The sequence below is a fragment of the Lonchura striata genome, chromosome 17 (genome assembly GCF_050655825.1).
Source record: "Lonchura striata isolate lonStrDom1 chromosome 17, ASM5065582v1, whole genome shotgun sequence".
In the NCBI taxonomy this organism is placed as follows: Eukaryota; Metazoa; Chordata; class Aves; order Passeriformes; family Estrildidae; genus Lonchura; species Lonchura striata.
Genome location: NC_140719.1, coordinates 5,226,288 through 5,370,466, shown reverse-complemented (window position 1 = coordinate 5,370,466; position 144,179 = coordinate 5,226,288). Strand labels below are relative to the sequence as shown.

General features: G+C 45.9%; 1 protein-coding gene across 1 annotated transcript; it reads left to right on the top strand.

Moving 5' to 3' along the window:
• The first annotated feature begins 40,879 nt into the window (after positions 1-40,879).
• Positions 40,880-133,307, top strand: BRINP1 (BMP/retinoic acid inducible neural specific 1). The gene is made up of 8 exons (XM_021551379.4): positions 40,880-41,386; positions 71,478-71,745; positions 105,835-106,025; positions 111,776-111,945; positions 113,179-113,284; positions 119,887-120,123; positions 125,658-125,880; positions 131,837-133,307. Exons 2-8 carry the CDS (start codon positions 71,528-71,530, stop codon positions 132,975-132,977), a joined length of 2,286 nt encoding a protein of 761 aa, XP_021407054.1. The 5' UTR covers positions 40,880-41,386; positions 71,478-71,527; the 3' UTR covers positions 132,978-133,307.
• The last annotated feature ends 10,872 nt before the right edge of the window (positions 133,308-144,179 follow it).

The window sequence follows — 144,179 nt, the reverse complement described above, 5'->3', positions numbered from 1 at the left end:
TAAAAGAGATCCCATCTTGATGTCACCAAGTGTTCTGTAATTTTGTGGTCCAAAGCCCCCTTTAGACACTTGAAACGTGGCTCATCTCCTCCACCAGATCAGCAGAACAGTTTATGTTGGCCCTGGGGGGGATTTTGTTCTCATCAAGTTTCTTCTTCCCTCTTTTATGTCTTGTTGTGGGAGCAGTTGCCAGGTCTCCACTCTCATTCCGTATCTGGAGCCCTGAGGAGCAGCCTGAGGAAGAGCCACTTTATTTCCTTTGCTGATGTGCTGAGCCCTGTCCAGCTGCTCTCCTTGTCCTGGTGGCCAGCACAGCCAGAACTGCTGCTCTCTCCACTGTCAGGGTGATCAGCACACAGAGACTCCACCAAGGAGCAGTCAGGGCAGATTCCCTGATGCTGTATTTAGGAAAACACAGCTTTACAAAGGAATGTGTGCTAGACCTGCACTGGGGTATGTGGGCTGGTATATTAATGTACACAGTCATCTGCCTGCTCCTCAAAAGTCTACATTCCAAGGTTACCAATGGAAAAAAGTGTATAAAGCTGTTCCACAGGGCAGAAAATGCATTTATTTTATTGCTCTGACAAGGTCTGTATTGAAGACAACAGGATAAGTAGCAGAAATGGCAGAATTAAGTCCAGTGCAGGGTTTACAGGCCACCGGCTGAGACTGTGGCAGAGCACAAGGTATTCTTTCCCAAAGCACAGGGAAGCTGCCTTTTCATTAGCTTTGAGGGGTGGAGTTCTGAGGCTGCTGCAACTGGTCAGAAGATTGATCCTGGTTGGCTTTCACCCAGTGAAAACCTTTTATTGTGTCTGTGCTATTACCAGAAAGAAAATCAGTAAAAAGCATTTTAAGATGTATTTTTTTTTTTTTCTGATCTGAGTGTCTTGGGGTTTAATTCTTAACTGTTGTGGGACCCTTGGCATGTTCAAGCCAGCTTTACAAAAAGATTTCATGTGGTAAAGAAAATAATGTCTTTGGTGGTTCACAGGAGGGCTTGCAGAATTGAAAAACATTTGAACCACTTATTTTCCTGTTTATTTAACTTATACATGTATTTTTTAAAATTCTTCTAACCATCCAACCATCTCTGTGGGTCTTATTCCTTCTCCCTAGTGTGGAAAATCAGACTGGAGGGCAAAAAGGGCACAGTGTGGTCCAGGCTCAAGTACAATGTGAAGTTTGCAAGCTGGGATCAAGCTGGCACAAAGGTTATGGTTGAGTGAGGACTCAGCTGCTTCTGTGGGATACCTGAGGCTCTTTTGCACTTAAAGTCCCTAAGAGCTTGCCAAAATGGACGGACAACCAAAGCATAACAGAATTTCTTCCAAATGTTCATAATTTTTTTCTTCCCTTACCCTTCAGAAATGCTGTCAGAATTAGCTTTGTTGCTTGCATTTCAGAACATCTGCATCTAATTCCAGGAGGATTCAGAATGATTGGAAAACATTGAAATGAAGAATGAAATGTTATTTTAATGAAAAAGAAGACTCTTGAGTAGAAGTTAGAGTCTTATTTTATTTTATTTTATTATTAATCTGAACCAAGATTCTTCCAGCCTTAGATCTCAGCCAACATCTTTATCCTAACCAGGAAACCTGTCCCAGTAGATCCCCACTTGATCAATCCTTCTTCCCTAAAGTCTGCCTGAAGTGGAGGAAAAGTGATTGCATCTGTTTGGGTTTCTTTTTCCCACTCCTTTTTGTTTTGTTCTTTTTGTTTACACAGGCTAATGACAAATTAAAGGGATAAACCAAAGGCCTTGCTGGAACAGCTGTAAACTCAAGCAGGAAGTCATTCAAAGCCTCCAAAAGCTGGCTGTGCAATGCTGGAGGAGTTAATGATGAAGAACCAAATCCTCAGTTGGAGCAGCCTGGCAGAGTTGGGTTGAAATCTGTGAGTTTCACTGATTTACAGCAGATCGGAATGCGGCCTGAAGTGTCTCACTGTTCTGCTTTGTTTGCATTTTGAAGTGATCTCTGCTGCTTTCTTAATGGCTTCGTCTCCTCTTGATGCATTCGTGGGATGCCAGGAGCCAAGTGGGTCTCCAGCAGGCGCAGATGGCGGAGCACGGCAAAGCACTCACTGGGTTTCCTGGGAAAAGCTTTTTCTAAGAATTTCGGAACAGCACCGAGGCTATTCCTATCCTTGCAAAGGTTTCTGTGGGCTGACAGCTGGTGCTGCCAGAAGATCGAGGATCTGAGGTTCCTCTGTGCTCTTCTAAACTTGAGACAGTTTAATTTTGGAGTGGCTCAAAGATAAACTTATGCTATAGAAGATATTTAGAGTGCCCTTCTGACACGACCAAGATAAAATAGCCCAGGATGTTTGTGTAATCATGAGAGTTTAAAAGCCAGACTGGAGAACATCCTTTGGGTGCTGCACTGTCAGGGCTGAGCCTCTTTGGACAAGTGGGATTGACTTGGAACACCAGTTGTGTTCCTTTGTGGCATTACAATTCCTAAAACCAAAATTTACCCAGCCTGAAAGATTTTTAAATTTACCAAGAGGAAGAGGGGTGGGCAATGAGCTGTACATTTACTCTGGGGCAGGGGCAGTGCTTTATCAATCAGCCAAACCAAGTCTTTCTTCTGCTGCCTGCATCACCCAATGTTTCCAGCAGCATCTGGGTCTCCTCCAGTTTTCTCCTCCTTCCAGTCTTCTCCTCTTTTCTTCTGAGGGAAAAATTGTCAAAAAGCAGTGGCAGAAAATATTTTCTTAACACTTATTATAAAGGGGTTGTAGAGGAGGACACATGAGCATTCAGCTCTGGTTTTGCCTAGAAATGAAAGACTTAAAAATTGGAGGAAACAACCTTGTTGCAATTAAGCACAGGCAAAATTGCCCACAGTTATTTGCAGCTACTGAACTGGAGGCCACTCTCTGAAAGCCAGGCTATCAGAGGGAGCAGCTACTTCCAATTACATCCTACTGGAGGGGACTCCTAAGCTGCCAAGATTCATGGAGAAAAGCCATTTAAAAAAAAAATAATGAAAAACTTCTCCCCCTGGAAAGAAAAATAGAAAAAAAAAACTCACAAAAATTGCTTTATTAAAGTCTAAACATTCCTTGGATATGTGCCAAGTGCACAAATATTTCCATAAGGAAGATTTATGTGATCCAAAAACAAATTTCAAAAAGCAGGAGAGGAAGAGAGACAAACAAACAAACAAACCAAATGACAGAGGCTGATTTAGAAAGTGTGTGGTTGGGGAATAGGCCTGGGGTGAGGAGAAAAGGCTGAATCTCCAAAGCCCAGAGAAGGAATTTGAAAATGGTGTCCCTCACCCAAAATAACTCTGGGCAATGCTGAAAGGTGTCAGCTTTGCTCCAGATTGGATAAAAAATGTAAATACACTCTGCATTTTGTAATTTCTCCCCAGCCAGAAAAAAGGATCTGTCTGCTCTATCTGTTATTGGATTTGATGATCTCAGAGGTTTTTTCCAACCTAAATAATTGTATGATTTCTCTCTTAGCACTTCTCAAACCCTGTTTTCCAGAACACACCTCAGTCTGTGTTATCCACTGTCCTAGGGTGTCACAGCCCAGCTGCCAGAGAGCTGGAATTACCATGAGCTCAGGCACCTCCCTTAACACCCAGATAACCAGAGGAACCCAAATATCCTCCCCTCTCCATGGGGGAAGGTGCACCAAGTGCCTTGCTGAAGCCTTTGGGATTTAAAATCTGTCAAATCAAGAGAGTGACTAGCCAAGATGTGGCACCTGGATGCAGAGAAGAGGGCATGCACCTGTAAAAAAACCAGGAATTTTTAATTTTTATTTTTTTTAAAAAATTTGCTAATTCAAGGAGGGCAGGAAGACAGAATTCCCAGGGTGTTATGTTGTGGAACATGGCTGGAATTTGCTGTTTTTAGTCTGATTTAGTTCAAAGAGAGTTTTGGTATCAAAAATAGGGTGTCTGCGTGGTTATATTGTAAAAGGTGATTGCAGGAAGGGTGGGAAGCAAGAAGTCAGTGGGGAGATAAAAGAGAAGTTGTTGCAACAGATTGCTTTGTACAACTTGTTCTGAGTTTTTCCCCCAAATTATTGGTTCACACTGCCCTTAACATTTAGATTTTCATCTGTTTGCTTCTTTTTGTGAGAGGAAAACTATGTTAGGCATCTCATAAATGCTTACATGGAGATGTTTCCCATCTGCTTGCAGATGCACCATGCCTGCTTTCTGCAGGGACCTGGCACTTCTCAGTGTTTAAATGAAACTGAACCCGCTCCATTTGCTGGATGGGCGCAATCCAAGGAGCAAAAATGAACATTTCTCAGTGCTGATGGTTCTGTTACAGCGCACAGAGCTCTGAAAAGATCTCCAGACATCCACTGCAGGTTGCTTTCTTGAGGAAGGACCCCTTCAATTAAGGCCAAGAATTAAGACAGACAAAACCATTTGTGGCCCACACTCTCATTTCTACTTCATGCATAAACAGAAATATGACTTCCATTTTCTTGGCCACCTTCCAGCTAACTCTCCCCCTTCTCCATGTGACATATCCATCTCCTTCTGGTCATGCAGCACCACAGAAGTTCTCCATGCTCTGCTCAGTGTGGGCTGCCTCCATCCTGGGGTGGTTTCACTCCAGCAGTGGGTGGGCAGCCCCTGTCTGCTGCGTTCCCTGGGACTCTTTGCTGGGCAGGGTTAGTCACTGCTTTTGGCACGCTCTGAGACGCTCAGATGTGGAAGGCTCTGCTCTACCCTCTCCTCCACAGGCAACCCAGCCAAAATCCAGCAGAGCCATCCAAACCCTCCAAACCTTCCCAGTTTGCTGCTCGCACGGATCTCATCTGTCTCCTTCCCCGTGGATTCGCCTGCCTCGGAGAGCTTTGTGCATTTTGCAGACAGCGTGCGGGCGGAGGGCGGGGGTGGCAGGGAAGATGAAGAACTCGGTGATATACTGAGTATATAGAACAGTGTATAATGTACTGAGTGATGCAACAGCCAGAGAACTAAGTGGATGCTGCTGCCTTGTGATTTACTGCTTGCAAATGGCGTATCTTCTTCTGAAATACTGTTAATTTAATAGACAAACATCCCAGGATAAAGGCTCGCCAGAGACGCAGTTGATGGGATAAACATCGAGAGATTAAAGACCTGTGGGCAAAGTGTATAATTCTGTTATTAAAATCCCAAAGTGCTCCCTTAAAATTGGACCCTAGTAAAGGAAGAGGAGTGGAAAAACCTATGCTTAAAAGGGGGAGTGATTGTGTTGAGCACTTCAGAATCATTTGCTAAGCAAAGTTAAAAAGGATAATAGCATCAAGCTTGGTCTTCTGCTTGTTTTCCTCCTGCTGTCCCTAACTATCAAAGTGGTATCAAAGAAACCTACTTATTAGCCATGTGTTGAGAACATTTTCCAGAGGCAGCCAGAAAGCCATCAGTGACAGCATTTCTATGACCTCCTAATTGCACCCCACACAATGTGTGGCTGTTAGGCCCAGGAGGCAGCTGCATTTGCAAAGTAAGTCGCAAGTCATTATTTCCCAGCTCAGGAGCATGAAAAGTGCCCATCAGGGCTCATCTTTGCAGTGATTGCAGCTGGGATCAGGCACACAGCACACCCAGTGCTGCCCTGGCACAGGCTGTACCACTCTGTGCTGTGCTTTGAGACCACATAAAAGGATTTGCCACCACCAAACTGGACAGCCAGTGGAAGCTGAGTCCTAGGGATCCCAGTCCTCTGGAAAATCCCAATATGAACAAGTCCAGCCCTTAATCTGTTGTAAAACATCAACTGGCTTCACCAGATTCCCTAAACAATAATCCAAAGTGGTTGGCTTGGGGTTCCCCAGCACTGAACTCTCTCTCTGAACATCTCCCCTGACCCCAGAACACCTTTGCTGGTGTACAGGTCATGGAGACAATGAGTTTGGTTCTCCTGGATGAGATACAGTGCTGATCTGAGAGAGGAGGTGTGGTAGGCACATTCTTCTCTTCACAGAGGAGCACAGAGGAAAGAAAGAAAAAACAATTTCTATTTTGCTCTCTGTTTTTCCCCATGTAGAATGTGTTTGGAGAATAGTTTACCTGGGGTGATTGCTTGATTGGATTCTGGTGAGGATTGTTTGAGCCTGATGGCTGTGGGAATACAGAGATTCTCTTCACAAGAAAATGTTTTAAATACAATGAACTTGCCAGTGACAGATTACTCCGAAATCAACTGATTGTGACAAAATGCACTTTACTCTGTATTAGTGACATACCACTGATAGCAATATTAGAGTCCATAAACATGCTTTTAATAGTAAAATATTTTTAATGTATGCCAAGTCTCCCAGTAAGTGGAAATTAAATGGACAATTTAGTGTATCATCTCCATGCACAGGCTCAGAAGCATTTCTCCAGCAGATGAACACTGACAGCAAAACTGTTGTTCAACACAAAACTACAGCTGCCAGATATTAAAGGTTTTGGTGTTGAAATGTCCTGTCCCACAGAAAAAGGTTGACATTTGCTGTTTGTAGTGGTTTTGGTTTGCCAATTTGAGATTTCACCAATTCTGGCCAATGCACCAGTGAGTGTGGTGGGTACACTGCTGGCACATACTCTGGAGTGAGAAAAATAAATTCAAAATCTATTCTGAAGGCAAGAAGGGCTGGTGGGTGAAGGAAGGGCCTGAAAGCCCTGAAGATGCTTGCTTCCAGGCCTGGCTTTGGTTAGCAGAATGGTTCATCTGATCCTTTCTCTCCCATCCTTGTGCAGCACCTTACACCTTCCATATCTGCAGGATACACCAGCAGCTCACTCAGCTACCAGCTCTGACATTAAAACCAAATTCCAGCCAGGGGAAAACAAATTTATTTGACTTTTCTTGTCATGACTCTGTCCATCAATAGTTGTATGACCCCCTGCTCACCTCAGGAGAGAAGGTCTCTATGTGTTTCCTCTTGTAACTTATACCAGTTCTGCAAAGAGACACATAAAAAGTATTAAATTAATTTGGCATGCAAGACAGAGCACCTGTTAACTGTCTGGTACCACACTGCATTTGCAGAGGAGGTTGTTAAGAAAATAAATTTCTTTTTTGAATTGTAGACTGAATGAATCAAAACTGGAGTCCTTGAAATAGTCACTGAACCTCATTGTGCTTTTTTTGTTTTCTTTTGTTTAAAGACCAAGAAAATAGACTTTCTTCACAAGAAAATGTTTTAAATACAATGAGCTCCCTGCAATTCTGAACTTCTCTCTGGTTCCAGCATATTGCAAAAATGCTGTTCAATTCACATAGTCACATAGTGTTGAAGATTCGGGTCTTGGCATACCTGTTCACATTGAAATAAATCAGGGGAAAAAATTGTAGGTGGGGAAAGAAATGAAAAACAGACCCAGACAAAGTGCCAAGAATGTCCTTGGACAGACTGCATCCACATCTGGATTCCTGCTCCTGGACTGGTTGGGATGGACATTTAAAACTAAACCAAATTAAGGACCTTTGGCAGGTGTCCCATATTAATGGAATTTCGGTTCTCACTTGCTTCATTTTCTATCTGTGCTGTGATCTCAGTGTATTATCAAAGCTAGAGCTTCCCGTGGGAAAAAATCTGCAAAAGAATTCCTCAGATACAGTGAACAAGGCTTTCTCCTCTGGGGAGAATATTTACAGCCCCAAATCAAAATAACTGACTTAAGCCATAAAACTCCCCAACTCAAGCTTCACCTTCAACCCTGCAAATGCTAAAGGTGGCACATGATGCATTTCCCACTCTCTGACTTTCAGAAAATCCATTTAAGATTCTTTGAATAAATGCCCAAAGAGAGGGCACAGGAGCAGCCATTAACTCCTTGTGCACTCTGGTGGCACCTGCACAGGAGGATGCCTTTAGCCCAGGCCTGATCAGAGCAGATGATTAAATCCTTCTGATAACCTGCTCTCAAATAAACTCACAAGAGTCTTCCCTCTGTTTGCTCAGAGTCTTTCATGCAAATCCTCAATTTATCCATAAAATCACAATGATGAGCTGGAGTAAAAAAAAAAAAAAAAAAAAAAAAAAAGAAGAATTTTTGTGCCTCCCATCTTAATATTTCAGTTTGTCCCTCTGCACAGACTTGCCTTCTTGCAGAGGAGCCATAAATCTGGGCTGTCACTGTTATGATTATTAGTGGTTAGACCTGATGAATATTGATATGTGGCAAGCGCTCTTTCGACATTTAAATACATTTGCCAATTTTCCTCCTCCAAACTCCACCCGTTAATGCTTCATCCAATATGAATCAATATTGGTTTAATAATTAACACGTTTAAACATTTTTTAATGTATATTTCATGATGAGAAGATCTATGTTTATTTTATGATGATAAAATATTTAGAGCCCAGGGAATTTTACTGTGCTGTCATCACAGCGTTCATTGGGCCCTTTTCACTCTGCCTGAGGGGGCATCTCTGTCTCCTCTCAGCACAGGCCAGGCTGAAATTATTCCAGCTCCTTCTGCAGGAGGGTTGTTTATGGGGTCTGAAGATATCTGAAATATTTGGTGGGGTTGGAAGGGAAGAACACCAGCGTGGCTGGGGTGACAGAGCCCACTGTCAGCTCCAAACAGCCATGGAGGCAGATGGCATCTGACCTGGAGAGACTTGGAACACATTCAGCTTCAAAAGCACTTTGGATTCCTGGAAAACGTGCACAAAAGTGAGGAAGGAGAGACTTAGTCTGGCACTGGAAAGGCTTTGGAAAGATCTCGTGGTTCTTGTTGCATAAGTGGGCGCTCTTCTTCTTGAGAGCAGCGAGTTTGACTCCCCGGGGTTGTTTCTATGCTGGGAAAAGCAAAGTTAAAACAAGTTCCCCGGAGTGGGAAGGTTTGGTGGGATTTAAAAACCTCCCTGCATAAGTGAAGGGGTTCTTCTTCAGTGACTATGGAGCATGCACAGGGTCTTGGCAGTCTGAGAGGGAAGAAGAACACTTGTAGGGTGGAAAAGGCTGGAGAAACAGAGATTTTGATTGGCCTAGGAGGTGTCTGGCTCCTCAGATCCTCACCACCACCTCACTTCGCAGAGGATAAATGCAAAGAGCACAGGCTGCAGATTCATGCCAGTGGCATTAGGGGGATGCTTTGACTTTGCACTAACTCTTACACGCGGGTGAATTCTGCTCCAGCTGCCCAGGATCACCAGGGAATGAGAAATAATTAAGAAAACAGGCTCTGAATTCACTCAAATCCAGGTGAAGTTTTCCTGCGAGACTCTGATTAATGCGATCAGGATGATTATGTTTATTTCCATGTGTTTGTTCAGAATTATTCAACTGGTCACAGTCCTGTGGCTCCTGATGTTCCACTCCTGGGCAGCAGAACCAACACCTTGCAGTGCATCTGATCTGATCAGGCAGAGCCTTCTCGCACATGGGCTGCAGGAGAGCTGCAAGCAGGGCTGCTGATGGCAGGAAAACACTTCCCTTGCAAGATTTGCTGTGGAACACGTTCATTCCAGAAATGGATTTTAAAAAGGGAAAGGAAAAAAAAAAAATAAAAAAAGAACAACGTATCAAAGTCACGATGTCTCCTGGGAAGAGATTTCCCTGTCAAGGTGTGTTTGCTTGATAGCACATCCAGAAGGTAGAAATGTAATGTGGTTTCACACTTTGCTTTTTGAACCCATGTAAACTTCTGGCATTCACAAAAAAAAAGTAGAATTTTACAGCTTAACCATGCATTTTGTGAAGCTGTTAGATACTTCACGGAAGAAAAAAAAACCCATCAAGGGCATTAAACTGGAAGATAACACCTCTAACTCTGGCAGTCCCTGAGCTGCTGAGCAAGACAGGGAGAGAAATAGTGCCATGTGCTCACCCTGTTTGCATTGCCTTTCCTAGTGGCAATTTTTGGCCACTATTGAACTTCTAATTCTGGATTAGGTGGACTTTTCCTTTCATGTGACCAAACTTCTTTTATTCTTAAGAAATGAAACATGAAACAGAGCTGGAGGAAGGCCAGATGGGGTGTTGCTCCCTAAAATTATCCTGTTGTTTGATTTGAGCTTAAGAAACTTTCTGGAAAAGAGGGAGGAGAAGATGAATGCTTGCACATCCTGTTTGACATCAGGGAACTTCCAGTGAGATTTGCAAAATAAAAACATTTAAAAATTAAAAAAAAAATACCATCCCAAATCCCTAATGGTTTTCAAATGTTTTATTTAACTTCATTATGATTATTTTCCACAACTCTGGTTAGGAGTTGCAATTATATTAATCCTTCTCCTCCAGGTTGTTAATCCTAGTAAAGCAACCTGTTGCTTGGAAGATTGTATGTTGTTAAGGATCTCTCTGAGAACATTTATTCCTAATGCATACACGTACTGCTCATTTAGGCTGAAACTCACCCCTAGGAAGGGGGGCTGTGCTCACTTAATTCACACTTAAACCCTTCAGATCAGAAGATAATACAAAATCCAATGGAAAACTCCACTTGAGTGATGTGGAGACCTCAGCAGAGAAATCAGTGGGGCTTCGGGTGGGAAAGTGAAGATCACTGGAATTAAAATCACTTCCTCTGAATCTGATGAATCTGAGCCAGCGTGAGAGAGGCGAGACAGAAGATGTTCTCATAGTTATATGAGCTGGGATATTTATGCTCCAGACCTGAGTGCATGGCGTAAATCGGATGAGACAAGTAAATTGCACCCAATGAGCAGTGAAAGCAGGCAGCAGCATCCATGTGGAATCTCAATTTACACCGCAGCTGGGGTCTGCAGGAGCTGCACTGACAGAGCAGGGCTCTGAACCACTCCTGCTTTTTTGCCCTTTTCTTTCCTCCCGGTTCCAGTGGGTGTGCTGCAGCAGCACCGTGAGCTGCCAGCCGCTCACCCAGGGCCTGCAAATCCTGTTCCACATCCGAGGCTGGCTCCCACACCGTGCTAATGGCCTCGGAAAGGTTCACATGGGCCCCTGCTCTGACCCGGATTGCTGTCATTTCCACGTGAACACTCTGCTGTTCAGCAGCAGCACCTTTGTCCTTGTGCAATGCTCCCGTGGCTTTGGCACTGCAGAGCGCCTCAGGCCCAGCCAAGCACAGGCACTGCCCGGCACAAACAGCCATCTCTTCCCTGGCTTTTCCTTTTTAACCTTCTGGCAAAAAAAAACCCCTAAGTTTGGCTGCTCTGAGCCTGTCTAAAACTCTTCATCCTTGGCTGTGTCTCTGCTCCTTGCAGACGTCTCCAGCACCTCCTTCCCAGGAGATGTGTGCACTCCTGCCCTACCATGGCTGTGGATTCTCTGGGGATGGAGGCAGGAATGGGCTCGTGGGATGAGGGCAGACACTGTGGATGGTCTGTCTGCACACTGGGGATGGGGTTTGAGCAACCTGCTCCAGTGGAAAGTGTCCCTTCCCTTGGTAGGGGCATTGGAATGAGATGATCTTTAAGGTCCCTTCCAACCCACGCCATTGTGTGATTCTGTGGTTCTGTGATTCATCTCTTCTGGCTTTCAGCAGCTCTCCTGAGCCCAGCCAGCTGCCCAAACTCCCACTGGAGCTGGGAAAGAGAAACAACCAATTCCACAGCACAATTCATCTGAGCTGTTTTAGACGTCTGCCTTAGAGAGAGATGAATTGAACCCTGGAAGTGACAGGTTCTGTGCTTTGATCACAGGGGAGGCTCTCCAGCCTGCAGGGACACAGGCCTGGGAGCTCCACATACCTGTACGGGGCCAGATGGATCCCAGAGCACATTCCAGGTGCTGGTGCATGGACCCTTCACTCTGGGGTGTGGAGCAGCACCCACTGATGTCCCCTGCCCTGGACAGCATCTCCTGTGCCCTGAGAAGTGTGAGGTCCCAGCTCACAGTGCCTCATTTCTCTTGACCACGGTGGTTTGCTATGACAGATATTCTGATCTGTCCCTATATAAATCTCCTGTGAAAAGCTGTCAGGCCACGTAAGAAAGAAAGATGGAGCTCCTTCTTGCAAAGTGCTGACAGGGTGTTGCCTGTACAACAACATAGCTCAGTGCATGAGACAGCCACTTCTCTTTCCCCACCTCTTGTCCCCTTCCTCATCCCCTCCCACCCCCAGCTGAAATGCAAGAAGCCTTTGTGTTTTGATCTTTTCTATTAGTCCATCAATAAAATGCCGTATTTTTTTCTTCTTGTCATATTTAAATCAGTGCTTGATTCAGCTCTGTTCCTGGCAGGTGTTTGTTTATTTTCTCAAATCCCTGACTGCAAAGATATTGTTGCCCATGGATATCCTTCCAGGAGAGGTTTGATTCAGTGGCAGCAGATGTCTTCCCCTGGAAAGTACTGGTGCAGATATTGAGGGCCAACTGTCCTTGGGTTATGAGGCATTTTAGACCAGTTCTGCTCTTCATAACTGCCCCAGCAAATTCCACTCCCAGATTCTGCTGCAGATGTTCCCAGGAGTCTCATCACCCACTGGTCCCAGCTGACCAGCCCCTGACCCCTTTACCAGAGCTGCTGGCATCTGACAACACACTCCTAAAGAAAGGAGCAAGAGAAGCCCAAGAAAAGAGAAGATATTTTAAAAAATATTCTTTATGTGAGGGTGGAGAGGCCCTGGCCCTGGCAGCTGTGGCTGCCTCATCCCTAGAAGTGTCCAAGGCCAGGTTGGACAGGGCTTGGAGCACCCTGGGTCAGTGGAAGTTGTCCCTGCAGGCCCTGGATGGTCTTTAAGGTCCCTCCCAGCCCAAACCATTCTGTTATTCTATGATTTTTGGTGAAATATATGAACATCAACCACACACACACAGCATGGAGACACTCAGGAAGGGGGAGTCACGAGAGAATCACAGAATTATAGAATCATGTACTCCCTAGTGCACACACCTACACACACATCTACATATAAATGCTGGGACAGACACTACATGAGCAACCAGACCATCATTATTTACTGCCAGGTGGTCCTGTAAAGATCCACAGCACCCACAGAGCCTCATTCCCTGCCCACCTGTGCAGGCACAAACTCCTTCCCCTGGAGCTTTGTGCTGTGCAGTCTCCAGGAGTGAATGTACCTGCCCTGTCTCCCAGAGCTATCACATTCCAGGGCTTTATCCAGACCACTTCAATGAGGTTTCAAAGGTTTCTGTGCATGTTTCAATCAGTTCAGGCATGTCAGACAAGTAAGTGCTGTGGAGGTACCTGCAAATGACACCATCTGGCTGCTTCAGTGAGCCAGACAAGAGGCAGACTGCAGGCAAAGGGAGAATCCAGACCTTAATGGAACGAGGGGACATAAACCCAGCCATTTGCAGAGGAGGAACATTTAAAACTCACTCCAAATAATCTTGCAGTAAAGGTTTACCCATGTTATTAAGCAAATCTGATAAGTGGGAAAGAATTTTCTTTGGCGTGGACTCAGTTCACTGGAAGATTGTTCCCAGCTTTGAGTAATGTCCTGTGTGCCAGAATCTGCAGATTCCCAGGTCTGGGCCTCTGGGGGTAAGAAATGTTCCACAATGGGATGGCAGTGGGCTCAGTTCAACTGATATAAATGGGTAACTCCACAGGGAGATAACAGGCAACTGAACCTTTTCCCCCCAGACCCATTTAAAAAGTGTATGGGTTAATTTTTATGTGTGAGTCTGCATGAAACAATGACATTTCCAGCTAAAGAATGAGCAGGACAGGCTCTTTGTCTTGTGTACAGCAGTTCTAGTTATTATGAAAAACAAAACCCCTCACCTTTGCAAGGTAGCTTTAAATCTGAACTGGAGGATTATTATGGGGGAAAGGGGTATTTTCAGGGGAAATAAATTATTTTCAGATAAAGTAGTGTCTTTGTCCGGTAGATTTTACTTTCAGATAGTTTAAAAAGAGCAGGGAAAAAGAGTTTTCTGGTAGAAAAATAAAGAAAACTAATTCAGCTGGCTCAGACTGGGTTCTCAGACTGGAATGGCAGGATAACACTCTGACTGGGAGCAGGGATCAGGGTTAGGATCGAGGGACAGGAAGAGCTGGTGTCACCATGACACCAATTGCATCTAAACAGGAGGTAAATAAAAGATTCTCCTCTGTTGTGATGCTGATCCACCCATTCCTGATGCCTTTTTGGGGCTACCTAAAAGCCAAGCCCAGACAAAATTAAGGGAACAAAAAGCAGCTATGTTTATTGAAGGCCCTTCAGGTACATTTTGGGCAGACAAAGCCCCCCCAGGGGCTACACCCAAAAATAGACGATGGGTCACGAGTTTTCACACTTTTATAAATTTGCTCCATTTGCATATTGGGGGTTCATCTGCCAATTCCAACTTCAGGTAGTGAAGTCATTGACCCCAAGTTTGCTCCCCAAACTCACTTTTGTTTCCATCTCTCTGGCCTGAGGCAGTGAGGTGTCCTTGATTGCCAGGCCTGGAGAGGAATTGTTGTGTCTGCCCAAATGGGAAAGCAGCAGCTCACACTGTGTGTGGAGTTTAGGTTTATACACAAAAGTATTACAAATATATGAAAAATATAAAAGCTAAAATCTTAGGGCATCATTTCTCTCAGCAGAAAGCTCCTATGGGAAGAGCAAGGAGAGGAATAAGTGTTTGTTTGTTGAAAGAGAAGCATCTTCCTGTTGACTCAGGCTCCATTAATGGCTCTCATTATTGCCCAGGCTGAGCTGCTGGCACTGTCACCCCACTGCCATCTGGAAAAGGAAGGGAAGGAAAGCAGGGCAGGAGAGCCTGGGTGGCCATCCCTCTTCACAGAATTCACAGAACTCACAGAATCACAGAATGACCAGGCTGGAAGAGACCTTCAAGATCATCGAGTCCAACCCATGCCCTAACACCTCAACTGAACCGTGGCATAGAGTGCCATGCTCTTCCCAAACCTCATCCCTGAGCTTGCCCCGCTCCGGAGGAGCAGTGCTGTGCTGGGAGGAGCCGGGAGCCCTGTGGCTGAGCCATAAATCTCACTCAGTCAGAGGGGAAGATTTATGCTCCCAGCCTGGGAACGACGCCCGCAGCGCTCGCGCACGCACTCCGACACGCACGCGTTCCCTCCCGGCAAAGCCCGGCAGCTCTGCCAGATCGGAGGCTGAGGAGAAGGTGCAGTCCCAGGGACAGCTAAACTGCTTTCATGACTTTCCAGCAGCATTTGGAAGACAAATTGGGGGCTTGTGCTTTAAATGTATCCCAAATTTGCATTTTGATTGGCTAACAGGCCATGCAGATTCCATGGTAAAGTACTGATCTGTCAAAGGCATCTGACAGTTTTCAACAATTGCTGAAATGGCTTTAAAACAGACCTGGGAGAGCTGAGAAGAGAAAAAAAAAAATCAAAAAACCTCTGCCTGATGAGTGAGTTCTTTCATCTGCTAAAAGCTCTCCAAGCCCACAAGCCTGAGGCTGACTTTAAATAGAGTAAATGGAGAAATATCTTCTAGACAGGGAGATGATGAAGCTTTCCAATAGCTGTTCTGCCTTTGGTTCCCTCTGTCTCTCTCTCCCTTACACCTATTTACCTTTGCTCTCCTCTTCCTTCCAGGAAAAGTCCTATCCAGGCTGGTGCTGGGTGTCCTCACTTCTCATGGAAGTCAGAGATGAGTCTCACACTCAGCATCTCACGGGATTGAACTTGAGGATGGTCCTGTAACCACAAGGTCATAGGATCTTGTCCAGTTCTGAGTGGTATGGATTGTTTAAGGTAATTTCTGTAATAATAAAGGTATTTAAATGAGCCACAATAGATTTTGCCACTGGGTTGCTGTTCAGACACAGCCTGTTTCTGGATTCAACCAAGAAACAACATATTTCCTAAGGACATGTCCTAGGGAGGAATGAACAGCCCTGAAATAGCACTTGGCATTGAGAGATGGAGTCAGTTGCATTTACAAGAATGATGGATACTGAAAACTGGAGTTTCAAGCTATCAAGACTCCAAACTGCTTCTGACTCCAGAGATTTAAAGATTTCACCCGCTCCTTTTTCATGTGAAAGAAGTGAGCTCATCTTTGGGTGCCTTTTGATGGATCAGCCCACTGACCTCTGCAGAGCCTTTGGGCCATCCCCCTACCGAGTGACATAATAATGATGGATAAGCATCATTTACCATTTTGGGGGAGAGACAGAGAAAAACATCAATGTTTCCCAGGCCTGTCCTAGGCTGTGGAGCCTGGCTCTGCACCGAGCTGCCCCCCCTTTCCCAGAGCAGGGAGCAGCTTCTCAACCCTACAGCACATTCCTGTCCCTGCCCCAGGGACAGCCCTAATATCCCAGCACTTCTATCCTTTTGACCTCCTCAGCATTGCACAATCAGCCCAGGAGCCTGTTCCTCCTTCTGCTTCAGCTCAGAGCAGCATCAGCCTTAGGCAAAACTCAGCTGTGAAGAAATGATTTCGCCTTGAGGCTGCAAACCTTTGGAGACAGACATGTAGGCTCTGCAACCTCCAAAAGACAGATTAACCTGCTTGCCTTGGTTCTGCTTCTCTGAGGGGAGCTGACCTTGGCTGGACAACAGGTGCCCACGCAGCCTTTCTACTACTCCTCAGCAGGGTGGAGAAGGGTGGAAAATAAGATGAAAAAAGTCTTGTCAGGGTAAAGGCAGTTTAATTAAACAAAAGTGAATGCCCCAAGCAGCAGCAAAGAAAAAGAAAAGATTTATTATTTTCTTTCCATCAGGAGGAAGTAGGGGTTCAGTACAGGTAGAGGATGCTCTGGAAGACAAATATCATAGCAAATGTTCCCCTGCTTCTCCTTTCTCTAAGATTTACTGCTGAGCAGACATCATATAATATGGACTATCCATTTGGTCAGTTTGGGTCAGCTGTCCTGGCTGTGATCCCTCCCAAAATCTTGTCTGCTGCTGAGGGGGGACTGTTGGAGAGCCTGCCTTGCTGCTCAGCAGAACCAACACGCCTGGTGTGTTACCAGCACCTTCCCAGCTACCAGTACACAGCCCAGCACTGAGAGGGCTGCTGTGGGGAAAATTAACTCCATCTCAGCCAAATCCCACCCTCTTACTGCTTTCAGGTGGGTGCACTCCCTCTGCATGGCTCCTGGCACAAATCCTGCTGGATGCTGCCATAAAGTGATGGCTAAAGTTAGGTCCACATGGTGGCAGTGGAAAGAAGGTGGACACTGAACTCATGTGTGCAGGGAGAGATCAGTGCTACCCCTGGATTTGCCATAATGGGATGACTGGCTGTAGGACATCTTGGGGTGTGAATTGCAGGCTGAGAGGACAACTCATGCAGGGTGTGATCCCCAGAGCTGCAGCACTGGGCCCTCTGTGGTCCATGTGCATGGTGAATGTTCCTTTCACACTTGTTCCAGGAGAGATATCCCAGGATAAGGAGATAATGAGCCTGATGTGGGGGTGCAGAGGAGGAAGAGCTGCAGCCAAGGGGCTCCATCCCAGAGCAGATATCCCTGAAGCAGCTGCTTCCAGTCCAGCCCTGCATGAGGATGGTGTGGCTTGTGTAAGCCTGGCATGAGCAATGGCTGATGAATCTCTGCACCACTTGTCTTTGCATGCTCTGGATGAGGCCTGGGCAGATCACCCCAATCATCCATTTGTCCTACACACAGCTCTGCTCCTCTCCTGCTCAATAAACAGTCCTGTGGTCCCTTATTCACTCCTTCCTCTGGTGATCTTTACCATCTAACCCAGGCATAATTAGGGACTTGCTCAACTATTTAATCCCTAGCTAAGGCCATTGCAGTTGTATCCTTGAGAGAGGAAGGTATTTTTCTCACTGCTTTTTCCCATTCCCCAGGCCTCCCTCCAGAAGGATTTTCCTTTGACCTCAGCTAATGAAATGATCCAGATCAGTGACTGGGGAAAGCAGCCTCAGGACAAAGTTCAAGCCTTTTTCTTCTGAACAGGCTCTCTGTGACAGTTCCTATTCAGCATTTAGCAGGTATTTATTATTAACTCCCCATCTCTCTCAGAGTTGGATGTTCTTGGGAGCAAACTGGACATCTCAGTGGGTTAAACACAAAGACAAGGAGGAGGCTGGCAGGAGATGACAATGTGACTCCCATGTGCAACTCAGCAATTACAACTAGATTGTTCTTTTCTTGTTCTTTCCCATTCTCCCCTTGTGCCTTGGTATGATCCTTGGCAGCAATTTGTGTCATGGCATCCTAGGTTCCCAGGTTCCACAAATCCATCCATTACTCCCCCCAGAAACAAATCCCATCAAATCACCAGCTCGTAAACTGCATTTCAGACATGTTACATGAGCACTGATTGCAAATCTGAAGACATTTCCATTTTGCCTGAGGCCAAGTTTTTTAATTTAAAAAAAAGGGTGCTGTCAGGGTCTGTGCAAAGGCTCTTTAGATATTCCAACCAGCAGAGTTTATTTAAAAATTCAATAAGGCAATTTTCATGGCAGCAAGGAAACAGAAACACTGGTGGTGTCTGTACACCCAGTGAAGAGGAAGAGGCAGCCAGGATTTCATCTCCCAGATCCACTCAAGCCAGACGTTGCTGCTGCCTCATTCTAACAGCCAAAAGCTGAGGAACACTTCCTGCTTGACAATTAAATTTTCTCCAACAACAGAGCAAGGGAGTGACGAGCAGGAATGGCCTTTTTAGAACAATCTGCTGCCCAGGAGTCCCATTGGCTGACACAGAACAAGTGTTATCAGACTTGTTTCTTCATGAGGCTGGACAGGACATACCTTCCTCTCTCAAAGGTTCTGGAGTTTCTCCTGAGGCACCCCAGCAGATGGTGAAGGGTCCCTTGTTTAGTGAGGGAGGGTGTTAACAAGGTCCCAGTGCACGGGCTGCTCCCAAGAGCAGAGCTCCACTCATGGTAGAGGTAGCAGAAGACAGAACCCCACAGTGGTGGTGAATTCTTGACTGCAGCCTCTTTCCCTGTGAATGCCAAAAGAGCAAGAAGGAGCTAGTAGCTGCCCCAACCCCTTTTTTTCCAAGCCCATTTCTCAGGTATTTCTGCCTCTAGGAGAGAAACCTTCAGATAAGAGAAGTGCAACCAAATATCCTCCTCTCCTGAGCTTGGCCACTTCTCTTGTCTCTCCTTAGTACCTGGTCCTTATTGTCTCCTAGCCACACATGTGGGAGAAAACTCCCTGAAAGAAACAAAAGGAAGAATCCTAAACCCCAACAGGAAGGGAGGGGTTAACTTTGCCTAGCCCTGGGAAGAGGACAGAAGGTAAGTAGGATGCATATCAAAAGTGGTTGTTCTCTGCTTTCTGTGAACCATAAGGGCTCCTTGGGAAGCAGAGACAAAACTGAATTGCTGTTTATAGACCAGAGGTGAAAAAACATCCCTGGTGGCTCTAGACCAGCAGCAAAGGAATTTCCTGCTGCCTTATGGCCACTGCTATCTTCCAATCTGCCCTCAGCCAGGCACAGATAGCCATGCCATCCCCTCTCCTTGGCATGGCATCAGCACACCACTAAGTCCAGACTTTGGAGGTTTGCAAGGTTCTCATCTCATGGCGAAAAGAAGCAGCCAGAAATTATTGGTGCTTAGAGGGAAACAGAGACTTCTGCCAGCCATCCATTCCCTGGAAACTTCAGCCCCAAAACTCACCCCACCCCAGGAGCAGGGGCACCTCTGTGCCTGCCCCCACCTTAAGCATTCAGGTCCCAGCTCCCTGCCAGAGGAGCTGAAGGACTTTTTCTGAGCCTGCTGCTAAGGAGATCATTAAGGCAAACACATGAACCTTTCCAGTCAGAAGGATGAGGTGGGGTTTTAATTAAGGTAATTATACTCAGCTGGATGGGCTATTTGCAGAGGCATTTACAGTCTCTAGGAGGGTTTAAAGGCAGTGGTACTGATGGAGCACAGGAAATCTACTGTTTGTGTGGACCCCTGGACTGGGGCTGCTGGCACTGCTGGTGTCCTGCTTGAGAAACCTGAGTCTGCCCTGAAGAGTTAGGTGATGCTTTGCCAGTGGCAAAGTCAAGGATGTCCATTCTAGAGAGGACATGGCTCTCTCAGGCCAGGGGAGGGAGTTTTCAGAGAATCAGCATTTTTTCCTCTCAAAAGAGGACAAAAACTCTTAACTTCAGGAATGTGAGGGCAGTAATTTGCAGGGAGTGGTTGGTATCTTTGTCAGGTCAGTTGGCATTTGGTGTTTGAAATTGAGTGGTTTGGGTTGGGATTTTTTTTTTTCCATTAAACTCTTACAGTGCAGTGATTTACAATTTCTATATGAAAAGTGATTGCAACTTGAAATTGGGAACTCGGCACTTTGATAGTGTCACACTTCTGACAATTCAAAACTTGTAGAAGGGTCAGAGCTGACCCTGGCTTGCAAGAAGCTGGGATTTTGACAAACCAATGCTTTCTTGTACAGCCTTCCATGCAATTTTCTAAACAGCCTCAATTGCATCCACTTAATTCTCTTTTTGACTCTTTCTGACTAAAAGTCACACCTATCACCCCTTGCTAGAAGCCTGTGCTGCTCATCCTTTGGAGGAGCTCTGGGTGTCCCCAATGCTCATTCATTTGTTGTTTTCCTCCTCCTCAGAGAGAGCAGATCAATGTGACTTCCACTTCACCCCTTCCCATTGGGTGCTGCCTCTCATTTTGTTCTCCTTTTAATACCATCTTTATTGCCAGGCTGTTCTAATGCTGCTGTTTATTTATGGCTATTACTGAGATGATGCTTTAATTGTTGGATCAGCGCCTCCAGTCCATCAGGCAAAGGAGCAGCTCTTTATAAACATCATTTTTTCTTTAGCTCTGCCACATGCACACGTACCACACACACAAATTAGGAACAACAATGGTGCTATTCCAAATGAACCCCTGTGCAGCTCTTTGTGATTTTACCCCGTCTCAGAAAGGAAAACCTTTGAGTCTGTTTACTGTTCTTTCTGCACTGAGCATTTTGCTTTGTAGATCTGGAAAAAGGAAATTCAATTAGAGGAGTATTCAGGATGGTTTTTATATATATTTTCTACCAATTAGCATTTCATTAAGGCAGTTAAATTGCATTTGCCAGAGACAGACACAGCCCATTGCAGAGCATTATTTTAAGATCCCATTTCTTTTTTTTTTCCCATCTTGCAGGCTGAAAATGAAATCAGGGAATGATTGATAAATTATTAATTCATTACTGGTGATTGGGTTGAAGTTGGTCAGAAGGGGAAAGTGCTAAGACACAATCTTGGTTTATGTCTTTAGACAACTTTACAGGAGTTACCTGTGGTGGACAGATGTCCTGAGGCCAGGTGGAGATGCTGGGGTGCCTTGGATGTTTGGTACCATCTGTTTTTGGGGACTGTGAAGATCATCCATCTCCAAGCCCCCTGCCATGGGCAGGGAGAAACCTTTCACTAACCTGGTCTTGTGGGAGATGTCCCTGCCCATGGTATGGGGGTTGTTAGGTGATCTTTAGGTCCCTTTCAACCCAGTCCATTCTATGATTCTCTGATTCCCTCATCCTGACCTCCCTGCAGGGTGGAGGAGGTTGACAGGGAGTAGTGATACCTCATCAGTATCACTCCAAAGATCTTTTGGGCAAGAACCATCCTACTCCTTGTTGAATTCCCCTCCCCAGCACGATGCAGCTGGTCAGGGGGATGAACGATTGCTGCTGATGACAGAGGGCACAAGCCCACGTGTGGCACAGGCTGCTGGCTCTCCCCAGCTGTCCAGGCTGCACCTTTGCCTGGCTCTAGCAGGTTAAACTCAGCTTTCCTTTTTGTTCCTGCCTGCTCCAAAGGCTTCTCTCCATCACTCCCTCTGTTTGCAGTGTGGCTTTGTCTCTTCATTGCTCTCAAGGTCACCATTGATCAGATTGTGTGCACTTTACATCTGCAGCCTTGGACGGGCAGAGAGAGGAATTGATTGCAGTCAATTCAGCTGCAGATTGAACTGTATTGACTTGTCCCCTATTCATGCAGACGAGGAGCTTTGCTACCTTTTAATTACCACACCAGCCCTGCCCTGCATCAATGGGATGGCTGGGGGTGTGAATGGGAGTGTGGGGGGCTTATATAGCCTTGAGAAAATCTTTGTGGGGTGGGTGTAGGGACTTATTTCTGTCAGGACCACGGGAGGACTAGTGTTGAGGGAATCCCAGGAACAGTGTCATCTTTCCTCTGTCCACAGTGGCTCTTCCTTGTTACAGAATTTCTGACAGAGGTCATGATTTACGTTTGGAATGAGATTTGGGCTACTCCAGTCAGGGCCTCAGATCTGGGCCTTGTGAGGCCTTCCAGCCTGTGACACAGTCAGAAATTCAGAGTTTGTGGCGCAGTTAGAAATTCAGAGTTTGTGGCTCAGTTAGAAATTGTATTAATGTGTGATGGGGGGCACTGGGCTGTCTGGGTGTGAAGTAGTATAGGTTTATAGTGTAAGGTTTAGGCCACCTTAAGACAAAGATAAAAAATATTAGCTTGCCAATCAGAGTGCCTTTGTAAATTGTAAACTATGTAGAAGTGTATATAAACTGCCATCTTCTCTTGAATAAACTGAGAGCGTTGCATTAACCATATTGGTTGGATGTGCGTTCTGTCCAGCCAGCTTTCCCGTTTTATGAGGTCCCTGGCTTTTCTTCCTGGAGGAGTCTGTCACTGGAAGTGATTTATTTTCCACAGTGGGAGCCAACCATTTCCAAGAGAGGGGCATTGCTGAAGGAACAGCAGCCACAGGAGAGGTGAGGGTGCTGCTGCTTTGAACAAGACACACTTGGCCAGGCAGGAAGATGCTCAGCTGGTGGAGTCCACAATGGGAGAAACATTTTACCTTCCCTGTCCCTGAGTACAAAGAGGTGCTGCTACAAGCTCCCATGAATCTCTGGATGAGCCCCTCTCCTGTTTAGCAAAGTGCTTTGCCCAAATCCTGAGCCCTCTCGTGGAGAAGGAAGAGCTGGGTTTGTGGTCCTTGCTTACATCTAGGGATCAGAGGAGACTGGGGTGTGCTCAGCTGGCCCTTGTGGGAAACAAGCTGTCCATGATTGATTTCCATGGAGCAGCCCAGGCTCCCCAGGCTCTGTCCGTGGGCTCCAGGCTCTGCCTGCACCAGCTCAGTAATTCCCTGCTATCACAGAAACTGCACTTGGCATTTCTGAAAGGTGTGGGATTGGCATCTTTAGAAGACTGAAATCCTCTGTTCATCTACTGAATTGATGCCAGTAGTACCAGCACTGGGAGTGAGGGAAGAGAAGCGATTCCAGCAGGGCTGGTGAATAACAGCTTTCTTAGCAAATTGAAAAGTAAAAAAAAAAAAGGCAACTAGAACAACAAAATGACTTCTATTTAGGGTCAGGGAAAGTATTGCACTTATTTTTTTACCATTGGAACTATTTTGAATAAGACAACAACATTAAAGGAAATGTCAAAAGAGTAATTTTCAAACAACAGCTAAAATCAACATTTTAAAGACAAGTGGGGGGAAAAAAAGAGATTTTGTTAATTTTTTTATTTTTTTACTTCTTACTTCCCTTTTCTGCTTTCTACAAAGAGATCAGAAATTCTTTGCAGTGTTCTGATGTGACCAAGTAGTTCATTTACCCTCCTCCCTCAGACTGATGTCCAACACACTTTTCCTATCTCCAGGATTAAAGCCTAGACATGGCTTTTTTTATAAGGATGCTGACCCCAGGCTGGGTTTGTGCAATTCCTACCCATTCATGGGGAACTGAACTGAGACAAGCAATTAATTTTTACATGAACTATGAAAACACCATCAGCTGGTGACAAACGCAGGCCACAGCTTCTCTCTGAACCCAGACTGACAATCTGCAGGACCCTTTCCTAGCGTTCACCATGAAATGTGGGATTTTTTACTGAGTTGGTAGGGAACTGTGCACATTCTGACTTTGTAGGCTCAGATAAAATAGGGAAAGGGGCTTCTCCTTTTCAATTACCTGACAAGAATAATAATACATTATTTTAACCTTGCAGCAGGCAAAGGTACTTAGATGAGATATTGAATGTGGATATGTGTGACTATGGTTTTAGTCCCTGCTTTCCAAATGGTGTTTATATGGTGTTCATATGTTTTACCTGAACAAAAATCCCAAATCCTCTGGACAAAATAAACAGGCACAGCCTTCCAGCTTCCATGCTGCAGAGATTGGGCTGTCATTGTTTGGAGACCAAGGACATCTCTTGACTATTGCAATACAAATTTCAAGCAAACAGAGACTCCAGCTTTCAATCAGAAAGCCCTTTCCCTGCCCTTGCAGAGACCCTTCCTCTCTTCTTTGCAGCATCCCAAAGGGGAGTAGTGAATTCCAGCAGTTTACAGCTCCCAGGGAGAGAATGTGCTGTGCTAATCTCCCCCAGTTTCTCGCTGTTAAAATAAATTCTTCCCATGTTAGTAAGACTCCCCCGAGGCCTCGGCAGAACAGGTGCTCACTTGACCCAAGTGTCACCTGCACCTCATATATCACATCAGCCCCAGGGGGGGAAAATGCAGCCAAGGCTCCCTCCCCACAGCCGCCCAGGGGAGGTCTGGCTCAGCACAACCACAGATGGAGCCCTGGGTGTGTGCTGGGAGCTGCAGGGAATGTTCCTCTCCCAAGAGATGAGATTTGCTCATTGTGCCACTTGGCCAGCCTGTGTGCTGCCTGCCTCCAGTGATGGATGGCTCCTGGGGACCCTCCAAGGGATTGCACAGGGCTCCTGGTTGTCCAGTGTGATGTTTGAGGTGAGGCATCCATACCTAATATCCTCCTGCCAGGTGGCTGTGTGATTTTTGGAGAGGACCTCTGGATTCTTATGGCATTAGGCTGCAAAACAACTGCTACTGGTCTTGGCCATGGAGATGAGCAGCTTCCTCTGGATTTGGTGAATCAGTGTTTTCTTGTGCAGCTCTCTCAGAAGGGAAAGGAAATCAAGAACTTTTCTGTCCCTAGAAATGTCCAAGGCCATGTTGGATGGGGCTTGGGAGTCACCTGGGAGAGTGGAAGGTGTTCCTGCATGGCAGGGGTGGAATGAGATGAGCTTTCAGGTCCCTTCCAACCCAAACCATTCTGTGATGTAAGGTTTGGAAAATTTTCTTCACAGAGTCCATCCCTTGCTGCAAAAACTCCCTCTGTCTTGTCCCACAGGAGCCACAAGTTGTAAAAGTAGCCTGAACGATGATGCATCTGGGGAAAAACAGCTCAGTGGGGGAAAGCCAGGCCCGAGATGTGATTCTGGAGGTGTGAGGGAGAATATTGTGGTGAAAACTATGGGGAACATCCTCTCTCCATGTGCTCCTGGCTGCCCGCCACTGGTTACTGGAGCTGGGTTTAAAGAAAAGTAAATCCTGCCTCTTCCACAGAAGTTCTTGGGGACAGAGATGCCATAAAAAGAAATTAGGGGAGGTTGCCTCAGTGTTAATCTACAGAGGAGGGTAGAAGAGAGATGTAATTTTATCTGAATAGAATTGCATCATTGCTGCAGTTTTCCCAAGGTTGCCCAGCCAGGTTATGCAATGATGGCTGAAATCCTCGTTTACATTCCAATCTTGCTCACTACAACCCAAACTCCAGGAACATGTGTACTTAGGCTCTCATTTTTGTCAATACCTAATTATGTGTGCTAATTATTTGGCAGGTTATTTATTATTTTGCTAATTATTTAGACTCTGCATGCGATTGGTCATTCCAAAGGATGTCCAACATGGGTTGATTTCACACTTCATGCCGTGTTTATCCCAAAGTCAAAAAGGTTTATATTTTTATTCATGATCAGAGACACAATTGTGGAACACTTGTTCAACACAAGGATCCTGGGAACTTCAGCTGGAATTTCTAAGGAGCCAGCTCTCATTGTGTTCCCTTGCAGGCTGTGTGAGGCTGAATGGTCCTGTTTTGCTGAATGTAATGTTGCATGAAAACTTGCATTTACTTTTTATGAGCCCCTAATTGCAAGTGTTTGTGAGCCATCATCTAATATGGAAAAAGGTTGAACAGGACCTTATGGTCTGAGTGACCAACTCTGCCTGGTATTGATCAGCTCGTGAGCATTCCGAAGCATCTGTTAGGCTGGGAGTCTGGATTGCCATGCTGATGGATTTGCACAGCAAAGATGCTTCAGAAAATTAAAATCTATTCATGGAATGCTCTGGCAGCAGCAAAAAGAGTTTATATATGGCTTATAAATTCTTCACCAAGCTCTGAGAATAACTGAGTGCTTGCAGGAAAAAGGATTGGGGATGCTCACACAGGAGCATGAGTGAAGAGGAATCGCTGCATTTATTTGGGATGAAATGGTGAACATAAAAAGCAGATAAGAAATACACAGGTGCTTTCAAAAGGCTTCAGGATGGCTTTTCTGAGTGGCTGTTGGCAATTTACTTCTCTGCCTCACTTCCCATGTCTTGGCTGATGTGGATACTCAATTCAAGGATGGATGTCCAGTGGGATAGGTGGGGAAAAGAGAAGGACAGAAAAGGGAAGTAGCTTTGTATCTACACCATATGCTAGTGCACACTGAGGCACTGGAGAAGAGAGGACAGCCAGCTCCAGAGCATGAAATGTTATGGAAAAATGATTTTTCATGATTCTTACTTCACTCCCATTACTAAGGCACAGGAAAAACAGCCTCCTCTATTGTAGAGCTAAAAATCTCTGTGTGTGTTTTGTTTTTTTCCTTGGAGCAACCTTGCAAACTTTTCCTGAGGGCCACCTGTCAGGCAGAGTCTCCTCTCTGCAGCCACTGGAGGCAGGCTCAGTATTGAGACTATTTATTTCTCCCATTGCTGTAACCAATTAAACAAAAGCTTACTGAGTCCATAAAGAGCAACAGCCTGGGGAGAGTGGGAGGGAGAGGCATTCCAAACAGGCATTTTATCTCTGACACACACTCCTGGGCAGGGGATTGAAGGTCAATGCATGCACATCATCCTGGGCTGATTGCAGTGCTGACAGCCACTCACTTTTATGAAATTATCAATTGATCTGTGATTGCAGAATCTAATCAAGGCTTGGAAAATATGGGCGGGTGGAGGAGCCCATCGGGCTGGGTTGTTCTCCTGCCTCTGCTTGTGTGGGTGAGGCTCTCCAGGAACCTTGGGACAGAGGTTGCTGCTTTCGAGGCAGGACGGGAATGAATAGACTTGACCCAGAAGGCTGTGAGAGTAAAACTTTGGTTTATTTAGAATATACTGGGTTTTTATACAGTTTCTGAGGACCAACTTTATTGGTCCTGAAGTGAAAACAACTCAAACCGTTGGTGCAAAGTGCTTGACACACAGTGATAGAACTTAACTATAAACAATGTGAATAACAAGAGAGATAGAAAATTATTTACATTTTTCTCCAGCTTTTCCCAGGCTTCTGCCTGGCTAGAAATTCTCAGTTTCTTTCTTTGACTGAATCTGAGTCCCACAAGGGGTTAATGCACCACCTTTGCTATCAGCTGCTTTATTTACAGGTCACCCTTGTGGTGGTTTCTTTTTGCTCACTCACTACTGAAATGACATAAAATCTTGACTATATTCATGTGGTGAAGACACTCACTGGGGTTTGGCTCTGGCTGAAAGGTTTGCATACCACAAAAAAGTGTCTGGCAACATTTTGAAGTAATTAAAAATCACTGGGTATTGGTAATTCCTGTCCCAAAGAAAACAGAGTTTGCTGGAGCCTGACAAAGGATTCAGAGAGGAGGACGGAACATCAGCAAAGGAAAATCTAAGAATTTGTATTACTTGAAAAAGGATGAAAAGTGCAAGGTTTATCACAAGTCATCCTTACAAAATATGGAAATAAGGATTTCATCAGTGAAGTGCACTGATAAAATTTTAAGTGAGTTATTATAAATCTGATAATATCAATTGCTTTCAGAAAAAAAACCCATATCCAGGTGCCATATTATAATTTGGATCATTCATCTTCCAGCTACCTACTTTAGAAATCAAGTTTTCATGGCAGAAGAAAAAATAGAAAAAGTCTTTTGTGACCATTCCAAAGGATCAGAAAATAGAAGTCAAAATATCATTTTCTAAGTTAATTTTGTATTTTACACAAAATACCTTGCACAAAATCTAGAGAGAAAAATCTGCAAATGTTTAGTGGTTTAACTTAGCAGAACTGAACAACATGTATGGTATAAATAAATGCATTTTTTTCCTGGAGCTTTCCCTTCTCAAGGCTGGACAGACCTGCTCTATCACCATCCTCCTTTTAGCAGGATATAGTATTTTCTTGTCATCCATACTATTTTCTAATCTAAATGCACAGAGCTTTCCTTTCTCCTCCTTTGCTCTACCACTGAAGGTGCAGCAGTCAGAAGTTGGGATCAGCATTGACCAACTATTAATTAAAAGAATAATGGCAAAGTTATTATTTTTACACATTCCTGCATGCCTCAGCCCTCCAAACCTGAGGAGCTTGACAGGACCCAGTACTCCAGGTGGGGAGATATTGATATTTTTCCTGCTCTGAATAACCTTCAGAAGGCAGAAAGAATATCTATTAAAGCCTTAGGAGCATGCTCCATGTTTATGCAGCAACCAGAGGAATTACTCCAGTGAAACATCAGGAAAAAAAATTGCCATTAACTGCAGTAAAAGAGAAATTCAGAATTCTTGCAAAGATCAGGGCTCTGTTGCACTAGAAGATGTTCAGACACAAAAGTAAAGACATATTTGGTTTGAGGAGCTTTGTGTCTGAAAGTCAAGAGGAGCTTTTGAATTCTAGAATATCCTAAAATGAAGAATCTGTTCTTAAAAGTAACAAAGTAATAATAATGACTGAAGAGTGTAGTCAATAACAAAGGAATTTGGAGCAGTGGAGTGTGCTGTGCTCTCTCTTTGCTAAATAAGACATAGATTCTTTTTTTTCTGCTGGTGTAAAGAGCTATGAATGAACTATTTCTCTCTCTCTCTCTTTTTTTTTTCCTTTTCCACTCCAAATGAAGGAAGCAAGGAAACAGCTATATTGTTTAAATCCCACCTCTTCATTTCCAGCACCATGGATCTAGCCAGAAGGCAGCAGAGAGATGGGAGAGGTTATCCCTGATCTAGCTGAGGTGGCTCCAGCAAGCACATGTATTTCCTTTCCATGCACCTTTTAAAATGCTTTACTGTTTAATAAAACAAAGTCAAACTGCAAGGGAACAAAATGATTTTCATAAACATTGCTGTGGGCACAGGGGCCCTTTGGATAATAGAACTTTTATCTCTGTTTTTGAATCTTCAGGCTGCCCTAAATGCACACAATAACAGTAAGTCATTCCCAACACGCACATTCTCCCAGAATTACTGTATTAAACAACTGTGTTAAACAGGTGGGGAGGGAAGGTATATCTCCTTTTATGATCCCTGCACAGAGAAGCTGCCTGGGAGGAGCTGGCCTTGCTGTCAGGGATGGAGAAGGTCTGAGCCCGTGGAGGTCAGCTCGGACACTCATCATTTATCCTCAACGGCACTGTGCTGTGTGACTTAAAACTGCAGGTGCAGGGATGGGAATAAATGAGGATTTTTGGGGAGCTATGGTGGGGAAAAGGGCTTTTTATTTTAAAGGTAGAGATTGATACTAACAGGCTGCAAGAAAAGCTGGGGAGTCCTGGGGATGAGGTTTCACTCTTGCTTAGAAATGCTAAAAGAAATCCTCCATCAGCAGTCTCTGCACAACCTGTACTGCTAATAACTAAGGTCAGGCTTTGGCTAAAGCTGAAATGGCTTTTTATCATCCCAGCTGAGTCACAGAACTGGAGAGCACTGTGTGAGCTGGTGAGGATGGAGTGGGACAATTGTACAATTGTCCTCAGAGCTTCTCCTTGTTCCTTCTGTAAGAGGTCGTGTGCGGGGAAGGGGCTGTGGCTGTAGATGTGGATGTGATCCAGGGTAAGACATGGGCATTCCAGGGATAAATATGGGCATTCCAGAGGTAAACATGGGCATTCCTTGGTGCCAGCCCCTGCTGAGGGTGTGTGGAGAGGGCTGGGACAGAATCACACTGCAGTGCCACTCCCTGCAGCAAAGAGCCCACAGGGTCACACAGGGACCCAAACTGGAGTCCCAACCTCTGATCTGCACATCTCAAGACTGAAAGTTTCTTTGTCTTTGTTTTCAGTGTGAGTAGAATCCTGTGACTGAGAAGTGCTATTGAAACAAAGGCCTTTTCCATGTGAAGTTTGGGGTTAGAATATTGATATTTTTAAATAAAATTCCGTTTTACATCCATGGTGTGTACATCCATCTCTGTCCTGTAGAGATGAGTCTCTGTTCAGAAATCCTGCTGAGCGGGAACATCACATGCTGGAAATATTTCCTGCCAAATTGAGAGCTCTTTAGTAAAACATTGGTAGAAAATAATTTTTAATTCTTCCTTTTCCATTACAATGTAAAACTTCTGCTAGCAGACCCTCAAAAAAAAAAAAACAAAAACAAAACACCAAAAAAAACCCCACAAAAAAAAACAAAAAAAAAAAAAACAAAAAAAAAACCACTGGCAGAGCTGAGGTGAAGCAAATTGAACAAGCAGTTATCTCCAGGGCCTCTTTCAGACTCCCTTTATACAGAAAGCCATGATAGTTAATTCTTCACTTATTTCTGGTGATATGAAGTCAGGGGTTTGAGGTACTATGGACTGAAAGCTTCCATTAGAAGAAGGTTGATCCAAGGGTTAGGAAACAGGGGTGATATTTTGAAAGCAACAGTTAAATTTGCTGTATGGACACATCTTTTCTATGTTACTTTACAGATAAGTGCCCTCAGTCTGTCAGGTTCTCATCTATAAAAATGATAAGAATATTTCCACCTTATCCTAAATGTGTTAGGAAGTAAATCTCGAAGATTGAGGCTTTTTGTCTGTGTGAGCACATATATCCACCTGCAGTTCCTCCTCCTTTTCCACAGAGACATGACTTCATTCCTGCAGCAGATTCCCTGATTGCAAGAGGCAAAAATGTTGGCTTTTCCCCGATCCTCCTTTTTAATTTGCTGTGCAAAATAATGTTCTAAAGATGACACAAAATTCTGCCACAAGACATCAAGTTCACGGTGCTCTCTCTGGCTGAGGCACTGCCTGGGTGAATCTGACTGTGAATAAGATCAAAAGAGGAGTTTGTCTGTCCACGTTGTCTGGATCAAGTGGTGCACAGTGTAACAATGTGGGTCACACATCCTTTGACTGCATTTATTAATTGTGGTTATATATAATAGTATAGTATAATAGAATAATATATATAGTATATATAATAGTATAATATTAATATACAGTATATATAATAGTAATATATTTAATACATAATTTGATTAATTTTTGAGCATTATCTGTGTACTAGTAACTATCAATTATAATTATTATTTGAATCTGAAGAACAATAATATTTTTTGGCCTAAACAAGGTGCTTTCTTCTTTTATTCTAGAACGGATATTTATTTCTACATGGAGAACACAAAGCCTGAGATTGCAGTACTGGGCTGGGAAAGCTAAAATCTATTCCAGTGATCCGTGGGCCAACTCTGATTAATGCTCTGACAGGTTTTGCTTGAGTTTCCCTACCTGCTGAAGTAATTCACATACAACATCTCATAAGAGTGCAGCTAAATTTATGTTTAATTGCCTCCAGAACAGAGGTGTTTGGAGGTGCACGAAGAAAATTGTGCATCTCTGCACATTCTGAGAGCCTGGAAGAGGCTGTAATAGGATACTTTGCCCAGTCAGAGGATTTGAAACCATCTCACCTTCAGCATCAGGGTCAGAACAGCCCCATGTCCTACATGGTGCCCTTGGGAACACCTCACCCTGTCACCCAAGGGACCCTCAGGGTGCTGTGGAGATATCAGCAGGCTCAGCCCATGCTTGGAGTTATCTTCTGCACAATTTACCCCTTATAATTTTGGTGGTGAATGCACCAATCAGGAGCTCTGTCTGTGATTAAAAAACCACTTGAAATCAATGGGAGTCTTCCAGCGAGCAGAATTTGAGTGCAGGAGTTTGTGAGACTGCTCAGGCCTCTCTGGATGAAAGGCACAGCTCTGCAGCGCAATTCAAAAAAAGTTCATTCTTCCACACATTCCTATTTACAGGAATATACGTGCCTCCACCTACTTGAGCACATTGAAAGGAATCTGCTGCAAGAATAAAGCTTATCAAAGCCTCAGCACATCACAATCAGCCTTCTGTGTAGATGCAAAACCTTCCTGAGCAGCAGCAACATGAATTAAACCCAACAGAGGAAGACAGAGACTCATTAAAAGGACTTATAACAAATCAGTTATCAGACATTTAAACTTGTTAGAATAAACCTGTTAAAGAAATCCTCAGCAAAGCTAATTAGGTCGGTGTTGCAGTGGCACAATGGATCCCTTCTTCCACAGAAGACTTAATGGCAGCATAAGCCTGTTAAAGGCATACACTAAATATACAATAAGGCAGCTATTTATAGGATACCTCAGTCAGTTCATCCTCTAAACCTGGCCTACCTGCAAATTGCCCCTAGTGAGAGAGCTCTCCTGGGCTCCAAATGCCTATTGAAAACCCAGGACCATGTGCCTGGTTGTTTGTGAAAGAGACATCCATGGAAGTGTCCCTTTTCCCAAAAAAAGGGGACTGGTGATGGCTGTGGAAGAGCAACATGATCGAGGGGTTTTTGTTTTCGTTTCTCTCTCTGTTGTACTCAAGGCACAGATTAACCAGCAGAACCTATTCTCAGAGCTTTAATGACAATATTGATCCAGTATTGGTGAAGCAGCAAGGAAAGAAAGAGAATAAAAATAATTACTTTGCCCCTATAGAGTGGTTTTTGTCAACATGTGTCAAGATGGATGATTTGGAGATTAAAGACATTTAACCTAGGTCTGCAGGTGGGTTTTTTTCCAAGTTCTCTGGGTTTGTGTAAAACAGGTTCTTTCTACATCCCTCTCATGAACAACAGGGTCAGTACTGCTTCCTTTTGACTTCACCTGTTGCCATACTGGGGTTTGTGAGGCAAACCTTAACACTTCCCTCAGGATGACCTGCAGAGCCCAGAGAGGCTTTGGCAGAGGGTGTTAGAATTCCCAGGGTGGTTTAGTCCTGCTGATGTGGATAACTGCAAACCATGGTGCTCTCAGTTGTAACATTACCCATAAATACCCCAATATATAGCTGCATTTGTGCCTTTATGTTGTGTAGGAAAAAAAAAAAAAGAGTGGGCAACTGCAGTTAGCTCAGCCTGGCTTCCAGGTGGAAGTTACACCAACACAAATAATCCTGACAAGAGTATTAGATCTGTAATTTATCTCTTGTATTATACAGATGCAAGGAGAAGTGAGGAGGAGTAATGTGATTCCCTTGGGAGTATGTGTCTGTCAGCAGCAGCAGAGCTAAAAATAGATCCCAGGTGTCCAAGTTGGTCCTGAACATTTTATACAATAGATCACTCCCTCCAGAGGTGAGCTGGGTGATTTTCCTCTGGAAACACTGGAAGAGTTAAACGCTGGCTGGCTGGGAGGGAATCGGTCTATAACAAACAGAGAAAGAAATGTTTATTCCTGGAGAAGGTGTCACAAGCATAAGAAGAGCTTGAAGACAAGAATTGAGTATGACAAAAAGAAACACTTGACAGCCACAGCCCTTTCAGCTGCCTGGAGTGTCTGTGTGCAGAATTCATTGCTGGCAGAGACTGAGCTCGGGCTATGAATCTACTGGGACGCTGGGGATGACAATGCTCTCCAGGGGACATCTGGGCTGCTTCATGGGCAAATGGATACCCAGAGGGGAAAACAGAGGGAATAAGAACCTCTAGGATTCCCCAGACTTGAATTTCTGCCTAAAGTTTAACCCACAGAGAATGAAGTGATTGGTACAGAAATCTGAAACCTGCTGGCACCAGGGCATGTCTGGGCAGCAGGAAGTGAAGAAGGATTCAGGCAAAGTTCCTTGTTAGGAATATCCCCATTTTTCCATGGGAAGGCAGCAGCTGAGTTCAGGGCTGCTCAGGGAGAGGTGTGCACACACAGAGTGTGTAGCAGTCTTTGTTTTGGGAAGCATCCAAATAAAATAAACGAACTGGAGTTTTTATACTTGCTCTTTAACATGCTGCTTGGGAAACAGTGCCGTAAAAGCTGCATCTAAACAGCTGTGTTTCACACAAAGATCGTGGTCCTAGACACCTGGATAGGGTACACACACCTTCTTGGTTTACCTGACCATGATTCTGTAAATAGATTCCTGAATATTTTGATTTGTCCTTTCCTGCTCTGGCCACTAACCAGAATAGCCCGAGGGGCTGCATTTATACAGAGTTTTTTGTGAAGCAGTTTCAACATAGTTCCTGAAAATCGATGGCATCACTTTGTCTTAACCAGATAAAAAGTCCCCGTTGTAGGTGAGAAATAATATTGCTCAAGGCATGTGGTTACTGTGAGGTAACAACAGCTCCACTTCTCAGGGTGCTGGAATGCACCAGCCATCAACCTGTGACTCACTGCATACCTGAGGCAAAATGCACTTATCTCAGAGCAGCAGCATGCTCTAAGACATGGCATTCTTCACCGATTCAGATTTTCTCCCAAATAAATAACAAATAATACCCAGTGGAAAAAAAAAAGTTACTTTTTATTCCACCGTCTAGGTTCAATACTTGCCAGGTATATTGGCCCAAAGATAATGGTGATTGTCCATTCTGACCTGGACTTCTGCTGTTGAAAAAAGTGTGTTTAGGTTGCATGAACCTGCTGGAACATGCTGGACTCCCTGTCCAGGAGACTTGGACCTTAGGCTCCAGAAAACAGAATTTCCCTGCTGTGTTGTGTGGCAGAGAGCCAGGTGACTTGGCTGTTATTTATAATTCAGGGAGAAAAAGACAGAGCCACCCCTTCCAGAGGCTGCAAACAATGGCCCAGGAAGTTAGAATGGGTCAGATCAATTGAACAGTCACACAGTGGGATGTGTTTGTGGCATGACTTGGATTTCTGCTGGGGTGGTACCATTATTCCGTGCTCACATCCACTGTAGGGCCTTCCCTGCTGGGTGGGGAAATCAAGAACAGAAGCACTGAGCCTCTCACTCATCAGAATTAGCTCAGACTCTGGGTGACAGTGGCTCTTCTGCACCTCTTTTAATCAAGCTTAACCCTCTTTTTCTCATGCCTGCTTCATGATAACCACGTCTCTTGCTTTGCCATCTCCTTAGCTGGGAATTTTATGGGGGCTCTGTGAGACATGAAACAGTTAAAAGAACACAGATATGTTGGAGTGAGGAATAAGGAAAAAAAATCCATTGAACATTCTAGTCCCTGCATTTGACTGCACATGGGTTTCATCTGCCAACTTTTTTTTTTTTTTTTGAGTGGTCTGAAGTGATGAGTGATTGCAGATAGAGGCAGAGTGAGGCTTGAAGCCTTCTGTGCAGCTCATGATGGGCTGGGAGTTACAAGTAGTTCCCTTTTGAAAGTCCTAGTCCAAGTTCAGAAGGAAACCAAACTGCAGGTGATGAATACTGATGACTTGTGCTTGGTCCCACACAATAGCAACAATGGTGAATATGAAAGACTGCTAATAAAGAATATGGATTTGTGCCTAAATGGGAAAATCAGCAGATATAAGCTCTAAAGGAAAGTATTCAAATCCTCTGGCTTCATCCTTCTAAAATTTAGGAATTCATCTAAGCACTGATTTGGTTCCCTTTAGGGTCAACACTGAGAGAGACAATTTCAGAAGGAAATTCAAGCCATGTCAAAGACACTGTCTAAGATAACAGGAAGATTACACCTGTAGAGTTAAAATTACCACTTTCTGTTAACTGCGGAGAATGTTTAGATGAATGCCTGAGACCAAATGTCTGGCCTGTTATAATTCCCCACGAATCCAATGGATCAAATCATTAATTTGTATCTTCTAGTCTTGGCCAGGAACTGTCATATCAATGACAGTCGAGAAACAGTCTTTGGAGCTGGGAAACAACCAATTCCCACTGCTCTTTCTGCCCAATGTATTTTCCTAGATTTGACTTCAGAGTGGTCACTGCCTCATTTTAAACTGCAATGGAAGACAAATCACTATTACTTCTTTCTCACAAGATGTCTGCTAAGAAGACCAGAAGGAAAAAATACAAAATAAGTTAATTAGAAAGCTGGATTTCAGGAAATTGGAAATCCAATTCTGCAACCTCAGAAGGTCAGGGTGCTCAGAACAAGTGTCCTGAAAGGTGGGTGCCCAGGACAGCTGGAGTTCTGAAGTTATATAATTTCTGCCTTCATTAGTTTGAACCTGGAAAGGGATTTATCTAAATGGATAAATCTGGGACATGTTAATTTAGGAAAAATGCAAAGATGGGGAAGAACCTCTTTGGAAAGATGAGTGAGTTCAGAGTTTTTAAGGTACCTAAGAACTGCACTGAGAATGATTATTCAGTTTAATGCAGGGGAACTAGAAAACTAGAAACTCCTATTATAAAAACAAAAACAACAACAACAAAGCAAAACAAAAAAAACTCAAACCAAAACAAAAAAAAACACACACAAAAAACCCCCCCAGTCATTTCCCAACTGCTTCTTCCCACTCTGCTGGGACCTGCTTGCATTTTGTCTTGGCCAGGGATTTCAGCCTGTCTCCAGCCACTGTAGAAGATTCAACTTAAACCTTTAAATCTGCATTTGCGGGTGATGGAAACAGGCTCTGCATGCTCCTTGCCTCCTGGCCTGACCCTTGAGCCCATTCACAGCCTTCTTGCTGCCATCCCTTAGAGCAGCCTGGCAGAGCCTTTTGTGTCACCCACCCTACGTGGGGAACACTGGGACACTGCTCCAGGTGCTCAGGGATCCCAGCAGCAGATGGATCTGGTTGGTGCAAAGGATATCTCTGCAGCCAGCACAAAGCAGTCTGAGTAAGATCACTGCTCGCTGTGATATTGTTTGCAGAGAAAAAGGAGGAAATATATTTCACAAGAGACTGGGAGAGCACCAGAATATCAATACAATGCTCACAAAGCAAGTTTAATCCATTTTTAGCCTGTAATAAACAATGAAGTCTGCGAAACCTTGACAAGAATACATTGTGCATCCTCAAGGAGGACAACACAACAGGATATGTGGGAAAGAAAAGTTTGCCTGTAGCATGAGAAGAACACAGAGTGGAGTCTGAATATCTTCGCCAGCTCATGGGACTCTGGAGTGAGCTTTGCTGTAGAATCACAAACAGAGATGAAGAATTCACTGTGTGCAGCTGGCACACACAGCTGCTTTTGCAAGGATAATAATGGCACTTTGTGCTGGCCTGTTTGGGGTAGAGTGAATTTCCCCTAGAGCAGCTCATAGGATGCTGTTGTAGGTCTGTGACCCCAAAACATTTGTTTTTAACACACTTATAATTTCAATAATGAACATCTTGTTCAGCAATGAAAAGGGAGAAAAGAGGATTTTAGTTAGATTAGTCATCTTTTGTTTGAAATCCAGCTGGGTATTGATCTACCTGTGAGACATGCTGAGTGGTTGCCTTTGTCTCACTTCTTTTCTTTTCTTTTAGTCATCTTCTACTGCTTCCATTTTGAATTTTTTTTCTCTTGGTCACCAAGTTTTCTTGCTTTTATTTGCCCTTTCCTCTTCCCCCAGGCTCCTGGAGTGTGGGCTGGAGGGCAGTGAGGGGATGACTGTGCTGTGTTGAGCTGAACGCTGGGGTTAACCCACACCCACAGCACACCTGGAACACACCAAGGAAACCTCTTTGTCCACCATTGTGGCAGCTGTTAAGTGATAAACATGGACACTTCTCTGCTTTTTAGGTCTTTCACGGCCATGTGATCTCTTCCTAAACTTCTAATAAAGAGTCCAAATCACTGTTTCCCCATCCTCATCGCTACCATAATTTTTTGTTTGCCCACTGCATGCAAATTGGAGACTCTCTCTTTTCACCCTATGTATTGTGAATTTCTGTTCTTCTTCTGATAGACTGGTTTCTATTTTCATCATGGGAACAATATTATAGTTTGAAATATTACAAACATTGCTTTTAAGATACCTGTGGAAAGAAGGGTGAAAAAAAGTGAGGATTGGATGTGCTAAAATTGTTAAAAGCTCAAAAAAAAAAAAAAATCCTTTCTGGAAGAAGAAATAGAAATCCTTGTTCAATGGAGCTTTGCTGATTTGGGATGAAGATCGAGGCTTTGTTCATTGTAGGGAGAAGGTGAGTTGAAATACTCAAGACTAAAAAGAAGAGACCACTGAAAAGAGAAACCTACTGAAGTGAAATAATTTTGTTTTTAAAAATGGCATCCCGAAACCTTATCTTTGACACATAAGAACAGACACATAGCCAAATATGCTGTAACCTGCTTAGGTTTCCAAAGCAGCAAATTAAACCAGTGGACTATGCAGTGAGTGTCCATTCAGATGAGCAAAGCTCATTGAACACAACAATGCTGTAAGAGAACATGTTGAATACTCAATGCACCAAATAATCCGCTTTTGATACAGAGACAGTCACAGCTTTGCAAACAAGGCAGCAGTGGTGTATGTGTGACTGGACAGGAAAAACATTCTGGACAGGAAAAGCACGAGCAAAACTACTCTTTTCACATTGTTTTAGGTTTTCCTCTACTTATATTTTTATTATATTGATGGAAAATCTTATTTCCAGGCAGGACATCTGCCCCAGGAGTTGGTTGACTTGGACTTTCTGGATGGAAGTGTTACTTCATGGAGAGTTTTTATCACAGAATTACAGAACCATGGAATACCCTGAGTTGGAAGGGACCCACCAGGATCATCCAGTGCAGCTCCTGGCCCTGCACAGACCCCCCAAAATCCCACCCTGTCTTTGAGAACGTTGTCCAAGCTGTCCTCAGCTCTGCCAGCCTTGGGGCTGTGCCTATTCCCAGTGCCCAGCACCCTTTGGGACAAGAACCTTTCCCTGATATCCAACCTAACCCTCCCCTGACACAGCTGCAGCCCTTGGGTGATGAAATGTTCCCTAGGTCCATGAGACCTTTGGATACCTGAGGAGAATCATCTCACTTGTTTTCTTTTCTCCCTCTTCACAGGAATATGAAATATCATTCTGGGTGGTGCCAAATCCTGCTAGACCAAATCACAGAACCTTCTCAGGCGTAGTGAGGAAACACACCCAGAACTGTTGCATTGGTTGAGTTGGCAGATCTCATGTGGGGGCACTGCAGGTTCATGGAGCCTTTGCTTTAATTTCAAACCGCCTCATGTAGGACACAAGGGTTCCCCTTCTACTTCTGGTAAATGCCAAGAGCATCAATGAAAAGCACACTGATGATAATCCCAAGTGCCATTTATTTGTTTAAACAACAGCTTTGACCTTGTTTATATGTTCTGTGTAAGACCAAACTCCTGAATTTTCCCTGCTGTGGAGTTTCCTCTGTGGCCTTGCATCTGTGAGAACCATTTCAGCCTTTTATTTGAGCCAGTGTGACAGAATCCAAGGTAGAAGGAAGACACCAGGAAGTGTGCTTTGTGCTGAACAGTGCCTTGGAACAAGGCACAACCCGGGAGATTTGGGTACCCTGCCATTGACATAAGCTGAACTTCCACCCTGTCAGAGCAGCTTGGGGCTTAACAAAGCAGCTTCTAATTATGCTTAGGAAAGACTTGCTGAAGATTTAGCTTGAGACAACATTCTGTAGCCACAGGGGATGGGTGAGAGAAGGACAGAGTGTCCTTGCAGGCCAGAGAAGGGCATGTCCTTGCAGGAAGGAGGGCATCTCTCATTGCCCTCCTTGCCCCACACACCCTGCAAGAGGTGGGAGATTTTTTGTCCTGTCAGCATCGCCCAGCCCAGCCCAGCCCTGCCCTGCCTAGGAGTAGTTTGTAGAAACCTCGGGCTCTGGAAGCCTCCCACCACAGCGTGGTTAAGCTCTGCCCCACCCTGGGCTGCCTTTGCTGCTCTGCTGAGGCTTATCCGGGTGGGTCATGCCCCTGGATCAGGCCCATCTCCATTCCTCATCCCGAGCCATCCCCAAGCCCAGCAGTGGGACCTGGGGGCACGGCCAGGCTAGGAGTGCAGCCGGCTGCTGCAGAGTTGGTTCAGCTCGGTTCTGCTCGCCTCAGCTTGGCACGGCTCAGCTTGGCCTGGCTCATCTCATGCCAGTTTATCTCGGCTCAGCTCAGTTTATCCTGGCTCAGCTCGGCCCGGCTCATCCCGGCCCGGCTCTCGGGCCCGCCCGGCGCTGTCCGCGGTGCTGAACGCGCCCGCCCGGCGCGGTCGGGAGCGGCTCGGCCCCGGCTCTCCTCGGCTATCCCCGAGCGCGGCGCCAGCCGGGAGCATCCTGCTCCGATCCTGCTCCGATCCTGCTCCGATCCTGCTCCGATCCTGCTCTTATAATGCTCCTATCCTGCTCCTATCTTGCTCCCATCCTGCTCCCATCCTGCTCCCATCCTGCTCCGATCCTGCTCCGATCCTGCTCCGATCCTGCTCCCATCCTGCTCCGATCCTGCCCCTATCCTGCTCCGATCCTGCTCCCATCCTGCTCCGATCCTGCCCCTATCCTGCTCCGATCCTGCTCCGATCCTGCTCCCATCCTGCTCCGATCCTGCCCCTATCCTGCTCCGATCCTGCTCCTATCCTGCTCCTATCCTGCCCCTATCCTGCTCCGATCCTGCTCTTATAATGCTATCCTGCTCCTATCTTGCTCCTATCTTGCTCCCATCCTGGTCCCATCCTGGTCCCATCCTGCCCCTATCCTGCTCCGATCCTGCCCCTATCCTGCTCTGATCCTGCTCCTATCTTGCTCCGATCCTGCTCCGATCCTGTTCCTATCTTGCTCCCATCCTGCTCCCATCCTGGTCCCATCCTGCTCTCCCATCAACGCGGCCGAGCCAGCCGGGCGCTGTCCGGGGTCGGGAGGAGAAAATTGAAGGCGTGGGTGTAGGAAAAAAAAAAAAAAAAAATAGATGGGGGCTTCCTGGAATAGCAACCGGCTCTGCTGCAGCCTCCTCCCCAAAACCCCTCGGATCCCCCCCATGGCAGGCAAGTTTCGACCCCTCCCGCAGCCCCATCCCGCGGCCCTTCCCGTCTCACCCTCCCTTCCCACGGCCCAGGCTCCGTCTGGCCGGAGCTGAAGTCCCTCCTTTTTGCCCCCGGCCCCTCCCCTTCTCTAATTATGTACAAAACACTTAGAATAAAATGGCCAGGCTGGGGCTCCGCCTTGCTTTCCTCTTCCCCATTCATCCTCTCTAGCCCGCTCCAAGCCCCTCCCTCGGTGGCAAGCCCAGCCTCTCGCTTCCCTCCTGGAGCTCTTTTCATTTTTATTTCTAACCCCCTCTCCATTCTCCCTGCTGCCTCTGCTCTTTCCCCCGATGGCTACGAACTGAGCAGCAGAAGAGAGGGGGGGGCACAGGAAGGGGGAAGAAAAAAAGCAAGAAAAAGGAAAAGGAAGAAGGAGAGAAGCGGAATTTTTTTTTTTCCTTGCCTCTGCCCTTAATGCCCGCGATCTGGATCAAGGAAGGGGATTTTCTGTCTGAGCATGAAAAGGACTGCTAGAGCCCCAGGATTTTCACGCCTGCAGTATCAGCCCCGCACCCAGTATGCGAGCTGGACAGAGAAGCTCTCCCACAAGTTCCTACCGAGCCGAATAAAACCCACGGGCGAGCCGATCTGCGCCTCAGAGGGACATTAGCATCAGGTAAGGCGAGGAGCAGGGTGCCTTTCCTCCGCGGCGCTGCGGCTGCGGCGCTGCCCTGCCCGGGCTCCCCGTCCTGCCGCGCGTTGTGTAACGCGCCCGCGGCCCCTCCGCGCCCCCGCCCGCACCCCGGCCGGGCGATGGATGGGCAAGTCCCGCAGCTGCCTCCTGCGTGCGCTGTGCCGAGCCAGCGGCCGCGATTCGCGCACGGCTTTCCAGCGGGGCAGCCCCCCCGGAGGATGCTCGGCAATTGGGGTTCAGCCCCGGCTGGGCTGGGCTGGCGGCCAGGCGGTGTGGGGGTGGGAGGCGGCCGGGATCCATCTGTATTCCGGAGTGTCGGTACATCCCGGAGCAGGGGGGGACCGTCCCCAAGGAGATGGTGTCATCTCCACTTAATCCGCTGCTCCGCTTTGGCAAGTGACAAGCAAATCGCGGAGGAATAGGAAAGTCTGTCGCCTCGAATCCCACACTGGGCTGATTGCCTCTACTTCCAGCGGGGATGGGAGACAGCGGCAGAGCCGGGGGAGGGTAGGGACGGCGGGGAGCTGCACCCCACGGTGCTGGAGATGGGTTTTCCCCGCATTCATTTCCCCGTTCCGTGCTGCTTGCGAGGCTGGTGTGGAGCATAACTTTGCCTTTTTGCAGTCCTTGTGGAATGGCGGGACGGAGGGCATCTCCAAGCCATTGCATCATCCCCGGGGTCCAGCACAGGCTGGGTTTAAAGCCCCAGAGACCACTTGGAGAGAGGAGGGGGGTTATAGGTGTGTGTGTTTTGGCTTTGGGAGTTCCCCCGTGCTGGTACCTGAGAGTGGGGAAGGAGAGGAGATGTCACTTCTTCGATGCAGTCTCCCCTTGATGGAGGGAACCAGCAGCAGATGAAATGCTGGCAGAATTGGTGTTTGAATTTTAGCCCTGTGATTGACATCTGCGCTAGGCAGGACGGAAGGGTCCTTCATGCTTTACTCTGGCAGCTCATCTGGCTGCACAATAATAATGTGTTCATGGCAGTAAATCTGCTTTCCCAGGAGTTGTAGAGAAGTATTTGGGAGACAGTGAGAGGAGGAGGGAGCGAGTAAAGAGGAGATGTGGCTTTGGTGCAAGGAACATGAAAGGCTTTTGAAAAAAAAAAATTCCTTATAAAGGAAAAATATCGATCTGCTCTGCTTGTGAGTAGCAGACAGACAGCCCTGGACTCTCTCCCTCCCACACAGCCCAGACAAGCCACCGTGCTCTCCCTGGAGCATGTACACGCCAAGCACACCCAGCACATGCTGGGGAGCTCGCAGCCCACCCCAGGCTCGGGCACAGCAGCCCGGGCTCGCTCTGCCTGGAGGCAAAGCCCTCTCCGAGCCCCGCGGCTCCCGCACGCTCTGCCACACAGGTGGGATCCACACGCACCGAACGGGCAGAAATAGCTGCATTGATATTCTTATTATGTAAATCAAACCTTCAGAAGTTCACATGAGCACACACATGCTGTCTTCTTTGCAGGGCTCGCAGTAGGTGGTTTGCTCCTCCAGTGTAGCTTTCTCTCTTGTAGTTGGCTCCAAGCATTGATTTGGGGTTTGTCTGACTCCAAAGCCCTTTGCAACTCAGCAGAAAACCCTCTACATTTGGTGTGTCTACGCTTGTTTTATGGCTCTTTGAAGATTCCCAGGACTCGGGAATGATTTCACTACTGGAAAGGCAGACGAGCAGCAGGCAGGGAAGCAGGGAAATGGCTGGGGGAGTGATGGCATTTCCATACTCATCATGCCTTCTCTGATCAAGAACTGGAGTCTGGGAGTGTGGGAAGAGCTCTGCTGGAGTTACATAGCTTTTAAATGTGTGTGAACAGAACCACACATACATTTATGGCTAAAACACATAACGCAAGGCTCCACTTCAGACTTACCCTGGTTCAGAGAAAAACCCTCCCATCCTCAGGGGGCAGATACTCCCTTTGCATGCCCCTTTGATCAGAAATGACAGAGTGTGCACAGGGGAGATGATGTCACTGGTGTTAGAGGTGCTTAACATCCCTCTCTGACCTTCCTCCTCTTCCCCTCTTTCCATAGGGCCTAGCAAGGAGACAGGCCTCCAAGAGCAGGAATAAAATGAGGCTGACTAAAGTCAATGTTAAAACTTTGCAGAGGAGGAATATAGGGTGGATCGGCTTGTTTTAGGTAAAATGTGTCCCAAAAGAAATGGCACGGGATTTTCTCTGTTCCCTCCTAACCACCACTGTTTACTACCCTGGAAGTATGTGTAAGGCGGATGCTAAACACTACATGGGAATGGCTCTGCCAGCAGACAATAGTCATTGTTGTCTGTGTGACAGAAATAGTTCAAAGCCAAATCCTCCTGTCTGTGCACAGGCAGGAGCCCCAGCACCTTCTCCAGGTGCATTGCTCAGGAGGGCATGGCAGGAGCTGACTCCAGAAGCAGGGATCTGCACCCAGTGCCCAGGAATGGCTGTGGATTTCTAGACTTTACCCAGGACTTGGTATTTACAGCTGATGCAGGGATGTTGAGAAAGCAGGAAAAATTGATCGGGGGTAGGGGGGAGTGTGTGGAGAAAATCACCGAAGAACATAAACGAGGGTGAAGAGACCCCGAGCACCGTGAGACACAGCGTTTGGAGGTGGGAAATCAGGGAGGGACCCCCAAAAAAGGGAACACACCCCGCTCAGCTCCGCTCAGCCCTGCTAGCCTGGCTCAACACTGTTCAGCCCCATTCAGCCCTGCTCAGCCCTGTTCAGCCTAGATCAGCCCCATTCAGCCTAGATCAGCCCCATTCAGCCCAGCTCAGCCCAGCTCAGCCCAGCTTAGCCCAGCTCAGTCCGGCTCAGCTCTGTTCAGACTCGCTCAGCCCAGCTCAGCCCCTTTCAGCCCCGTTCAGCCCGATTCAGCCCGGCTCAGCCCAACTCAGCCCCGTTCAGCCCAGCTCAGCCCCGTTCAGCCCAGCTCAGCCCAGCTCAGCCCAGCTCAGCCCGGCTCAGCCCAGCTCAGCCCAGCTCAGCCCCATTCAGCCCGGCTCAGCCCAGCTCAGCCCAGCTCAGCCCGGCTCAGCCCCGTTCAGCCCCGCTCAGCCCAGCTCAGCCCGGCTCAGCCCGGCTCAGCCCGGCTGCGCCAGCGCGGCGGGCGGGCGGTGCCGCCAGGTCCCAGGAGGGGGCGCTGTGGCTCCACGCAGCGCCAACGCGGAGCGGCGCGGGGCTCGCCCGCACCCCTGCCCGCACCCCTGCCCGCATCCCTGCCCGCATCCCTGCCCTCATCACTGCCCTCATCACAGCCCTGCCCGCACCCCTGCCCGCACCCCTGCCCTCATCACAGCCCTGCCCGCACCCCTGCCCGCATCCCTGCCCGCATCCCTGCCCGCATCCCTGCCCGCATCCCTGCCCTCATCACTGCTCGCACCCCTGCCCGCACCCCTGCCCGCATCCCTGCCTGCACCCCTGCCCGCACCCCTGCCCGCACCCCTGCCCGCACCCCTGCCCGCACCCCTGCCCGCATCCCTGCCCTCATCACAGCCCTGCCCGCATCCCTGCCCGCATCTCTGCCCTCATCACAGCCCTGCCCGCACCCCTGCCCGCATCCCTGCCCTCGTCACAACCTTGCCCGCATCACATCCCTGCCCGAATCCCTGTCTTCACTCCTGCCCACATTCCCCGGCATACAGTCATCCTCATCCGCATCCCTTCCCGCATCCCTTCCCGCATCCCTTCCCTCATCCCTTCCCGCATCCCTTCCCTCATCCCTTCCCTCATCCCTTCCCGCATCCCTGCCTGCATCCCTTCTCTCATCCCTTCCTGCATTCCTTCCCGCATCCCTTCCCGCATTCCTTCCCGCATCCCTTCCCGCATCCCTTCCCGCATCCCCGCCCCCGTCCCCGGCCGCGGGTGGGGCGGAGGGGCCGGGGGTGGGCTCTCGGTGCCGGCGGGGCTCTGCTCCTCTTGGCCCGGTGCGGCCGGACGGGTGCGGGCCGCTCCTCCCGCTACGGAGCCGCGGGGCGAGCAGAGCCTGCGGGAGCCGGCCCGGTGCGAGCAGGGATCGCTCACCCGGTGATGAAATGCAGCTACTTCTGGGACAGAGCCCAGCAGCTTTTCCGTGCCAGCAAATACTACAGGGGAAGTGAAAAATCACTTCATGCATTGGAAGTGCAGAGATGAACTTAGTGAGGCAGAATATAAATTACCCAGACCGGGGAAGCTTGTGCCCAGTTGTTTGATTTACACCATCCTGCTTGCAAAAGTATCATGAGATTTTTAACAACTGTAAAGACCTTGGCCCATTTCCTTCCAGGCCACATAGAACAGCTTTTCAGAAAGGGAGAATGTCCTCACACACACACAGATCTGGCCTCTAAACAGATCCATGGACTGAGGACTGGTCCTGCTGTTCTCCCTCTGCCCTGGAAGATGGCTGCCAGAGCAGGATGCCGAGTTAGGGAATGGTGCTGAGCTGAGTCAGGGCAAAATATCTCCTCCTGGCGATGTGTGTACTCCCGAGTGTTCTTAGATGCCAGGGAAGGTTTCCCCCTGCTTGCTGTGCCACGTCCAGCTGATGTGCTGGGCCTGGAGCACGTCTGGCCAGGGCTGCAGTGGGCTTGTGGCTGCACATGGTGTGGAAAAGAGAAATGCTATCAAGGAGAGAGCCAGGGAAGCAAACTGGATATATCTACCAGGTACTTTTGTGTGGAGAGAGGATGGGCAGAGATGGACCAGACAAATGAAGTGACATTCCCAGGGTTTGGAGTAGGCACAGGACAGCTGTTGCTGGCTTGATGAGCTAAGCTATGCAGTACCAGGGAAGGAAAAGTCCTGACTAGTGGGAGGGAGGAATGGGAGAAAGAGCAGAAATCAGAGGAGCAGCTGATTTACAGTGAGCTGAAGGCTATTGAAGGACTTAAGTTTATTTCAGGAATGCTGGATCACATCCCAAGTGGAGGTGGCATAAACTGGGTATATGGACATGTCATTTTGGAAAGAAAACAAGAATCAGGCCCAGGATTCCCCTGAACCTGAGCTGGGGAGTTTAACACAACATTTACAGCCCCCTGCTTGGGGAGTTGTTTTCCTGCAGCCTTGAGGCAGGACCTGCGAGCAGCTTCACAGGAGAAAGATGCTTATTTGTTTTTGCTATTTGTTCTTCTGAAGTCATGTGTTCTACATCCATTTTATTGTTGCCTGCACGGTGCAGCTGGCAGAGCTCAGCTCTGCACAGAGCTGCTGCTGTGTCCTCTGCAGGGCTGGCTGAGTGGCACCCACAGTGGCACCCGTGGTGGTGGCATGTTTCTGGGTGTTGATATAGCATTCCCCAAGTGCTTGAACTCTCACACGTGTGATTCCTGGCTCCTGTTCCAGAAAAACAAGCAGTCGCACTGCTGATGGATCACCTCTTGCAGTGGCAATAGGAATAACAGTAAGTCGTAGAGGAGTGAATAATCTAGAGAGGGTCACCTGCAGAGGAGGATGGAGTGAATTGCCTTTGCCAGGCACATGCTGTTGTTCACTGATGGAAATGCTGGGCAGAGGTAGAAACTGAGGTGCCAGAAGCACCAACAGAGCTCTGCAGCCCTAGAACAATGCTCTGTGTGTGTGCTAGCAATGGGCAGTATTTGGTGGAGTGTTTCCATCACAGAGACATCCTCCCTCCCAGACAGTCATGAATTACAGCAAAGTCAGCTCACAGCTGACACACCAAGCTTGCGAGCCAAGCTATGAGAGATTCTCACACGTAAGAGAAGCTCCAGAAAACCAACAAAACCCCAACAATTTGCTCCAGGACTTTTTGTTAGATATCAAAAGAGAATATAGGAGTAGAGGGAGCTCTCACTCCCCTCTGTTCTCTGTACTCCCAATTTCCAGTAGAGTAGCTCTGGATCCTGTAGTCTTTTCATGCCTGGCACCTGTCTCATTGCTATCCTGATAGGAAGTACATCCTTTACCCTGGTATTTAGAGAAGATACATCCTGAAGCCTTACGACAGGTCTTCTTACAGCCTGGACTTTAACATATTTGCATAGTACAGCTGGAATATGTTGTACAGCAAGTTCCTGTGGAAAACTCGCAGCCTCTTGCTGTAAATCACTGCAGCCTGTCAGGCTGTTAACTGGCTCTGTGGTGAGCGAGGATCTCTTTTTTAGGCTTTGATTTAGGGTGTGATTTAGAACCTGGCCTGTGCTCTGGACTCCACTGTGTCCATCATGGTTTTGGATGCAGTTTTGGCCAGAAGTCCTGAGTCGGCACAACCGACCCCATTTAGCCATTTCTTTAGCCTGCCCTAGCTGTGTGTGTGGCTGTCAGATGCATTGCTAACACTGGAGACCCCTGTGGTAATTTATCTTGCAGCTGTAGATGCTGACTTGCTAAGCAGGCTGGAAGACAGGGAGGGTGAGCTTTAAAACCATCGCCTCGTGCAGGCAGCACATTCCAGGTGAGGCTGCAGAAAAATAAATAAAAGGAATTTGTGGAAAATTACAAAGTGGCTCAAACTAACCAGGGTAGAAAGAACAGAAATGAGCTGTGACCCCAGGGAGGAGGCTGGGGATTCAGAGCAGGCAGGAGGACCAGGATGAGCAGGTGTGAATCCTTAGCTGGACCTGTGGGATAGGTGGAACAGACACCAGCGAGGCAGGACGCGGGTGCTGGAGCTGCTCCTGCGCGTGGCTGCTCTTCAGGCAGCTACAGATGGTGAGCGGGTGAGCAGAGCCCTCAGACATATGCTGGGGTACATATGTGGCTCTGGGTCCCTCCTGGCTCAGACCACCTTCCTGCCTGGAACAGCAGTGTTATTCCAGCCATTTCCCACACTGCTCTGTGCTGAGCCAGGTTTGCAGTCAAAATCAAAGACGTGTTTGGAGGCAGCAGCGAGAGCTTAGGAGGCACAAGCTGAGACTGAAGAATGCCTAAGAAATACTCAGGAAGTCAAAGGGAAGAACTAACAAAGCACAGTGTTTGTGCTAAAATTGTGAACAGAGAGAAGAAAGCAGTAACAAGGATCCCTATAACATAGCCCTAAGACTAGCAGCTATTTCTAGAATTGCTTATTGTCGTGTCGTCCAAATTCAGAGTTGCTTCTGCAAAAGTACTCCAGGCTTTGCTGTTTTATGCTGGAGAATGCTGATAATGTGTTTATCTGCCATTTCCAGTCTCCTTAAAGAGAATTGTAAAGTATTTGAAAATGATGGACCATGTTTTAGGCCAGTGAATAGATAAATCTGGTCTACCAGGGAAAAGAGAGCAATTAGGATTTTCCCACAATGTTTACCTAAAGTAACCAAAGAGTGGAAATTTGAATTTGGAAATATTTAGATAAAACTATTTTTGTGCAATTAGAGATATATGTGCATCAATCCTTTTTGCTTTTTGAGGGGAAGCATTATGGTGAAAAGACTGATGGGAGCTGGAAGTGTTGCTCAGGGAATTTGTTGGAGGATGAGAGATGAAGGAAGGATCTGGTTTGCTGATGGAGCTGGATTGGGCCTTGTTAAGACTGGGAGAAATGGAGAAATGCTCTAAGCACAACAGTAGGACACCAAAGGGATCAGAAAGACATGGATGAGCGCTGTCACTTCTGGGATAACCTTTCACCTGTGTGGGGACATGCAAAGTCAGTGGTTGTCTGAGGACTCTCATCTGCAGTGCCAGATGGAATATCCTGTGTGTGACTATTTCCTTATTGATTCCTCTCACGCTTTGTGTTTTCATAGCATTCTGCAGTAATGGAGTAAGTCACGAGTCATCTATGAAGTATTTTTTGGAGGGACAGTTTAGATCTAGTACCAGATAATTTCCTTGGGTGTCTCCCAGCTTTCTATGGGAAAGGGAAGGAGTGAATAACCACATCTCAATTTTCTCCCCTCTTTGTGACTGGATAGATGTCAAAATCACTCCTCTTGTCTCAAGGGCCCTGCTGCTGCAGATGTGTCACTGAGTGCTCAGATATTGCTCAAAGTTTATCAAACACAGATTTTTTTCACACCTGGGCTCAATTGTTACCAACCCGGAGCAATCAGAACCACAAAGAGCCCGATCCTGCAGTTGGAATCACACAGTCAAATTTTAATTATAGCCCTGTGGACATAATGAAACTGATTTCCACAACCAAAGCCTAAGCAACAGCAAATCCATACACACGCCGAGTGCAGAGTGAATCATGTTTATGGTTCATCAGTGTGCAGCTTCTTTGTTCCAAAATGCTGGTCAGGAAGGCAGAAGAAATATTCCCCGGGATATTATAAAGACTAACATATCATCAGAGGGAGAATCAATGGAGATTGATGGCAAATTAGATGGACACTTGAGACATTAAAAGGAAGGATGGAAAATAGAAGTGATATTATAATTGAACCATATTAATACATTTTAAATTGCTTTACAAATATTAACAAGTTAAATAAGGGAAGCCTGGAAATTATAGTTCATCTAGTCTGGGAAAGCTGGGAGTGAGGAGGGACATTCGGGTTCCAGTACAAAGGTATATGAAGGTTAAAATGAAAAGTGATCAGAAATATTTTAACACTTTGATGATAGCAGAACAAGGGGATACATCAAAATTAAAGGGCACAACTTTTAAAGCAAATTAAAAGGAAATAGTCTTTTCTTCAGTGTATAGTGAAGGCACACAATTCCCTGCTGCAGGATGTCGCTGAGATGAAAGTCCAGATGGATTTGAAGCGTAGAAGGCTACATAGCTCTGCAGCAATTAATAGAATTTGCAGCCCTGCAATCTGGGACAATGGTAATCAGGTCTCAGGCTTCAAAGCAAAGGATGACCATCTTCTGGGGTGGGGAAGGACATTTTCTCTCTGCATAAAAAGAACATAATATGGTTGGCCAGGTAATGTGACTGCCTATGGTCGATCCCGCTGGAAGCTAAGTCAGCAAGAGATTAGCAAATTGCTTCTGTGGGTGCTGGATTAAGGTATTATAAAAAGGTTTTCATCAATGCCAGACAGAATATCAATCCAGCAATCTCTTCTTCTGTGTCAACTCCCACAAAAGTAATTTCAGTGATTAGAATAGATATTGAAGTGGGACATGAAACGGGTGGTTACAGGCAGCAGCAGTGACCCTGAGCTGCACAGCTCAGTTTCCTCTATCAGCACCAGCATCTGTGGGATGGCACAAAGCTGGGATGAGCCTGGAGTCTCCCAGCAGCAGGTTCTGTAGGAATACAAGCTCCCTATGCCCAAGGGCCTGCCGGCTGCACAGAGGAGGAGGAAAAGAAACAGGGAATGCTGTCACCTCTGCTCAGTACCCGAGGAAATGCAGCACAAGGCTTGGAGAACAATTCAAATCCTGTCAGTAGGAGCATTTCTGTTTGCAATTTTGCTTTGACAGATTTTGAAAGTAGTTGGTGACAAAAGGTAGCAGAACATTATAGAAAACAGAACCTTAAATACTGCCATGGGATATGGGAACACTTGGAAAATCGGCCTCCAAGGTAAGATGTCACCTTAAAAAAATCATGTGACAGATAAGTGGGTGCATGAAATCCTGAGACTTAACCAAAGCATCTTGGTAGGAGTGACAGGGTAGACAGAGATCAGCTATGGAGCCGTGCCCTCTCCTCACATTCTCCCCACAGTCCCATCCTTCTGAGGGTCCCAGGGTGACTCCCCCTGTGTGCCTTGTGTTGGGAAGAGTCCTGCCCAGTCACCACCGTGCTGCTGGGAGGCAGGAGGAATGTGCCTTTCTCCATCCCTTTCCTCTCCCTTCAGCCATTCTGTTCCTGCTGCTGAAGACAGAGGTTGGGTAGAGAGAAACAAGGATGTTGAGTACAGACAGGGAAGTTCAGCTTCAGCAGGTGGCACTTACTGGAGGCCACTTCTGCACTGGCCATGTGTTGGAACTCAAAATGTCCCTCAGACATTTTTGGAGGTTCCAGGCCCTGGTCAGAAGCATTTGAGACCCTGGCAGGCAGCTGCAAACAGCTGTGATTTTGGGTTTGAGCCATGGAACAATTTACCAACCTTGCAGGTGGAACAAAAAGTCACAAAAGTTTAGATATTAGAGTAGAAGTAGTTACAAAGTAGAGGGAAGAATTTTTGAGTGCTGTACAGGGGGGTTTTAATTTTGTACATGGGGGTCAGAGGTTTTAAGATGGAGGAATTTGGGTCTTCCCTGTCCTTCCTCTTTCTCCTTCCTTGCCTCCATGTTCTTGGTGATGTTGGCACTCACAGATTGGTTTAGAGTAGAAAATCACCATTTAATATAGGTAATAGGCATTGGGGAAAAACTGTAAACATGGAACACGTAATGTACCATACAAAAGATAGAAAATCACCATTTAATATAGGTAATAGGCATTGGGGAAAACTGTAACCATGTAACACGTAATGTACCATATAAAAGACAGCAGCAGCCCTGGGCTGGAGAGAAGAAGCAGTCGGGGTCAGAGAGGATGTCAGGGTGTGTGTGTGCCTCTGCCTGAGCTCTGAGCAAACCACAGCAGCCCGAGGAGAAAATCTTTTAGATAACTTGCAGTAAAATGCCTTGAGACCAACAACAGAGACTGCTGAGCCTTTCTTTGGAAGCACGGGTTGGAGGAGAGACTTTTCCAGCACACGGAGCCCCTGAACCAGGCTGGGTTCCATCAGCCATGAGCATCTCTGGGTGAACAGAGAGGACCTCCCATGTCAGGTGATAAAGCAGTGCTGCCTTCAGAAAGGTGGGAAGGATGGGCAGCTGATGGCTGTGAGGAAAACACATCGATAGATGGGATAAAGTTCTGACAGGTGTGTGACTGGGAGCAGGGAGTGGGGAGCTGGCTGCTGGGAACACAAAGTTTTCTGGTGTGAATGCTCAGACAAATTGCCACATCGAGAGGAAAGATTCCTTTGTTTCCTGGATGGTAGAAAACAGAGAGAGATGTGAGTTGCAAGTGCAAATCTGCAGGTGAGGTGTTCTGGAGGTGTGATGATTACTGTGCTCATGGCCTGGGCTGGGAAGGATGAATGAGGGGGTTTTTGTTCTGCAAAATTCACCAAAAAGATGCATGCAAAAAACCAAAAAAGTTATAAGGTAGGACTGCAAATTACCTGCATTATTGGAAGATTGATTTCTGATGAAACGAGCAGAGAAAGAAGGGGAATAAAATTTTATGGATAGCAAGACTGGGGATCAGAGGTCTAAAATGGCAGCTGTTAGTATTCTTGAAGGATTGGTTCAAATGAAACTGCAGAAACCGCTGCAAGCTTCTGATTTCCACCCATCTGCATTTAGGAAAGAGAGGGAGACCAGCAGGCTGGCCTTGGTGCAATTCTGCTGGATTTCCCCCGAGAATCAGAATTGTCCCTGCATTTCAAGTACCTGAAAGCCTTAAAACACTGACAAGGCTGAAAGGTGAGGCCAGGGTCGAAAGTGAGAACGGCTGGCAGGAATAAGTAGATTGTAGTCTAGGCTGGATAATTCAGGATCTGTAATAAAACTGCCCAGTGACAGCTAGTGAATAAAAGCCTACAGGTATATTATGGTTTACGGAGCACAGGACAGATGTGTCTCTAAGGAGGAAGAGATAAGGAGAGGAAGGCAGCAGGGGCTGCTTTGGGATGCAGCAGCAGCGTGTGAATAAAGCAGCGCTGTAGTGAGATAGTTCAATCATGGTGCTGTCACTGGCATGTTATATATGACCTTGAGCAGGTCACTTAGGCTGGGAGATTTGCAGAAGAGCTTTTTAAATGCAGGTGTTTCCATGCACAGGAGCTGAATCCCTTCAGGGCTGCGGCTCTGAGCCTCCAGCTCGCACTGCGGATGGGAACTACCCAGGGAACTTGGATCCAAGTTTAGCATGAGGGAAAATCCGGATTTTTTAAAGAATTCAGTGACCTCTATGCTCAGGAAATATAATCCCCTAAAGACTGGTAGGCAGCTATGCTGACTCTTTACATTTCCAGTGCTGGGCAAAAGCAGTGCTGTTTTGCCTCTCTCTCTCCTCCACCCCAGTAAAATGGCTCCTTCTTAGAAATCTGGCCTGAATTAATCTCTCTCCTCCTTGCCTAAGATCACTGGCAGAGCTGGCCTTTCACTGGAACAGATAAGGGAAGAACATGCTAACTGTATCTGTTTGCCTGCCTTGCACACAGAAATGAGTATTTTACATACACAAACCATAAAATGAAGTTTGCAATTGCACACACACACGCACAGAGACGTATGCATTGTGCTTTAAGAACGCTGAATCAAGGCTGCTGTTTCATATTAATCTTTTTACCAACTTCAGCATTTGCAGTAAATAGCAATTAATGATAAAGCTGCCTGCATTAAATAGAAAAGAGGCTGATAAGTCCTTCCTACCAGTGGATCCTCCAGCAGTGCTTCTCATTACTTTGTTAAGTTTGAAGATGGAGATTTTGTCTGTGGCTGCACATTTTTTTTCTTACTTCTGCTCCTCTGAGGCAGCTCTTCTGTAAAGCCTTGACAGCAGAGAAGTGCAGTCCCCAAAGCCTCGTGTGTCACATCACAGGGACACACCTTTGTGCTGGGGCACGACCCTCCCTGGGGTGCTGTGGCAGAGGTGGATGGAAGGGCTGGGGACAAACACGCTCTGCCGCCTTTGCGCAGCGTTGCTCTGCTCTCCAGACCTCCATCACTAACGTTTGGACTTGGGAAAAGGAAATCAACACTCCGGATTTTATTTTTAGGTCTAAGTTTAAAATTCCAGGCACCTGAGGGGATACGAGCACTGATTCCCAGCTCAATAACACAGAATTTTTGTGTTCAGACACTCAGGATGTGTGGGAATCCAGAGCTTCCCTCTGGCTGCCCTGGCAGGTCTGGGACCCTGGCAGGGGTCAGGAACCCCCCTGGACAGAGCCCCCAGAGACACTGGCTGTGATCTCTGGCCATGGAAAAGAGTTTTCAATCCTACAGGATGAATTACCAGCTCTGAGTGTTTGATATAAGTAATAATTAAGTGTGGCACAGGTGCAAAAGTAAAATTTTAGGATTCTAGATGAGGGGTCCAAAGGGGACAAGATGGAGGAAATTGGGTGTGCCTTGTCCTTTTTCTCCTTCTTCATGCCCTCCATGTCTCACTGTGGTGTTGGCATTTTTCTGTTGGTTCAGGCTGGGGACACACTGTCCAATGTAGGTGACAGATATTGGCACGTTCTTGTAAATCCAGCCCAGGGAGTTTCTGGTATTTAATGTTTGTCACATCCCACTGAGGGCAGAGCCCCACACGCTGCCCTGCAGGACAGAGCTGGGCAGGGCAGCAGAACATGTGAGAGATAAACAGAATAAACAACCTGGAAACCAGCACAGACCAATTATGGCTTCTGCTTTGGCAGGGGGGCTGACAGACAGAGACTTTCTGCAATCTCAGAATCACCAATACCACAGATTCTGACAAGGATGCATTTTCCATGCCCCACATGCAGTGCTCAAGCATGCAGCATGTGCTGGGACAATGCTGCAGGACTGTGGCAGATGACAATAAGCCACTGGAAGATTTGTGCTTCCTCATATTGCCCAAAATTCATGTTAATAAAGCAAAATATACCCAGAGCTGGGTTACTTCTGAGGTGAAGCTTGTTTCCTCCTCCTGGAGAAACTCCAAGAGCGAACTAATACAGGGAGCTGAGATCTTTGGCAATGTGGAAACATCCAGAGATGTTTAGATGCTCAATTCCTACACACATACCTAATTTATTTTAAATCATTTGCACGCAGGGAGCTGAGCAGGTGCTGCTTCCCTAAATATCCCCAGGACCAAGAATGCTGTGAGCAGGGTCCTGTGCTGGAGAAACCAGGCACAGACACTGCCTGAGGAGCAGGATGCCTGAACAGGTTGTGCCTATCCTGTTTTGTTTTTGTTTTTTGTTTGTTTGTTTTTTTTATTATTTTTTTGTGGGTTCTTTTTTTGGTTGTGGTTTTATTTATTTATTTATTTATTTGGCTTAATGGCACAGGCACTTGGGCATCACATCTTCCAATTTTCTGTAAGGGCTTTGTGCCTGTTTGGTTCTGTGGTGATTAAAAAAAAAAAAAAAAAAAAAAAAAAAAAAAGAAAAAAAAAAAAAGAAAGCTAGGAGAAGTGAAAAGGAAGAATTCAGAGAAATAGAGGGTGAAAAGGGATGGTGTCACAGTCTCAAAATAAACCAGCAGCATATGGCAATTTCTAATGGAAAAAGTAAATTCACTCTCAGATTATTTCCTGGAAACTTTTCACTCATTTTTGATACAGGGCTTTGCTCATCTATTTTGCTGTAAATCTAATTATTTCATTTTAAGTTCTCTGTTGAATGCAGGTTTAGACTAGAAGACAGCAAAGGACTCTGAAAGTCGTCAGCTTAAGGAACTCAGAGAAACTCAGCCTTGCTGAGACTCCTCATGTTGTTATGAAGATCTGACAGTTATTGGAATTCCTAGTAGGAATAGGTGAATAATGATTTCTCTTTTTTTAATTTTTTTTTCATCAGTTTAGTTCTGGAAGAAAAAATGAAGGAAAAAAATTACTTTTAGGTATTTAAATATAATTAGAGTGGCAGGGGAAGAATGAAAAGATTTTATATTTGAGACTAAAAGGAAAAGACAGTAGAAAATAATTTAAAAACTTGAATTTTGTATAAATGAATAACTTTTTTTTTCGTAACTGTGTTATTTCACTTTTGGTTGGCTTTGGTTTTTAAACATTTCCTTCTAGATCCACTTTATAGACACCTTATCATGAAGCATTTACATTAAGAAATAATGCAGTCATGTACTTTGATTATTTTAATTTTTTCCCATCCCACTTTTTGACAGTAACTATCTAATGAATTCAATCTGAATTAATAAACATTGGCAGACAATCCCCAAGCACTTTTCTGAGCCTAATTTTAGGATGTGTTAAAAACAATGTCTCGCATCCTTTAGTGCCTATGATTGCAGTTTCCTTTTTGCTGCACACAGTTAAAGACAATTCCTACCTCAAATAACAGATACTCAAAGGGTCCAGAGTGATGGGAGATAAAAGGCGAAAATAAAAAGATCTCTCTGAAATCAAAGTAAATCAGGAGCAGAGCTATAGAGAGAAGAGTATGGTCTTGACTTCATTCCCTGCTTTCTCACCAGCCTGGGGATTAATTATAAATCTCTTTCTCACCCATTAGATTTGCCTCATACTCCTTCTACTCCTGCACTTTCTCATTCACACCTTCAAGTCTTTGCTACTTTTCCTTTAATCCAACTTTCCTGCCTCTCCAATTTCTGCACGCTTTCCTCTTTTCTGCTGTGCTCCTCCTGGAGAGGATTGCTAACGAAGTGGCAAGTGTTAATGACATGTCTTGGCTGTGCCTGCTGCCATGGAGAAAGGAGGAGCAAGGTGGGTGAAGGAAAGCTGCAGAGAAGGAGGAATGGGATGATCCAAACAGATTTCAGACCCTGGACGAAGGTGCAGGAAGGCAGAGGAAGCCCCTGCACGCTCAGAAATCACATTGCAGTGGGAGCAGAGTCTGAACTGAATGTCTCAGGAGGAGAAATCAGCCTGTCTGCAAGGTGGGACTTGTCTCCTTGGGGATACAGGGGCCAAAGCAGAGATTCCACGACTGGGAGGTGTGTAGGATCCAGCAGACCCCTGCCCTGTGCTGTGACAGGAGCTCAGACCAGGGCATCCTGCACTTGATCTGGGTTTGGCACAGGGACGTGGGGCACTGGAGGAACACCAGCTGTGGATGTGCACATCCAGTGAGGCAGGGGTGATCCAGTGAGACAGGGGGATGGTGTTCCCTGTGCTGGCAGGGCTCCCACAGCCACCTGCTCTGAGCCACAGGGACTCACCTGAGCCCAGGGTGTCACCACACCCCTGCCAACATCCTGCAGCATCCCCAGTTGTCACTGCAGCCTCTGCTTGTGGTGCCTGGGAAAATCTGGGCAGAAGCTGTGGCTTTAGGGGACTGAAGTCTTTAAAGGGAGAGCCCCTGTTTTGGGACAGGCTAAGCCCACAACAGCTGGTGGGGACAAACTGTGCTGGTCCTATGGGAGTAAAGATGCTGTCTAGTCTGCAGAAGGAGGGACAAAACAAAGGTGTAAATTAGAGGGAAGCTTCCTTGAGCTGCTCTGGTCTGAGAATATTATACCAGGGATAAAATGTCCAAGAATAGCTGTCTGTCATGGTAAACAGTCACGTAAGCCATGATATATAACTTCAGGCTATGTCTTCGTGAGCTCAGCAGACTCTAAATACTCTTCTTTCTTTGGAAACTCCTTCCCAACACCTTTGATTTCACAGGGATAAGCCAGCTGTATTCTTATTCTGCATTTAATTTAACACTCATACAAAATTATGTATCTAGCCAGCTATTTATTATCTAATTCGATGTCTGCAGTTGAGGAAAACCTATTTATCCTTTTCCACAGCAGTGTCTCTTTCTCTGGCAGCTCTGACTAGCTGCTAGGTGCCCTGGGGAATGTCAAGGCAGAATTAATTAATCATGACCAGCCATGGAGGTGTTTTCCAGATTTGGATTTGGCCAGCTGATTGCACAGGATCTTTCTGGGAGTCAGCCTGTTGAAGACACAAATGTGACACTTGGTCTGGATTGCTTTCAAAGTCACTTTGGGAAGCTGCAGAGGCGTGCAGGGTCCATCCAGGGTGAGGAGCTCTAGCAGGAGGATGTGTGCAGGCTGGTGGAGGGGACTCCTCACCCCCTTTGGCAGGACATGATGCCAAGGAAACTTTGAAGTACCACTCAGCACGTTCTGTCCTTCCCCCAGCCCACAAAGGTGTGAATCTCTCAGCATTCCCGTGGAAGCCTTGCAGGCATTCATTCTGAATGTCTCCCTTGGAGCAGGAGGAGCTGTGATGGCACCTGGCACTTGCCAAACTGGAAGTTACCCCTCGGCCTGCCCACGAGTGATGGCAACGCCGGCCAACTGCACAGGCTGGGCTGAAACTGCAGTGTTTGTTTTACAAATAGCTCTCAATTCCTCCAGACCTTTTGCCTCCCTTTGTAGAGCCTGGTTGAGCATGTGCTGTTCTTCCTGGTCAGTGATCTCCTCCTGGCACTGAGGAAAGGTCAAGTGTCCGTGCCAATTCTTTTGGATCTGTCAGCAGCCCTCAGACCCTGTGGCGATGAAGGGCTCACTGTGATTTGCAGTGTCTGGCACGGATGGGCAATATCTCCCTGCAGGAGCATTCCTCCTTTCCAAAGACACTCCGCAGTGCAACTTGGAGTAAGGAAGCATTCCCCTCAAGGACTCTTCCAGGGGGTAACTCCATGCTCAGCTGTGCAGTTGCTGTCAGAGGGATGGGGCTCCAATGCTACAGATGTGCTGGTGACAAGGAGTAAGGTCAACTTTCAAGTGAATTATCCACAGTTTTCAAAATTGATCATCCTCAAACCTCCTTTCCTGCCTTTGACTTGTTCCATTGTTGCCTGACACAGAGACAAATTGAGGCACTTTGCTGCTTCCCCACCCCAGAGATGAGGCCACAAGCACAGAAACGTCAGCTGGGATGGGATGGAGCCATTTGTGGGGCAGGGAGGTGGAAACATCAGCTTTTAATGGAAGTCTCAGACTGCAGCAGTGCTCACTATTAGCCAGGAGCTGTAATCCATAGTGACAGGCCAGCTGGAGCACGAGGACACTTCCAGGCAGATCTGCATTCAGAGGTGCACTCCCAGCAGCTGCGTGGGAGAATTCAGATTTCCAGGTATGTCCTGCTCAGAGGAAAAGCAGGCAAAAAAGCCCCTCTTCCACTGTATGTAGATCTCCAAAAGTTGGGACGCTTCTTTTTATTCCCACTGCACAAACACAGCCCTCCCTGGGAGAGGTGGTGAGGGCTGATCCCTCTCTGCCAGGGTCCTTCCTGCAGAAGGAGCAGCCCCTAGAGTGTCCTGGGACTTCTTTATCCCTGCGGAAAGGGAGGAGAGGGAAGGAGAAAAGTCGTGCATGGCCATGCTCTGCTCTCTCTCCATCCCCAAGCCACACAGGAGTTTATTCAATAGGAAACTATTTTAAGACAAAGTTATTTGCTGACAGTATATCCTATAAAATAAACAAATTAAATTCTAATTCATTTCTCTATTGAAAATTGTGGTGACAAGAAAATCCATTAATAAGCTATCATTGTTTATCTTCAACTCCCTAAAGTCTCTCAGTCCGATTCTGGGAAAACTTATCTAGTTTTCCTGCTCTCTGACCAGGCTGTTACATCCACATGTGATAAACATTTTTTGAGTGATTATTTCCCTGTTGAGTTATCCTTTAACCCTTTTGGATGAAGGGCACCCAGAACTGCCTCCCCACGTTCAAAATGGGCTCTGTGTCCCCCACAGCGCTGCCTCTGTCTCTCACCCAGCCTGTGGCTGCCCCGGGGACCTTGGGGACATTTTCCTCCTGCAATGAGGAATGGATGGAGTTCCCTTGTTGCAGGCTCAGCTCCTCACCCTCCCTTTTGCCTCTTGCTTTGCTTTTCCTTTCAACCCACTTTTCCCACCACCTGCACAGACACAGCAGCAGAAATTCACAGGGAGTGATTCCCCTCTGCTACGTGCAGGGGAGCAGAAATGTGGTTTCAAACAAGCAATAAAAAAAAAAAAAGAAATCAGGTAGACTTCCAAGAAGGAGGTGGAATACATCTTTTAAAAGTACGTAAGTGGTTTGGAAGACAGAGGTCCCAGGAGGTCAGTGGTATTCAGACTTTTAAATCCCTGATGCTCATGAAAACATTGCATACAAATTCCACTCTGGGAAAAATCTGCATTTTTTTCTTCTTCCTTTTTTTTTTTTTCTTTTTTTTTTTTTTTTTTTTTTTCCCTTTAACAAGTGGATGAGTTGGTTTTCTGGTGTGCAGAAGGGAGAGGAGCTGTACTTTGCTGTCATTGAGCTGACAGAGTTGCTTGGAAAATGGGCAATTTCCTTGGGAAATCCTTGCCTTTTGATATGTGGTGTTTTTTAATAAACTTCAATGTGAAGGAGAACCATGATCCCAAAAGGCTCTTATGACCTAAAAATTTAAAAGCAATAATAATTTCAGATCATTGATATCTTCTGTTCCTTAGTGCTGAAGCACTAAGATGCTGTGGGAAATATTTAGCATTGTACGATAATACATAAAATAAACATCTTTATGCAATTTATAATACATTCTAAACATATATCAATACAATGCACAATATGTAAAAATGTCAAAACAAATTAATTGAAACAACACAAAAATAATGTGTTTATTTCCTCAAAATTAAACACTTCAATATGACTGAAATGAAGAGAGAAAATCAAACTGATTTGTTTTGACACTTTAAACGTGAAAAAAGTTTGCCAAAATTGACGTTCCCATGCAACGTTTCGGTTTTGAGGGAACCGCGTTTTCCTGCGAAAAACTGTTCTGTCAAAATTTTTTGACCAGCTCCACTTACAGTCTATCTAAACAGACAAGCATCACAGCCAAGACTCCCAAACGCTCCAGGTGGTCAGGAGATGGATTAAGCACAGAGCAGAACAGTCTCAGAGAAGGAAATAAATAAAGCTCACAGCTCGAGGTGGCCTCGAATGTGGGTAACAAAAGCTGAAATGCTTGAGATGTTCAGACCTGAATGGTGTTGAACTTTAATCCCAGAAAGGACTCAATTCCTCCAGTTTTTAATTTTTTTTAGCGTAGCTGTGTTGCAGAGCTGGTGCACTGATGGGAGAGGGTGTTTGTGATGCCAGTGCAGATCCTCAGGATCCTCTGAGATTTTATAGTTCTTGGCTTTGGTTGGAGTCAGGCTGGTACCAGCCTTCTGTGCTTGACAGATTAATACTGCTAAGGATGAGATGGCTTTATTTTCCACACATCCTTCTGTCCCAGTGGAAATCCCAGTCTTGGGGCTTGGGGAATAGGTGGAAATGCAGTGCTGCAGGTGGATTGGCTCTGGGATTCAGGGCTGCTGAGAACAGCTTTGGGTAGGAGTTCTCCCACCTTCATGATACACAGATTTTAAATCTTCTCATTATATAAATGCAGTTCCAGGTTAATGTGAGTTTCTAATTTAATACACTGCTCCAAATTAAGAGTTAATATGGTATTTGATTATCTTTTTGCAATGAGATCCAACCCAAGGCTCATTGACTTCGATAGACTTTGCAGGAGAACCTGCAATGGCAGAGCCTGAGCTCCAGATTTCTGACTTCTGCTGCAGAAGCTGCCCATGAAATGCTGTTATTTGGGGCTAATACTCATTCCAGCTCACGTTTCTAGCCTGAATTGAAGCTCAGTGCATCTAACTTCTCCTCTGTGGGGTGGCTGTGCTGCAGAAGGGGCTGACCCTGGGTGTTCCAGCCTCAGAGCAGTGCCCTGCATGCCTAGACCAGTGATTTGTGTCACTCACCTCTAAGTCATCCCGCAGGGAGCTGCAGGGATATGGAGCCCACATCAGGGACCAGCTGTGCCCACCCTGGCCCTGCCTGCAGCTCTGTTCCCCCACAGAAGCCTGAGCCATGCCATCCTCAGGAGGTCCCACCCTGCTTCCATCCAGAGTGCCCTGGCAGGGGTCTGGGACCGTGGCAGGAACCAGGGGGGCTGAATGCTCAGAGAGTTTTATGGCCACTGCAAATTCCTCATCCACTCAGTGGGATAAGGAAGGTGGGGCTCCCCAAGGCTGGAATTTGCAAGTGGCAGCTCAGAGTCCCTTTTCTCTCCCCCCTTCAGCTGCCCCTGCCTCTCTTGGCTCCATCCAGCTGAGTGGTGGTGAAATGTGGTGCCCAGAGGAAGCTCCAGTGGTGCCTTTCATCCTGGCAGGCAGGCTGGCACTATCCAAACAGCAGGAGAAGGAATGGCCTGTGGATTTTAACCCCTTCTGCTCCTCCACTCTTAGAACACAATAACCCAGCTAAAGGCTAAGATCGTTTTAGAGGAACAAGACAAATGGGAAGATAAACCATTTGCAAAGATTAGGTAACCACAGCTTCTTTTGCTGAAAAAAGCAGTGGTAGTTTGCATTTTTTCCAAGCCCTGTGGAGTGGGATCACTCCATGTGGAGCTGAGGTGACAAAGTCTCTTCCCAGGAATGAATTTTGGGGCAGAAATATTGCACAGACTGTCAGGTGTGGGATATGAGTTGACTTTCTTGGATTGAATATTACATTATCGCTCTCCAGAGGAGTTTTGGCATCACTTTTTTTCCTTCAGCCTCTCAGCTTACAGGTCCCAGTTGTTGCAATGGAATATGTTAGAAAGGCAAGACTGGCACCAGGATGGAGCAGTTGTGAAAGCAAAAATCAGGATTTCTGGACTCTGGCACAGGCCTCATTAAACTGAGCATTCAGATTACTCTTTCCTGAAGTTCCAGTAAAAAATGAAGGGAATAGTATGATTTTTGTTCATTTTATTCACTTTATTCTGTCTGGTTTGCAGGTGTTTCTTTTTCCAAATTGCAAGAAAAGTATTAAATGAATTTGGATATTTCCTCTTGTGCATGAATTACAAAATCTATTTCGGCTCAGTCAAAACACGCAGCTTAAGAAAACACTTGATTTTGATTTTGAATGTATGTTACTCAACATGTAATGAAAAACAAAACACAATCTTGAACCGATCCCTTCCAAACGGAACACTCAAAACATTCTGTTCCAAAGAAAAGCTGACTTTATCAAAATGCCTTTTTTTTCCCCCTTAAATTAACAAATTTCTACAAAGTGTTTTGCCTCGGATGAATTGGCATTTTCTTGACATGAAATGAGCAATCCAAAATAATTCTAAGCAGCTCTGTGGCAAGTCCCAGCTAATTCTGGAATAGTAGCATGAAGGTGCGTGGGAAGGGTACTGCAAGGAGACCTAGCACTGAGCTCAGACAGAAGAGATTTGGGTTGAATTCCTGAAGCAGTTATAAAATGAGCTGGGACAAGCCATTAATCTAGCCTGTGTCTCAATTCCCACCCTGCTGAATGGAAAAAAGCAGCATCTCCCCATCTCCTAAAGCTACTGCAAGGATAAAAATCTATTAACACTTGTAAGATTACTGGACTTTGAGATCAGGTGTATAAATACTGTGCAAGACAGAAGATAGAGCTGCATTTTTGTGTAACTTGGAAAGAAATTATGGGGAAGTGGACTCACTAAGACAATACTTTAATGATAGTAGGAATAATTTCAAGTTCAGGGCAGTGCTTAATAGAAATCACTGCTCAACACCCGCCATATTTTTTTTTTTAATAAGCAGCTCAGAAAAGTGCAATTTATCATTATTATTATTATCATCTACATTCATTCTATCTCTGCCACTTCACAAATGAGAGGAGTTCCTCACAAACATCTCCAAAAGCGAGCTCATTATCCAGTCTCCCTATTTTTAACTCTCATTTGTGACAATAGCTATCAAACTCTTGCCAACAGTTGGGCTGCTGGTGTGCTGACACCGCTGCTCCTCAGCCCGCTGAGCGGGATTAGCTCACTGTTCCCTCGCCTTCCCCCATCTGTCCCCGGCCATCTGCTCTCCCTGCTCTCCTGAATAGATTCTGAGCTTTGTGGGGCATGGACCGCCTTGCTGGTTGCTGTCTGTGCAGCACCCACTGTTCCAGTCTTGGATTCAGCAGGATGGGCTTCAGCGCCGTGGAATTGTGGAATGTCTTGAGTGGGAAGGGACTCTCAAGGACCAAATTCCAGCTCCTGCCCAGGACACCCAACCAACCCCACCCTGGGCATCCCTGGCAGCGCTGGCCAAAGGCTCCTGGAGCTCTGGCAGCCTCGGGGCTGTGCCCATTCCCTGGGCAGCCTGGGCAGTGCCAGCACCTCTGGGGGAAGAACCTTTCCTGCTCTCCAGCCTGAGCTGCCCTGGCCCAGCTCCAGCCGTGCCCTCCAATCCCTTCACTGGCCACAGAGAGAAGAGATTGGTGCTTCCCCTTCCACCTCCCCTTGTGAGGAACCTAAATGCCACAACTTCTCCCGAGTCCCCTCCAGTCTGGAGAAACCTCAGCAGCTCCTCCTATGGCTTCTCCTCTAGACCCTTCCCCATCCTCATAACCCTGTGACACTTCACAAACCTGTCCCATGTACACGTGTACAGCAGTTAATTTTAATTATTTTATCAACCTATGGAGCACTATGAGAAGGATCTTTCCACACAGAGCCCTGACCCAAGTGCTTGTGGCGCCTGGAACTCAGAGCAGTGACTTTGGCACCTTGGCCAGTAGATTTATGATCAGGACTTTTGGGGTTTTACTCCCTCTGTCCAGCACCACCTGCTTTTGTGACTTGGTGGAGTCACCTACTACTCTTGCTTTGTTTGAAGCCACCTCTCATCCTCCTCATCATCACACCAGGAGTTTATAATTAGCTGAAGTGTGGGGACAAATGACCTGAGAGCAGGTAAAGAGCTTTTATCATTACAATTTTTGCCTCCTTACAGGCAGGGAGTAATTGTAGTTTCTGCACAAAAACTGCTCCCTTTAGGCTTCTGCTTGAACTGCATTAATACAAGAGGGTTTGTGGGGTGGTTTTGGTTCACGGAAGATTCTGACTAGTTGTAAGCAAAGTGTTGATAAAATGAAAATAAGAAAAAAATCTTTTCTCCTACAAGTCATTTTGGGTCAAAAGTGATATTTTTATCACTTTTCCATCTTTAGGGGATGGAAAGACAAATCAAAAGGAGAAAAGTAGTTTCAAATAGAGACTTGGAAACCCCTTGGAGCTCTCACAACCCAAACACTGATATTTCCCAATCATTATTCTTTTCAACATGAGCAATTTGGCAAAAATAAAGTGAATTTGTGGACTTTGTTGATATTTTTGGAGAGGTATTTCTCATCTTCTCTCCTTGCCTTTTCTCACCCAAAATATTTCAGCTGATGAATATCCTGCAGGTCTAACCACTCATGCATATTTAAAACTGGAGTGGTTAAAGAATAATGCAAATTTAGACACTGATCAGAGCAGAATTACTGAGATTTGGGGATGGATTAGCCAGTCACTCCCTGAAACAGTGAAATCCCATTTCCCTAAAGAAACAGCTTTACAACCATTTGGGATTTTACGGTGTTGTATGCCATAGTCACCCAGAGAGTCAGAGCCACTGCTGAGTTGCAGCTCCAGCCCTGGCTCAGTCAGATACCAGTGTCTGCAGTCTGAGCTATAAAGACATCTAGGTCAGAGGTGCCCAAATTCTGTTTTCCCAGATCTCAGGTTCCTCCATGGCAGTTCACATGACTTAAACCCTGACAGATTGGCTTCCCTTTCCATCCACATTGCCTGAATTCCTCTGGCCCTGACAGAGGAAAGGTGTCCCCAGCTTGGCTGGGTTGCTGGGCAGGGTTTCCAAAGGACAAGCAAGGTTGCTCCTGGCTGTTGTCTTTCCAATATTTTCATGGCCATCTCTCAGTTAGGGGCAGGACAGAAATGTTACTGCTCCACAAGTCAAATCCTAAAGGTGTGGGGCAGCAGTTTGCTGTCCAGGAATCTGAGTGCACAAACTCAAAGCAGGCATAGCTGAATAAAAGGTAGAGCAGCAGCACATCCTGTATTTAAAATTAAGGGTACACTTAATCTGTTCTCTGAAATGAGGTCAGACATTTGTCACTTTCCAGGGTTGAGCTCTAAACTAACATAAGCTGTTTCATCTCTCCCCTGACACTTCAGTCTCTTACTAATTTATCAGCATCCTAAAGCTGTGTGTGAAGTTGCTGAAGAGCAGAACTGTTTCAGATACAAATAGCAATTGTTAGCCTCTTCCCTCTGGTAAATGGCAGCAGGCAGAAACCTCTCTCAACCTGCCAAGAACCAAATGTGGGACACAAGGAAGAATTATTGGTGCATGAAGCTTAAAGAGATAGGGGACTTATTCCTGTACTGCAAATAATGTGTTCATTAATTTCTCTTTCCTGAGTCTGCATCTCTGATGGAAATAGTTCACAACAACGAGCATGGGAAAACAGAAGGGATGTGTGTGAGATCAATTTGGATCTAATAGAAGAGATAAATGAAAGGTACAGGGGTTAGGGGAAAGGTAGAAAATCCCAGGAGGCAGAGGAGTGTTCACAGCAAGCGATGGAAAGTCAGAGCACCTGCATCCTGTCTGCCTGTTTGTAGCAGGGATCTGGGGCTGCACAGCCTCCCTTGGATGAAACAGACCTTGCAGTATAATTTTGTGCAAAATCTATCACTCTGAGCTCTCCCACTGTATAAAAATTACCTTTTAAGTGGCTAAGTAGACATCCAGCTCTATTCTTTTCTTCTTATTTCAAGAAACAATGGGAGTAACAGCACTTGCCTGCTTTACTAGAGTGCTGAGAGCTTTAATTAATGTCTCTAATTCAATTTGAACTCCTTGGATAAAAGGCACTGCCTCGTGACAGCGAAAGTATTGCTGAAAATAGAATATAATTAACACACAGATATCAATCACAAAGAAATTAAGTGTACATTCAAATACAACTTGCACTTTACAGAAAATACTTGCCTATTTTTCCTCCAAGAATCCTGAAGACTCATAAGATAAGGAGCATTTAATGTTCCAGGCTGGATTGGTATTAGAAAAAAGGCATCTTAAGCCACATGACAAACTCCAAGGGATTCTAAGAGTGATCTCCATGTGCACTGGGGGATGTGCTTCCATGCTGGATGGTGCTGGAAAATGACTGTACCATGACTCAGAGTCAGCAACATCCAACATTTTCTTCTCCCACTGCTTGTTTGCTCTGAACCAGAGCCATGTCCTGGCTCACCCACGGATCATGTTTATTAACAGATGTGATGATTGCATGATGGTGTTTGTTGACATGAGCCAGAAGGACCCAGCTTACTCACTCACTGCTCTGATGTGCTTGTCTTCCTTGTGGCAATGGCCTTTGGAGCTGGGCTTTGTTTACTGCTGCACTGCAAGCTGGCTGAAATGGTTGTCGTTCCCTGCAGGACAGAAACACCTTGGGAGCCACATGGGCAGCAGGTTTGGGTTTTGGGAGGAACTATGTCGGGATCCAGGGCTTCCCTCTGGCTGCCCTGGCAGGTCTGGGACCCTGGCAGGGGTCAGGAACCCCCCTGGACAGAGCCCCCAGAGACACTGGCTGTGATCTCTGTCCATGGAAAAGAGTTTTCAATCTTACAGGATGAATTTCAAGCTCTGAGTGTTTGATATGAGTAATAATTAAATGTGGCATGGGTGCAAAAGTAAAATTTTAGGATTCTAGATGAGGGGTCCAAAGGGGACAAGATGGAGGAAATTGGGTGTGCCTTGTCCTTTTTCTCCTTCTTCATGCCCTCCATGTTTCACTGTGGTGTTGGCATTTTTCTGTTGGTTCAGGCTGGGGACACACTGTCCAATGTAGGTGACAGATATTGGCACGTTCTTGTAAATCCAGCCCAGGGAGTTTCTGGTATTTAATGTTTGTCACATCCCACTGAGGGCAGAGCCCCACACGCTGCCCTGCAGGACAGAGTTGGGCAGGGCAGCAGAACATGTGAGAGATAAACAGAATAAACAACCTGGAAACCAGCACAGACCAATTATGGCTTCTGCTTTGGCAGCGGGGCTGACAGACAGAGACTTTCTACAATCTCAGAATCATCAATAGCTCAGATTCTGACAGTACTACAGCCCAATTCTGGCCTCTCCAACAAGTTCATGGTCTAAACAGTCACAAAAATCCCACTGTGACTCCATGCTGATAATTGGAAAATGAGGCCAAGACCCCACATGTAAGGGCACTGCCCAAGGTTATAGGGGGAGTCTGGAGCAGGGTTGAGCAAAACACTGGATTCCTGGATCAAAACTCAGTGTCTGGCTCCCCCAGGGCTACTCTTTAGTCCACATATTGCTTCTGTGCCAGATTTAGCTCTTAGCTAGCCTTGGGTCTCCCACCCAAGGGCCCTAGACTTGGAGGCTTCCTCTTCCCTGCCTCTTCCCTGGTTCCTTTTGCCAAATCCACAGAACATATTTCACATCAGTGTAGCCCCATAAAGATACCTGAAAAATTAATTTCTGATTGAAGCTTGTTAGAGGTAGATTGAATGCACCTCACAATATTGTCTTAGACACGAGATAGTCCCTCTTTAGTAGGCTTTGTAGCTTCCATGGGGACCAGCCCTGTGGAGTGGATTAAACTTTAATGTGAAACAACATCTCTACAGCAGCTACAGGGGGGAAAAAGATACTACTAAAAAATTAAAGTTGATGGTGTGATAGTAGTCTGGACCCAGTTGTGCTCCACCATCCTCCATTGCCTCAGGCACCATTCCCTGCTCTCAGAACTGATCCAGGCAGCTTCCAGGCTGGAGATGTGATCATTTCTTCAGTGGTCCCAAGGTATCTTCTCCCCATATCTTACCTCCTGGATAAGAACATCACAGCCCCAATCGTCCTGACTCCAACTGTGCCCCAAAGGAAAGGAAGGGAGGATGAAGAGTTGTGTGTGGGGAATTAGGGACTATCTCCTCTGCTGATGTTTCCCCAGTGTATGATATTCACATGTAGGAAGACAAACTGGGATTTCTCTGAGGCCCATTTTGTTTGGCTCTTCTCATATTTCAGTTCTCACTTGCACTGTGCTGGAAACTGGAGGGGGGCTGTCCCTCACTTGGCTACATAACAGCTCCCTTCCTCTCTCTGCAAGAGAAACCCAATAGACAGTGAAATATTTAAGGGAAAACTGATCCAGGCTGGCAGATGAGGGGAATAGCTATGGGTGAGTTTAATGAACAGCCAGCCAAGGAAGCTGGGACAACATGTACAGAGCAGCTGATTGTTGTCTGCACACCCAGCTCATGGCAAATACGCTGTTTGCAGCTGATGGGACAAGAGCAAACAGGCAGGGAAGGAACCTGGGTGGAGAAGCAGTAAAAATGCACTTCTGAACTGGAATTTGGAGGTGCTGAGGGTGGGATGTAGCTGGGAACATTCCCCAGAAATCACCTTGGGCTCATGAGTGAGTGGAAGCTGGGATGTTCTGTGGCCCACTTAGAATGTGTTCTGTTGCCCTCTGTGTGGGGCTAGAAACTCCCAAACTCTACTTAATCTTACAAGTAAGGTAAAGTAACTTTTGTAAGGTAAAGTAGAACCATTCTGTGTGTGATGTGAGAGACAACGCACTGATAACTGCCCTGTTCAGGGGTGAAATAGGAGTCAGTGGTGAAAGCTGTTGTTAAAAACATGTTTCCAGAAAAGGAACCACCTTCTCAGTCGGGAGCTGCAGGTACCACCAGATTTAATAACAGTAAATTCCATCCGCAATTAGAAATAAGTTTATGGGACCAACAGAAAAATCAAACTTTGGCTGACTTTCCCATACGTGATTTTTTTTTCCCCCATTTCTTTCTGTAATGCAACAGCTGAGTGTCATCTTTTTGACTTACACAGCTTGGTTCTGTGGAGTGCTGCTGAGCTTGCTGCAGCTCCTGGAGCACATGCTGTGCCCACGTGCAGGCTCCCACTCCCTGGCACTCACAGAGGGCTCCTGAGCTGCCCAGCACATCCAGGGCTCCAACCCACCTGCACAGCAGCTCACACACTCGTTCCACGGGAGGCAGCCCTGCCATGCTCCAGGGAAAGCTCCTGGAGCAGAGGGATGGCCATGCTGACCACCAGCACCTCTGCTCTGTGCTCTGCTGCTCACACCAGCCAGCTCACACACAGTGCTGTGAGTGCAGGCACCTCTAGCACACCTCTCCTACACTCTTAGCAAAATCTTTCATTTCTGGGAGTCACAAACTTTTAGAGTGCTTGTAGAGGACTCAGGCTGAAAACCAGAAAGTTTTCTGGAGATGTACAAAAAAGCCTGATATGAAATCTCACTGTGGCAAAGCTGAATCGCCTCATTTCTCCTGCTTTAAGAAGTATCTGCAGTCTCTGTGTTTTACAGAAACAGGTGGGCATCACCTGTCCTGAGCACAGCTCGTGCTCCCAGAGTTGGGGGAGAAGCCTCAAGATCCCTGCCAGCCCACAGAGTTGGCACACCCTCCACAAAACCCAGAAGGCAGGAGCAGGAGCCAGTTGTGAGCATGGAGATGACTTTTTCCAAGCTGCTCCCAGGGACGAGGAGCACAACCCAACAGCAGCAGCTCAGGAGGAAGCAGGAGGGGACCATCCTGGGTGCGGGGTGACAGCTAAGCTCCTCACCTGCCACCTGGGGCACGGTGCCAGCAGTGCCACGGTGCCAGCAGTCTGGCTGGGAGGAGGATGAGCCAAGGGCTGAGATGCTGGGAATGGGAGTCAGGAGAGCAGGGCTCTCTTCCAGCTGTACCCATGGCTTGCTGTGTAACCTTTGGCAGGGCACCTTACCCCCTGATTGCCTTCCCACTCATCATATGTCTTGTCACATGCCTGGGACAGGAGCTGGCTTGGCACAGGGCTGTCCCAGCCTCGCTTTGCTGCTCTCTCACTGTGGCAGTGAGAGTGTGCCCTGCCCCAGGTGCTGGGAAGGATCTCCCTGGCTGAATTCATGTCCAGCCTGTCACCCTGCAGAGCCTTGATATTGGGAAGAGCCTCGAGGTCCTTCCATAAGTGAAAGAGCAACAGACTCCATCCCCTGCCCCACACAGACCTTCCCAGCAGGAAAGCAGGGTGAGGACATTTTTATCTGTCAGAATTTGGCAGGATTTCATAGTTGTGTGTGTGTGTGTGTGCGCCTCGTGTCCGTGTGTTCTCGTCGCCAAACCTGGGTAATTATTTTGTTTTATTTCTTTTTTTGGCAGCACTTGAAAGTAAGAGCTGGGTCTTTATAGATTGCTCAGGTTGCACAGAGTATGGATTACAGATCATCAGAGAGACATGAAAGCAGAAGACACGTTTCTCTGGCACAGCATTAAAGGGACAATAAAGGGGTAATTGTAGCCTAGGGTGCAGCCACCTCCCGTTCCTGGCCTTCACTCGCCTTTGCAGCACTGTGGAGAACTTCACGAGGGAAATGATGGACAAGCTGGGGTGAGGATGTCTCAGGTCAGGACCTGGTTATTTCAAAGGTGGTATATGCTCAGGAGGTTAAAGGCGCAGCTTAAATACATGAAAAAAACACTGCCAAATACTATACTCTAAGGTGTAACATAGGCAAACTGAAGTATTTTAAAACTTGATTTTCCACATCTGTTTTCACCCGGAGAGAAGGTTGTCAAAGGATCAGAGCATTTTTAATCTTTCTCTTTCTCTCCCTCCTCCCTCTGCTCCCTTCCATTTCTCTTTCTCTTTCTCTCTCTCCTTCCTCCTATCCCCTCTCTCTTCCAACAGGACTCCACAGAATGGAGCAAGAATGAGAGGAAAAAGGCAGACAGAAAAGCATGAACTGGAGGCTTGTTGAGTTCCTCTACCTCCTGTTTATATGGGACCATATACTCATACAGCCCTCCCACCAGGACCCAGCTGCTACCAACCAACATGTCTCCAAGGAGTTTGATTGGCTTATTTCAGACAGGGGGCCTTTCCACCACTCACGGAGCTACTTATCCTTTGTGGAAAGACATCGTCAAGGATTTACAACCAGATATAAAATATACAGGTATGTCAGCTCCCTGCGGCTTGGGTGGGTGTCGGGGTGCTGGGAGCTCTGCCAGCTCCCCTGGGCTGCAGGCTGGGAGTCAGTGGAGATGCAGCACTGTCCCTGTTCCACCTGGGAATGCTGCTTTGGCTCCCTCTGGCCCCCAGCTGGCAATGCAAATTGCTTCAAAGGCTGGGGTAGAGTGCTCTGATAGTGAGATGAAGGCGCTGCAGCGTGGTGGCAATGTGCACAGTGCAGAGCGAGATGAAAAGGAGCTGAGGGGGTGGGTGTTCTTCATTCCTGGTGACAGACAGTTCACAGGCAGGTTCCCAAGCAGCTTTTTCAAATCAATGGAGCTCTGGACAGCCCAAGCCTCTGTACCAAACTCGTACATGTGAACTGCCAGTAGCTGCAGGTTCACATAAAGATGTCACCACGCACGTCAGTGTGACAGTTCTCACACTGCTGTGTAGGAGCCTTGGCTGTGTGCTGCCTAACACAGATCTTGGAGGATTTATCTCCATGTATAAGTTGGACTTGGCCCAAGAACTGTGATCTTGATTTTAAAAACTTCAGAGAGTTAAAAAAACCTACAGAGAATAAGCAGAATTTGGATTTTATTTTGCCTTCTAGATTTTTAAGCCTTAGTTGTTGCTTGTTTCAAACTCTTCTTGCCAGCTGTGCTATCTAGAACCACACTTCTTCCTCCTCATTTTAATCTGAAAAGCAGGGGTGCTGTCCTATTGAAGCAGCAAGCACTTTGGAGTGAAGGGGAATAAGCCAGCAAGTGTCAGGAGATTTGTGCTGAAACCCAAAGAGACTGAAAAACTCTCCCAGCCACGTGTGCATTTACATAATTACATGGTCCTGTTGTGCTTCAGAAAGACACTTGCAAACACAGCCATGCAAAGTGGTGGGCAGGGAAATGCTGGGGAGCAGCCGTGGCACTGTGCACATGGAGCCATGGCCATGGGGAATCACAGGGAATCACCTGTGTGCAGGGACTGTTGACCCATGGGCACGGAGCCAGAGCCAGAGTAACAGAGATGTGTGAGGCATCAGCTCTGTGCAGGGAAGAAAAATGATTTGTTCTTGTCCTGCAGCCTGCAGGGAGTGCAGAACCTCCTCTCCTTGCAGCAGCAAGGGCAGGTTAAAAATATTGTCCCGGCTTGTCCTCTTCAAAACACCTCAGGGGGAAGACAGCCCCAAAACCTGAAAGCTGTGCTGCCTTGCTTCCACTGGTGAGGTCTCAGTGCACAGAGCAGCATAGAAAATGCCTTTTCCCAAAAGCCTTTTTCCCTGGCTGTGCTCTGCCCAGCTCCCCTCCTGCCCTGCCTGCCAACACACACCGTGACCCAGCCTGCAGATCCCTGCCCTGCTCCTCGCCCCTGGCACTGGCTCTGCCCTTTGCTAAAGAGCTGTGCAGCCTGGGATGCCAGCACGGAGGCTGCAGGGCTGGGGGCACAGAGCCACACGATGGATGTGTTCAGACATGGCTACGGACTGTCACTGTGGGTCAGGCCACAGATCCATCAAGCCTGGGATCCTGTCTCTGAGCATCACGGAGAGATGGGTCTGGAAGGACCTTGAGAGGTCATTTAATCCCTGCCTTTTCCCCAAGGCAGGCTCAGACATACCTGTGTCACATCTGACACAGGTTTGTGGGGAACCTGGAAGGTCTCTTGTGATGGAGGATTCACACCCTGAGCAGGCAGCCTGTGCCATGGCTGTGCCTCCTCCACTTTTATAAAGGAGCCAAAATCTTGTTTGCATGTGCAGTCTGTGATTTGTTGTTTTATCTGTCAGGGGGTAAGGAACAAATTCCCTTTTGGTTTGTAGGAAACTAACACGAATTTGAAGCCTTACATCAGTTCAGGATGAATTTTATGTATGGGAAGTGGAAAGGGATCTGTTTTCTGTGTTTCTGCTAAGTGTCGTTAAACCATTTATAAAAGACACATGGAGCAGGTGGAGAACACAGCACCCTTCTCCCAGCAAGGGAGAAAACAGGCATCAACATTCTGTGTGTATGAGAGGGGTCTTGCAGATAATGACCATGCTGGAGAAGTCACCATTCCCATAAGAAACTGGAAATAAGACCAAATCCAATGGAAATGGTTAAGGAGAGAGTTTAGAGAGGACTGCAAGAGTAATCAGTCATCTCATGGCCAAGCACCACGCACTGAGCTGAAGGAGGGAGCTGAGCTGAGTGCTTGGGGGATGCCCCCCATGTATGGTGCTTGGAGCTGCTGGGGGCTGAGCACTTTGGGAATACAAGTCTGGGACCAACTTGCTCCCACCATGGTCAGCTGGGGAAGAGGGGAAAGCCTCACATGCTCCAGCAGAGCAGATGGAATGTGCTTCAGCAGAGCAGGTGGGAGTCTGGCTGGATGCTGGAGGGCTGTTTGTTTTTAATATCTGGCCCTGTTGTCAGAGCTGGTCACTTAAAAACTGAGGCCATGCATTTTTAAAGGGATATCAGACTCAGTCTGGCTATGGAGAATTAGTGGAGCCACAGCCAATTCTCGCAGTTAAGAGCTAGACTGTGCACACACTCTCCCAGAACATTCCGTTTTACTGAAACCCACAGGGGTAAAATCTCATTTTGTGGGCTCCTTAAATTGACTCCGAGAATCTCTAAGGCTGTTGGGATTTTGTCAACTGTTTAATTCCAGCATAGAAGCCGCTTTCCTACCAAAAGATGTCTCTCAATTGCTCTTTGCACTAGACTAGCCCAAGGGAGGCACATATCCTGCATTAAGGATATCAATCCTTTCCTTAGAAAAGCAGCTGATATGGAGCATGGGAATTTTCTGTGCAATCTTCTCCTTCAATGCCCCTTTCCTCCCATACTTTTTTAGGTTGGCTGGATTTTAGTTTGCTGCTCTGTCAGACAGTTCCTTGGGGCACTCGTGATTTTGCTGAGTGAGGTTTGACCCCTGCTCTTCTCCCAATGCTGATGGCAGCAGATCTCAAACCAGCCACAGTGACCAAGGGTTTGGAGAGGATATAAAGTCACAGAGGACTTCACCCACCCCTAATTGAAACACTGTTGGCTGTTTAGTGGTGATTTCCCTGGTGTCCTGCTGTGTGGGGACATGGACACATCACATTAGGACTGTGTCATTTACACTGGAAAACCACCAAGGCAAAGCCACCAGTGGTGCTAAGGGCAGCATAAGGCAAAATGCAGAATTTTCTCCTTTTTGCAGGTGATGCTAAAAAGGAAGGAACATAAAATCATGGAGGAATCCTCCTTCTATCACCACTGAATTCCAGAGCTTGTCAGCAGCAAGCTCAGGGCCTGTTGCAGTGTGCAGGGTTATTTTATATTCTGCATAAGCAGAATTGCTGTAGAACCTTAGAGCTGATGATATCTTTCATAGGAAGCCTGGATCCAGGTCTAGCATTCTGGCATGGACAGACAGTTCACTGTTACAGCCCCCAAAGTCTTGTTACCTCCTTCCATGCATTTCATTTCAGTGGATTTTAGGTCTCTTTCTTGTAAAACTTGGTTCACAGATTTTCCTGGCACCCTCAGTCAAGGCTTACACCTTGCATGTGGCATTAGGAGGACAGCAAGCAAAGGGGGAGATGTTTTATATTAAATCATGAACAGTAGCAGTGGATACAATTGCATTAGGGAAGCACATTAGTCAGCATTGATTCATACTAATAAGGGTGGTTTAGGGGGGCCTCTGGCAGGAAAATGCTGCTTTGATCATTATCTGTGCACACTGGTGCTAATGCAGATAGGATGGCAGATGCTGAGAGTGGTTTGTGGGATGTCTGAATATTCATTATCACCATCCTTGTTGTTATTCCTAGTCATGAGAGCCTGGGGTACGAGGTACTGCAGGAAGGCTGGAGAACAGATGAAGCTCAGCTTGGCTTTGGGACTGGGGTCCTGCTCAGACCAGAAAACATCCCTGTTACCACTGAACACTTAACAACTTCAGCCCACTGCTTTGAAGTATGTTGTCATGTTGTCCTTTTTTTTTTTTTTTTTTTTTTCCTTCTCTCAGAAGTTATTTAGCTATAAGGCAAAGCAAAAAGTGGGCTGAGCACTGGAATACTCCATGCAAATTGCCAGGCAGAGGCATTGACAGGAATTTCCCCGATGATGCTGCTCAGTTGAAGCAAGTTCAACTGAAAAACAAAACAACTACGACAAAAAAGTCTCAAAACCAAACAGAAAACCAAACCAAACAAAAACCCCAAATGAATTAACAAAAAATAAACAACAACAGAAAAAATCTTTCCTTAAAAGCAAAATAAAAGGCTTTGTTGTTCAGTGTCAGAGGTGGGAGGCAAAGAGGGACAGGGTGAGATGGGCTCATCCAGCTGAGCAGAGGCTGCCACTGACAGTTCTATGGAAAAGAGGGACAGGACACAAAGCCTTGGGAAGAGGAGCCTCAGGTAGAGTGGCAGAAAGCTGGCAGAGACAGGACCTGGATTTTTGCCCCAGGCTCGTGGTGTGGCTGTGGGTGAGCTCATTCTGCGTGCCCCAATTCCCTCCCCACCCCCTGAGAGAGGGAGATGAGGAGATGACAGCACTTGCCTGCTCTGCATTGCTGGGCAGACTTAATTAAAAGCTGCAAGATGTTTGGACATAAGGGACAGCAGCAATATAAAATGGATGATCACACGGGGCTGCAAGTGGAATGTGCATGTGCAGGAAGAAATGCGTATTTTCCATGCGTGGGAGTTTAATTCCATTTTCTGAAGTGACAGTGGGGACAGGGAAGTCTGGCTCTGTGTAAGAGAGCAGGGAAACCCTGGGGTATAAAAAGATCTGCTCACCTTGTAACTTCTGCAGTGGGACCAGTTAGAGGCTGCCTAATTTCATGAAACCTGCAAATAGAGAATCCTTCTGAGACCTCTGCCAGGTCTGCTTAAAATACACCAGCAGATTCAAAACTTAGTGGGGGAGGTGACACCAAAGCAGCCATCCCTCCCTCTGTAGACTGACAGGACAGAGCCAATTCCTCCCAAACACTTGGTACAGAAGATTCCCAGACAGTTAAAAAGGAAAAGAAATGTTGGGAGTAACTGGCTGCACAAGCTGGACAGAAATTGTTTGGGATGCTGCCTGGGGGAAAAAAAGCTGATTTTTTTTCTCCTAAAATGTTGTTTCCTCAGGAGAACAGTGCAGGTTTAGGACAGGTCAGGGGAGAGGTGAGAGGTGTCTCCATCCTTGGTGGCTTTCAAGGCTTGGCAGGACAAAGCCTCAGCTGATGTGCTCAAGAGCTGTCCTGCTTCAAGTGGGAGGCTGGATTAGGGACCCCTATGGTCCCATCTAACCAACATTTGTGTTACTTCTCTCTATCTGCAATTCAGAGTGGACACTAAACTGTGTGCTCATAAAGGGATTTGCACTGGTAAATGCATTCAGCCACACTAGAGATTTTTATTTAGTCCTAGAAAAGCCACAAATCTGAGCAGCTACGTGCTCCCTAAATGTGTCACTCCCTCAGTGGAGAGGAAGAGAAGGATCCTGAAGCCAGCATCTTTCCTGTGTACATAGAACAGGCTACAACAGACTTAGAAATGCATATGCTGTTCTGCTGCTTGAATTTTCCCTTAGAGGGAAAAAAAAAAAAAAAATAAAGAAAGGAGGAAAAAAGATTGGTCTCACAAAACTGTCTCACAAAACTTTCAACGTTTTATGGCACCACAAATTAAAAACAATGAGCCAGATTCTCTGTGACATAAATACGTGAAACTGTTGACTTCAAGGTAAATTCACCAATTTATTGGCTGGAGAATGTGTTCCAGCACACCCAGCACTGCCCAGTGCACACACAGCCCCAGGGTTTGTATGGCTGCCTGCCCTGGCTGGGAGGACAACCAGCTTTTATAATTTCTGAGCAAAAGCAAAATGTGACTCTTACACCAGGCACCGGGCTTGGCCAAGCTGGGCAGTGATTGTCAGGGTTTTATGGCTGGTTTTGTGTCAGAATCATGGATCACAGGATTGTTTTGGCTGGAAAAGTCTTTTGAGATCAAGTCCAGCCTGTGCCTGATGCCCACCTTGTCCCCAGCCCAGTGGGTGCCAATCCAGACCTTCCCTGGGCACCTCCAGGGTTGGGGGCTCCAAACCTCCCTGGGCAGCCCTGCCAAGGCCTGACCTCACTTTCCATAACAAAAATTCTTCCTGATGTCCTCCCCTGGCATAGCTTGAGGTAATTTCCTCTTGTCACTCCTGTCAGGGATCTGTAGAGAGCAAGAAGGTCTCTACAAATCCTGAGCCTCCTTTTCTCCAGGCTAAAGTTGACTCCAACCTACAGAAGTTTGGCCTTTCCTGACTGGAACTTCCAGGCAGATTTCATGCAAAATTCTGATTTCCAGAGCTGAGGAACTCATCTGGCAGAAAAACACTCTGACAGGTTAAAAAAAGGAAAGAAAAAAAGTAATATTTTAACTAGATTACTTTCTGGTCTCATTCATTCTGTTGTCAGGGGGCAACAAAGGGACAGGATTGTGCAGATGGAGGCAGGAGGGTGACAGAGGGGACAGGTGAGGCTGCTCTTTCCAGCAGCAACGTGCATTAAAGTTCTTTTAAGGTGGTTGTGAAGTTGTTTTGGTTGTGCTAAGTTCTAGCACAGACAAAATCTTTTAGAGCTTCTTCCATCATCTTTTCTGGCTGTTGTTGTCTCCATTCCTCATTGGCTGTTTTTGTTGTCTCTTTATTGCATTGAATTTAATCTACTGGTCACTAGAGCAGTACAAAGAATTGATTTTGTGGTTCACTGGTTGTTCAGAACAGAAATAATATTAAAAATGGGTTGATATGAAATGGATGTTTGTTCAACTTTTCAGCAAAATGAAAAAAAATCGAAACATTTCATTTCAGGCCCAGTGAAAGTTTTAAGCCTTGCTGTTTATTTTCACTTTATTAATCCAGTGATTTTTTTTTCCCCTGCAATTTATAAGATGCTAAAGTTCATCTCAAGACATGAAGTCAAGTAGTTCCACTTCAAAAATGTCAGAAGAGGAACATTTTGATTTTGAGTGTATTGTGTTTATCTGTTTGTTCTTCAGTTTGATTTTGCAAGGAGTTTTTATAATCTTGAGTTAGGGAAAGACTGAAAAATAAAAAAAAAGACTGACTGTCCTGTTCACTCTGTGACATTGAAATCTTGAAATTCCTTAGGGTCCAGCTTTGATTTTCCCTGGGTTCAGCATGTTAGGATAAAGAAAAAATGCAATAATAATTTCCCCAGTCTGGCTGGGCAAAGGAGTGAGAGGCAGGATGAGCAGCAGGAATGCAGCTGCGCCTGGGAAGGCTCCTGGTGCTTCCCAAACCCAGGCTGGGCGCTGTGACAGTGACAAACTGCACGGCACAGCTGCACTCACAGATCCTCTCTCACACAGCCTGGCAGGTTTTCAGTCCTGTTCCACTTGATTGGATGTCTGAAGCATCCAAGAAAGCACCGTGAACCTTCTTCTCAAACAGCATTAAGGTGATGCTTAGCTCAGGTATGAATTGATGGGCACTGTTAGGCCTTTTAATCTCTGCTTAGGGGTTCTTAGTGGTGTTGAAGTTCTGCTGACAAGGCTTTCTTATTAGGGTTTTATACTATGTGCTTAAAGGGGACATCAACTTTTTTGTTTTCCAGTCACAGGCAAGGCTTTTTTAGGAGAGACAGCACGGCAATTGAAGGACAGAGGGAGCTGAGATGAAAGGAGGTTCTTTTCTCCATGAGGGATGAGCAATGGAAATCAATACAGGCAAAAATACAGAATCTCCCTAGTTTATATTATGCCTGTAAACGGGTGATGTACATTAGTTTGTAATCAGTCCATGCCGTGTAAATAAATGTGTGTAAACCAAAACCTGAAATCCATTTCCATAGTGCATGTAAACAATGAAGCCTCCTAGTGTTGTCTTCGATGTAAATGCTCATCTAAAAATGACATTACTACACGTTTATGCAACTTTATGAAAGCCACAATTTACATTCCTGTCTCAGCAGCTCTAAAAGCAGTTGGCAAACAGGAACCATTGGGTGATGGGCATGAACCATACAATTCCATCATGCAGCACCTCCTTCAGCCCCAGCCTTCATTCCTCATGCAGTGCAGGGACTGCTGTTGTTACATCCCCTGCATAATGCAGCTCCCTGCACATCTGCAGCTTTCCATGGATTTGCATAAGCAGAATAAAGGCAGGAGCAGGGAATGGCAGGGGCTGAGCTGTGCAGGGCTTTGTGCTGGCATGTCTGAGCAGGCACAGAGCTTGGCCCTGGTCAGGCTGGAGCAGCAGCTGCTCTGGCTGCCTTTGGATTCGGATGGCGACGGCTTGGGAACATCCTTGGCAGCTGCAAGGCTTGACAGAAGGACATATCTCTCCTTCTCTTTGATATTCTTGAGAACAGAGGGCAAGAGGAACGAGGGGTGGCACCAGCCTTTGACATGCCTGGAGCTGCTGAAATATGGGAGCAGAAAATCTGTCCAGGCTCGGGAAGGGCAGCCCTGCGCACACCCAGCCATGGGGATGGTGTGGAGGCAGAGCAGTTGATAAATTCAAATTCACATTCTGATGAGGCTCCTGTGGTTAGGACACACCAGTTCCTCTGGAGAAATGCACTCTTGTGAGCTGTGTGCCTGGAAAGGCAGATCAGTGCCTGCCTATCCTGCCTGTTGATCCAGGGATGCTCTAAGCTGGATTGGCCAAGCGCTAGCACAGATCTCCAGAGTTGCATTTTCCAGCAAGAAAATTCCCCTTCTCCATCCATAACAAAATATTTTGATCCTCCTCACAGTGAATCCCAGAAGCAGCACGGAAATATTTTAGTCACTGAACCTTTCCAAAGAGATCTGCATCCTGCTGGTCTTGGACAAGGATGTCCACATCCTGTCCCATCAGAGACCTCCTGCATGGTGGGGGACTGTTCCCCTCCACATGTCAAGTGGAGGCTGTGCCCAGCAGGGCTGCTCCCAGCATGCTGTGACAGCAATGACTCTGCACATTCATCTCAGATTCCTCCAGAGCAGCAGACTATGGTCCAGTGGCTTGGGAACATATTTTAAAAGCTAACAAGGCAAAGAGAAGCTTTCCTTTCATTCTCTTTCTTAAGAAAAATATTTTTAGCTGTTTCTTTATTATTTTTTAATAATCTTATTAATTCTGTTTTCAAACCAGGCAGATGCTTATTTCAGCAGAGAAGCTGTTATATTAAAATAAAAAAGTCATCCTGTTAGATAGACAGAATAATTTTGTTCTGGCACAAGTAGCACTAGGAGAAGACATTACAGGGTTCTTTTTTATTTCTGGATCCATCCAATGTTTTCCTTGGGTTCCAGAAAGCATATTTATTCCCCTTTCTTTTTTGCTGATTGCTACCCACCAGGTTCTGTAAATGGAACAAGAAGTGTCCACCAGGACAGCTGCAGCCATCCAGGCAACTTTTCTGGGCTAAGCTGCTAAGAGCAGGTACAGAACCCAAGGACACAAAGAAAGGCTGGAATCAGCTTTGCCTGCAGCAGGGTTTGGGTCAGCCTTTGTGGCAGGAGCTGCTCTGCAGGCAGTGTGATCTCAAATATTCCTGTGCAGAGCCAGCGCTTCCTTTGTGCCGCTGCCCACGTGTGCCCGGGAAGGAGCTGACACAGCACCCAGGTGTCCTGGCACAGCCCAGCTGCCCTCAGCAGAGCTCTGGGCAGGTGAGACTGCTCTGCTCCGAGGCACGGGGCTGGTGGAGGCAGAATTTGGCTGCCAGGAGTGTGCACCAGGGCTCTGCCCGCTGTGGCCAAGGCTGGGAGCTCTTGTGACCAAACCCCTTTCACACCTGCAGCTCTTCACCCTTCCAGCACTGGCATTTGTCGGAATCTGAGGTATTGATGATTCCCAGATTGTAGAAAGTCTCTGTCAGTCAGCCCCACTGCCAAAGCAGAAGCCATAATTGGTCTGTGCTGGTTTCCAGGTTGTTTATTCTGTTTATCTCTCACATGTTCTGCTGCCCTGCCCAGCTCTGTCCTGCAGGGCAGCGTGTGGGGCTCTGCCCTCAGTGGGATGTGACAAACATTAAATACCAGAAACTCCCTGGGCTGGATTTACAAGAACGTGCCAATATCTGTCACCTACGTTGGACAGTGTGTCCCCAGCCTGAACCAACAGAAAAATGCCAACACCACAGTGAGACATGGAGGGCATGAAGAAGGAGAAAAAGGACAAGACACACCCAATTTCCTCCATCTTGTCCCCTTTGGACCCCTTATCTAGAATCCTAAAATTTTACTTTTGCACCCGTGCCACACTTAATTATTACTTCTATCAAACACTCAGAGCTGGTAATTCATGCTGTAAGATTGAAAACTCTTTTCCATGGCCAGAGATCACAGCCAGTGTCTCTGGGGGCTCTGTCCAGGGGGGTTCCTGACCCTTGCCAGTGTCCCAGGGCAGCCAGAGGGAATCCCTGGATTCCCACAGCATGGTGACCACAAAGTCTCTGCAGGAAGGTGCTGTGAGGTTTCCTTCACTGTGGAATTATTTTTTTCCTGGTTAAATACATCCCATCAAGTGAAAACCATGGAGAGAGGGAGGAGAGGAGATGGGTAGGGATGGTTTTACACCCACCCAGCTCTCTGGGATGAGGCACTGTGGTGCAGGCTCTTGGCAGCCGCTGCCTCCCCCTCCTCCTCCTCCTCTTCCTCCTCCTCCTCCTTCTTTCTCCCTGCCAGACTCCTCACAGCTGCCTGTCTCTGGAACCACTATTCCAAGAAGACAGAGATGCTCCCCATCCCCACGCTCTGTGGCCTGGGAAAGCCTCTGACCTGCTCCAGCACCTGCCTGAGAGGGAGCCTCGAGGTCTGGCCGTGGCAGCTGCCAGCAGGGCCAGGCTGGGGCTTCCAGAGGGGTGGGATCCTCTAAAGGATTTGTGATGCTTCTAAATCAAAGTCCTGCTGACAACACTGAGCACTAAATGCCTGCCTGGGGATCTGCTCCTGCAGTCATGTGACGACATCAGAATTTAAGCTTTAATTAAGAAATGAGTGCAGGCAGGGAGGGAAGAGTCTCTAGTCCTTATGGCTACAAAAGAAAGCTTGGAAACATGACCTGAGTGCAACCAACATCTGCTTTAATGTGCAGATGGCTCCCAGCAGAGGGGTGAGCAGCCGGGAGAGGAAGCCATTCCATCAAATCCTCAATCAGGTCAAGCCAGCTTGTGCTTCTGCTTGCAATGAAAGAGCTTTTTTTGGAGAGAGAGTCCAGAAAAGCTGTGCTGCAACAGAATTAAATAGAATTGTGGAAGGCTAGAGAGGCTGGGGTTGGAAGGGACCTCAAAGATCATCTAGTCCAGACATGCTGCCATGTGCAGGAATGCCACCCATGAGATCAAGTCACTCAGGGCAGTCCTGCAGATTTTCTGGGCAAGGTGTCACATAAGGTTCACAGTAAAAATGTCTGGAGGTGTGAGAGCTGCCTAACTGAACCTGCCAATGGTGCTCAGCACTTTTTAGGCAGCAGCATGGAAATTCTCTGCTCTGGGATTGGGGCAGGAGGGGTTTTGCCTCCTGGAGTTCCTTAGCCCAAACTGAAGGGATGCCTTTAATGTCCCCTTGTATCAACACCTGCTGGCCACAACCCCCACGCTGTGCTTTCTCCTGCTATCACTTTCAGCAAGGGTAGGGAACAACCAGGAATTCTAGAGGCCATTTAAGGAAAAGCCTCTGGATACTCTTCATCTCTCAGGGATACACAAGGCTTGTTGAAGGAGAGCCCGTTTGATGGCTGTGCTCTCACCAGGGTCTGGAGACTCCAAAATGCTGATATTGCAGCAAGCTCTCATTCCCTTGAGTGAGTGCCATGGAAAAGCCCCTGGAAGAGTTCCCCTGTTGCTTACAGCTGGGAGCAGTTCTGGACTCGGACTCAGTGAAGCACTTGGAGCTTGTCATTCCTGCAATAAAAGTGTCTCTTGGCAGGCTGCAGACACAGGTTTCATGGGCTGCTAGTGACTGGCAGCTCTGCTGCAGCGTGGGCTGGGTTTGAGTGCTGATTTGAGATCTGAGCATCACAGAGCACTCGGGGCATTCAGGCTGGATGAGGATTCACTGACCAGTGAGGAACACTTCACCCCACGGCAGCCCGCAGGTGGGAGAAGCTGTGTTAGCTCAGGAGAGCAAAGGTGTTGTATTGCCTGTGCATCCTTGCAAAATTGTTTTCATTGTCCATACACCCCTGAAAGGTGTTTTCATAGCCCATGCACCCCTGAAAGGTGTTTTCACAGCCCATGCACCTCCACCCAACCTCACTTTGCTTTCCCTCCCCATCCTCTCATCCTGGTAATTTCCTCTTCAGCAAAGGCAAACCTGCCCAACGAGTGTTCAGCATTAGGAATGTCAGTGTTACCTTCCAGCTCTTGAGTAAAAACCCCAGAAAGAACATTACTTTTAACTTCCCTCAAATGTCTGGGGCTGTCCCTGGAGAGTGCAGGAGCACAGCCAAGGTTAGGCTAATCAGAGAGCTTGGTACACAGGGAAGAGCGTGTGTTGCATGGTTAAGAGCAAGCAGGAAATACAGGAATAAGACCAGAAGTTTTTTAGTTTCATCTCTGATTAAAGCAAAATGAATAGTCCCACATTCCTTGTTCTCCTTGTTTCCCTTCCCCTGTGTTCCTCCCCTTCTCCCCCATTCATGTGCAGACTGTGAAAGGTTCAGATTCCCCCCTCCCACCCATAAAAGACTCCTCTCTGTTCCTTGGGAGTATTTGATATTTGGAGTCTGTGCTGTACTGTTCAGCAGTGAGTGTTGCCAAGTCACATGATGAACTGTATCTCAAGACTATTTAATGTCTCTTCAAAGCCCACACTTCCAGAGTCCTGTGATTATGTAAATGTCTCAACTCAATTTTTAAAGTAAGTTTACGGCCCTCATAATTGCAGAGGAAAACTTGATAATACGACTCCTACATACTCAGAAAGCAGAAGGCAAAAAAAAAAAACAAAAAAAAAAAACCCTGAAGTTTATCAGATTTTAAAAGTCTCATGAATTTTAAAACCAATCTCTTAATTCTTTTTTTGAGCTTGACTCATGATTTTCAAACTGTCACCAATGTGGCTGTAGGGGTTGTAAGGCTGGTTTGTTATCTTATTAGGTAACTTACATAAAATATCCGAGCCCATGGAGACTCAGAGATGGAGTATTGCATTTCAGTGCTCATCTGGAGACAACAGTGCCTTTTCTTCTGTGGACTTGCTGAGGATCTCCTCTTAATCCATGTCTCCAGTCACTACTGCAGCATAAATATTTTCCCAAATTATATTAATGTTAATCATATGAATGAGAATAGCCATAATATTGATCTTCATAATACTTAGGTTATTAAATTTGAGTTTGAAGGTAGTTTTGTGGTGCGATTCATAATAGCAAATCTCCTCAGCATGCATAAGCAGGGAGAACATGCCACAGAGCAATAGCACTGCAAACCCAGAGAGAAATATATTCCAGAATCTTCCATCCTACCACAGGATTGCACAGGGAACAGACATTGTGGCTAAGTTAGCAATGCCACAACTGAAGTTTTGCTAATTGTTTGATGACCTCAGATGAACTGAATTGATCTGAAAGGAGAAAAAATCCTTTGCATATTGAAAGGAAATGTGCCAATATTCCTATGGGTATATGCACCACTCATGGGCTCCTTAATCACAGAATGCTTTGGGTTGGAAGAGATCTTAAAAAAAAAACCAAACAATTCCAACCCCTGCTATGGGCAGGGACACCTTCCACCAAACCAGGCTGCTCCAAGCTCCATATCCAACCTGCCCTTGGGCAATTCCAGGCAGCCACAGCAATCCTTCTGGAATGTTTGCAGACACAGAAGCAGGGATGCTGGTGTGATAAGATGAAGAGAGATCTCCACTGTCACCTGCCTTCCCCACGCAGGTTTACCCAGGCTGTGTCATTCTCTTTAGGAAGGGTGGGGAGGTGACAGAGGTGACGTTTCTGCTGGCCACTCAGAAATGACTCTGTGCCCACAGAACCACTGAGGGTTGAGGTGCATGCAACTGTTGAGGTGTCTGCAGCATTTTGCACAGCCTACAGAGGATTAAATGAAATCTGAGAATGCTTCCCTGTGAAATGACTCTGTAATAAGGGACAGAAATTACCAGCTCTTGCAGCACAAAAAAAAGAAAAAGAGGAACCAAGAGTGTGCAAGAGGCTGAATGCTACTATATAATAAGCTTACAGGATAATTGCCAACTGTACTTGGACTTAATTTTCTCCTGCAGAAGAGTCATAAAAATAAGTTTATTGTTTTCACTCCAGGGAACTGAGATATTTGGATCAGGTCTTTAAAAAAGACAGTAATTTATCTCCCCCTCGAACATATCAGTTCTGTTGGTGACCATCTCCTGCACAATTATGACTGTGCAGCCAAAGGAAAAGATTTTCTATGCACAGTGGCAGTCTGTGAGCTGGCACAGAAGTATCTCAGCTCCCTGTCAAGGTCTCGCAAGTGTTCATAACACTGAAGTAGGATTTTCTCTCATACTGGTAGGGATTGTGCACTGAAAGAGGAGCAGAACCGATGAAATTCTACAAGGGTGGAGGGAAACAAATAACAGAATGGAAAAATCTTTGCATTTTAGGTGCAATAAAATTGTCTTGGTGAGGTAGAAAAACATTTTCTCCACAGCAAGGTTTTGTCAAAATGCTTTATTTTGTTAGCAGTAGAGTGTTTCAGGCTGACGAATTGGGTTCAACATATTTTTGATATCCTAGCCTCTCTGGTCACCAGCGACTATGGTGAGAGCAAGAGATCTAAGGAACGAGCTGTTTTGACAAAATTTTGTCTAGTGAAAACATTACAAGCCATTCCAGATTCTTCCAGCGTGGAACAAAGCCAGATTCTGCAGGCCTGAAAGCAGCTAGCGAAAGGAATCCTCTCCTGGGCAGCTCCAGCCACAGCTGAAGCTGGAGCTCTCCCAAACGTGAGCGATTTAAGCTTTGTCTGGAGACACAGAACTGCAGCCCTTACCAATTACAGATGAGTTATCCTCAGGTGCCACGGGGAGAGTGCACAGGGACTGAGGAGTAAAGGATTAGCCAGCGCACACAGAAATATTGAGCAACTCACTACTACCTCCTATTGTGCTCGTGCCAGTGGAAATCCTTCTCAGAACGGCATATTTTATTCAATTTTTAAGAGCTCTCAATTTTTCATTTAGGAAGGGAAGCTGGAAGAGCCTCTGATCCGTAATCAATCAGCCCACCCTCACAGGAAAGCTCCGAGGAAGAGCTCTTGCTCTTTGGTCCTTTATCTTCTCTGAGAACTCACAGAAATTGTATTTCTGAATGGGATTGAGAGTGAGGGAGAGGGAAAAGCACAGCTAGGGCAATCCTCAGCTAAATCTCACAGACCTCCATCCTGTAGTAAATATCCTGTAGTAACTAACCCTAGGGACAATACAGGGACAATATCCCAAACAACATTTCTCCAGTCAGAATGTTTCAGATAAACTTGGGCCAGACTTAAAAAAAGGTATTTAAGCACATTGTGTGGATAAGTAAGTGCCTAAATACTAAATTCCTGTAGATTTTAGGGGGCATTACAAAATCAGGAATTTTTAAACAGGATCTGCTGCAATCTGAAATGAGGCCATCCATAACATAAGCCATGAATTTATTCTCCCTGGTAATAAATCACTAGAAATACACAATGATAAAAGGAGGAATAACAGGCACGGCTCATCCAGGGATCTCAAAGCTCTTTGCAGCCATTAGAGTTCTTTAGGATAGTGGAGGAAAAGGCTGGGCTTTGTTTGTTTGTTTGGAATGAATAAATTAATCATTAGTAAAATATTATGCAGTTCATCAGATATATTATTCACTAGCTATTTGTCAAAATAACAGCTCAGTCATATATCATCAGAACGAAACATTTTTAATGTGTGTATATATAGCCCTGAGATGATTTATTCAGGCTTTTGGTGTTTTAGTTATTGACCAGTTAAAGTTACATTCCCTTGAGAGGCAGAGATGTGGATGGTTCTTGGTGAACTTGGACCATCTCTTTTTGCTGTGGTTTTGTTCAGGACCTGAAAAAAGCAGAATACTGCATCTGGGTTTCCCTTTGGCAGTGCCTCAATAGATCAGCCTTAATTCTGATTATCTCTAGCCAATGCTAGTCTACCTTAGGTAGGAAAATTCACATGCTTATTCAAAATTAAACTGTGATCTGACTTCTCTGTGTTCTTGCAGGACCAGTGTATGACCCCACCACCAAGATCCTCATCCCTTCTGAGTTATTTCAACTGCTTAGTGTCTCCCCACCTCACAGCTGCTGCACAAGAGGGTTTAGGGCTCCCAGCTCCATGCTCCATGAGAAATCACACCATTTCAGAAATACTGGGGGAGAACAGAGCAGCCTTTTACCACGTCCCTCCCAGCTCCCTCTCCTGTGCCAGCAGGCTGGATTCCTTCCAGAAGTGGCTCAGCAGAGTGAAGCTACGTGACTGACACTCCCCAACTCCCCTTGTCATTCGTGACCAGCATCCCAGAAGGTTGCAACTCCTTCCAGGCCTTTATTGGAGTCAAACATTGCAGCCTCTCCCCTGGGTTTTATTAGGGAAGCTGGTGCCAAATCACCCAGCTCCCTCCTACTCGATAAAAAATGTTTATAACCCAGTAAATTCTAACATATCAGCAGCTTGTTATGGAGGGAAAAGGTCACTGGGAGAGAAAGGGAAAAAAAAAAAGTTGCCCTTCCATTGGAAATGCTGGCTGGGTACAGACAAAGGAGTCAGCACCAGGAAAATATCTTTTGCTATGATAAAGTCTCATAATAGAAAATGTTGCTGCAATATAGGCCTCGTTTCTTCAGATAAATATTTAATATAGATCACTAAAGATTAATCGAGTACAGAAAAGTGTCTCTCCTATGGTTGGTGTAAAGAAAACATCTTCTCGTTAATTTATTATGGAGCCTGAAATAAGAAAAAATCCTATGGAGAGAAATGCAGGGTATGGTTTCCATAGAGAAGCAGAGCACCACACCAGAATTTATTTAGTGTGTGGGCAGAAGACTTCCCAGAGCCAGCTGCAGCGTGGCGTTCGCGTGATAACAAATCCCAGTGTAGGAAGAAGCCTCGCAGAGACGCTCGTCGTGTCTTGCTGCTCTGAACCCTGCACATCCCAGGGGCTCCTGAAAGCTGGCACCTGAGGAGCTGTGAAAACTGCAGGTTAACATCCCAGCTGCCCGCTCAGCAAAGGGCATTCAGTGCTTTGGAGAGAGGGGTGCCCCCAGCTCACCGTGAGGAGAGGAGCCCCTCACCCCAGGATCCTGACAGCCATGGCCCTCGCTGGCTCCAAGGCATTTCACAGAGTTGGGCAGTAAGGAATTCAGGTGCTGCTGTGGGATTCCCATCTCCCACAGTGCTGGGCTGTGTTCAGTTGGTTCCTCTGTGACGGGTAAAGGACAGGATCCCTCCCCTCTGCTTCTTTCCACCACAGAAACCATCACCCCAACCGTTTTGCAGCATTAAATAGGACAGCGACAGAGAATAAATCATAAATAGCAGCAGATACAGTATGAGGGGGAAAATAAGAGTCACAGGCAAGGGAGGAGAGATAAAAGATCCAATTTCAGCTGAGACTGAAATGGAACAAAGAGTCAATGAGGTAGAGAGATACAGGAGGGCTGTTCCAGATGGCCAGTTCCACTGATGTGGAGCCTCTGGCACCACCAGCATCTTGTGATGAGCTTGTGAACAAGGGGGTACCTCTTGTTTTTAGCTGAAGTGGGCAGGAAAATCCAGCAGACCTCTCTGTGCTCAGGAAACAGAGGTGTTCCCTCCTCGAGTGTGTATTCTAGAGAGCAGAAACTACTCTGGAGAGAAGGAGGCTGCAACATTTTTCCACCTCTCCAAGAAGCCCAAGTTGTTTCTCCAGAGGTAAAACTTTCTTTTCCTCCTTGTTCTTTCTCTGTGGGCACCTTCCCTGTTTAGGGAACACTTTTGCCAAGCAGTTGGCAAAATGTGAGTCTGCATGTTTAGCTCTCCCCAGGAGAGAGGCTGAGGGGAGGAAGGTTGAATGCCACCAGTCAGACCCTCTGTGCACGACTGGGAGGTGAGCAGGGGATGGAGCTGGGAGGAACATGGCAAAACCATGGCTAGAAGGGATGGGTACCTCAATTTCTGTGCCATATGCAGCTCCAAGGGTGCCTTCTGGCTGAACTTGCAGGACACCATGGAACCTAAACCTCAGGGAGACTGGGGATGCTCTCTTAGTAGTCTGCATCTTTCAGGTCTTGACTGCTCCCAGAACCCAAGGAACAACCAAAATCCTAAATAATGTTTTTTTTTTCTGGTTCTATCAAAGGCTGTTGGACTCTATACAGGTGCAAATGAACAGCAGCTCTAAGCTGAGACTATCTAGAAGAAAGACCAACAGATTTTTAATAGCAGTGGGGACTGTTGCAGTCATTTAACATGATACTAAACTGTGTTTAGAACATTTATTTGTGGCATATGGCATGGATATGGCCAGGAAAATTACAACAACTAATTATTAACAATTATCCCACCCATCCCACCCCCAGGATAACCCATGGCTGGCCAAGGGGCTCTTGTTTTGTGCCCTGCAGGCACCAGGAGTGTGCTGCAGCTCAGTCCCTGTCACCTTGGTGTCTGCCTCTGCCTGTCATGCTCAGCACTCCCGCCACAGTGAACCACAGATATAATCTTTGGAACATGAATATGATTTTATAATAAGTTTTCTATGCAGCCAGGATAAAATGCCAAACAGAATCAGAAAACAATCAGTCAGTGAGACTCAGCCCCAGTGCTGAGCGCACTGCTGGGCACGGCCCAGTGCCCAGGAAGATTGAGGCTTTAAATACAGGCACCACCTGCCCTTCCAGAGACAGGGACAAGTGGGGCAAGGAGAGGTGGCCAGGGGAGGTGGGAATACCCAGAGTGTCTCCTGTTGGGGATAAGTTAAACCAGGAATGGTGTCAGAGCTGCACTAAGACACTTCACTGACTGTACATGGAGATGGGATTGGGCAGCAGCTGGGCTGTGGCAGTGGCAGTGCCAGGAGCAGGGACAGGCAGGGCTGGTGCAGGGACAGATCTCAGTGAGATAAATGTGCACTTGTAGTGGAGGCCTCTGGGTGCTGCTCTTGCACAGAGCCGGATAATTCGTTCTTCTCACAGTTTTAGGAGCCTCCCTGCCCTCCATTAGACTTCCAGGTTGGGGAACAGTTTATATCAGCTTCTATGTCCTGCCAAAGAATATGGAGTATAGGATCCTATGTCTGTCCTGCTCTGCACTCTGCGGGAGCTGGGAGAGAAAAATGGCAAGGAAGGAAGGTTGGGAATCATGAGGAAGAGAAGGAACTCCACCAAAAAGCAGGAGAAAGGAGAAAGCTGGATGCCTCGGTGTGGAGGGAAGTGTTGAAACACATCCCACTGGCTGGAGCATCACTCAGCTACTCTGGGGGTTTATCCTAGTCCAGAGAGGGCAGAGCTGTATGCCAAGGATAATGACCTAGCCCAGGGCAAGGAAGCATCCGTTCTCCTGTCCTCCTTCCTGCTAGCACTTACTCAGGCACTGGGGATTGTGAGGTTTCCAGTCAGTAGAAGAAAAGATCAGGACCTGCTCTCTACCAGACTGCAAAGATATTGCTTTTTATTTTCTGTTCCTCTTGTATTTGCAGGAATTGCAGGATTCACATTTACTTTTTTTCCCCGTCTTCTTTAAGCACTCCACGCTTGAGTCATATAATTGTATAACTCACAACTTCCATTTAAAAAATAAGAATAGGCTGCCTTTTAGGATTGCGGAGGAAAGCCAGAAAATACAAGTCTTTAAATCTCAAAACACAGAAGGCAAATAAAAAGCATTGCAGATATTGTTGTTTTGCTCAGTAGATAAATATATACATATGCATGTGCTTCTAAATTCTGGGGTTCAGTTCATTCTTTGGGAGCAGAGGCTCAGATGTGCAATAGCACATAATCCCTAACTCAAGTGTGTGTGTATCTTGAATTAGAATAGGAACTGATAATTTAACTTTTCCCAGTCCTCCCCTCCTGAAATAGCCATGAGGGGAGGTTTTTCATGGAATGCCACAATGATTTGGGTTGGAAGAGCCCTTAGAGATCACCCAGTTCCAATTCTCTGCCACAGGTGGGGACACCTTGGGGTCACTGCTCAGCTTTTCTGATGCCCTCAGGCTGAATTTTCATCCTCAGAAGGATCTTGTATTTTAACTCCACACAAACCACAAAGTCTGCCATGAGAGAGAGCAGCACAGGAGAGAGGGGAAGCATTCCCACCCAGACTCAGTAAAAGATTCCCACACCACTGCGTGGGAGATGACAAGTGCCAGGGCTGTGCATCTGATCCCTCTCACTTTTGGACAGGTCCCACCCTGTGGCATGACTCCAGCTCACTCCACTGTTTGCACGTGGCTTTTGTGTGGGATTTGGGAATCTGTGCAGTTGGGATTTTCAATAGCCATTTTTCTGACAGGATGTGAAGAAATGGCTTCAAGTTGCACCAGGGGATGTTTTAGGTATTGGGAATTGTGGAACAGCAGGCATTGCAGGGGCTGCTCAGGAAAGTGGTGGAGTTCCTGGCCCTGGAAATGTTCAAGAACTGTGTGGATATGGCACTTAAGGACATGGTTAATGGTGAATGTGGTGCCACCACATTGCTGGCTGATTGTTGGGCTGGATGGTCTTGGAGGTCTTTGCCAAATTTAATGATTTAGTGGTTCTGGCCCTGTTTCTGCTCTCTGTAGCTGATGTGGGGCTGTGTTTGCACATCATCAACACCCTGAGTGAGGTGTGGAGGCACAGATGAACTGAGTCCTGCGCAGGTAAACCAGGGCAGCAACTTCAGCCATGACCCCACCATCTACTTTAGTCCTTGCTGGTGAAACACTTTGCCCTGTCTCTACATCTGTAGATTTTCTTCATGGTTGTGCAATATTCTGGATCTCTTCCTGGGAAAAGCTGTTCATCTCCTGCTGCTTTAGCTTCTCCATCTACAGTGACACATTTGTTTAAAGGTGCTTTGAGATCCACATATCAAAGTCACAAATAACAGCTAAAGAAAACATGACTCATGATGGGGAAATTGCCAAGCATGTGCCTGAATAACCAAGTGTCTCAGAGCTTCACAAACAGATCCCAGGAAACAAAAGCATTTGCATTCACAAGTCCCTGTTCACTAGCTAGGACAGGACAAAAATAAAGCTTTTTCTTTATGAAGTGTTGCATAAAAAGCATGGTTATCTTTTCATTGCAGGCCACTTTGCAGCATGCAAAGAGATTGCCTTTCTTCATGAGTTTGTGAATTTTTATTTTATTGCAGTCTTTTTATTTCCTCCATCAAAACATGCCTGAGTTTGAAATGGCATGACTAGGAATGAAAATTAAATACATCAAAACTGATTTTTGTAGAAATGAGATTTTGGAGCAACCAGGGAATATTCAAGGCTTTCTCACAGCTTGTGTTCAGTTTTTTTGCTAAAGAGATATGTAGTCTGAGGAAATGGGTCACCTTTTTCCTAGAGAAAATTTCTTCAGTTTTACTGTAATTCTGAAATGTCATAGGCTTTTGGGGACTTTTTTTTCTTTTTTAATCTTTAGCAAAGCACAAATGTCTCTCATTATGTATGACTCAAATTTTGCTGCAGCTATACTCTGCAGCCTAATTTTTTTAAGCCCTTAACCTCTTATCTTATGCTATTTGCTAGTAATTTCAGACCCAGTCACCATCTGAATCCTATACTGAGAGGGGCATCCTCTGCACAGAGTCACTGTGGATATTCCTGCTGGAATATTGAAAAGCAGCCCTTGGCCAGTGGCCTGAGTGGAACAGCAGAGCTTGGAGACCAAAGGGATGTGGAAACCCAGCTCTGAGGGTGAAGGCACAGAACTGAGTGTTCTCCTAAACCAACTCAGAGGAAATAATGCCCCAACACTATGGAAATAAGTGAAAGGATCAAAGCAGGAGGGAAGTGTGGCTTTGTTTTACTATTTTAACACAGTTTTTGTTCACTTGCTCTCTCCTGTCACACTGCGACACGAAATAACTCACACACAGATGATAGATGTAAAAGAGGGAGGAAAAGAACTATCAGAGAACTTCATTTTCTGACTCTACAATATATAGCAACCTAAAAGTGACAGTGGATTGGAAGGTGAAATTGCCACCTCTCCATCCACACTGGTCAAACCAACAGTCCATCACTTCTCTTTACCTACAAAGAAGAATGTAAAACAATCACTATTTACATGAACAGTGTGAGAAAAGTCAGTAGAAATATGTAAGCATCAGAAGGCATAGAAAACTTCTAAAAGAATTTTAAAACTCTCAAAAGAACAGGGTGACACTCTCCTACCTCTGCCACGTACTCCTAGAAACTTCCTGCAATGGCTGAGATGATGGAGGATAGGAGGAAATGAGGATATGAGGAAATGAGGATATGAGGAAATGAGGAAATAATGAGGATATGAGGAAATGAGGGTATGAGAAAATGTGGAAATGAGGGTATGAGGGTATAAGGAAATTAAGGTATAAGGATAGGGTATGAGGGTATGAGGGTATGTGGAAATGAGGGTATGAGGGTATGAGGAAATGAGGAAATAATGAGGATATGAGGATAGGAGGATATGAGTATATGAGGGTATGAGGAAATGTGGAAATGAGGGTATGAGTATATGAGGAAATAAAGAAATGAGGAAATGAGGAAATGAGGAAATGAGGAAATGAGGATATGAGGATATGAGGAAATGAGGAAATGAGGATATGAGGAAATGAGGAAATGAGGAGATGAAGATAGGAAGAAATGAGGAAATGAGGATATGAGGTTATGAGGATATGAGGAAATGAGGTTATGAGGATATGAGGATATGAGGGTATGAGGATATGGGATAATCCCATCCCCTCTGCCATTCTGAGCCTGGTGGCCATCTCTTGGATCTGGGTGTGCCTTTGTGAGCAGGCAGTGCTTACTCTGCCTGTCCTGTCGCACCCCTGCAAGCTGTCTTCCCTGCAGATGCTCTTTGTGCAGCCTGGAGCACACCCTTCCCACCTGAAGCATGGCAGGGCAGGGGCTGGACCCTCCTCACTGCACTTTATCTGGACAAAACCCCCCTCAGCTTCCCTGCAGTGAAGGATCCCTGGTGGGAACGGGTGACTTTGCCAACTGGTGGCCTTTAGGCAACCCAGCCACCCACAGCTCCTGCCTGGAGGGCTCAGCTGGGTAGAAGAGGCGGGAGCAGCTTTGTATTTAAACATCATCTTCTGTTCTTTTTTTTTTTTTTCTCCCCTCTTAAATTAGTGAATTTGAGCCTTTGCCAAGTGAGCAGCACAAGTGACCAGAGGAGGGGTGATCTCTCCATTTTCTAACGACAGCTCGAGTTTTGAAACATAGCTGCATGCTGTGTTGGAGAAAATTTGGTTCTTTTTCTTGAGAAAAAGGGCAATCAAGGCTAAATTTCTGATATTACTTTCCAATATTAACAAACGCTGTGCTTAAGCTGCCAGTGGTGCAGCAGGCAGGTACCCTTACCTGCAACCTGAGGAATTAAGGTTCAAGGCGACATTTCTCAGTTTTTCCATCCAAGCAAACTGTGAATCATGATAAGTACAGAGCAAACTTTGGGGCTGTGGTGTCACAGGCTGAGGTTATCAGCTTGCTACAGCTGAAATTAGGAAAAAAGCCTGTGGTCCACACACACACCTCTATCTTCAGGAAATGAATCAAGTGCAATTTAATGAAATTATTTGTTCCAAACTGTGTTCTTGTTACAGCCTTTGATTGGTGCTGTTGTGCTCCTTGTAACACTGGCGGGCTCTGAGTCCACATGGTGAATTTTGGGGCAGGGTAGGCACCATTTGCTGACAGGGTCCATGGGGCCACAAGGGCTCACCAGGACTTAAATGTGCCAGTCACCCCTGGCTGATTTGTTAGCTGCTCTATAAATTAAACCTCCCTGCCTGTCTTCCATGGCAAACTTGGTTACAAAAGATTTAAATATCCTCATGTACTACTTAGCCACAAGAGGAGGGATTTCATCAAAGGTGTAATCCTCTAATCTACTAGAGTCTCAATAAACACATAAATGTGAAAATTGTCGTGGTTTTTTGTGGATTGGTTTTCTGTTTGGTGTTTTTGTTGTTGTTGTTTTGTTTTGTTTTTGGTTTTTTTTTGGGGGGGGTTATTTTTGTGTGTTGTGTTAGTTTTGTTTGGCTTTTTCTTTGTTTTGTTGGTGTTATTCATAGTTTTTTCTTGTTTCCTCCCTCCCCCTCCCAAACCAATTGCTACAACACAAAACTCCATGGTTTGGGGCATTTTTTCTGTCTATGCCACATGTTCCTATACAGCTTTATTTGTCTCAGCATCCTGTGTCTTGGCTTCCCTTCCAGCCAGTTGTTGGCTGATCTCTGCCCCCAACCCCCTGGGTCAGGATTGTGTGCAAAGGAATGTCCAAGAAGGGAACTAAAAGAAGTGTGGAGAAGAGAACCTCCAATCATGGCAGCTATCCCACCTTTCCTCAATAATACCTCAAATTCCTTAAATGACTCAGATGTTTGCTTCAAATTGCTGTTCTTTGAAACCTTGTTCTTGACAGCTCTTTGACATTCCAGGATCATCTTGACTGTGAATTCTGGGTCAAAGTTCTAGAGACAGGAATCCAGGAGATCCTGCTATGAATATTGTGTCATTGTATTGGTAAGCAGAGAACTCAAAATGCCTGATTCACAGAGGAGTTTGTCTAGGCTGTGTCAGGTATTTTAGTGGGAGAACCATTCGTGCTGCCTGTCCTGTGATTTTTATCCTAATTCAAGTGAAGGACTGGGTGTCTCTGTGCTGTCCATCCCAGTGCTCGGAGCACAGCACCCTTCAGCCTGTTGGAACAGCTTCCTCAGCAGCTTAAAAAACCATTTCTGGTCTGGGTGAGCTTTCAGGGATCAAACAGCTCTGGAGCAGAACATGTGCTATCATTGATAGGGTTTGTTAAGCTGTGGTGGCACGAACAACACTGGGAGCTCTTGTGTTGGAATCTGAGGTATTGATGATTCTGAGATTGTAGAAAGTCTCTGTCTTTCTGCCCCGCTGCCAAAGCAGAAGCCATAATTGGTCTGTGCTGGTTTCCAGGTTGTTTATTCTGTTTATCTCTCACATGTTCTGCTGCCCTGCCCAGCTCTGTCCTGCAGGGCAGCGTGTGGGGCTCTGCCCTCAGTGGGATGTGACAAACATTAAATACCAGAAACTCCCTGGGCTGCATTTACAAGAACGTGCCAATATCTGTCACCTACGTTGGACAGTGTGTCCCCAGCCTGAACCAACAGAAAAATGCCAACACCACAGTGAGACATGGAGGGCATGAAGAAGGAGAAAAAGGACAAAGCACACCCAATTTCCTCCATCTTGTCCCCTTTGGACCCCTAATCTAGAATCCTAAAATTTTACTTTTGCACCCGTGCCACACTTAATTATGACTTATATCAAACACTCAGAGCTTGTAATTGATGCTGTAAGATTGAAAACTCTTTTCCATGTACAGGGATCACAGACAGTGTCTCTGGGGGCTCTGTCCAGGGGGGTTCCTGACCCCTGCCAGGGTCCCAGACCTGCCAGGGCAGCCAGAGGGAAGCCCTGGATTCCCACACTCTTGGAGAGATGTCACTGCTGCTTCCAGCAGCTCTCAATAACCCCATGGAAATTGCAGAGGCTCCGAAGTGCTGTCAGCCCAGCGTGGGACAGCTGAGGTTGTGTCAGCACCCATGGGAACCCTCACCAGCACGTCTGCAGGGTGGCCAAGGCTGCTGGAGGCTGGCGTTGGGAAGGGTCTCTGCAGGGCTCGAGGTGTGGGGTTTTCACAAGGAAATCTGCACAAATCACCTTACAGGGAGAGCTGGGGGAATGAATATCCATGAGCTGTTTGCACTGGAACTGGTGGGTGAGATGGAAGGGCAGTGCAGCAGCTGGCTCTGGTGGGATTTGGGAACAGATCTACTGTCGCCAGCCAGGGGACTGTGTGCAAACCACAAATGGGATGGGGCTGCTGAGGAACACGTCTGCAGCTGTTCATTTTCCAGCATCACTCTCATTACATGGTTGTGACAATGGGCAGATGCCAGCAGCTCACATCCCAGGCAGCAGACAAAGAACTCAGTGTTACAACTCACTTTAAAAGCTTTTTGACCAATCACACAGAGCAAAATCATATTGACAGTAGTTGTATCCAAGCACTATAAGCACACGTACCTTTGGTTAAAAAAATGCTCGCTGATTTCCATTACAATACCTCTTGTAAGCCTTAAGATGCAATGCATAGAGCTCCATTATTAATCTAATAATGATCACATTTAATGACCTACCTTTTAACTTGTTCTTACCTATGCTGAATCAGTCTGCTTTAAGTCTCTAATAATTAATTTATTTCAGGTTTTTTTTTGACAAATCAATCTTTTTGGGTGCCCAAAAATTCAATGTTGCTTCCTAAAAGACTCAAATGCAGTCGTATCCTAAGAGCAAGCACAACATTTGGAATCATGTTTGTCTGACTGGATTTAAATTCAGGGCTGGCACAACCTGTTTACCAAGGGGCTTTCAAGGTCACATGAAATTCCTCTGACTTTGAAGTAATTTTATTTCATTTTGATTCTTGCAACTGCCATGTTCTTCTGGACCTCTTTTTTACCTCCCACATCCCCTCTCTCCAAAAAAAAACCTCTGAGCTTTCAACTCTGTAACAATTTAATATCTTTAAGAAAATTATTAGACAGATGAAAACAAAACTCTGGAGCAGGCTGAACTGCTTGCCCAAAAAAGGGAGAGTTTGAGGTTTCAGACCCCTCAGCCAACACCAAGCTCAAGGCCAAAGGACAGACCAAGGGAAAAAACAACAGGAGATTCTTTCTTTGTCCTTTGGAGCCAGGTGGAAGAGGAAGTAGGCCCATTGCATTGCTTAATTTCTGCCATGGGACTGTGCTGAATGATTCAAACTCTGATTGTCCTCCCCTTGGCTCAGTCCTACCCAGGTAAATGCCCTTACAGCCATAAAGTTGCTGCAGACAGCACAGCATTTATCAATAGATCAATAGTCAATTTATTTATCTCATTCACCTGCCAGCTGTCATAAGTGAGCCTGTCTACTTGCCTGGTTGTTATGCAAAATGCTGTTAGAATTTCATCTTAAGTGATTTCTTTTTCATACTTCTCTGGAATTAAATTTTTAGTGGTTTTTGTTGTTTGTTTTTTTTTTTTCTTCCCTCTTTTTCATGGCAGAGTTTCAGCCTCTGTCTAATTTGGAACTAGTTTAAATCTACAGACTGGAGGTTTTTTAAATAGATTAGGGGGGATGAGTGCCAAACCCTCACAGGAAACTAATTCTTGCAGGTCCTTTGAAAAGCTCAGCTTTGAAGAGTGACTTCTCCATGCTGGCCTAGATAGGGAAGAGGCCAAGCTGCAGAGGACAGTGCTAAAGGAGTATTGCACTGCTCAGCCTGGGGCTGTCTGGCATTTTGAGGGCACAGACTGGAAATGAAATATCACTGACCCCACCATAATCACACATACCCCGCACAGGCTCCTATAAAGCCTGATCTGGCAGAACAAGATAAGCATTATAGTGCTGTTGTCATGCTCAGCCCTGTCCCCTGGCATTGTTTGCAGGATCCAGGGCTCACAGGAACCTGGAAGAGCCATCATCCTGAGGACTGGAGATAATCAGGACTCTGCAGCCAGTGGCTGGGACAATTGGGCTGGAAAAAGGAAAGGCAAAGCAAAACAAACCCCCCAAACCAACACCTTGTTGTAGGAGCATCTGGAAAGGTTCTGGAAGATTTAGGGCTAACAGTGAACATGTTTCTTACCCAGACAAGGACTAAAATCTGTCTGGTTTAGTTCACACTCATTATGACAGCTACTGATATTTGTCTGCAGCACACACAGACATGTCCAAAAATATCTCTCTTAATGGTGGTGAAGTGCTTGAAGGAAAACAGGGGCAGAGACACCAAAATCCTAGGGAACATCCCTCTGACATCAGGGAGTCCTGATGACATCACAGTCAATTATGTGGGCAATATGCCAAGGAGAGGGCATGAAATAATGTTTGTGTCCTGCTGCTACCGAAGAGCTGCCTTCAGGAAGGCCCATCACCTTTGGGAGCAGCTGGTGACTTCCAAGATAAATTTTATTTTAAAAGTAAGGAGCCTTGGAGCAGAAAGGAGCTGGTGCCTTGTCCTTGCCCAGTTCCCAGGGAGGGGTGGGGCTGCTCCTGTTTCAGTGTGCACTTGGTGGGATGCTCTGAAGGATCTACATGGAGCCAGGAGGGGCTGTGCTGATATGCTTAGGCTTTGTTCACTGCCTTCCTCCTCTGCTATCTTTTTTCCTTTTTAAAACTGTGTCTGTCCTGATCATTATTTAATGCATTTAATTTCTTTTTTTGTTTCAAGCACCAGCTCCCAAGGTCTGTGCTGAACTTGTTTCCTCACTTACATGCTTTGGTTGTCTTGGCCATGTGGAGATGGGGAATTTAATTTGCTCTGATGCCCCCTCGGCCTCAGATTTCCCTCCCTGGATGCTCCTGCCCTTGGATCCTGCTGTCCTTTCTGATGGTGCAGAGTGGGGTCTGCATGATGTTCCTATTCCAGCCTCTTGACTTTTCCTCCCTCTTCTGTAGTTTTCCCCCTGTTTTTCTGTTTCCCTGGAGGGTCATAGTGCTAATGAGCACTGAGACATTCCTAGTGGCTCCTCCTGCCCCTGACATGCTGGCCTTGATGGAAGCTCATTAATGCAGGCTTGAAGGGGCAGTATTTTCTCATCCTCAGCTGTATTCACATAAAATGCATCCCCTTGCTGTTACAGGGAGGAAAGCCCTCGATCTGTGCATGTGCCTCCCTGAGGCAGTACTTCCACCCTCATCCCTCTTCCCTCTCACCTCCCTTCCCCCTTCAGCACCTCCTACCCCTTTCAGCCCTTAAAGAAGCTCCTCTGTATTTTCTCTGTGCTGGCCTGGAAGGTATTTCCTGGCACAAATTGGCCTCTCAGCCCTGTTGAGACAGAGTCCCAACAAGTGCCTCTCCCCACTACTCAGACCTTGTGTCAGAGTTTCTTCTTATCCCATCCCTGCCTCAGGGACACTGACCCTTCCTCCTCCTTGCTAACAGGTTTCTCATCTTTCCAAAGCCATTCAAAGCTCCCCTGCTGGCAGAAGTTCAGGTCCTTGCTTGGGATTTCCCCTGAGGGTCAGAAGACTCTGTACCAATGCCATCTGTACCAATCCTAGCTGTACCATGGGGTGCCCCCTAATCCCAGTCGAGTCTTTGCAACTTCTTCACCTGGAAAACAAGTGATGCACAGGGCAATATTTTTCTTTTTAAAAGGCCTCAGTAACTGTAGAGGCCTCAGCTGTGTCCCAGGTGGTGGCACGGAGGCTGTGGTGCCACTGGTGGCTCAGAGAAGTAAAGAGTGAAAGGCAGCCCAGGATGGTTTTGTGAGGAAAGGTTCCAGTACCCTTTGCACCCATTATCCACGAATCCAAGGCCTTGGTAAATCCTCCCAAGATTCACAGAGGGAAGGATTCAGTGGTGACAAACAGGCAGGAGTATCATTCACCTAACACAGCACTCTGAATTCATTTTGGCTGATTTTCTGCTTCTGCAGAAAATGCAATTAAATCTAGAGTTGAAAACTAATAGAAAACCTGTTCTTGGAGGTGTTTCTTCAGAGACTTCAGGAGTTTCAGGCTGGAACATTCCCTAAGGCCAGATCTATGCTGATCCCTGCAAATAAAATTTTTTTTTATGACCTCAATAATTCTAAATTATTTCAGCAGCCATATCTATTAATGTTAAGTCTATATTCCAAAACTGTACCATAATCTTGGCCTCAGGTGCATCTGGCAGCAGAGGGTTCTGTAGGTTGCATGGAAGGCTTCTGAAATTAGAGGTTTGCTTTCCATGTAAAATACTAGAATTCAGAGAGCCACGTTTAAAATTTATTTTTTGGGCATTAAAAAGGAAGCTTAACAAAGACATATCATTTGCTTGACTATTGAGGTTGGAGCAGATGACCCCACTGGTGTTCCCTTCCTTTGATTCCAATCCCAATGAACCAACAGCACACAAAGAAATAAAACATCCAAATGCTATGTAAAACCTATAAAAAAGCTTGAAAAATGTCACTAAGTAAATTCCAATAATGCATAACTTAAAGGGAATTGCAACTGGTTCATGGATATTCTATGAGCAGAAGATAAACATCTAAGTTAGTTGCATAAATTATTCATCATAACATATTTGCTCAGCTTTTCTTGTCAGCTGGGAAAGCCACACATCCAAGCATAGGGAGAGAAGAGCAGAACTGGGCTTCACCTCCTGATGTGCCCTGGGAGCAGGAAGCCCTGGGGAGGGCTGGGTGGAAACGTCTCCTTCACCGTCCTGCTTTAGAGGTGGATTCTGCTCAGGGCTCATCTGCTGCATGAATGGGGACTGGGATTGTCCCTTGGCAGCAGGAAAGGCTGAAGATATGACCGTGATTTCTTCAAAACTCCTGCTTTTGCCTCCTGCCAGTGGTGTCAAAGGGTGATGTTGGGCCTGATGTAGAAAATGAACCCACTTTCCCTTTGGACACGTTTATCAAAGTGTCATTCTCCTTCCCTGCCTTCTCCTGCCTTCACTGCCCATTGATTCCCAGTTTGTCCTGCCCGTCTCCCCACTCTGAATGGAGACACTCCCAGGCTCTGGGTGCTGATACATCCTGGAATCCTGGAGTGCTTTGACTCAGAAGGGACCTTAAAGCCCATGCCATGCCATGCCATGCCATGCCATGCCATGCCATGCCATGCCATGCCATGCCATGCCATCCCATCCCATCCCATCCCATCCCATCCCATCCCATCCCATCCCATCCCACCCCTGCCATGGCAGGGACACCTTCCACCATCCCAGGCTGCTCCCAGCCCTGTCCCGCCTGGCCTTGGGCACTGCCAGGGATCCAGGGGCAGCCACAGCTTCCCTGAAGGAGGATGGGGATCAATACCTGACCAGCTGCACATAAATCATCTCTTGCAAAGCAGCCAAACCAAACTCTGTACTTTATTTGGAACATGAAACATTCCCTCAGGCCTTTCAGAAAACGTGCTAGCTCGGGAGTGCTCTGGTCCCCCCTGGCTTTATGGATACTGCAGGGAGCAGGAATCTGAATGTGTGCTTGAGTTTTACAGGAAGAAATAATCCTCTCTTTGGAGAGGAAACACAGATGGCATTCTTCCTGTGCTTGCTAGTTATGATCTTTCTGATGGAACATGGGTGTGTCTATTTGTTATAAAACCCTGCCTGTCTTTGAGCATTGAGCTCTGTCTCTTCCTATGCAGGACAACTGCTGAAGGGACCATTCCTTCCTCAAAGGGAATTCCCTTTTGGAGCAAGGTCTGGGATTGAAACTCTAATCTGAGATGATTAGAGAAACCTCTCTGTAGTGTCAGAGAGGAACTATTTGTCTTTACTTTTAAAGTTTTATCTATCATTAAAATCAACTTTTACACAATTCTGGGACAGCAGAGAACACCCTCTGCTCCATAAAGGGAATACATTGGTGATGTATTTGTTATCTGCAGACAACTTGAGAGCAAATGATCTGTTTCAATCACTCCTTGTGTTAAGAACCCATTGTATGGGGGAGGGTTTTGCCTTTTGACTGAGCTTTTTCTAGGAAGGATGGATGTTTCTTCAGATTGCAAGGTTTGACACTAATGACTCTTGTAATGTAGTAGGAGGTGTGTTTTGTTTTGGCATTTTCACTTGGCTTGTGAAAGCAAGGAACTACAGAGGGGGCATTAGCTCAGGTGTAAGGAGATATTTTGAAGTAAATAGCTGGCTCTTTGCTGTTTTGATGAATGTAACTGCTGTCAGGCAGTGTGGAGTGTTGTGAAGGGGCACAATCAAAATAAATACCTGCATAATTACATTAAGTCAAGTATGCTAACACACACAGAGTGGACTGAGTATAGAATCAACCTGGGCAGAAAAAATCTCGTTTGTGATCCTGGCTTTGCAACTGAGTCTCTGAATCTGCCTATGGGTCAGTGTCTCTGCCAGCCAGGTGGAATTGTGCTGGGGGGACACTCCCTGATGGGAAACGCTGCCTCAGGGCCAGGGGTTGTCATTTCTGGTTTGACTGGGTGTTATGGATTATTCACACCAGCCACAGTGACAGATTTGACCCAGGATCCTGCTGGGAATGCCAAGTTTGCCTGGAGGCTTCCAGTTAGTCTTTGCTGGGTTACAGAGCGAGCTGGGTGCCTGCAGAGAGGACCCCTGTCCCAGTTCCTGCCTCAGAATTACACCTGTACCATTGAGTCACCCAATCCTCAAATCAAACCCCAAATCCTTAATTCTGATCAGTAGTCCCTTAACTTTTTATTTTTTTTACTGGGGCTGGCCTTCTTCTGAAGTTACTTCATTCTCTTGGAAAAGTCTCCTTGGTCCTTATCTTCATTCCACTTGTTTCTGCTGAATTCAGCTTGTTCCTTGTTAGCAGCACTAATTCTCTCAAAGAAGTTTACTCTTGGTCAGCTCTTGCATGTGAGGGCTTCCTCTGCTTCAGCTGCTACTGCTGAGCCACACTGATGCTAAACAAGATTATTCCCAGAGAACATCATTATTAAATTTCTTCTGTAACACTGGGATCAAGTTAAATTTTAAAGTTAAATTTTTTCCATAGAGGCTGGCGTGGGACTGTGGTTTGGATTTTGCTGGAAGTAGTGCTGATACACAGGTGTGCTGCTGAGCAGAGTTTACCCAGGTCAGGGCTCTTCTGCCTCTCATCCCACCCCACCAGTGCCCAGGTTGGGATGCACAAGGAGCTGTGGGGGGACAAAGCCTGGACAGCTGACCCCAGCTGACCCCAGGGACATCCCACACCACAGGACATCCTGCTCAGCTTTTGCTTTGCTTGCCCGTGCAGCTTTTGCTTTATCTGCCAAACTGTTTATCTCAACTCATGAGTTCTCTCACTTTCACCCTGCTGACTCTCCTCCTCTCCAGGAGGAGTTAGTGGCTGTGTGGGGCTGAGCTGCCAGCTAGGATTAAACCACAACACCTATAATCTAAATAAAATATTTGTCTTAAGCCCAAGTTACAGGAATAGGTAGATGAAAAGTGACAGAGAAGCGTGTGAGCTGATGGTTTGAGAGATAACTTAAGATAGAGCAGGTGCATTGTAGGAGAATGGGTATAAATAACATCCTCTCCTTTAAGGAAGGCTTTGCTCAATATTTTTTGAAAGACAATAATAGGTTTCTCATTTTTCAGGTGCTCAGCTGGCGATGTTTCAGAGGCCTGATTTTTAGATTGCAGGTGTGCAAGCTTTTCTCTAGGCATTTCCCTCTGTGTCATTTCAAAATGGATACCTGCAATAAAGAACTGCTTTTGCAAACATTAACTTTATTTTTTTTCCCAGTTGCTCTCAGTTTAAAAGCATGGATTTGAGAATAATTTTGGGTTTTTTCTTCTAAAACACGTACAAGACTTTCACTTTCATCCTGGACTCTGCTTATACCTGAATCCATCCTTTTACATGGTTTATCTCAAAAATTGTTTTCCAAAATGCTCTCTTGCCATACTCATGGTGCTGAAAGATGAAGATGTTTGGAGAAAATGTATTTTCTTCAGCTTTGCTTTGCAAAAGTGTGCTAGGAAGGCTTGTGAGCATTAGAGATAGAACAATAATCAGTTTGGGTTAGATCTGTGGTCTAGACCATCTGCTGACAGAGACCAGAATTTGCTGCTTGATGGAGAAATGAAAGACCCCAAAGTGTGGGAGGGTGAAAGGACCAGCCTGCTTTTGTTTTAGGGAAGTCCAACTCTCTGACAGACACCTCTGATAACTCCAAGGGCACCTCCTGACCAGCCTGCCCCTTGTAGTGTACGTTTATTGTGCAGTAATGTCTCGCTTTTCCTCTTCTCCTCCCCTTCCCCTCTGTCCAGCCTTGTGGCCTGATGTGTGGATCCACGTGGGGGTGTCCAACAGGATTGGCCCCTTCTCCATCCTTCTTTCCTACCCCTGGTGACTCTCCCTGCCCCTGCAGACTGGGAGCCTCACCCCTGTTGTGTTCCTGTGTTGTGGCACAGGGAGTTTGCCCGTTGGAAGGTGAGGAACACAGCCATCGAGAGGAGGGACCTGCTCCACAACCCGCTGCCCCTGATGCCTGAGTTCCAGAGGAGCATCCGCCTGCTGGGCAGGAGACCCACCACGCAGCAGTTCATTGACACCATCATCAAAAAGTACGGCACCCACCTCCTCATCTCTGCCACCCTGGGAGGTAGGTGGCATCCGGGCTGGGGCGGGCAGGGGGGCTCTGGGGGCACTGGGCACTGCTGGAAATGTGCCCACTATGGCATGGAGCTCCTGGAGTGAGCCCAGCAGGGACCTGTCGTGAGGGAAAGCTGAGGGAGATGGAGCTGCTCAGTCTCCAGAAGAGATGACCAAGAGGAGACCTCATTAATGAGTATAATTATCTAAAAGGGGGTGCCTAGAGCATGGACCAGGCTCGTCTTGGTGGTGCCAGCCACAAGGACAAGAGGAACAGGCAGAAACTTATGCCCTGGGAGTTCCAGCTGAACATGAGGATGAATTTTTTGGGAGCACTGGAACAGATTGCCCAGAGAGGGTTTGGAGTCTCCCTCACAGAAGATGTTCCAGAACCAGCTGGATGCTGTCCTGTGCCATGTGCTCTGGGATGAACCTGTAGAGCAGAGGGGCTGGACCAAATACACCTCTGTGCTCCTTTCCAGTCTGAGCCACCCTGTGACTCTGAAAGCAGTGGGGGCACAGGCCAGGCTGCAGCTCCCCTCCCAAAGCCCACCTGTGTCCCCAGAGAGCCTCTGCAAATGAATTCAGAGTGTGAGGAGGGAGCTGTGCCCCTGTGCTGCTCTGAGCACCCTGCGTGCAGGAGAAACACGTCCCTCAGCTGGGGGACTGTCCTGCCAGCCCTGCACCACTGCCCTCAGCTTCACAACAGAACGTGCTCATCCCTCTTTTTCACAGGATGAAAACAAATGCACGGGGAAAAACATCCTTTCTTGCTGGAACTGGAGGAATTTTAAAGAGCTCCAGGAAAAGGGAGTTCAAGGAGTTGGGCAGGGAGTGTGAACAGAGGGGGAGAGATGGCCAGAAGGCTGAATGCATTAACATGGAGCAGACTTCTGGAAAAACAGGAGTTCAGTAAAATTCAAAATGTGTATGCAAGGGCTGCAGAGAGGTCTGTGTGTGCACAGAATGTGTCAGGGATGACATCAGAGAGAGCCCTGTAGGGCCATGAACTCCTGAGCAGACACTGCTGGTGGTGCCGCAGGAACATTTTGAGTAGCTACTGGAGGGGTGCAAATCAACAGCTCCTGTTGATATTTACTCTTGGTTCTTTTTTCCACTCTGTATTATTTTCATAGTTCTTTTCCCCCTTTGGGGTGTGCCTTTCTTTAATTTAAATGCTTTTCTTCCAAGAACACCTATCTGTGAGAAGGATTCCACAGTGCTAAAGGCTCAGTTTTACTTCAAAACTTGTTGTTGTTGCTTCTCCTAACATACCTCACCTCCAGCCTTGCCACACTGCCGTGTCTGTGGTGAACTTTGAGGAATTTCTGGCCATCTATCTGTTCCCAGAGCATTCTGCAGACACTGGGGTGAGATTAGATGTCTACATATGATTCATGCACAAATTAGGTCGTAGGTAAATTGGCACAGTTCCCCTGAAGTCAAATGGCCTCTGGTGTGGTGATGTCCTTCAAAGATCCCTGGGCTTGCTCTTCCAGCCCAGGCACTCAAACAAGTCCATTCCATCAGCAAGAAATGTGAGAGAAAGGAGGCTTCCAAGCATTGAAGAGAACAAGTGACTGCTTTCTTCAGGCCTTAATGAAGTCTGGGTAAAGATAAACTGCTTTTTATGGAGGAATTCATTTTTCAGGACCATGTTTTACAGAGCCCAAGACAGCCAAATAGAGATTTTTTTTTTTTCAGATTTATTTTTTTCCCATTGACATTCCTCTTTTTCTTGCCACTCACATCCTTGGAAATTCAAAATAAGAAAGACCTTTGATGGTAAAATATATTTTTAATTTTGCCTGGCTGAGGTTGTAAATTATTCACAGGGGCTTGATTCTTCCCCTGATTTTACAACACAACAACTTTAAATATGCAGAGACTTGTAATGAGAACTGGTGTTGGAGGGGAGCACTAAACGCCCCACCAGCCCCCAGCATGGTGAGCAATGGTGGGGAGAAAAAGAGGATTTATTTTGGCAATGGCGGTCGCAGGGAAAATGCAGATGGAGCTGGGCATGCATTATGCACGGAGGACACGCTCTAATCTCAGGCATGGGCTAAACAAGAGCTCTGGGACACAAAAGCAGACATGTCCTGGCACACTGACCCTCCCAGTGATAGTAAAAGGGTTTTAAAATCATGGGGATTTAGGGTTAAAAGGAAAATTAAGCTTAGTAGGCCCTGAAAAGAAAAAAATAAATACCCCAAGCACATGAAGAACTTGTACCTTGCTAGAACTGCACCTGTGTAGCTAGTACATGATAAATTACATAATTGTTAGATGTGCTGATTGTTTAGTAATTACATATAATTACTGTTTAATCATAAGAATAATCATAAGAAACTGTGGTCAGGGGCCTAAGAAAGATCACGAGAAACTCATGTCAATGTATACAATAGAACAATGTAAGTTTAATAATTAATATGTGAGTTATATAACGATAGAATATAAAATACGTTCAGCTTGAAAGCCATGTCAGAGTCAGATTTGGGTCTGTACCCCTGATTCCCAGAGCTCTCTATAAAAGCACATGCATGGAATCATATCCTGTGATTTTGTGTGTTCCTGAGCACTAACACCAGGACCTGGTGTCTCCCCACCCAGCAGAGCTACAAGCAGCTCTGCCCTGGGTTTACAGCTCAGGACGGTGCCTGAGGAGGTGGCAGAGAGTGACAAGCACACAGGAATTTGTCCAGCTCTGAAATGCCAGCTGCCAGGGGGGTGGGACATGGAGCAGCACCTGAATGCAGCAATTTTCACACCTGGCCACAGCAGGAACAGCTCTGGTGCCTTTCAACCCACAGAGCAGCCAGGGCCCCTGAGAGCCCAGGAAAACCCAGCCCTGCTCCAGTTTGGCTCTGACAAAGGCACTGTGAAGGGTCACTTTGAGGGCATCCATGCTCTGGGATGGAGCACACAGAGCTGAGAGCCAATTTTCAGGAAAATCCCTCAAGGAAAAACAACTTTGAACATATCATTCACTTAATTAAAGGAGAAGTTAAGACTTAATAATGCAGGAAAATTCTGTTAACCTCTCTTGATCCAAGAGTTGCTTTCCCATGTGACCCCTCCATGGGGATGCTGTGCTTTTCCAGCTCTGCACAGAGCTACACAAAACACGTTTCCAGCAGCAGTGTCCCTGCTCAGCACCCCTCAATCCCAGGGATAGCACTGCTCCTTCAGGAAAAACCATCATCACTCATGGGCTTCTCTGTTTTCTTCCTTTGGGGGAAAAAATGACGACTTTTGTGGGGAAATCACTGACCCCCACTGCCCCAGAGTTTCTCTTCTCTGCTGTGTTTCTTAGTGCCTGGTTGGTGTTGTGTAGGGATCAAATCCAAGAGATCTGCTGGTGACCTGACACCAGCTCTGCTGCCTGATATGATTCCACCCAGTCTCCCTGCCTGCCCTCTGGCCGAGGATTCCAGCCTCAGCATTCCTCTAGTGAAAATGAACCTGGCTGCAATGAAAAAGTCCTGATTTTTATGCCTTGGCTGTTAATATGAGGCATGATTTTTTTTTTTTTCCCAGGAAAAGTTGTTTTTTTTCCCCAGTTATTGGTGCAATTGATGAAGGGTTGATGGCTGTGAATCACAGCTAAAGGGAGAATTATCCCAGATCTTCCTTCTCCTGCCACAGCCTCACAAAATGGTGGCAGAACATCCTTTCTCATTTCCCTCTGCTTCATCTCCTTGCAGTTAAATGCTTCTGTTACATGAGAGACCCAGAACTTCTGGCTCAAAATACTGATCCAGCCTCTTCAGTGGCAAATGAGTTAACTCATAAAAACTGACAAAGTTGCTTCAAATCCCCCTGAAAACCACAAAGAGATGAAACTTGAAAATGCATCGAGAGTGGTCAGTGCAGTGACCACTGTTCCTGTAAAATCACAGATATTTTATTACCTGTGCTTTGCTGGCTGTTTGCTGTATTCACCTGTGGTGTCTCATGAGATGGGGGGGTTAAATCCTCTGGAAGATGGATTGACTTTGTTTGTGTGGACAGAGCCTGATGTGGCAGAGCCTTGATCCCTGCCAAGGTCTCCTCACAAGCTCAACACACAAAAATGGTAATGGTGATAAAGGAAATCAAAGCTGGTCGTTTTCCAGGGAAAGTGTTTTTGTGTGAGGAAACAATGATGACATTGTTACTACCACAGCTTTGATCGTGGTGAAAGGCTAGTCTGTTATTTTTAACAAAATATTAGAGACAAAGTTTTACATGCCTAACTTCTCCACTTAGGTCCTGCAAAACCTAATTAAAAGATTTCAACTGATCAATTCTTTTGACGAAAAGTACCTTCTTTCCACTAAAAAATAAAAAAGAGTCCATTTTTCATCTCAAAGCCGAAGGCTGAATACTCAACACAACTATTGCTTGAAAAACTGAAATCTAATAAAAATATTTTGATTTTCAGCCAGAATATTTTTGGTTCATTTTCAGGCATTTGGCTTTCAGATAAAAGCTGGAAAATCTCCAGGGAAAGTGAGGGGGAGGGCTTACGGGGATTTTGGGTTATTTTTTTCATATATGCAATAAAAGAAATAATTTGGATGAATCATATTGTTTTAGCTAATAAGAATTTTAAATAAAATAAGTCCTTGTTCTCTTAAAAAAATATGCAAAGATGATGAAGAGTGAAATATTTTTTGGCCTTGGAAGCAGTGGTACATATTTTTTGGACCATGCTATCACTGCCAGAGGCAGTGTATTCATCAGTGGTTCATCTATCAAATCAGAACAAGCACCATTCTTCTCATTAAGAGAGTTATGTAGAAATGGCACATTCCTCCTCCAGTTGTCTTCTCTTCATTTATTAAAACCCAAGTTTTACATGTTAAGGATGTAGGATTGCATTCCACCTTTTAAGGCCTCTCACAATGCCAGCCTTATGTTAAGATGAACTGGATTTTAATGTGCCTCACCCAGCACAAACTGAATTATTAGGTAAATAGTCCTTCTCAGCTGCACGTCCTTTTCAGATTGTTTTGTTACGTTCAGGTCTCTGTTGATGTCTATCGGCTTTTAACTGCTTCTCTCCCAGATTTCTGTGCTTGCCATTTCAAAATCACCTGCTTTTGTCCCTTATATTGTATGGTATTTTCACCCTTTACTCATATCCCTGAATGAGACTCTGGGAGAGGAGAGAAGGCAGCACGGGTGGTTAGTTCAGATTAACTTTCTTATTTGCTCTTTCCTCTGATTAATTTTCTTCACTCATCCCCTTTCCCCTGCCTTTTTGCAAGGCCACTGGAAGCTGAAGAAGTCCAAGTAACATTTGTTTGTCCACTGTACCTACCCACATGCTGTGTTCTACCTGCAATCATCATCCATCCCTTCTAGAAGTCAGGTCAGACAGAGACCTGCACAAAGTGAGATCTCCTCCTGTCAGCTGTGCATCATTCTAGAGGCGCTGCCTACAGAGAGAACATGCCTCGGGTGGGACAGGTGGGCTGAATCTTCTCCAGCACTTGTAGCAAAGCTCTGCTGGCTAAGAAATGTCCAAAATATTGTTTCCTCAATTCAGTGGAGCTGCTTTACTTGTCTGGTGGAGTTAGCCTTGCTGTCTGAATAGAGGAGGAGGCTTCAGTACGTCCCTGGGGTCCCGGTGCTGGTGAGGAAGGGTGGATCCCTCCACGAGTGCTCTAGGTGTCGGACTTTTCTTTCTTTAGGTGCAGGAGATGACACCATTTGTTCCTGTTAAGGTGGCCCTGCCTGGCAGCCTGAAATCTCCTTTTCTCTCTGCTGCAGGAGAGGAGGCCTTGACCATGTACATGGACAAAAGCCGCCTCGACAGAAAGTCAGGAAACGCCACCCAGAGCGTTGAAGCTTTGCACCAGCTCGCGTCCTCCTACTTTGTAGATCGTGATGGCACCATGAGGAGACTCCATGAGATCCAGATCTCTACCGGAGCAATCAAGGTACCACAAACTGCCTGAGGAGGAGGATTCTCTAGGGATTTGTGGAAGGACTTTGCCAGTCTGATGTCCCCTTTGAATACAAGTTGTTTTGTTCCCGGGGTTAGGTTTTCTCTTATTCAATTGAAGAACTGATTTCCCCACGGCCACTAATATCTGGAAAGAAGTGGGCATTCAGTGTGGTGGTTGTGTAGGATAGGAGACTTTCACTAAGTGTGACAGTGACTTCTGGAAGGGAGAGAAGGAGCAGAGGACCCAGATTAGTGATGGAGGTTGGAAGGGAAAGGCAGGTTTGTGAAATGAACAGCCCTATGCCACCTAGGAGTATTTGTCTCCTGGGGGTGTAAGGCTGCAAAACATCTCTCAGCTGAATTTGCTACAAAAAGTGGTGAAAAACCCAGTGTGGCATTACTGAGGCATCTGGGATGAAACGGACTGAGAGACAGCTTGGGGGTTGCAGCAGGAAGGAAGGGAAGCTGCTCAGAGAATACAAAATAGGGAAAATGGCTCTGCAAAGGCTGCCTTCTCTGAAAGCAATCATCCTGCACTGGGCAGGGATTTTATTGTTGCTGAGTTCACTCCAGGGAAGGTGATGTGGATGGAGTCGTCACTGTTAGCCATTTCTGAAAGGTTTCAGCTCTCGTTATTGTTCTGTGCTGTCTCATGGCTGAGGCTGTTCTCTTCTGGATGGGAAATTGTATTGAGATATTGAAACAGTGACAGCAGATAATCACCCGTGGTGAATTCCGGAAGGGCAGGAAACCAACAGCAGCAGCACTGCAGGTCATCTGTGCCTCCATCCATCCTCAGCACAGGGCTGCTGTTCACATCTGTTGTGGGAGCACCAGGCACCACTGTGGGCTGGCAATCCATCTCTGTTTCTTGCTTTCCAGTAAGAGAAGCCAGGGAATAATTCCTCTACAGGCTTCTGATGTTCTCCAATGGGGATCCTCTGTGAGAAACATCAATCTGCAGGATCCCATTGCCAAGCCCAGAATAACCTGAGGTACACATAAGAAAGCAACCACAATTAATTCTGATTTTTCAGCTTGTGATTGCACCAAACATTAGCAGCATCTGTGTAGGGTGGGGCATTTTTCCCCAGCTAGGGAAGACATGTTTTGGGTTATATCAGCTGGTGACAAGGAGTCCTTGAATTAAAAGATTTAAAAAGCCTGGGGAAGGTGTGGTGCTGCAGTCAAAGGGAACATTCTCTCTTCTCTACATCCTCTGCAGGTAACAGAAACTCGGACCGGCCCCCTGGGCTGTAACAGCTACGACAATCTGGACTCTGTGAGTTCTGTCCTTCTGCAAAGCACTGAGAGCAAACTCCACCTGCAAGGTAGGGCCCAGGAACCAGGGAGTGGGGTGGAAATGGGACAGCAGTTCCCTTTTTCTGAGCCTTTCTCCCCTCTTCTCTTTGCCGTGATTCTGCTGTTTCTGGAAGTTCCCTGAAGCTTCTGGTGGCTTCACATGAGGCTCAGCTGAGCAGAGCTAGGGCTGACCCCAATGAAGTGTCTGTCTCTGCCACTGAATTTTGATGGACTTCTGTGTATGACATGCACACCAACATAAAAAAAAGTGACCTCTTCCATCGGTATTGAAGGAGAATTCTGCCCACATCTCTCCATCCCTTCCAAACTGCTGAGTAACTTGTGTAAGAGGTTTGCAGATCAGCTTTCGGGACCCTCTAATGACCGTAATCTTTGGGAAAAGTCACAGAGGTTTTATTTGGATGCTAGGAGCCATGGCTTCAGTCCCAGATGGGGAGCTAGTCCAAAAGTCAACAGATAGAGGTCATGGCTGAATTAATAAATAAATACATGCTTGTTAGCAAGAAGTCAACTTCAGTAGAAGGAGGAAATTCACTGGGCATGTAATTCATGAAGGTTATTCCCAAGTTTTTGACAAAATAAGGAAATGTGGGATTTAATTGCTCATTTGCCCAGATGGTTTTATTTCACAAATCCTTGTACTTGCACAAATTTTAATTTTTCAGATGAATGGGCTACATTACATCTTCCACTTTGAGTATAATTTGGCAAGTGCTGTTTTAATCTTTGGTTTCACAGAAACTGGGTTTCATTTACCAAGTAATGTTGTGGATATAATATTATTGTTGTTATTATTTGCCTTTAAAAATAATAGGCAGGTTGTTTTCACTATGGTAGTGATTATCCAAATCACTGAGTTCTAGTTCTTACCCAATTAACAATAAGCAGTTTGAGAGGGTTTTACACTGTGATGATAACTGCTGGTAATGAAAACCCCAGGATGACACATGAGATAAGTGGGGAAGCAGCTAAATCACTAGGCAGCTCGGGTTATAGGCAGACAAGTGGGTAAATCAATAGACCTCTATTGGTTATCTGATCTACAAGAGAGGAGATAAACCAAGGGAGGGGGAAGGAGGTGGAGGAAGAAGGAAAAATTAGGAAAGAGGGGATGAGGCTGTGATCTCTGATGGGAGCAGACAGAGGATTTTGGGGATCAGCCACATGTGGGTTTCATGGAGCCCCATGGCTGAGCCCAGAGCAGGGAGAGGCAGGAGCCAAAGGAGCCAGCGAGGGAAGGGAGGAAGGCAGCAGCTCTTCCTAACAGAACAAAGTGACCTTTAAAGCTCCACCTGAGTTTTCTACCTAATCTGGTGTGTGGTTCTTGGGATAATTACCCAGGATCCTTCCTCTGCTCTGAGAGGCCTCATTACGAATTAGTCACAGGGCTGCAGCAGGTAATGGATCGTGACCAAGTCTCCTCTGATCTGATTAGCAGCCGAGCAGGAGCTGCTGACAGAAATCCATGTTCCTGCCTTTGTGCCACTCCAGCTCTGAGCCTGGCTCAATAAAAGAGCAGCTTCTTCGTGACAGGGAGAATTTCTCTGTCTGAACTTGCTGCTGCCCAGCCCTGGGACTTGGGGTTTCAAAGCTGTGCTTTTCAGGAGAGACAATGGGTGGAACGTGGCACTGATTGCCCTGCTCTGGTTGGCAGGGTGGTGATCAGCCAAGGCTGGGTTTGATTATCTTGGTTGTCTTTTCCAACCTAAATGAGTCCATGAACCCATGGAGTTTGGGCAGGTTGATTTTGGGGGAGGATGGTGCAGAGTGTCTGCTGCTGTATTTGTGGTTACTGGGACAGAAAAGAATCACTAATTTATAAACCAGTATCCTTGTGGCCCAGCATGCATGGCATGCCCCGGGATATATATATATATACACATATATACACAATATTTATCACAGAAGGTCTCCCTTTTTCCCAGCACTCCCTGAAGCAGGATCCCTGTTGTGACACAGGGCAAAAGGAAAGGGGGATAAGGGGGATTTGTGTTCCCTGCACAAGTGTCCTATGCAGAAATTGGAAAATTTGACTTAAAAAAAGCTACACTTTGAAGATTTTCAGGAATTCCAAATTTCAGAGGCATGTCCTGTTGTATCAATGCTGTTATTGACAGTATATGTCAGTATTGGAGCATAACACTATTTCAGTGAGGTATAATAATCCTTCTGTGCTGTTCTGAACTGTGCAACAATAAACAGGAAATGTTGCATATCAGGCTGTTTGCTACATCACATATGCTCATATAGTATAATACTATACATAATGCATGTTGTATACAATACTTATATAATATTAAATATATTTCAATATTTAATATCATATTATTATATATGTGTAAATACCCTTATACATTATATATCTACAACTACATAGAGAGTTGTATTATATACCTACATAGCATATATGATAGTATAGCATTAAAATTTACATTACAATTACTATTAAAGCTTTTTCGAAGATGGAAAGAACAGTAATGGCAACACAAAACATTTCATCTTTTCACTGCAGTGAAATGAGGGAGTATGAAAAAATACATTTAGAAAGTCAAAAGTGCTTTTGGAGTCAACATGCTCTCGCGAAATGCTTCAATGGAACTGCATTTTCAACAGAGAACTCTTCTGTGGAAAATGTTTCAAATAGCTCTAATTTAGAGCTGGGGAAATTTACCTCTTTTAATGCAGGAAGCCTTTTATATACAGTCTAAAGCCAAACATCTATCTCTAATAGTATTTCTAGGTGAATTAAGGACATGTTCTCTTGTCAGATACTTCATATTCTGCCTGTAGTTATCTAAGATAAACCTATACCATATCTGTGGTGCTTTTCATTTTTAAAGAGGAACTTCATGCTTTACAAAGTGGCAGAATCCCTCCTCTGATCAATAAATTACCTTCAAAACTAAGATGTTCAAGTCAGCAGCAAATTTACCTTGTGCATCTGTTATCAGCTCCTGAGGCTGCTGTTGAGGATGAACCCATTCCTTGTGCCCCCTGGCTTGGATTGAGGGATTCTCCCAATGGAAATGGTCAAATATCCCAGTTTTTAAGACCAGCTTGCTCCTCTTCTTGGCTGCTGACATGAGGTTGTTCCATCAGTAGACAACAGTGAAAGATTGAAAAAAAAAAAGTTCTTTTGAATGTTTGCAATATCCAAAGAAATTTCTTAGAGGACAACACAGCATTTAGGAAATTTTATTAGGGTTGTGGCTGGCAGCAGGACTTTCTCAGCTAGCACAAGCTGCTCAGTGGGACTGTTTTATTCCTTGGGAGTACAGCTTTCCTGCTTTACAGGTAGCAACAGAAGCACCCAGAACAGTGGTCTCAAAAGATTGATGCCACCTGTGCTTTACTGGCAACCATAACCCACTGAATTCCAGCAATATTTAGTCCCTGGGCATGGGATAGAACCACACATGAAAGGGAGGATGCCAGGACTGGGTGAGGAGCTGCTGCTGTCACAGAGCTTGTAAAATCTCTTGCTGATATCCAATCACAGAGATGCTCAAAACTAAAGCAAAAAAAAAAAAAAAAAAAAAAAAAAATATATATATATATACATATATATTAATCTGCCTTTGCCTGGGGATGATGGGGAATCTGTGAATATTTATGTGTGTGTATATATATTTATAAGTGCTTGTGTGGAAATAGGCACAGCTGTATTTCAGTGACACTGATTCCTTCCACAAGGAAATTCCTGGCTGGAAGATGTGAGTCACAGGCAATGCCAGCAGCCTGTCTAAAGCCAGGGGGTTGTGTTTGGAGTGGGCACTGGTGCTCCAGTGAGTGGCACCAAACTGGATCTGGGTGTCACTTGTGCAAACACAGCTCTGAGTGTGGGCTTCTTGTCAAATGCTTCAGGCAGCTGATGGGTTCTAGCAAAACTGCTTTCCTGATGAAGTTAAGTATTTATAAAAGTGTTCTGTTGAGTTGCTAAGTGTGCAGAGGTCTGATTGCCCCTTAAACATGATATCTTTTCTTACAAGAGGATGTTTTCCTGGAAATGTTATTTTTTTTTCAGAAGCCATGAGTTTTATGGGCAAAAAGAGAGTATCCATGTGAAGCATTGCAGTGTTAAAACATGTTGTGTTTTGGAGGTCACAGGGTATTCATGTTTCTGCATCTGCTGGAAAGCACAGTGGATGCCCCTTGCAATAAGAGGTGCTTTCCCTGAAACTTGTGTTGCTTTTTTGCCCTTATTCCCTCCACATGAAAAAAAGAAAATTAAAATTTACAAAGCCAGGATCATTTGTAAGTGGGACCAAACAGCTTGTTGTGCTTTATCCAAATTAGAATTCAAAGAGAAACTATGGAGAACTTAAGAGCCTGAGGTAATTTGGTCATATTCAAAGAGCCAGAACAGGATGCTCCTCCATGAAGCAGAGTGGAAAATGTATTAATGGGACTTGGACCATGAATGAAGAATCAGTGCACATCAAGAAGTCCAGCTCTGCTCTCATGTGAGCTTGAAAGCTCAGTGAGTACAGCTGCCTTCAGGCTTTCTGGTCCCTTTTGTGGATCAGTTCTCCAATAGCACTTCACTTTCATTCCATCCTAAAGGAAAGTTTGGGATCCTGGCAGGTGGGGCCATCACTAATATCAGTGTGAGGATTTGACAGGGGACTATCCCTCTGTAGTGGTTGTTTCAGATAAATCAGAGAATTCCAGAATGGGATTGGAAGGGACCTTAAAGCTTATCCCATTCCACACACCTCCCACTATCCAAGCCTTGTCCAGCCTGGCCTTGGACACTTCCAGGGATCCAGGGCACCCTGTGCCAGGGCTTCCCCACCCTCATAGGGAAGAATTTCTTCCTAATATCAAATCCAAACCTATTCTCTTTCAGTTTGAAGTCATTCCCCCTTGTCCTATCATTACAATCCCTGGAAGAGTCTGAGCTTCAGGACTTCCTGAAGAGAGCAGGAAGAAATCTGAGCTTTTTGTTGAGACACATCTCAGAAAAGACCAAAGAGACCTGAAAATAATGATTTCTGCAGGCTAGTTTTGAAGTGTTTGCAGGGATGCTGTACTGGTTAGCTCTTTGTGTGTTCCAGAAAAGGCAGCAGGATCTCTGCAGAAACAGTGTCTCTGGACTGGAAGTCCTTCCCTGTGCAAGTGTCACAAACAGAATCCCAGCTGGAGGGTGCTCCAAGCTCATCCAGCCCAGAGGCAGCCTCTGGGGTCAGGCAGAGGGACAGCTTGCTGCCACCCAGCACGGTGCTCACCCAGACCAGGGGGAGAGGAACCAGGGCTCCCTGTGCCTTCCACAGCCTCCTGAGCCCCCAGACCTGCTCTTCCAGAGGGACCTCATTAAGGCTGAGGAGCTTCTCTGGATCCAAAAGCAGAAGGGTAATGGGGGTCCCAGGGTCACCACCTGCTGTTTTTCTCTTGTCTGGGGTGAACACAACCCATCAGAGATGGGCCTGCACTCCTGAAAGGGGTCACAACCCTTTTTGCCATTCCTGCACACTCTCATCCTCTGAATTACTGTCTGATTTTCGTTGCGCCCCGGCGAGCTGTCGGGCACGGATCTGGCGAGGCAGGAGCACAAACAGATGGGTAATTGTCCCGTGTGCCTTCACTCCAGCACAGGTCAGCACTGCCATAAACTCCTCCCGCTGCCCTCCACTCCTGGCCTTTTCCAGGGGGGTCCCCTGAAAGGCTAGCAGTTATTGTCCCCTGCCTCCTGCACCCCAGACACTGACAGGGGCTGACAGGCAGGACTGGCCAGGTAGAAGCAAACAGCTGTGAATCCTCAGGGAGATCCTTAGGGAGGAGGAGGGGATGGAAACCACGCACACTGTGCACAGGGCAAACACTGGAGCTGGTATTGCATCCTCTGGTACCCGAGCGAGGGTGCACTTACACCGATGCCTGCACAGATGGATGGACACACAAACACTGCCATGGAGAAGGGGACAAGGGGATAGATCTCCCTGCTAATGTAAGTCTGCCAAGCAACACTGAAATCATCTGCACTAAATCCATTTGCACTTTTATAGGATTTGGCAAGTAGCCTTCCTAGCAGGGTGCAAGCTGCGAAGGCTCAGGTACCCAGCTCCTGTATTTATGCTGTGGGAGCTGGGCACTTAACTCTGCAAGGGACTTTTATAAATCCCCTCTCGTGTTATTTTCCTTTCTTCTGTTTTGTGTTCCTTCTTATTTTCCCTTTCAGTGTGTATTTCCCTTTCTCCTGTGGAACCAAACCCATTTAGTATCTCTCAAAACAGGTCAGAACAGCATAATGCTCTTTACTTCTGAACTAGCAGTTGGTTTCAGGAGACAAAAAACACCACACCTGGGAATTAGGGAGGCTTTGCATTGTGCTATGCTGGGATCTGGGAATGGAATGAAAGGGTGCTGGGGAAGGGGAAGTTTCTTGTCACCCTTTTCCTGCACAGAAGATGATCTCTGTTCTCAGCTAAATCACTCCTTGCCTGGGAGGGATGCAATTTGTACCTTCCTTATTTACAACAGCTTTTAATTCTTCACCATAACTTTCCCAAACTGTTAATGAATCGGTTTTGAAAAGAGGAAATAATACTTGAAATTACTTTTTTATTCACTTTTTTTTCCCCCTCCCATAAACCTGTTTCTCTCTCTCCAGGTCTCCAGATCATCTTCCCCCAGTATTTACAAGAGAAGTTTGTCCAGTCTGCCTTGAGTTACATCATGTGCAATGGGGAGGGCGAGTACATCTGCAGGGACAGCCAGTGCGGCTGCCAGTGCTCCGAGGAGTTCCCGCAGTGCAACTGCCCCATCACTGACATCCAGATCATGGAGTACACCCTGGCAAACATGGCCAAGACCTGGACAGAAGCCTATAAAGATCTGGAGAATTCAGGTAATTGAGCAATTTTTAATTTGTGGCAGGTTGCATCAGGTAAAAATCTTTTATTCCCTCAGTGTAATGCTCTAGTTTGGCTAAAAATCAGAGGATATTGACAGGATCTTAGTCTTGAGGGAATACTCTTTTTTCCTCTATTAAACACACAGACAGGAACACACACCACACATGGAATTTTGTGTACAGGGATATTTTCCATGGAAGTATATGTTTGGTTAAAAATCTGATTTTTCAAACCAAACCATCTCCAAATCTCTCTTTTAATACTCTCTTTTAATACTTTTAAGTTCTACAGAGAAACTTCCAGAATAAGAAAGATTCAGAAATTGCTTTTCAGATTTGCATGAATGCTTTATTTTGCTTTGGTGGAAGCAATTCAGAGGGAGAAGAACACACAGGCCAGATGACACCTCCTTTGAGGCAGGGAGAAGGAGGGAAAATGACTCCTCTGTCCTGCAGGGCAGTGTCTGCTGCTGGGAACATTTCTCTTTCCCACTTTCTCCCCAGGTGAGGCTGGGGGTGTCATTAGAGTTTGTTCTGTGTTGATGCTGGTAGTAGGAGTATTTTACCCATAGCAGGTGCGTTGTACTCACAGGTTACACACTCCTGAGGGCTTGAGGGAGGAAAGAGCAACACTTCCAGTGAATTCTCTCCTTTAGCAAGTGGCCTGCCTGCCCTGAAACCACACAGGCACCACGCAGAACTTCATCTGGAACTTGTCCTTGTGCTGACTCTCATCTTTCAGTCTTAACCAGCCACTTTCCAAGACATTTTCTTCAATTACTTTTGTCACAACTGCCTAGATCTCCATCTCGGGAAGGAAAACTGTGAGAAAAGGACCATCTAGCTCAATTCAAGATGAATCCTTCATAAGTTTTCTTTCTTTCTTCACGTTAAAAGTCACCTTAATTCCTTTAAAGGCTGAAATGCAGTAGCCTGTGATGTTTCCTCAAAGGGCTGTTGAGGATTTGCTTCATACTTCAACACGTGGCCCCTGCTGGTGTTTGGGCTGCTGCAGACATGCTTATGTCCCTCTCATGCTGTCACCATGGTGCTCAAGCAGCCAGAGCAGCCAGGGTGGGAGTTCATGCCCAAGGCTAATGAGCACCCTGAGCAGATCCCCCCAGGCACCCCGGGGAGCCACAGGGCTGGGCAGTTCCAGGAGCAGGTCACCAGCCAGCCAGGTCAGATGTTTCCTGTGAGTTTCTATGGGTTCACAGCTGGGGTGAGTAACACCAGAAATGTGGATTTCAGGAGCTTTGGGCATTTCAGTGCTTCACAAGTGTACAAGGATTACTGGCAGTGCCTGCCAGCACAGCTCAGCCTCTGGTTGTGTGTTAGTTGTAAGTTCTGGCACAGCATCTTCACACAAGGTGCTCAAGAGCCACAGGTTGGTCTCATCAAGCCCCTTCCCTTCCCAGGGGATCTAACCCAGCCCTGAGAAGGTGGGAGCCCTGTGGAGAGGGGAGCTCCACTGCCACGTTCTGTCCTTGCTGCACTGGATCCAAGCACAGGCTGGGGTAGATAATTATATTCAGGCTCCCTCCCCTTGGGATTTGAATGGGGGAAGGTGTTTTTCATTTGCCATGTTAAACTGACATATTGCAGTGCAATTTCTGCCATATTCCACCCAGGGCTGGAGGCTTTTCAGGGCTAGATGGAGTGATTATCTTTATGTCTAAAGCTGCTGCATCTGATTCATCACTTTGATGCATCATGCGTGAACTTATCCTTTGAGATGGAAGTTGCTATCACAAAGGACTGCAATATTAGTGTTTTGCTTCTTTGTTTTAATAAATATTCCCAATAACTAGAGGATTTTCTTCATTATGAACAGCAGAGGAGAAATCTCTGATGACATCTGAAGGCTTTTCCAATAAAGTGGACTGAAAGGCACAGGAGTGCTCTGAAAGCAAATACCATTTTGCACAGGAAGCTACTGAAAGCCCAAAACATTTGTATTCTGCTTCTGGTCTGTGTTGGATCCTCTGTTAATTTGAAAAAATCGTGTAGGGCGAATCAAGAGTTGCTGAGATTTGGAATAGTATCTTCAAAGTCAAGGAGGCCGCAATGAACTGAAGCTGTTTTGAATCAGCTCAGGATTTTTTTTAGTCCTGTGCTTCACTGCTTGTAGGTAAATTGAGAAAAATAATGCTGCCTTATTCTTGGCATTTTCAAATGGCTGGTCAAAAAATTCAGTGATTGCAGATTAAAAAAAATGCCAACTTTTAATTAAGTCATTTGGTGGAGTTAATTTGTTTGTTTATTCGAAGTAATTGCTTTCTGATGTGAATGGGATTTTAAAAATCTTTTTAACACTGGCAAAAGGAAAATTTCATCTGTGAAAGAGATGTCTGACCTGTCGATTCCCTGTGGTGCCACCTGTGATGCTGAGTCACTGCCATGGGATTGCCTTAGGGATGGGGTGATTCAGCAGACACGGGGGCCAAGCTGCATCACGGGAGGTGTAGTTCCAGCCATCAGCAAGGTCTGCTGTGCAGAGGAATAAAATAACAACAAATGCAAACAGACCTGTTCATTAACTGGAAATTCTCAGGGTTAAATACGAACTATTCCCAGAAACAGGGAATATCCCCATCCATAACACTGGTTTCCAGGCAGAGTTATAAATAAATACAAATAATGAAGAAACTATGTTGGTTTTAAAGTATTTTTCTTTTTTCTTTTTCTTCATCACCCTAATCTTAAACAACCCCATCCAGCTTTTATTTTGCCAGATTTGCTGCTCATTTGTTTTTCCCCCAACGTTGCACTGCGGTAGCAAAATGTGCACACTGCACCGAAATTCCTGCCTCGCCCGTCTCAATGAAAAATGTACCACATTCATCATCAGAGGGAAAAGAGCCTGGGCTCCTGCACAAAAAGGCTTTTGAGGAAATTGATTTATAAGGGGCGGGAAGCAAATGCAAGGCTTTTACTGCTGAAAGGTACCCGGAGTAATCAGCATGGTCAACAGAAGCAATTATACCTGATGGTGATTTCAGAAGCCCACGGAAAAGCACACAGTCAGGTTTGGGGAAGAGAAGGACACTGGCAGCAGCATTAAAAGCAGAGTGAAAACCCGAGAGATGACTAAAAAATATCTCTTGGTTATGTCTGGGGGGAAAGGAGACAAGCAGATGTCCCACAGATGTTGGCAGTGCAGTGGTGGTGATTATTTCTATGAGGAGCTTGGTTGCACCATGTGATGAGGAAGATGTGAACATCCATTTACCATCCACGTCAGGATGGGCCTGACTAATGCACAGAAATCCTTTGTGAGGCAGTTGAGCATGAACTGCAAGTTGATGAATAATAAGAAATCTGTTATGCAAATATCTTTGACTTCGTACTATAGGATTTAAATTATCTGATTTTTTTCCCACTAATTCTATGGATTATTTCTTTTTTTATTTGAAAAGATGTCCGCCTTTACAAACCCGCCTTTTCCTTCTAAAAATAGGATGAAGGAATTAAAAAAAAAAAAAAAGATTGGGAAAGGTTCAGAAATAATGTAGATAGTGTAGAGGAAAAGATGGGTATACTTCTTGTTGGCTTGTTTGGGAAGTTTATGGCAGGGTCCTCGTCCAGCCTCCCTCTAGAAGCAGGACCACAGCCAGCAATAGGTCAGGGCAGCCTTGGTTTTGTCTAGCAGAGTCTAAAATGAGAGATTTTTATACATCTCTGATCATGTTCCAGCACTGCATTACCTCCAAGTGATGAAGTTTTTCAGTAAATCATTTTAATTTCTCAAGTTGCAAACTGTGCTTTGCTCCTTGTTATGGCAACTGTCTCTCAAAAGAGTTTTTTTCATATTTGGGAGTACGTTTTGCTGTAATTAAATATCCCTTGGCCTCCTCTTTACCAAATGAGGCCAGTGCAGCTCCCCAGACTTTGCAGAACTTGTGCTCAGAGCACCTTGGTGTCCCTCAGCTCTGCCCTCCAAGTCTCTGTTCATCCCTGCTAGGTGAGTGCCCCAGGTGTAGCAGTGCCAAGAAAAGCTGAATATCCTGAATCCGCCAGGATTCAGCCCAGTATGAAGTTTTTTTTCCAGGGAGAGCAGGATGTTGAACCTCCTCAGCCCCCAGGGTCTTCCTCAGCTGATTGTGCCCAAGCCTGTGCTGACACGTGGGGTTTTTCTCGCCTGGTACAAAACATTGCTCTTGTCGTTATTGCATCTTATGGAGTTCTTATTGTCCCACTCATTGCATTTCTCAAGGTCTCACTGTGTCAAATATGGTTTTCTAGCATCAAAAATTGAGTTATTTTCCCCTGAGAAAGTTGGAACCATCTGGTTTTTCCTCATCTGAGGATGTCCCAGCCTGGTAATCAGAGTCTGAGCAAACCACCCTTCTCAGGTAGAAAGGAGGGGCTGATCATAAAGAGAAACAGTGTCAGAATTTCTGATTGTGATGAAAAAAAAAACCAACTCAAACAACCCCCGCGTAACGATGGGTTTTTTCATTATCAAATAAAATAAAATGGAAATAAAGTGATCAAAAAACAACAAACACAACAAACAGCAACACTGAACAATATATTTTTCAATCAATTGGATTTGTTCCCTTTGGTTAAAATTGATACCTTTTGTTCTCACCCAAGCCCTGCAAACTATTTTATTTTAGTTTCCTCATTACAAAATGCAACTCATTTAACTTCAAATGGAGTTAAATGAGAGGTAAGAATCAAATGCTCTTTTTAAAAAATGCAAGAGCAGGACATTTTAACAGCATCCAAACCTTTCCTCTGGAGAATTTTTAAAGCTTTGTTTTCCCCCCTTTTTTTTAATTACACAGCAAAATGCTTTGCCATCAACAACAAACAGCATTTCAGGACCAGCTGAAAAACAATGTAAATGAGAACTCTTTAAGTGAAAATGATTACAACTCCCAGCTTTTTGTTTATAACCCTTAGACAATAGCCTCATGTTCCAGGGAATTTCTGGTTTGTCTTTTTTTCCCCGCCGTGTGCATTTTAACTGGGTTGTTTCACCTTGATATTCACTATAGGGTTTTTTTTCCTATATGGGAGCAGCAGCAGCCATGGAATTAGTGGCTTTCTGTGGCAGAGGGACAGAGCAGTGAGTTAATGGACATCACCTTCTCCTGGCAGAGCTGATGGCCTCGTCATCACTGCTCTTTCTAATAAAAAGCTTTGTTACAGCTCAGAAACCTCCGTATTTCTCCCCATTTTGTCACCTTGTTCTTTTAAAAGTTTTAAATTTCTTTTAAAAGTTTTCTATGACTTCTGATATTTACATATTTCTACTGGAGTTCTCACACAACACTGTTCATGTAAGTAATGATTGTTTTGCATTCTTCTTTGTGGGATGAGAGATTTATGGACTGTTTGTTTGATCAGTGTGGTTGGTGAGGTGGCAATTTCATCCTTCAATCCACTGTCACTTTTGGAATTCTCTATATTGTGAGGTCAGGAATAAAACTCCCTCTTTTCCTTCTTTTGCATCTTGAGTGAATGCGTGAGTTATTTAGTGTCGTAGTGCGACACCGTTTCTTGTGTGTGTGTTCCAGATGAGTTTAAATCCTTCATGAAAAGGCTACCTAGCAACCACTTCCTGACCATTGGGAGCATCCACCAGCACTGGGGGAACGACTGGGACCTGCAGAACCGCTACAAGCTGCTGCAGAGCTCGCTGGAAGCCCAGCGCCAGAAGATCCAGCGCACTGCCCGCAAACTCTTTGGCCTCAGTGTCCGGTGTCGGCACAATCCTAACCACCAGCTGCCTAGGGAAAGGTACCCCCATCCTTCCTCAGGCACGGGGAGCTGGGCTGAGGGGCTGGTGGTGCTGAGCTTGGGCTTGAGCCTCATCCCAACGGGTTGTGTTTGGATGTAGGGGGTGTTGGCGTGGGTGTTTGGGGGGAAATGGTAAAATCTGGTGTTGGAATCTGAGGTATTGATGATCCTGAGATTGTAGAAAGTCTCTGTCTGTCAGCCCCGCTGCCAAAGCAGAAGCCATAATTGGTCTGTGCTGGTTTCCAGGTTGTTTATTCTGTTTATCTCTCACATGTTCTGCTGCCCTGCCCAGCTCTGTCCTGCAGGGCAGCGTGTGGGGCTCTGCCCTCAGTGGGATGTGACAAACATTCAATACCAGAAACTCCCTGGGCTGCATTTACAATAACGTGCCAATATCTGTCACCTACGTTGGACAGTGTGTCCCCAGCCTGAACCAACAGAAAAATGCCAACACCACAGTGAGACATGGAGGGCATGAAGAAGGAGAAAAAGGACAAGGCACACCCAATTTCCTCCATCTTGTCCCCTTTGAACCCCTCATCTAGAATCCTAAAATTTTACTTTTGCACCCATGCCACACTTAATTATTACTGATATCAAACACTCAGAGCTGGTAATTCATCCTGTAAGATTGAAAACTCTTTTCCATGGCCAGAGATCACAGCCAGTGTCTCTGGGGGCTCTGTCCAGGGGGGTTCCTGACCCCTGCCAGGGTCCCAGACCTGCCAGGGCAGCCAGAGGGAAGCCCTGGATTCCCACAATCTGGGAGTGGGTTGAAAATCCTGGAGGTGTAGGTAACTTTTGTCACATTCCTGACTACATTCGTATCCCTTCTGTGTGGTTTTACCTACCCAGGGGAAGGGCATCACTTATTCTTTAAGTTTTGCAAGAATATGTTTAGTCTGCTCTGCAGACTAAGGTGTTTTTCTTGTGTTTTTCCCTCAAGATCCACTTTTGAGCTTTCAGCCTCCACTTGCTGTTAAAAGAGACATGTGGAGCACAAGGTGCTTCAGCCCATTTTTGGGTTGTGCTCCTCAATATCTCCAGAGTGAAAGGAGAAGCTTTAGTTTCACTTGGAATACATCACATTTTTGCTGTGAGATTCAGTGTGAACCTGTAAAAGCTCACTGAGCAGAAGCCTTGCAAGGTTATTACAGGTGGAGAGAGCAGATTTTCCATTACTGCTACAGCAATTATTGATATCTAATAATCCCCTCCTGCTGGCTCTTTTCAGCCCTAACCTGTAGCTGAGTTTGCTTAAATCATATTTGGAGACTTGCATTTCTGGATTTTGATAAACATCTCTTGCTGTGTCTTTCTACATTGTCTGGACTGAAGCAATACGGAAAATCTTGGGGGAAAAAAATGAGTCTGAGTGCCTTCTCTTCCATGCTTCTCTTGGAAGGGTCAGGCCAAGTTAATATTTGAAGAGAAACTGTTTGTCCACTTCCTTCATTACCTAAATATTCTGTTTCAAGACAAAATTGACAGATGCACTGCTGTCTACTGCTCTCTTCCTGCTCCCAGGCTGCTGAACACGCTGACTTCATTCCATCACTGTGCAGCTCAGAAAACTCTTCCAGGGCTTAACACCTTTAATTACCAAGAAATCTCATGTTTCTAGACAAAAAATTGATGGACTTACTAGGGATGAGGAGAAATATCTATTAAATGTAAGAGATTATGAAATAAAGTCTTTGGAGAGTTTCCTAAACCTGGCCCATCCCTGCCAACTGGCTGAGCTGTTCTGACCAGGCTGTGGCTGGAGGAGCCACAGGCATGTCCAAGGTGAATTTTTGAGTTGTTTTTGCATTTTTAACAACAACAACAACAACAGCAACAACAAAGAGAAGCAGCAGCAAGGAAATCTCCATCCAACCATGTTACTCCAAAAGATTCAGACAAATATGTTTTCAGCATTTATCATCTATTTTAAAAACCCAGCCAAGCAGAAAGGGAGCCTCCAACTACTACAATGAAATCTGGGGGAAGGAGGGTGGAATGGATGATGGCAGATGGGTTTTTAACTGACTGATGTGCTTGATTTGTTTAAGTCAACATCAGCAGTCATATTATAATTTCTTTTCTTGTTTGTCATTCTGCATCTGCAGCTAGGCAGGGGAGCAGTGTGGTAGGAGCTCTGTAGTGGAAGAGGTGCAACCCATCTTTCTCCTCACAGAGCTGGGAAACACTCTCATTTTCTAATTGTTGCTGTACAGAATGACAGAGGCTTATCAAGCATGCCAGTGGCTTTGAAAGGATGCCATGGTTCTAGTAAGAGCAAGCCTCTCTCTCTTTAATACTCGTAATTGTAAGTCTGCATTTTACATTCAATGGCAATGCAAAAAAAAAAAAAAAAAAAAAGAAATGAGATAAATGAGATTGCTGTTGATTGTCCTCAGGGAAAGGAAGAGGTGGTGTTTCCAAAAGGAAGATAAGAAAAGAAGAATAGGAATTCTGGCAATTAGGCTGATTCTCCATGACCCTTTGCAATGGCTAAGGAGACAGAAATATCTATATCTATATATCTATATATTTGTATATTTATATATCTATAGATGTATAGATCTATATTTTATCTATAGAAATATAAATATTTAGATATATCTATATATAAATATATAGATATAGATATATAGATACCAATATACTTGGTCTGTACTTGTTTTGTCAAAACCCAGGAAAGTTTACAGACTTAAAACAGAGGCAAGTCTGTTGGTTTAAAAAGCAGACCACTCCTCAGTTAATAAAACTTTGATGTCAAATGATCACCTGTAGTTTTATTTTAAAGCACTGGATGTAAAATAGAAATAACATCCAATGGAGAGGGGTTATACATGTTCTGGCCTGCAGCCAAAATACATCTTACAGCTGCTGAGAAAAAAAAATAGCATTTTTTACTTCACTGTTCCATACAGAAAATCAAAAATATCCCCAGAGCAGCTAGTGCTGGTTGGAAAGTGAAAGGTGAGTTTACAAAGGAAATTACTTAATTCAGTGCCTTTTTTCCTGCAAATAAAAACCAAAAGCCTGTCTGGCTCCCTGTTCCCAGCATTGCCAGGGAGCCACATGTCCAGTGAGCAACAGTCAGAAAATACTGCAAAGTAATTCTCACTCAGAGCTTGGCCTGCAGGTCATATTTATTTACACTTTAGAGTCATGGAATCATTGAGGTTGGAAAAGACCTCCAAGATCAGTGAGTCCAACCTGTGCTTGAGCCCCATCTTGTCACCCCAGCCAGAGCAGCGAGTGCCACATCCAGGCATTCCTTGGACAGCTCCAGGGGTGGGGATTCCCACCACTGCCCTGGGAATATTTAAATGAAGATCAGTGGCTGTTCTGGTACTGGATCTGTCCAGCATCCTCCTGCTCTGACACCCCTTAGGTACAATGCCATGAGCCTGAGCCATAGAGGGGTGTGTTTTAAAAAGTTACCTCCTGTCAGCTGAAGGACTTTGGCTGGTCCTGTGTATATTCTTAACCTGTCCCAGTTGCAAGAAAAAATGGGGTAATTTATACCACTTTACTTCTCTCTCACTCCCTCACACTTCCCATTGTTGTGTTTGTAGCTGATGCCCAGCTCTGCCCTGGATTCTGCATTTTTATTTAATTACATCCTTTATTTCTGCCATCAGCAGATGGTGGGTAGTCTCCTGTTTCATTTTCTTCTTGGTTTTTTTAGTCCTACTTGTGTCTTTGCTGAAAGCTAAGGCACACACACACACCCCAACAATAAACAACCTCCCATCCATCCTCCACAAAGTCTGTCTGGGGAACAGGAAATTTACTGGGGTCCATTGCAAGATATCAGCTGAGTTTTCTTTTCCCATTTTGTTCTGCTGGTTGTTAGTATAAAAAAGGAAAGAATTATCCAGTGATTCAGTGATTTTTTTTTTCCTAAGGCAGATCACATCCAAAATGGACAGAATGTGGTCACCTCACTCTAATTTATACTGTGTCCCCTGCTATGGCCTGGCAGCCCTTGGCCCAGCAACTCAGGAGCATTAGCAACACCTAAAACCTGTGTAAAACATCAGTCCAGCACTGCATGAAATCCAGGTGCATTTGACTGGCTTTTCAAACAGGAAACACAAAGCTTCAGATGGGTGAAAATATATTTATACTGCTGAAAAGTGAGCAAAAATTCACCTGTGAGCAGAAGGCAGCCTCAGCCCCTGGGATGGTGTGGAAATGCTTGTTGCTGTCAGCCTGTGGCTGTGTTTTACAGCCACACTGTGCAGTGCTGTCCCCTCCCCTCCGAGGCAGAGCTGTCCCAGGAATTAAGGAGCTCTGTGCACTGTTTTGATGGACCAGGGCTGTCATTGTCTTCCTCTGCAGCAGATATTTATGGAGGTCTCTGCCTTGCTCCCAAGCTGCCCAGCCAACCTTGTCTTTTCCACCAGCAGAAGAGCTCCTCTTGGCTGGGAATAGGGGAAGGAGACCCTGGCAGCCCTGTACCACAGAAGAACGGGAAAATTGTCTGTTCCCACATCCAACACTTCAGAATTTTTCTTCTAACTCCCTTCCTTTTTTCCTCACCCTGTTTTTCCTTTCTTTTTTCTCCTTTTCTTCCTGCTTTTCATTCCTGCCTGTTCTCTTGCAGTTATTGCTGTTGCAGTTTTTCCCTTTCTCCACCCATTACTCCCGCCCACTGTGTTTCTCTCTTATTTTTCCTTTTACCTGCACATTTTCCTCTCTTTCTTTCCCAGCCTTTCTGCTTCTGCTCCTTGATTATTTCTTTCCTTCCAGTGCTTTGCTCTGTTTTACACTCTCATCCCTCCACTCGCTCCCTCCCCCTAATCATCTTGCTGTTCTTTGCTGCTGTATCATTTAATGCCTTCTTTGATACAGCCTACAGCTTAATGATTATTCGGAGGTCAGGCGATGCAGGTGCCATGAATTTCACTAATCCAGCTCTGAGAGCCTCTGTCCATAATCACTCCTCCTGTTCTACAGGGGCTGAATCCTAATTTGTCATTAGCCAGTCCTCTCACTGCAGCACTACCGAGAACTTTTTGCCCAGAGGAGACAATGAAGTATTCATTAGCCAGGGGGGAGGTGGAGGGGAGGGATCAGTGGCTGCACAGAGGATTCTGCTGAGGGCTGCTGAGAAAGGAATTGCTGTACCCAGCTTTCCTGGGGCAGTGGGAAGGGGAAAAAGGGGGAAACGAGGCAACGTGGCAAGTGGGTTGTGCACAAAGTGAACGTGGGTTGCAGTGTCATTTTCTAGGAGTTGTTCCAGGGCTTCAGGATGTGGGGTTGAAAGTGCTGATCCAGCAGCTGTGGGAGTGGTGGGGCTCAGTGGTGGGTGAGTGGGGTTGATTTTAAGGGAGAGACTCTGAGGTGGTTAATTAGCAGAAGTCTTTTGGATTTTTTTTTAAGGAGGAATAGTTTTAGCAGCTTTGTCTCTGTGCATCCTGGCTTATACCCTCTTTTCTACTGAGCTTTGCACCATAAGCAGAGGTTGCTGCTTGCTTTGCCTTGTCCTGTTATGGGTCTATTTTTTAGAGGGTGGGGCCAATTGCCAGTGACCTGAAGAGCAGTTTTCATCTGTTAGCCTGGGAGTTCTGCTGCCCTTGTGGTGTCTCACAGCCCCACAGCTCTGGCATGGCTTTATCAGCTCCATTCCCATGTCACTGTGGCCCTGCTGGGATTCTTGGCAGGACACAGTGCCCGTCTCTGCTCCTAGTGCCGACTAGAGAGAGCTCAGGTGAGCATTTCGAACTGGTAGCAATTTCTTAGAAGGCTTTTGCTCATCACCAAAGGAGTAAACAGCAGATGAAAGATTCAGTCTAGAAATAGACTGGAATAGCTCCCAGATGCCACGGCAGGGCATTGATGTTCCAAGAGCTCTGCCTCAGACATATCCCTGAAAACACTCTAGCTCCAGCAAGATGCCAACACCGAGTCCCTGTGAGGCCTTACAGTGCTAATTCTTCCTTCTCCTCACCTGCAGGACGATACAGGAATGGCTTACCCGAGTCCAGTCCCTGCTCTACTGCAATGAGAACGGGTTCTGGGGGACGTTTCTGGAAAGCCAACGGAGCTGCGTTTGCCACGGTGGCACCAGTCTGTGCCAGCGCCCCATCCCCTGCATCATTGGGGGCAACAACAGCTGTGCCATGTGCAGCCTTGCCAACATCTCCCTCTGCGGCTCGTGCAACAAGGGCTATAAGCTTTACCGAGGCCGCTGCGAGCCCCAGAACGTGGACTCGGAGCGGAGCGAGCAGTTCATCAGCTTTGAGACGGACTTGGACTTCCAGGACCTGGAGCTGAAGTACCTGCTGCAGAAGATGGACTCCCGCCTGTACGTGCACACCACTTTCATCAGCAACGAGATCCGCCTGGACACCTTCTTCGACCCGCGGTGGCGCAAGCGTATGTCCCTCACCTTGAAGAGCAACAAGAACCGGATGGACTTCATCCACATGGTGATCGGGATCTCCATGCGCATCTGCCAGATGCGCAACAGCAGCCTGGACCCCATGTTCTTTGTCTACGTCAACCCGTTCAGCGGGAGCCACTCGGAGGGCTGGAACATGCCTTTCGGGGAGTACGGCTACCCGCGCTGGGAGAAAATCCGCCTCCAAAACAGCCAGTGCTACAACTGGACCCTGCTGCTGGGCAACCGGTGGAAAACCTTTTTTGAGACCGTCCACATCTACCTACGCAGCCGGACTCGGCTGCCCTCCCTCCTGCGCAACGAGACTGGCCAAGGGCCCGTGGACCTGTCCGACCCCACCAAGCGCCAGTTCTACATCAAGATCTCCGACGTGCAGGTCTACGGCTACAGCCTGCGCTTCAACGCGGACCTCCTGCGCAGCGCGGTGCAGCAGGTCAACCAGTCCTACACGCAGGGCGGGCAGTTCTACTCCTCCTCCTCCGTCATGCTCTTGCTGCTGGATATTCGGGACCGAATCAACCGCCTGGCGCCTCCGGTGGCCCCGGGGAAGCCCCAGCTGGATCTGTTCTCTTGTATGCTCAAGCACCGCCTGAAGCTCACCAACAGCGAGATCATCCGAGTGAACCACGCCCTGGACCTGTACAACACCGAGATCCTCAAACAGTCCGACCAGATGACAGCCAAACTCTGCTAACCCTGGACTTAGCAATGGACACTTTGGTGATTGATCCTTTTGCTGTATAAAAAAAAAAAATAAACAAACAAAACAAAAACCCAAAAAAAAAAAAAGAAAAAAGAGAAAGAGAAAAAAAAAAGTAAAAAGGAAGAAGTAAAAGTGGGGGGAAAGGAAAGAAAAAAGATAAAGGGGAAAAATAAGATTTGTAAAATGTAATTAATATACAAAAGAGGAAAAAAAAAGAGGAAATTCTTCATTTGTTGAAAACTAAACCCGTTCTAGCAGCTGTATAAGACTGTCAGGCATGTTTGTTATTTCTATAATCCGTCATAAAAGGGTAACACCGTACTCTCTCTTGACCTTGGGGGTGTTGCTTGTGAGTCCTCAGGGGCAGCAGAGGAAATCAAGGGAGGAGCAGAGAGAGGGGCAAACTTCTGTACTGAACTGTCAAGTTTTCTGCTATGCAGGTGCCAAGATAAAGAGACATACAAAAAAAAATCAAAGCAAACAAACAACAAACAAATGAGAGTTATATGTAAATGTAAAAGAGCTACCATTATTCCTATAGTGGGAGTAAATGGTTAAAGATAAAAGATATTTCTTCTGTTGAGATTTATGCCAGCTTTATGTTGAGTTATTCCCGCAGCCTGTGCTGAGCTTTGCTGGAGGACAGGAGGGGATGGCAGCCCTTGGGGAGTAAAGCTGACGCCTCCTTGGTGAGACCACACAGAAAGGTGGAGGGTGGTGCAGGGCTCAGGTGTCCTCCCTTTGGGATTTCCATCTTGGAAGATGTTTCACCAGAGGCAGGGGCTCAGCAGATGCTGGAAAATGGGATGTGTTGGGTTCTTTAGCTTGACCTGCAGTTTGTGCCCTGCCCTGGGCTGGTGCTGCCTTCAGTGGTGCCAGAGGAGGAGCAGCACCTGTAAATCTTCTCTCACTCATCTTTCAGGCTCTTCTAGATAGTCCCTAAAGCAGAGAAAGCCAAAATCATAAAGGCAAAGCTGAGTTTGTATTTCTGCCTCAGGTGCTGGGTTTTCCAGTAGCACTGGTAACCCTCATCACCACAAAAACTAAAGCACAATGCAAGGGAATACATTTCCAAGGAAGCCTGGAGACACTGAAGGGTACATAGGTCATTTCTGTTCACTGGGAAAGGAAAAAAATCCTTTTTACTTTCTTATGTTTCTGTGGCTGTGAATAATATCCTTGTCTCACACTTTGTCCACAAGAAAAAAAAAATACAGCAAATATATGACAACATTTTATTAAAATATATGCAAAATTAGTAAAAGGGAGGGGTGGGAGGGAAGACCACAACAACCAAACCTATCCTGAGTTTGCAAGGATAAAGCCAAATTAAAATAATTGAGTTATCAAAAAAATACTAAAATAAGCAAAAGGTGGGTAAAATTTTTTTGAATGTGTGGGGACATGTGCTTGGATTTAAACAAAAAGTAGGATGTTGAATGGAGTGTGTGAATGAAGGATCATCTGGGCTGGGGGATGAAGTCTGAACACTGTGGGAGGTGAGTAGTGAGGTGTTTCTCTTAATTTCACTGTTTATTTTTTAGTTGAAGTTGATTGAGAAGTGGTAGTGAGACACTGGAATTCCTGTCCTCCAGAAAGGGAGAAATAAATCTCTGATCCCGATGGCTTCCAGAGGTGGAGGAGCACCCTGGGGAAACAGGTCTGAGCAAGGGGCACAGTCCTGATCCAAAGACCAAGATTCAGGTCTGGCTCAAAATTTAACATGTTGATTCAACTGAGTTCAAAACAGTCTTGTAGGAATTTGGACTTCATTTGAAGACTTTGGCTGAGATTCTGAGAGTAACATCCGTTCATGCATTGTGGTGTAGTTCATGTGACACCAGGGGCTTGGGCAATTAAGGCTATTTTCAGGTTTAATTTGTGTGATTTAGGTTGTTCTCCTCCAAATTTCCTGAGAAGGAACTGGATACCTTAAGGAAAATATACATTCACTGAACTCTCCAACTGAGCTACCAATGGAGGGCATAAGAAAATCAATTTGGGTAATCAGTAAAACCCCAAAAAGGGGGATTAGTCACCAAACTCTGTCTATCCAAGAGTGGGTATCAGAAGAAGAGCTGGGTGAATTAAACAGCAAGGATGTTTTTAGGAACATTTCCTTTAGTAGTAGCTTTTTTCCCCTACCTTGTCTCAAGATCCCTCTCTCATCTGGTCAGTCCACCCCAGAGGCCTTGGGCTGCCCATTTTTCCCAGTGTTTGTTTTTCATTTGCTTGGCCTTTACTTTGTGTAGCAGAAAATCATATTAGACCTCACCATTCCAAGAGTGTTCTTTATAGATGTGACATTTCTGCCTCAGCTTTCTGATAAGAGAACATTTGGCAGCAATCGTATGCATGGAGGTGAGTTTTAAGCAAATAGTAGAGAGTATTCATGGGAAATGAATGTCAAATTTGTAATTATCAGTAGAAATAATGTTCCTGACAGTTACATCCATCTGAGCAGGGAATAGAAATGTACTGTTTAAATTACATGTATGACCCAAAGAGCTGACACTTGAAAGAACTATGGTTATAGCTCTAAAAATACTGACTGCTGCCTGAGCTGCAGCCTGCATGCAATGATGGGATTTGCTCGTGGCTGGGAATAGTGACCGTGCCAACACAGAGTGAAATTAATTCGATAAATTCTTTCCTTTGAGATAAGAATCCAGGTCTGGTGAGTAGAAGCCAAAGAAGCTGCAATTAAATCTCAGATCTCATGGGTAACTAGCAGCACATTACCTAAATCTCTCCTGGTATTTGTGGCACTGGTAGGGATCAAATCAATTGCCCTCATGTATCTTTAATGATGCCTTGGGATGAGCAGCCCCCAGCATTTACTGCCTTCAGCACTGGGGGCAACTCCATAAAACTTAAGCCAGGCTTTGGGTGCCAACACAACATTAAATCCTGGCTGGATTTAAAATCAAGTGGGTGTTGTGGAGCTGAGAGAGGCACGTGAGGTAAGATTCCCATCGTGGCTGGGAAATGGGAGGCAGTGCAGGGAGAGGGAAGGAGTTGTGGCACAGGCATGCTGTCAGCATATGGAACTCACCTTGGGAGCACCTGATGGTGCACCTGGAAGTGATGGCACATCAACACCACGGAGTGGAGCCACGTTCCAGCATGGCTACATAAAATTTTGTGAAGGAAAGCAGCAAAAATATCAAGAATAAACTCCCATGTCCTTCCAGGTAGAGAAGATGAAGCTGTTTGGCAGCTCAACCACCATTTTGGGCTCACTGAGGAAATGGAAAAAAACCCAAACAAGCCAATCAAATGTGGATGATTGCTTTTGATGCTAGGAAATAAATTAAACAGGGCATATACTCCACTTCCACTGCTCAGTCCCAAAAGCCCTTCCCCAGGCAAGGGAAGGGATATGTGACAGCCAGATCCAGAAACACCCCCCAGGTTTGGTTTAGGGAATTTGTTCTGCAGGCAGTAGGAGATGTGGAGGTGTCTGACATGTCTGACCAAGAGAAAGCAGTTCAGACCCCCAGAGAGGCCACACCAGTGCTCCAGTGGGGTTAACTGAGGAAATGATGGCCATAAAAATGTGTTTGACAAGACAGTGACCAGAATGGAGGGTAATTAACAGAGCAGAATTAGGTGGGACCCAGAGAACTCCTTCACCACAAAGCTCAACCCACTAACCTGCATATCAGTGGGCATTGCTGTAGAGTTTAATGACAAAAGGGATGTTCATACTCTCAAGTTGGAGTAACAATTCTCTGACTGTATGAAAACACAACCCAGCTTCCTTCCTTGGCATGAGAAGGAGTTAGGGAGCAATCCATCAGATTGTCCAGCTCAGCTAATAGAGAGATGCTCCTACCAATTCAGGACAGATACTTGCCCCTTGCTGTCGTTAAATCAGGCACTACATGAAAGCTGGAGCTTCCAAATAACCCAGAGGAAAAAAAAAAAGCGCCAATTCCAGGTGTTCCAAAGCCAAAGCAAGGAAAAAGCAGCAGGTAAGGCAGAATTCTGCTTCTCTTCAGATGCAGAAGACTTCTGGGACAATTCTCCTCCAGTCACATGACAAAAATTCATTGGGAGCTTCCTAAGAAATCTGCTTTTTAAATTATTCAAATTTAGACTCACCAGCCGGTGTGGCAGAAAGCAAAAGACGTCAGCAAGTCTTATTAACATGCTGATGCTATGGCTTCAGGAGTGTGCAGAATGTCCATTTGGATCAGGGCTAAGAGCACAGCATGAAGTTGCCATGGAAACGTGGGGAGGCAATTAATTAGCTATCACATGGAATCATCAGGAAGAATCTGGACCTCAGCAGCTTTGGCCTCCTCAGAAGCAAAGGGCACAGCCCCAGAGACCCCTCAGCCAGGCCCAGTGACCCCTGCACAGCTCCAAGAACAACCACATCCTGGAGCAGAAATGTCCTCTTGAAGGGATGAGAAGTAGGTGGACAAGAAAGAGGAGGGGGCAAGCAGACAAAGGATGGAGATAATTCCCCTTTTTCTTGCCCCTTCCCTTCCCAGGAAGCCTGGCTGCTCTTGCATAGAAGAGCACAAGAGATTTGCTGCTTTTTGAGCTGACAAGCCTTATGCCAGTGACCTCGAAGATGTCAAGAGCAGCCCCAAGGCCCTGGCAAATGCAGTTAATGGAGTTTGCATCTTCTAGGGTGGGCTGCACCTGGGCTGAGGGAGCTCCAATGCTCCCCAAAGCCATCCTGCTCCCTAAAGCCATCTCAAGCCATGCTAAACCAGGAGTCCCTTTCCCCAAAGAGAAACATGGGCAAGTAACAGAGGCTTCTTGGCCACTTGCCCAGCCTCCCTTCAGAGCCAGAATCCTGTAAGCAAGCTGTGATGGACTTCAGCTGCCATGGGTGGGATGTTCTTTTTAGCTCTTTAGCCCACGTGCTGAAGCGTGGCTCAGGAGGACGTTTGGCAGATGGTGCCTCCTGCACAGGGCTGCAGCAGGATGCCCAGCCTGGCTGCTCAGCCCCAGGGATGCAGAGACACGCTGGGTGCCAGTCCCAGCTCCCTGCTCTGCCTCCTGAATTCTCTTGAGGAATTCATCCTCACTGAAAGGAGGAAATGGCACAAGGAGGAGGTGCTGCAAGTCTGAGAGTGGAGACACACCAGGATGGTCTGTGGGTGTGTGTTTTGGGGAGAAGCTGAAGGGAGGCACAGCAGACAAGGCATAAGGAGGTCATGGGGGGGCATTTCCATGGTCTTTCTGCCTTGGAAAATTTGGAATCATAGATTAACCCTGTTGGAGCCAGTCAGATTATAGACTTCTTGTCCAAGAATGCACATATAAATCAGCTCACCCTCGCGATTTCTCTGCCGCAATCTAAATCTTCTAATGTCATAAGAATAATTATTCATCTGTGAATTAAATAAATATAGAAATCACTGAGGGCTAAAATACTATATAAAAGCCTTATTGGACACTTCAGTCCTTTCTCCTGAATTTTAAACTGGAACAAGATTGGTGCTTTGTACCAATACATTGTTCAACCAAATCTTCCTTCAGTGTAACAAGAAAAAAGGCAAATTACCCAAGTCCAGCCAAATGTTCCTTCAGTGTAACAAGGAAAAAAGGCAAATTACCCAAGTTTCTGCCCCTTGGATATTAAAGGGAGCAGCCCCAGGTATTGTTACCATCTTTGTGTCCCCATCCTGAGCATTTATCTGTAGAGCAGTGCTATCTCCAGGTGGCTCCTGTCCACATCCAGCACTTGCTTGTAAGCCAGGAAGGAAATTTTGACCTTGTGTAGAGCCCTTAAAAAAAACAGGTTCCTCCCCAGGAGAACTACAAAAGGTATAGCTGGAAAAAAATCACCACAGCAGCAGAATCTGTGGAGGAGCGAGATCTGGTGAGGTGACCCTGAAGAGATACAGGCAGGCACAAAAGACATTGGAATACTGACCCCAGTGCCCAGGGAGGACTCCTTTCACTCCCCCTGCCCATCTCGTCTCTCATCACCTCCTCATTTCAGTTTTGGCTCAGTGATGAACAAAGCCAGCCCATTAGATATTTATATATACATATATATAACATACATCATGCAAGCAGAGCTTAAAATAATATTTTAATGCTGAAAAAGTCAAATAAATCAAACTGAACAAAAGAAAGCAACATGAGATGGGAAAAGGACGCCAGCTAATTTTGTTTATTAGGGATGTTTTTGCCAGTGATAAATCTCTGTGAAATACCTTAATTTTTAACTACACAAGAGCTTCCTGTAGAAAATGCCCAACTGAATCATTTGGCTGAAATTTTAGGTAAAGAATTCTTGACTGACAAATGTGGGAGGGGTATTACTTTTTGAGAATCTGAGTTATCCCTGTGTTTTAATACTGTCAATCATGTTGTCTAGAACATAGATTTGAACAGGAAAGAGAAGTTCAGCTGGGGTGATTTTCCAAGATGCTGGCACATCTCCTCAAACAGGGTATGCCAAGGGGAGCTGAAGGTCAGGAGTTCTCAAAGCTGCTGCCAGGAACAGAGGAAAGAACGCCTGGATTTTGGTGCTGCTGAATTCAAGTGAGGGAGCCAAGAGACTGACTGTGACATCAGAAACACAATTACACCTTCTGTGCTTCTAGATGCAGGTTTTTGTTAAGTATTGATATGTGTATATTATTTATCTTTTACCCTATTAACAGGCATTAATTTATCTATTAATCTACATTTTGAGGGCTCTGTGACAATCTGAGTCTCATTGTGCTTTTTCCTGGGCATACACTGAATTAATACAAGGTTACCAATTACACAGGCATAGTCAGTTTAGGACTGTTCTGACTTTAGAGGTGAGAAAAAGAAGTCCAAAAAGGACAGAGAGTGACTTGCTATGGCAAAGCCTGCACAGGACTGTGAGCAGAGTCTCTCTGGAATCTCAGGACTAAGCCTGAGCTTTGTATGGAGGTGAGGAGAATGTCAGGGTGGGAATATGTCGCTGCTGAGGCAGGGATGGGAATGAAGAGACTCTATCTTTAGAAGGCAAAGAATGATCTTTATTCAAAAGCACCTCTCTCTTTTATAGAGAACATCATGAACATTAATTTCGTTGGTCTTAAAAGCATTTCATTTGTTTGGTACACTGGACTTAGGTCAGTGTGGAAGAACATACCTGTTAACAATATGAACAGAAAACAAGATAATTGATTGTTTACATTCCTCTCGGACTTTTTCCCAGGCTTAGCCTGGCAGAAATCTTTCTCTTGTTCTCTCTGACTGAACTGAGGATATCCACAGGAATGGTTATTCCAGGTGTGCTTTATTTCCACAGCCAGTTCCTGGTGTCTGACTGCCCCACTCACACAGGCAGGGGCTGACCTTGGGAAGGAAGTACAGTGATGTGTGCCACGATGTGGTTTTGTTTCAGACCTCTGACATCCCAAATGCTCAGGTCCAGCCTGAAAGACAGTCAACACCTGATTTTGGGGTAAAGGGACCCCCATGACAGAATTCCATGGAGATGAAGCAATCCTTATTTCAGCCTGTTTTCTGGAGCAGGCCCCTTGACTTTGTTCAGCATCTCCCTCTCTGTGGGCTGTGCCATAGTTTAGGACTGAATCTCATTCTGCCATGTGGTGACAGGATTCCATTCTACAAATGTCAGGCATCTAAGGGCTGAGATCTGGCTTTCAAACTTCCCTAAGACATTTAGACTCAGGGTTCTGTTAGGATTCATTCCAGGGTGAGAAAGAAAAACCTGGATATTGCCTGAGTTGGATTTAGACACTAATTTTCTGACCTTTTGTGTTTTTACAAGCTACTCAATTAAGGTAGATCACTCCTGCCTCACTCCAGGATACTTGTGAACTACCTCCAGACTTTCATTCCCTCTTGATATGAAAATCTAATCATGTTCATTGCTCAAAATCAACTCTGGTTGAAGACTAATGCAAAAAGGCTCAGCTTAAGCAAGCAGCTTGTCAATAGACCTGGATTTAGGAGGATTAGTGAAGGGCTCAGTCCTGCAAGGTGCTGAGCACAATGAGTTGCAAAACTGGGGGTCTGAACGTGTGTGGCAGATGCATGAAAGTCAAAGGGACTGTTCAAACCCCTCAGAGTTAAGACAATGCCCATACATGATTTTGGCTGGAATTCAGAGCTCTCAATAACTGGTGCAGGGAGAATCCCAGATCTCAGGGCTGAAAAGGCCCGGGAGTCCCAAGATGAAAAACCCGACTCGCCAGCCTGAATGAGTTTGTTCATCTGAGCAGCTGGGGGGTGAGGTGAGCCTGGGAGCTGTGATGGAAGGGGCACAGAGCCTTCCAGCCCGAGGTGAGCCACCACCTTGCACCCAGCAGCCAGCCAGGGGCACAGCACCTGCCCAAACGAGCACTGATTGCATCATTTCTTAATGAGAATTAATATCTCTGACGTAGCACTGAGGGAGCTCAGCCGCTTACCAAGACCCCAGAGGAGCTGGCATTTTACTGAGATGGAAGAAAAAGGAGATCTGGTGTCACAAAGTCTCCCAGAAGAGCACTAATTAAGAGGAAGATGCATGTGGCACCATCTGAAGTTCCCTGTGGGTTTTCAAGGGTCAGCCCCATAAAGATGGACCAGTCCCTCATCTGTTTTTTAGAGGTTTTTTTTTTTGCTGCCCCTGGAAATGTTGGACAGGAGCCATTGCTTTTACATTTCAGTATAATTCCATTCAGAAAGTATTTTTATACCTCTTTGATATCTTTATAGAGTGAGCAGCATTTCCTTCAGTTCAGCATTACTTCTGCATTTATTACAGGATCCAGTTAATAAAAATAAAGGCCAACAAATTCAGAACAAGAAATAACAGAATCCAACCAGATGACACAGACAGGACAAACTCATGCTCTAAAAAGTATTTGTTTAAAACAAGAAAGAGGGCAGAAATAGATATTGAAAGAGCTGCCCATGGTCACAGTTAGGCAGTGACAGAGGGAAAGGAAGGGAAATCTAAAAACAGATCTCTTGCAGACAGCTGTGGTTGTACCCATCCCATGTCTGTGGTTTTCAAAGCCTGTACCTAAAGGAGCAACAGTTAACTGGGAAATTTAGGCTTTGTTGGCAGGGTGAAGGGAGCTAAGGAACCAGAACCACATCTACTGTGTGACTAGCTGTGGAATAGCTCACCAGTTGTGGAAAAGCTCCAATTTATTTGAAATATCAGGCATTGGCCCGAGGCAAGGTATTTCAGACCAGGGTACCCAGCTGTTCTAATGGCCCTGGCATATTCTAACTTTCTCTGCTCTCCTGTAAAACAATAATGCCATTTCTGCCATCGTTATGCATCACAAATCAATCTGGCTGCTCATGAACAGCTCTGACCTGAATCTGTCACATTACAGCAACCTCCTGTAGGATTCCAGGTTTACAGCCATATAAGTGCTTTATTAGACATGGAAGGCTGTAATAAGCTGATTAAGAAGCCTTTCTTTCCCTTTTTTTTTTTTTCCCTTTAAAATACTTAACATACACTTTTCTGTCATCAGATCAGTACAAAATAAACCTGAAACTTCACCCAAAATACATTATGCAAAGAAATCTGTCACTATAAAAAGGCTGAACCACGCAGGACTCCCTGTACCAGCTCCTCTCTGCACCGCCTTGGCTGCATAAGAGGGAGTCCTGTTGTGGCAACTGTTAATTCTTTAAAAGCCTTGAGTCAAACCATCCTTTCTGTGATTCAGCTGCTGCAAGACACATTTTCTCCCTAGAAATGCAGCTTTCTGGAGCAATAGTTTCATTCCAAGAAAGGAAGTTCTAAAGTTAAATGGAAAGCAGCATTCTCAAAGTTTTGGGTAAAAGGCAACCTTCCATTTTATTTTGTCTCAGGAATCTCAGCACAGGTTTCTTGATGGGAAACTTTGGTGAATGATTTAAGAGGCAAGGGCTTCTCAGATAGGTTTTGATTACTTCATGCCAGATGAGACAGAACCAGCCAAATGCTAAACTGGAAATGAAGTGTTTCAATAATTTCCCATTACAAACGTCAACAAAAATGATATTTTGCTGAATTTGCATTTCTGTAAGAGAAAACTGTTCAGCTGGGGAAAAATGAATTGGTCAGCTCTATCAGCAGAGAGTGAGTTGAGAAGTGAAGTTCATCCCATCTGGGCTAATGGGGTGTGAAAACTTGGCCTGGCTGAGTGCATGTAGACCTTCCTTAGTGCTCCTGAGAGGCTTGGGGGAAGGAAGGAGTGATCCTTGATTGCTCTGCCTCCTGCCCACACAGCTGGGATGTGCTGCTGCAGGCAGGCACAGGGCGTGAAAACCCCATGGCGTTGCTTCCTGTATTTCCAACTCCCACCCTGATTATCAGGCAAAAGCTGCCCTCCATCACACATTCCCACGGCTAATGCTCCAGGGAGGGAATTAGCGATGAGGACAACTCATCACACCTCACCCACACTGGCCACTGCTCTAGAAAATGATTGTGTGTGTGTATTTTTTCACCTCAGTGGACGTAGCAGGGTTGTGTCCCAGCCCTGCTGGCACATCTCGGGGATGGCTGGGTGTGGTGGGAAGGAAGGAGCACAGTCTGTTCTGCTAGTGGGGAAGAACTGCCCTGGATAGAGAGAACCAAGCCTGGCAGACATATGGGTACCCAAAATAGACCAAGCAGCAAAATTCCCTGCACACTACAGCAGTGTGCAACTGGGAGGGAACAAGGTGGCTGCTCCAAAAGGAGCTGGCTACCCTGTGGGATGTGATGGCTCTGGATATAGGACCTGGGAGCAGGATGGTGCCACAAATGGCCAAGCAGAACAGCGTTTTTGCAAAACAGAAGACAGCATTGTGAAGACACCTACAGTATTTTACTCTACAAGTTGGAGCCCAACTTTGAAGGCAGAGGAGGTATTTTGAGTGTCACATTAGAGCCATTGATGGTGGCAGGGTTTTGCAGTGTGTGCTCTGCAATCAGGGGACAAAAGCCCCAGATATTTCTGGTAATCAAAGCCCATCTTTTAAATCAGTTATTGAGTTTTTCCTCTTGTCGCAATCACTGCCCAGCACAAGCTGAATTACAGTGTTCTTTATTAACCAGCACTGCTTGCTTCACCTTAATTAGTGCAGACCACTGGAGTTAAGGTGAATGAGGTGAACATTAGATGCAATTTTATCATTGATGTTGAAAAGACAACCAAACCTCAACTCCTCTCTCTGTGAGTACCTGCCTTGCCTTTGTGAGATGATCAATAGCCCTTCCACTGGAGGGGGTGGGCAAAG

Coding starts and splice junctions, on each gene's coding strand:
- BRINP1 (XM_021551379.4), top strand. CDS start 71,528: ATGAACTGGAGGCTTGTTGAGTTCCTCTACCTCCTGTTTATATGGGAC. Junction 111,946..113,178: donor TCTCTACCGGAGCAATCAAG/GTACCACAAACT, acceptor CATCCTCTGCAG/GTAACAGAAACTCGGACCGG. Junction 120,124..125,657: donor TAAAGATCTGGAGAATTCAG/GTAATTGAGCAA, acceptor TGTGTGTTCCAG/ATGAGTTTAAATCCTTCATG.